The sequence below is a fragment of the Pinus tabuliformis genome, chromosome 5_1 (genome assembly GCF_031772625.1).
Source record: "Pinus tabuliformis cultivar Carrire ecotype Pingquan chromosome 5_1, CPIR1, whole genome shotgun sequence".
NCBI lineage: Eukaryota > Viridiplantae > Streptophyta > Pinopsida > Pinales > Pinaceae > Pinus > Pinus tabuliformis.
In genome coordinates, this window is record NC_142305.1 from 445,514,337 (window position 1) to 445,658,515 (window position 144,179).

At 37.3% G+C, this 144,179-nt stretch overlaps 1 protein-coding gene and 1 long non-coding RNA gene across 2 annotated transcripts; one reads left to right on the forward strand and one right to left on the reverse strand.

Moving 5' to 3' along the window:
• Window positions 1–29,125: 29,125 nt before the first annotated feature.
• LOC149165386 (uncharacterized) lies at window positions 29,126–106,319 on the reverse strand. The gene is made up of 2 exons (XR_016260332.1): window positions 106,225–106,319; window positions 29,126–29,606 (listed from the first exon to the last, which is right to left on the reverse strand). It is a non-coding gene; the product is annotated as an uncharacterized LOC149165386 (long non-coding RNA).
• Window positions 106,320–111,222: 4,903 nt separating this feature from the next.
• On the forward strand, window positions 111,223–112,326 carry LOC149165387 (calmodulin-like protein 3). Its single transcript, XM_089431130.1, has one exon. It carries the CDS (start codon window positions 111,461–111,463, stop codon window positions 112,226–112,228), a length of 768 nt encoding a protein of 255 aa, XP_089287256.1. The 5' UTR covers window positions 111,223–111,460; the 3' UTR covers window positions 112,229–112,326.
• Window positions 112,327–144,179: the final 31,853 nt, after the last annotated feature.

Consider the following 144,179-nt stretch of genomic DNA (forward strand, 5'->3'; position numbering starts at 1 on the left):
TATGTCTCACTGACTATTCATGACAAAATCCTTCATAACTACCTTCTGGACATTGGAGCTAGCCATAATCTAATGCCCAAGGATGTCATGGATGAGTTGGGTCTTGACATTACCAAGCCTTATCATGACCTGTTTTCTTTTGACACTAGAAAAGTGAAATGTCTAGGATTAATCAAGGACCTAGCCATCACTTTGTCTCAGCTTCCCATGAAGAGCATGATGATGGATATTGCGGTAGTAGATGTACCCCCCAAGTTTGGCATGTTTCTTTCCAGAGGTTGGATCAAGAGATTAGGTGGAACATTACAAAATGATCTGTCCTATGCTACTGTCCCAGTTTTTGGAGGTGAGAGTAGGAGACTATACAGAGAATCTCAGTTGGATTATATCATCAATGATGAAAGGAATCCCACTAATCATCCCATCTATGCTGTCGACACTAATTTTGGAGCTTGTATTCTTCATATTGAAGAATCCCAATTGGCCTCTATGTAGCATAAGAAACCGGTTTGCCATATCACAGAGGAAGAAGGTCCACAAATTTGGGACATGTTCTTTGATGGAGCTTGCTCTAAGGAAGCTGCAGGGGCAGGTGTAGTCCTTGTGTCCCCCACACAAGAATGCAACCAGTTCAAGCTAAAGGATGAGATTGGTCAAGATAGCATTGTTCAGCTGCCCAGTAACCATATACCCAAAGGATTGGTGCCCCTAGAGAAGCTGTTTGACCATAATGATGTACCTTATAAGCCTGCCAAAAAAGAAAAAAATGAGTCTATTGTTCATAAACATAATGTAGGGAGTCCAGCCCATCCAAAGTACATAAATCTGTCCACTCACTTGTCTTCTGCCCAAAGTTCTAAGTATTGCACCCTGATGAAACAATTTGCAGATATTTTTGCTTGGGAATACAGTGATCTTAGGACCTATGACACCAACACCATTCGGCATAAGATTCCACTGGAGAAGAACACCATCCCTTGGAAGCAGAAATCAAGACCTATCAGCCCTCTCTTATTGCCTTTGATTGTAAGGATAATCAAAAGGAGTTGGGATTCCAAGTTGAAGTTTGCACTATGGGCTGACAGAGTTACCAACAAGAAGTCCATAGGAAATTCTCCATTTAAGCTGTTTTATGGTGTTGATGATGTTTTTCCTATCCAGCTGATTCTCCCTGTGGCCAAATTCTTGCAAGAAGAACAGGATGAAGCAAATGACATAGCGAGGAGAATGAGTAACTTGGTTGAATTACAGTAGATCAGAGAACAACTGGTTGAGAAGTCAAGATTTCATCAGAAGAAGATCAAAGAAACCTTTGACAAAAAGGAAAAAATGGACAATTTCCAAGTTGCTATCTGGGTTCTCAAATGGGATGCATTGAAGGAAAAGAAGGGCAGCCATGGTAAATTTGATGCCTTATGGACAGGTTCGTTTGTCATCGCTCAAATTCAGTAGAACAATACCTTTATTCTGCATACTCTGGAAGGAGAAGACGTTTATGGTGGCCCAGTCAACGGGCGATTCTTGAAACTTTATTTCATTTAAGACTTCAAAGCCTTGATATTGTAATTATGTTTTTCAGTTTTTATTTTCTATGGAAAATAAACTCCATGCCCAATGGAACACTAGAAGATAGACTTGATTTTTGTTTTACAGGAAAGGAATCGGTCTGTGATTCTTGAAACCTCATAGGGTGGATTTCATCCCCAGAAGGAGCTAGTGTTAGCCCCTAAGGTGCAGTGCCAAACAGATCCAAAATACTCTTTGAGTATTTGAAACTCGTTTAAAAGATCGAAATAATCACAAGATAAAAACCTTTAGATAGGATAAAAACACTGTCGGGAGGAAAAAACCCAAGGAAGTAGTAAAAAATTAGAGTAGCAGAGGCCTGAGAAATGAAGGCATAGTAGCCATCAGATCTGGCCGATCAATGGTCCAGATCTGATCAACAAATCGCAATCGGCCAACACAGAGGAGGACTTAAGGTCAGGCGGAAGACACCCCCGATCAGCGATCTTCGATGATTGGATTAGTAGGTTGGATCAGAGGTGGGTGTAGTATAACCAAGGCAAAGATGGTGCGATCACCGAAAGTGGTGGATCGTAATCGGCGATGTCACGAAGCAGAGGCAGGACCCCAGGCCAAGGGATACCACGATCGTCGATATCTTCATCGGCAGATCGTGTCAGCATAGGCTACGCCATATGACTTACCCCGAGTCCACGCGATATATGCAATCTGATGAACCAGACCCGATGGCTATATAAACCTCATTGCATAGATTTTGAGATCCGTAGAAAACGCATTTTCCTTTGTATTTGCGTATTCTGTTTATTAAACGAAATACAAAGGGATGAAGTGTCAATGTGATAAGCCAGACCCGAAAGGGTCCTTAAGGATAATACATATTATTTCAAGTAAGCATAAAGCCATCTTTGTGATATTTTCAACTTTTTAAACGTATTTTCTAAATCCAAAAGTAAGCCCCGGAAGGGGCATTGCGACTTGCGATAAGCGATCACTGACGGACATAATGGCTATATAAACCATATTCAAGTACTTTTGAAGTCCGGATGAGCAAGGTTTGGGCAGAATTTCACAGTATGGCAACGTTTCTCTGTGTATAACATAGAAGGGGCTGTTGCAGGGATTTCAAAGGCCTGATAGTGATTCCATTGCAAGTACAGGTGACCAACATATCCCTAGAAGCATCTAGCAATGATTGTTGACACCAGAAGAAGGATTCGGCTAGTGGACAGAGGTCGGAAGGGGAAAAAGCCCAGCACGATGCAGGTGAATCAACCCAAAGAGATCATGGAGCATTGTTGGCATGAGCAAGCTCCCTGACAACACAACAAATTACCAGAAATTGGTTACTGCTGTTAGAAACGGAGGCCTCCAAGCTCCTGCATGTCTGGTCATGGAATCAAGTTGTTAAAAAAAGGATAGAGAGGATAGATTAAGACCTCTCGAGCCTCATAAGGCTCGAGAGCAATGTAAAAGGCCTATGAATATTGCAAACTTCAAAGTAACAAGGGTTCAACTTTTGGAGATTGTGAGCTCTGTTTCTTCCAAGCGTTCTGAGGCTCGAGAGCAATGTAAAAGGCGTATTAATATTAGAAACTTTAGAGTAACAAGGGTTCAACTTTTGGAGACTGTGAGCTCTGTTCCTTCCAAGCGTCTCATCTTCATTCTAGCAATACAAGCTTCTTTTGTTGTTACATGTTCAATTACCATTTTCTCTTCTGTTCTATGCTTGCACTTGAATATGTTATTCATGTTTTATTTTGTGTCTAATGCCAAATAACTATCATCTTATCTCTATATTGATAAATTATATTTGCAAGCTTCATTTACTTTCTGTAGCTAGCCATTCATATGTGTTTATGTATGCATTTGTTGGTACAGTTAGTATTCTCCATCTATCCATTGAATCGATAAACTATTGAGCATTAGTGGTCTAAAGACTTGTATTGTTGATGTTTTTCATGCATGTCTTGAGTGAGAATAGAGCTGAAATAGTTATCTGACTTGATCCAAACCATCATTCGTTCGAATATTTTCGAGAACAATATTGAAGATTATATGTTGCCAGGCATCTCCGAGCTACAACCTAGGAGAGTTTCCTAGAGTGATAACAAATACAATATGTCATCCATCAATATCATGAAGGTTGCCAGGGAATTCGTTAATCTGAACGATATGACCAACCATTCGAAAAGGCCCTCCTTGGATTTGAATGTAGTCTTCCACACATCAGAGGGTTCCATAGGCACCTGGTGATAACCTAACTTCAAGTTAATATTGTTGAAATATTTGCACCCCTTGAGCTGGTCTCGAAGGTCATCAATCCGCGAGATTAGGTACCTATTCCAGACAATGATCTTGTTCAGCACCCGATAATCAATACATAGCCTTTAGGTCCCATCTTTCTTCTCTACCAATACAATCAAGATCCCACAAGGTGATGAGCTTGGCCTGATATGCCATTTCTGCAATAGTTCCTAAATCTGCCTCTTGATCTCATCATTCTCCTGAACAGAGCGTCAATAGATCAGTCCATTGGGCAGCGACGTGCCCGACGTCAGATCAATGGAGTGATTAACCTGACAGTGCAGAGGTACCCTTGTGGGTGAGGCGAAAATATCCTTGTACTCCTCCATGACCTTCTCCATTTGTTACTGCTGTGCAGAGGAGCCTTCCCTGGAAGCCATGGCCACAACCTTCTTCTTGCCCTGGGGGTGAATCATAAGGAAAACAAATTTCCTGGTCTGGGAAATGATCTTACTGCATTGCTCTACAGTGATCAAAGAGATGGTAGTAGGGTGGTTTACCTCCAGTATCCTGGACAACTTATTAGCCAAATTAATAATCACATAGCAAGGTCTAGACTCATATACAACATGTGTATGGTTATCCCAACAATACATCACAAACTTCCAGAGGAGAAATGTCACACAGTACCTCATCCATGAAGGGCTTGATGTTGTAGGGAAGGTGGCACTGTTGGCTGACGCGGAGATCTCGTCCTTGGTGAAGCCACACAATGGTGTATGGTAGTGGATGTGTTGTAGTCTTTCAGCCTATCTACTTCAAGACCTCTACTGAAATGAGGTTATTTTGGCTCCTGTTATTGACAATGAACTAGAGTGGAGAATCCTTCACCCACGTCTTTTAGTGGAAGAGGCGTTCCCCCTCCTCTAGATCTTCAAGCTCAATATTTTGGATCTTGGTGGTGGCCACGGTGGCACTGGGCTCCACATAAATGATCTAGTTCCCTTTGTTAGTTCCCTTATCAAGTTCTGATTCAGAGTCAGAATCTACATCTGATTCGGAAGCCTTCAGCTGGGCCACCAATCACTGCTTGGCCCAAAACTCACTTGTATTGTGAGTGGAGATCTTATGGAACTCACACTATTTTACTTTGTCCTTCTTCATCTTCATGGTGTTGTTCTTTGCTTGCATCTTTGGTGGGTTGTCTAGTGTAGCCCCGCCTTGGCTTGGTCCTTCGTTCTATGGTTTGTGAGTGCATTTTCCTTGCTTTGGATTTGTAGATCCAAAGTCACACTTCTTATGTTTAAACTTTTTCTCAAGCTTGATAGCATACTAATACACCTTGCAGAGTGGGGAAATATCCAAAAACTCCATCTCGTCGTGGATGTACTTGTGTAGATAGCCAGGGTACTTTTGCACCAAATTTCATTCAGTATCCTTGAAACCTAGCTTCGTGGGAAGGGTATGGAAAATATTTGTGAACTCTGGCACATCTTGATCCCTTCCCTTCCATAGCATGGTCCTCTTTATGCATTTGTCTTCATAGCTTTTGAAAGTGTAATATTGTCCCTTGATGATGTCTCAGAAATAATTCCAGGTGGTTGCGGCTAAAAACAACTATGGTTCTCTGTCGTCCTTTTGTTCACAGTAGGTTTCCCCCCTAGTCCTTGAAGTGTGGGGCGACTTTGAGAAGTGGAAAAGTAATATTTTCCCGATTGGAAAAGTCATGAAATGAAAAATATCGTTCCAACATATTTAACCATTTCTCTACGGCATCTACATCTATATGTAGAAAATCTTGTAGATTCACAAGGTAATCCAATTTGTTAAAGAAAGAGACGAGAATCTACTTCTACGGTTTACAGTAGAATCCCATAAACATCAAGCAAACAATAATCAATAGAGGAAGAGAATCAAAGCCACATAACTCAATAAATATTTGGGAAAAGCCATAGCTCTAAACCCCACTATCTGTATTGTATTAATCCAGAAAATCAAGACGAAATTACAATGTTGTTCTCTCTAGAACAATCCCAAGGCTCAGCAAATTGAATCTTCAACTCATAAGAAAGCTCAAGGCCAAAACTTAGCCTCTTCACAATCACTCCAATTATTTATTCCAATGCGCCCTTAGTCAAAGAATTCAATATGCTCTACTCAACCTTGAGCTTAACCTGCACAATTATTTCCTATCATCTGCCTAATGACTTCCTTTGGCCAATACTTAGCCAAACTTGCAAGCCTAGAAGCTTCTAATCTTTGCACAATTACTGATATGATTAGCCTATATTTAAAGGGAAATTCCTCATCCATAACTGCACAATCCCTTCTAGGTTCAGTTCCTGATTGCATGCACCATCTGTATAACTCAGAAAATTATACAACAAATATTACACTGCCTTTGCACTCTTGTCTCAACTGGGTCTTTCTCAGAATTGACACGCATGAGTTTCTGATGAGGGAATCTTCAGTTAACTAGAGTAGCACTAGTTAAGTGCACTAATGCATCAACTAACTGTTAACTCTCTATTAGTTCCTCAAACAGTTTGGAACTAATTTAACCTGACTTAACTCAGTAAACTGAGTTAACTAATTACCACTCATACTTATCTCGTCTTGGACCCCTATAATATAGGGATAACATATACATGACTTCAGAAAGACTTCCAACTCGAAATTCCCAAGTTAACTAAGTCAACTCACTCTAGTCAACTATTACAAGTTGCTATGAGAATATAATTCGATTTTAATTCTCAGTTTAATTTCTGGATTCTATTTTTATCATTTCTTGTTATTATTTTCAACACTATGAGGCCTTCGAATATGGGAATATCTAAGTTAACTTGTACCTTAAAAGGAGTGGCACCTCCAGAGTGGTTGTTGGATGAAGATGCATCGCCTGTGGGTAACTATCGAAGGATCTATGCAAAGTTATCCATCATCGCGTCTCTTTGTCACTCGAGGGCTTCCTTGAGCAACATTTTGAAAGGATCTAGTGCCCCCCCCCCCCCCCATCTTTATTTTCTTCCTCCATGGGAGGTCATTAGGTTTTATGAGGCTGATCTTACAACAGTTCAACCAAATCAAACCCTAATTCCTTATACCTTGACCTTATTGGGGACATGCAAAGAAAAACAAAGAAAGAGCAGACCACTCTAATACCACTGATCTGAACTTAAACAAGAATGCAACAACTTATAGATATAATCATAAACACGGAGATGCAGCAGAAAAATACTTCATTTCATTAATAGAAAATACTGAACTATTCTTACAAACATAATGGAAATAAGATAGCTCGGGCGATGGTAGCTTATCTCTAAGAAGAGATGTGGTGGCTACATGCCTTTGAACTATGTTATAATGAGTCTAAAGGGCCTATTTATTATTGGAAAACATGAGAAAACCCTAAACAACCAAAACCCTAACCCCATGAGATGTAACACCAAGAGCTTGTGGGCCCCATTAGGTTTAGTTGGGTAGCCAACTTCTCGGGGTTGTAAATTGGCCATATTATCTCTTTTTGGCACGTAAAATACCTTGTTGGAAAGGTCTCTTCGAATACTATTAGTTTCACCACATGCCCTTTCACATGGCTATGGGATTGTAGCAGAAGCCAAAAAACATCATCTAGGGGGTCAAATTTCTCCAGAAGTTCAGGACTCGAAAAATTGCTAAAATAAGTAAATGCTAAAATGAACAAGGAAATAGATGAAACTGACTGGGGGTATAGGTGGAATAGGCGGGTGGCCACCAATATCCACCTAGATTGAGGACTCGATGCCCAACAGAATCAAGGTAGATAGTCCACTAGTTCTTTGCATCCTAGAGGGGGAAGCAATCTCTAGTTGGAGCTTAATGTTGTAACTTTTTCTAACACCCTTAAAAGTTACAATTTTTTTTTTCAAAAATTACGAGTTTATTCCATCACCAAACCATCCGACATATATAAAATCGATGAGGAAAATAGTTCCTATGTATTTTTTATGCATTTTTAGTTTTAAAATTAAATAAATTTAATTTTATAAAATTATATATATTTTATAAAATTATTTATTTAATTTATTACTACTTTAAAAAAAAAAAAAATATCGGGCCAAACCCAATTTCCAAATCCATGTTATATACGTTATCTAATAACAACTACTCACAAGTCAAATAAAAAATTTGAATAAAACCTATGTCCCCACACCGCATTTCACACTTTAGAATACCATTATATAAATTACCTCGAGACCTATGAAGTAACAAATCTATGGTTTGCAAGGGGGCTGCCTATTCGACCTTTAACCAACCCCCCATAAAGTTGTTTTACTCTTACCTGTTTTTACAATTGTCACCATCTCATGCATTGTGGGACCCCCCTACCTAAATCATTTACCATCTACTACCCCCCGTAAGGTCATTTTAAAACTACTTTTTACATTAATTTGAATTTATAAATGTCAAGAAGGAAGGTCTACGAGGTATGTAAGAAAATTTATATATTATAAACTCTATACAAAAGGGGATAATGGAGGGAAGGCTTTCATAGTCATATTTTTCTTAAATACTTACAGGTGAAAGATTGAAGGAAGAGGAGGCTAGGTCAACAATCGAAATATATCCTCATACAAGTAAAAATGAAGATACATGTTTCAAAAGTACATTTAAAAAACAAATCATTCCAATGTTATAAAGAGATTTCCTCCCTGTGAAATAATTTTACAGAGGTGAAAATGAAATTTTACAGAGCAGACAAATGAATGTTTTATTTTTGCTATGGTATAAGGAGGAAAATAATTATAAAGAGGAAAAATGTATGTGAAGAGAAAATTTGGATAATTTCTTATCCAAAATTTTTATAGAAGAAAAAAGGGGGAGATGAGAAGATATTTTCATAATTTACCAAACATGGTTGGAGACATGGTTTTCAAAACCATGGGAAGCAAAATAGTAGATGGTTTCCAGAGAAAAATGAGAATTATTTATGAATTTTTATGCATTCATAAGTGTACCAAAAGTGGAATAAACTAAATATGAAAACATTGAATGCTTTTGGGTAAATGTTTGTAAATTTCATTTATGAAATTCTGAAACAAATAAATGCTACAATGGAGAAGTATTACTAGACATGGTTTTCAAAACCATGGATGGGTTTATAGAGCAATATTTTGGCATTTGATTTATGAAATTCATGAGGAAAGGAATAGTTTTACAAGTCAAAACAAGACATGTATTTCAAACAATGAATGGTTTTACGAGATAAAATCATTTGAGGAAATATTTTGAGTTTTCGTTTATGGATTTCATGGAAGTATGATTTTATAAATTTTTGGGAAATAATTTTATCAAAATATCTTATTCCCAAAAATTTAAGATTTATGTTTCTGAAAATTAACGAGTGACAAAAAATCAATGATTTCCAAATCATTTTCAAATTTCTTGAGAATGATTAAGCACCTGAAGAATAATTAAGATAACTGAATTATCAAAGAATTTTATCAAAGGACATGGGATTAATCAATTCTATAAAAAGGGATCAGTCAACCAGATTATGGGCATATTAACTGAGTTTTAGGGAGAAACTTCAAGAACCTCCAGATTCTGAGGTAAAATATCAACAAGGAGAAGATTGAGGCAGATTTGTGACATAAAATGAGCAACCAATTTCAAGAATAAAGGCAATCATTTCCAAACTTACAGGGAACAATCTTAAACAACTTCAGATTTCTTAGTAGAAGAATCAGAAACTAGAGGATCACTCCCAAATTTAAAGGCAGAAAACTTTCTTCCATTTCCAAATTTTCTGCAATATGTTATATTTTTAATTTATTTGATAGGATTTGTTTCCTATAGACTAGTGATAGTTGGAGGAAGATGTTTTCCTATATATTGCTTCATTTTCATTGTTAAAGGGTTGGATTTTGTTGCCAAAACCTTGCCATTTTTGTAAAAACTTTTATTACAAGAATTTTAATTGAAGTATTTTGGCTTTAATTTCATGAAAAAAATTGTTTCTCATGTATGTCTTTCCTTGTTATTCTATAATATGTTTATGTATGTGTTCAAGGTATCATAAAAAATAGGGCAAGGCTAGGTTCGAGTATCAGCCTCCTTGACAAGCCATTGTAAACTTATCATCTACACTGGATTAGCTAATCGAACAAACTATTTAAATTCGCCCATTTAATTGTTGCCTTCTATAATCTCTTCAATGTATATCTATTTGGTTGTAGAATTCTTTTACACACATCTACTATATTTGATTTATTGAGTATTCAATATGAATACTTAATTATCTAGTTTCTCTTCTATTTCTCCACTTAAATCTTTGGCACTTTGATTAAGTTTCAGAAAGAGAGGCCTTTATTTCTGAGAAGACATTGGATATTCATCAACAACCACCTACAAAAAATAATAGATATGGTCATTGTGCTTCAAAGGTTGTTGTCTAGTGATAGTGAACATCGTTAAAAAAGGCCTCGTACACTTGAGGGAGCCCCCTTATGTTTGAGGGCCAACTTAAACCTAAAGATTGGTCAAGTTGGTTTCTCGACACAGTTTCACAACCAAGAATTGTCTTCGAGAAACAAATACAACACCCTCGACATCAAAATAGAGCTTACCTTTCTAACCTTTTTAAGAATCCCTTTCCGATTGAACCATTTAAGTGGTTTATTTATATGTCACTCCAAATAGCCAATAAACGATAGATATGAGCTAATGAAATCTTAAAAAAATTAAAGAATTTAAATAATTTATGGGTAGCTAACTTGATTACGTTGATAGGAACTTATTATTAAGGGGGGAATTTTAAGGTTATTTGATAGGAAATTTATGAAATAGTCTCGAATGGGCTTGCATTTATTGAAATTTGATAAACAAATGTGTTGGGTGTATTAACTAAGAAAAAAATTCCTCAACACTTATTTTATCAATCTAAGGGCAGTAGAACTGATAGATGCACTACATAGTATGTGTACATACAAGAGCCTAGGTACATGCTAACAATAATCTATCTATCAAGGGAAACCTCACATGATCAACATAAAATATAACACACTTTGGTTTCTATCAAAGCACAATCTCATGGGCTTCAAATAAATAGGATACTTCTACTGGTAGTATCTTAATCAAAACATAAAAGAATATGAGCTGAAAGGGCCACTATGTTCTTTATTTTTGGCTCCTCCTAGGATGACTCACTTAAGGTCTCACTTATCTCTCTACTGGACAAAGGGACTCAGCACGTCGCTATGGTATCCATGAGCACAAGACAAAAAGGTAAGAGTTTGTAGTTATATCTCCTTCTTGGCTAGTTGACCTAGTGTTTCACTTATTTCTCCACTCGGTAAAGGGACTCAATATATTTCTATAGTTTATATAAACATAGGGTAGAAACAAAAGAGTCATGTTTGAATCAAGAAAAAAAACTAAGTAGCATTGTAGTTAGTCTATATTGAAGGATAAAAATGACTACTCCTAAACCTTTCCCCAAGGTTATCATACTGTCAATCACTCAATCACTCTTTATTCATCTTAATACACACTAGATGAGGTAACCTGTTATTATCTGCTACAAATCCATACTTCAACAAGCAACAGACATCGAATACAAAAAAATTGTAATAATTTCCTCCATAATAAATTAGAATAGAGCATAAAAAATAATTATAGGAACAAAGTAATAAATAGGCTTAGATTCAAATCTTATCTTATTACAAAATATTACATAAATGGTTGCCTTGAAATGTCAACCAACACTTGTAGCTATAATGAACTTATGTGTAAAATGTGTATACGATATAAACATATTTCTAGAGGTCCAAAAACTCATATATCATTAAATAATAGAAGCCACTGAGAATCCATTATAGCCTTGCTGATAAATAACTTTTCATCTCATGAAATGAAGTGTGGATTAAAATATCCCTTTTATGGTCATATTAGATGTCTATAAATCAAGATTATTCTAGACTAAAAACATCAAATTGATGTCTACAACCCCATAAGAATAATATATTTTAAAAATTGTATAATGCACAACATATAGTAAATTCGCACAAACCTGTGTATATAAATTATATACCATTCACATAAAAGCAAATCTTACGAAATAAGACTCACACCCAACCCTTGAACCAATTCAAAACCTAAAGTGACATAAATACCCATATCCCCATACATTTGTTCTTGAATTCAACAAACCATTAAGTAAGTTAAGCTAACAAGTCCACACATTACAATGATTGATCAAACTTAGAAACAATTACAGGTTCAACTAAAATCCATAAATACTTCCAAATCTAGATCATTAGCACTCATATCTATATATCTTGGGAAGAGATATACAAGAGAGAAATGAGCTAGGTTGGTGATCCCAAGCCAACCAACTCATTGCCTCTACTAAAATAGATCACAGAAATAATGAACTCAAGACCAATAAATATTGAAACGTAGTCATCAACCTTTTGATTAAGAGAGCCATAGTATTTTACATAAAAAATGATAGAGAACTGTGTGATCCCACTAGTCACTACATAGGGTCATCCCACAAGAGAAAACTACTAAAAAAACATCTCCTTTAGAACTCTTTTCTCCCCCAATCAGGACCTTTTCCCAAATATTTATTTATGGATGAAGGGATAATTGAGGAAATTCCCCCAAAAATGGCTCATCATATCATAATTAAATTTACAAAATATTGATTTCTCTTTTTCTTGCACTAAATATTAGATGACATAAAATTTATTTATGAGGATAGTATCTGAAAATATCTTAATATAGTATGATTTTCTAATTGATTATGTAGTTTCGGCACAACTGGACAATGGTTGCAACCTAAAATTTTCCTTTGAATGAACCATGAATATCTCCCAATATATGCATTATTTGAAGGAAATTCTTCTTAGTAGTCTAACTTGGCATGTCTTGGACAAAACCCATGTTTATATTTCCTAGATTCCACTCCGTTTTCTAAAAATTAGACTCAAATTTTATGACTCAATTCTTCCTAGCACAAGTTGTCTAAACTATTGATCGTTTCCTCAAAGCTTCTTGAATTGGCCTAGGTACAAAGTAAACAACATGAAACCATGTCATTGATGCTATGGGAAAAACTCATGTCTAAAAATTCTCCTTAGAGTCATGTGGATATGCCAACCTCGAAACCTGCTTATAGAACCTCCATAGGAATTGCAAGAACTGACAAGACAAAAATATCATTAGTAAGGAATCAAGCATTATCCCCCGTAATATATTAAAAATAAAAGGAAATGACAATAATTATACTTAGAATTCTTAGGCTTATTATGACATTTTCATGAGAAAACCAAGAGGGGCAATGAATAAGTGAGAGCATGTAGGAAAATGGATAAGAAGAGATGTTTTAAGTGGCAAAAAGGAATGGAAAATTGATAACCCAACATCTCCCACATCCATACACCTTTGTATGTCCCCATGCAACCAAGGTAATTCTAATCCTTAGCTAGATTGTAGAATTCCTAACGTTGTATGTTATACCCATAAGATTTGTCAAGCTCCATCAAATCCTTGACATGTACTATTCAAGTTTCTTCCACAAATCAACTAATAAAATATGCATGCTTGTCAAGGATTTCGAAGAAATAAACAATAATATATGAAACTTCTCTTGTAGACTCCCTAGTTCTTCAAAGTCCCACATATTATTTATCAACATAAGAAATCATTTTATCTTCTTATTTTCCAAGCACACATTCCTTTTGACATAACATTGCATCAACGTCTAAAATAATAATGGCCATAGAGATAGATATCATTTATATATTGTTAATTTGAGCTTCTAAAAAACTTTGATAGGGACTTTTCATTAGGTTCATTATCTATATTATGCATATCTTTAATTCCAAACCAATATACTGTCTTCAATTTCTCCACGCTCTCTATTAGTCCTTCTGTAATCCCGCTTTTAGTAGAAATAACAGATTGTAATTTTTCTTCCATACTTCTTAGTTGTTTTTTTTGTTGTGAGATTGAATCCCAAATCAATCTATGTAAGACATCCTTATGTTGTCATGGCTGAGAATAAGGTGTTTGAATCAAATTTGGTTTTCACTCTATATCTTATTATTCCTTTTAATTTTTGCTAATAAACCATCTACATCATGTGCTACATTTTCTATCTTCCTCCTCAAAAATGGATCTTAGTGTTGTGGGAATAGCCTTCTCAACTCCCCTACGAGGGAGATATGGGGGTAGCAACTTTTAAAGAAATAAAACTTTAAAACTATAGAATACCAAAAGAAGGTACCACTCCATTTTGTATTTTTTTATCACTTTCATATTTTGTATCCCAAAATGTTTGCAAAAAATCTTCAATGTTCCTACCATGTCAAATATATTTTGCAATTGTTTCTCAATGGAAAATAAAATCATTACACAAGTAGACAAAACTAAATATAGACATATTAGGAAAAAATAACACAAGTTTTGAAAGAAAACATACTCTTGATAGGAGGTGATAAAAACTCCATGTACATAGCCTGATATGAGAAGATACAATAGATACATAACACCTATGTGCTTGATTTCGCTGTTGTATTTAGACTAAAATTTCAGAGTTTCATTACAAATCAGTATGCTTCTAGGTTTTGAATAACATGTGTTCATTCCAACAACATAACTAGTTTTACTACTAGGATCTCTTTCTTAACCATAAAGTGGTAATGAAAATGAATGTCTTGACTATTTTGACCATAAAGTATTGAAATAATTCCATGAGTGTGTTGGTGCAAATCAAAACCATATTTCAGGCTCAATTTTTCTTCATACATAGATAAATCCAACCCTTCATTAATTTTTGCGACATCTTCTAAGAATTTTGTTACACTACTTCCAATATTCAAAATGTGAACAATAAGGATGATGGTAGTACATAGAAGGTAACCCTAATTAGGTGAAAGAGAAGCATCAATGAAATTCCAATGTAAGTTTCTAGCAAGCACATCCTTCTTATTTGTCTATCCATTCAAAGAACATCCTTGACTTTATGCTAAGATTTCCCTCAGTCATTTTGCAAATATCCCACATATTTTTTATATTGTATTTTTCATTAAAAATGAAGAAAATTCATCTCCATGGCTATCAATGAAAGCAATGCATTTTGAATTTCCAACTAGAGTTCCAGTAGCAGGTTCCTTGGATCAAAGGCAACACCTATCCCATACCTTGGAATAGATGTCATCACAATTGAAGTAGTGCAAGTGGCTAGTTTCATCTACAAATGATACTCTATTGACATCATCCTCATGGGATGCTATCTTCAAAGAAAAATTGTTCATTTGTAGATCATATATATAGATTTCACATTCATTGCTTTCAATAACAAATTCTCATCCATCTCCTTAGAAGCCCTCATCAAAAATGTTATAAAGGAAGAATCATGAGAGTTAAGAATATCAATACAAGTTTGACATTTTGTTGAGTAACACTCTTTACTCTGGTATGTACCATCCTTTTCCATATTAACTATTTTCTCATTACATTCAATAAAAGCACTCTGAACATCTTCATCTAAATAAGTCCCTTTAGAACCAAGTGAAACTTTGTGCTTTTATAGTGTCAAGCACCATCCCTTTTCCAAATGGTTTACTTCAACATGGACCCATCACACATAGAATGGTTTTTAGACATTCCCATCACTTATACCACACCACTTGAATCTTGTCCACACATTCAACTAAATGTATACCAGAATTAGATACACGAAACATAGTTGTAGCTTCATTATAGTCAATCTCCAACCTCAACATGTGGGATTGTTTTAGAGCTCAGACCTACCATGTTGGGATTATGGCTAATTTATTGACCTTGATGACAACTTTCTTATCAAATATGACCTTTATGTCAATCTAGTTATAATATGAAGTGTTGTGCTTGATGATAGAGAATTGTTGAATATGACATGAATATTGGTACAGGTATTGAAGAAATGAGGACATGTATTGGCAGCCTTGTCATAGGTTTAATTTGAGAAAAGATGAAAATGTAATGTTTGAAAAGTATAGGCAACCTATGTGAATCAAAGTTGTGTACATACACATATTCTATGAGAAAGAGTCACGTAAAGAATCCTAACCATGGAAAATAGAAAACCAAGACTTGTTCTCATGGAAATCTCCCATAATATTGTGTTAGAACTTCTATTTGATCCTGTCAAAAATTACCAACAACATTACCAAAGGATTTTCCAGTGGTATTGAAACGAAAATTGGCTATATAATGAGAAACAAATCAAGGATTTATGTGGGAATTTGACAGATTATTCATGTGTGATAAGATCTGAAATAGGTATGCACTAGGGAACAAGGAGAAGGATCAAATTTGAAAGATCTAAAAGTGTATTGAAATTTAATGGATATTCTTGATTGATTTTCTTATGTTTAAGTAGCTAACAATGTAATATTTATGGTTATAATGGAGCTATGAACTGAATGTATGTGCAAAGATATGTGATTTTAATAGAGTTTGTATGTGAGATAGTGCTTCCAGAGATTGTTGGATATGTTTAATAGTTATTATGTTGAGATATATATGTAGCTTTTACTCCTAAGTATCACATAAATAAGTGGATTTGTCTTATAAAAATTGTGTATACATTTTGAAATATTTTATTTCAACTTGATTTGGGTTGTTGATAGTTGTTCTTGCCACTGAGTAATGTTTATGATCATGATATATTTGATTTTAACAAATACAATGGTTTAGATTTGGTATTTAGTGGTATGAGATTTGTACATAGGTATTATGCATAAAACGTGGATATATAAACAAATATTATTAATGAAAATCATGCATATATTCTTATTTGATCAGGGTTTGTAGTGATACTTGGTTATGGGAGTAGATTGGCTTTGTATTATTTGTTATTGATTATTAAGGATGTCTTGATGAGAATATTTGGTATCTTAGAGTGTTGATCTGAGATTGATTATTGGTTTTTAGTTTTATTTGTGATATGTTTGCATAGGGTTGATTGGTATCTTGGTGTTCAGTTATTCAGTATTTAGTGTTTGGTTTTAGAACAATTTTTAGTATTTAGTGATTGAGCTTATTGTTAGGTGTGGGTCCAATTTTAAAACATGATGAAAGGTGGCCTATAGGATTTGGTTTGTGATTGAGATGGGTGGTTCCAATATGAAATATTTTGAAACATGGTCCATAGAGGTACTACTATTGGATCCTTCAGTAAGGGAGTTGGAGCTTCCTTCTAGTGGTAGTTGGTAAACCTATTTAGGGAGTAGGAGATTCCTTCTATTAGGAGCCACTAAAATTGATCAGGGGTTAATAGCTCCCTTACATTGGGTGTTTGATAACGAGTGGAGGTTATAGCCTCCTGTGGGTAGGAGCCTACATGCTAGTAAGAGTCTTTGCTAGTACAATGTATAATGAATATTTCTTTATAATAAGAAAGAAGACAAATATGGTCGCGGTGTTTTTTTCTCCCAAATTGGGTTTCCACCTAAAATCTTGGTGTCCCTATGTGTTGATGTGTTTGTTATGTGTTAATATTTATTTGTTATTTACTACTCATATTTAATGTATAATTAATGACTAATGAATTAACGATGCACTAGTTAAGTTAGTCACTAATGGAAATTTTAAAAAATAAGTAATATACATATATGTTGTTTATGTTTAATAACAACATGTACATATGCGAGTTGCTTGAAGTATAGGTGTGTACAAAATTCAGAAAGTACAATTACAAATTAATGGGAATGAAATATTGATTCACCCCCCCTCAGTATTTCTAACAATTTATATCAGAGAAGGTCCCTAAGAAGAAGCTTGATCAATTAAAGTGAGATCTATTATGATGAGTAGTCAAGATGGAGTATTTTCTACCAAGCCAAATTTGTTTAATGGTACTAACTCTATGTTTTGGAAATTCAAAATGAGATCATATTTGTAGTCACTAGGAGTTGATCTATTGGAAACTGTTGAAGGCAAATATTAATATCCAATATCCATTCCCATAGATAATCTTGGAAGTAAGCAGTATGAGAATGATGCAAAGGTAGTAAATGATATCTTTGGAGGATTGGATTAGTAGATTCTGAGTTTGTGAAAGCCATGTAGCTGAACACCAGAAAAAAATATGGGATAATCTTGTCCATAGGTATGAAGGTGATACTAAGCTAAAAACCAGCAACCATCAATCATATAGAATTCAAAATGAGACTCTTAGAATGCATGATGATGAGAGAATTGAAAACTTTCCCTTAGAGTAGAAAAGGTTGTTAACACAATGAGAGAACTTGGTGATAAGATTAAGTATGTTACAATTATTGAAAATATATTGAAATCACTAAACCCTGAGTTCAATGAAAAAATTTTAGCCATTGAAGAATTTCAACATTGGAAACAACTATCTTTAGAAAAAATTCATCGGATCTTTACATCATATGGAATAAAAAGAAAATGGAATACATAAGAAATGAGAAAATTTTCCTTAAAAGCCACATACAAAGGAAAATAAAAGGAAGAACCTAGAGATACAAGCTACACTTCATACGAGGAAGGAAATTTTGTGAGAAAGTTGCATGTAGGAACTAGTAAGTTCAAAGGTAAACCTTTAAATTTTTTTCTTGTGGAAGAGTATGACACTATGCATCCAAATGTTGATATAAAGATATTATGGTAGGAAAGTGAAAGGAAAGGAAGTATCCAAGAAATATGTCAAAAATAAATTTTCTGCAAAGAAAATATTTTATTCTATTGAAGACTATGAAGACACATTAAATGATCACGTAGATTCAAATTCAAATTCTAACACTAGTTACAAAATACTTATAGGTCATGAAGATCAATTGACTAGTAATTATGAAAAAAATGATCTAATGAATGAATTAAGATAAATTGATAGAATTAGGAATTCAAACACATTTGGAAGCTAAATAAAGTAGTATGGTTAATGAAATAAACTTGCTAAAGACTAATTTAGAAGAAGCTAATAGAAGAGAGGAGCTATTATGAAAAGGAGAGGTATTATGAAAAGATAGAATAAAATATTGTGACTCTAAGGGAAGATTAGGAGAGAAAAAATCACAATCAGAATAGAATATTGAATACATACAAGCATCTGAATCATTAGACAAGATTATTAATGAATAATGGTCTCCTTTAATTAAGATAGGTCTTGGATACAACCACATGGATTCAGATCCACAAAGCAATGACAAAGACTAGCATAAGGCGTTTCAAAATAAAATTGAATGTTATGAAACCACCTCACAAAAAGATAAAAAAGATATATGAACACCTTAGAAATAAGCCTCTTCGAGGGGGGAACCTCCTTTACATTACACAAATGAACAATTCCTGGATGATGCAAATGACAAGACCTCCTTTCTGCATATAGGAGTCTAAGGGGTCATAATATAATCAAAGCCGACATAACAATAATAATGTAAGGGCACAATAATAACAATAGTGGGCTTCTATGGGGCACAATAATAACAATATGGGGACTACATGGGCACAAAAATATAATAATGGGGTTGTACTAATAACAATAAGGGGTTACACTAGTAGTATAGGGACCTAAAATGCGCCTCGCCTTAAAAAAGTCTTGTCCTCAACGCTTGGGTAGTTCTTGATGCTTCTATATAAAATTCTCATCCGTCCACGTCGAAACTTCAGCGGGTAAGTTCTTCCACTTGATGAGATGCTTTGAAATTGATCAATTTTGTAGTTGTCGACTTCTCGTTTTTGTGAATGCTTTAGGTTCCAATATGACTTTTCCTTCCTTGTCAAGTTCTGGAAATATTGTTGGAACTGGGATCTTCGACAACTTTTGAATGAGTTCCCACCCTGCTTCGCCATTATTCCATGCATCCCTTGCTTTATTTATCAAATTTGGTTGGATAATTATACCAACCTCTACCATTTCTACAACCATATGTTCAATTTCACTCCTTTGGGCATATGGATATCTATAAGGCCTGACGTTTGGAGGAACACTTCCTGGAATAAAATGAATAGCATGATCATGATCATGAATACGTGGGGGACCTTCGGGAGTCTCAAATACCTTGGATTGATTGTCCAATACTTTTTGCAGATCTGGAGAAATACATGATTTCAATGTGGGAACCATTAGCGAACATAATAGTGTAATTATTCATCGTTGTTCTTTCTTTAGAAGCTTTGTCATTCCATCAGAGTTGATTATCTTTCCTGGTTTCCCTATGATACCCCTTAATTCAGCCTCCTTTCCTTCCGAAGAAAATTTCATGAAAAGTTCTTGACAATTAAAAGCTATTGTACCCAAGGATTGTAGCCATTGGACTGCTAGTACAACATCAGTACCACCCATTGGAACAGAAAGCATCGGGCTATTCAGTACATATTCTCCCATGGATAGCTTAATATTATGGTACTTTCCAGAGAAATTTATGTTTCCTCCACTTACAACTGTCACTTGACACTTTGGTGCTGGATATAGGAAGCAATTCACTTCCTTGGCTATCTTACAATTAATAAAACTATGGGTACTACCCGAATCAATCAACACTATTACCTTTTTCTTCTTGATATGTCCTTCTATCTTTATAGTTTGAGGAGTGGTAATTCTGACGAATGCATTACAAGATATGGTCATATTAATTTCTTCTTTCTCAGGGGTTCGTTCCTGGTGAGTATCCTTTTATTTTGATGTTTCTTGATAGTTTTCTTCCTAATATTTCACTTCTTGAACCTTCTTCTTCTTGAAATGTCCTTCTATCTTGAGAGCTTGAGGAGTGGTAATTCCTGCCATTGCAATACAAGATATGGTCGGATTCATTTGTTCTTTCTCTAGGGTTGGTTACCATTGTATATCTTCTTATTTTGACATTTCTTGATCCTTTTCTTCATTAGGAGGCCTTTCTTGTAGTGGCTTTGTCCCACCTTCCTTCAAACCTTCCATGTCTTTCTTCAAATCTTCCATGCCTTTCTTCTAATATGCTTTCATACCATTTATATCAGCTTCCATGGCATAGATAAAACTATTTATCTTTTGCTTCTCTAGAATATCATTTACCCTTATATTCAATTTTTGAAAGTCCTCAATGTGCTTTGCCATTGAAACCTTTTGTTTGAGATCTATCAATTGGCTAAACAAGGTGTTGCTCTTGGTATCCTCATAATGTGCTATCATTTCCTCCATGAAAATTGACCGCGTGACAAGTGGTTTACGAGAAAAAATCCCTTTATACCATAAAAATTGATCTGGTTCTAAATAATTAGATGCAATACGTACCTTTTGTAACAGTGGTACACCATGTAGATCAAAATATTTTTCCATCTGTAGTATCCAATTTATCAGATCCTTGCCATCAAACTTCCTTATCTCAATTTTTCTTGATTTTAGGAGCTCGATCTTGAAACAACTGTAACTCTGTAATTTCGGATCTTTAAGTTCTAAAATTGTGGCCTGTAATAGCCCTCAGAGTCCTCTTTCTAACTCCATGATTCTGATCACAATTGGATTCCCGAAGAAATATTTATTCCCAATATCCCGCGATGACCTAATTATAGACTAGTTTAGTAGAGAAAACTTGTACGAAGTGCCACGTGTCACTGTTTCAACCTTAGTACCTAAAACAGATATACAGAAAACTATAGGTCGTCCTCTTTCTGGAACTTCTTATGAAAATTCAATATAATGTCAAGACAAAAGTTATGACAATTTTCCCCAGGTCACCTATTTAGGATGTAATTCAGGAGTCTGCAAAAACCCTAACTTCCTCAGCTCATATATCCAAAAATATAGCGAGCCAAGATCTGAAATTTGGACCCATGGTTCAGACCGATTTCTTCTAAAATGGGTTTTCGTTTTATCTTCTGAAACTTTGTATAGAAAATGATATAGCGAAAATTCCATGATGACCTGTTTTAGATGAAATTATGGAGTTTGCCAAAACCCTAACTTCCTCAGATCATATCTCTGAAAATGTAGTGAGACTAGATTTGAAATTTGGACCCGAGGTTCAGCACGATTTTCTCTTAAATGGGTTTTTTTTTTCACTTTTGAAACATCGCATAAATAAAGTTATAGCAAAAATTCCACGAGGACCTGTTTGAAGTAGCAAAACCCTAGAATCCAAAGCTCTGATACCAAATGTTATGAAACCACCTCACAAAAAGATAAAAAAGACAAATGAATGCCTTAGAAATAAGCCTCTTTGAGGGGGAACCTCTTTTACATTACACAAATGAACAATTCATGGATGATACAAATGACAAGACCTCATTTCTATATATAAGAGTCTAAGGGGTCATAATATAATCATAGCCGACATAACAATAATAATGTAATGACACAATAATAACAATAGTGGGCTTCTATAGGGCACAATAATAACAATATGGGGACTACATGGGAACAACAATATAATAATGGGGTTGTACTAATAACAATAAGGGGTTACACTAGTAGTATAGGGACCTAACACTGAATCAAGTCACACACCGGAAAGGAAATAATCAAGACCAGAGACAAGATGAGTCCCCCGGTATAAACATGGTTTTATGGATATTTTTTTACTTGTAACTCAATTGGACATAAGGCCACTAATTGCAGGTCAAGTGGATGTAATAGAACTAAACAAGCCTCTAGTTACGTTTGATGGTATAAGTATCACAAATTTTAACACATGATCAAACATTGCAAGTAGATTTGAGGAAAGAAGGAGCAACAACCAAAGACGTAGGGAAGATATCCCCTACTGCAGTCTATTGTAGTTAATGCAAAATTCTAATAGGGACTATAGAAGGGAATGTGAGGTGTATAGCCTCATTGAAAATAGAGATAACCGGAAAGGAACTTGATAACTATCAAGTCCACAAAATCAATTGTGCATGATGTCAAGGGGATCCACGCTAATAGATTATTATTTATTATGAAAATTAATGTCACTGATGTTACATCTGATGAAGTGATTGTGGTAAGGAAAAAATATGACATGTTATGGGGGAGTTGTGGCCATGCAAAATCAACATTTTATATTTTTTACGTGATTCTTATGAAGTACAGTTAGTAACGTATTGCTATGCAGAATTGATGAATTCAGATAGAAGTAGATTCCTTAGACCTAGTGGAATGGTCTAAAACGACAGAAAGCAAGGACTATAATTTTTTACTTAGAGAAACTGAAGAATGGAAAGAGACTTAATTGGGATCTATTGAAAGCTTCACTCTCCTCTCATCTAGTGTGCTCCAATCCTAGATCTGATCACTATAACTAGAACCTGAACCTTCAATCAACACAAGCCAAAGATATATGAAACCTATGTAGCATAATCTAATTAATGTATTCAATGGATCAATAAGGCATCAAAATATATGAATGTAAACATAACATACCACATATAGGAAAATATTATACTCCTGGTATTAATAGGAATGGAGAGAGACTACAACCAAATATCGGGGTTGATCTTGTAGTGATCTCCCCAAGTTGAATTTTCCTTCCCCGTCAAAAAGCACACCTTTATGTCTCCCTAATGGATGAATATGGTGACTCTGTTATGATCAAAGAAGCAAAATGAGGGCATGATAGGTATCCAAAATCGAATCACTAGCTTCGGGATGGAAGTAAATATATAGGTGAAGGAGTTAGTTTAGAAATTCTTATCCATTTAACAATCTAGGCTTTAGATACACTTAAGCGGGGAGGATGAGCTCAAGGAATAAGAGGTGAAATATCCATGGTAGGATCTAATAGGATTCAAACTTATTATCCATGGTAAATGGTTAAAACAACCTTTGGAAGCTTCTGGAAGAGGAAGCTTTGGGTTCTTTTTATTTTTCCTAAATTTATGGAATCAGCACATGCCCATAAGGGACAATCGAGTGTTGATCAGTGTGGGTGTAGAAGGACCGAATTTATATTTAACGCGGACCCCTAAAGGGCCATGGTGCACTGGGCCTAAAGGAAACTTAAACGATGTATTCAAGTTCAAACACTTGGGGGTTTGGGAGATTCATGCTTAAGTCTTTGTGTAGGTATGATAACAAGGTATTCATGGATGATGATTGATCTAGTTTGTAGGCCTATTAACCAGATGAAACAAAATGGACTATAATAGTTTTCCCCCTAAATCACAAAGTTAGAAATAAAAATTGATGACTGAAGTGCTTTACCCTGTGATGAGTTCTGATCAAGAAAAACCGCTCAAGATCATCATCTATTATAATGCATGTACATCATGATAAGGTAATCATGATAAGGCATACCCATATTTAACACATAAGGTAATCATTACATGTACAATGATAAATAAGTCATGTTTACTGATGAAAAAGTGTAGACCTATGATTTTATGATTGTCTATATGATCATAGCCATCATACTTTGTGATCTTGTATTAAGCCTAAAAAAGGTGTCCGGATGGATGAAACTAGATCCAAGGTTTTCTATCTCCTTCACTTGATTGTCCAATGTATGAGTATAACCATCCAATTAAATGAGATGAAGTTGAACATGGTAGACACCATCTTATTACCATCAACTAATGTAATCCATTAGCATATGAGAGAAACCACCAATGATGTTAATGATTCTCAAGGTACCACATTACAATCCATATGGTGTGAATAAATGAGTTGAAGTCAAACACCAAACAGAATATTTCAGTCGAAGGTCATTGATGAAAACTTGTTGCACAAAGCAAGGAAAATTGACATTGATGTATGAAAGAACCAAGGTAATGAAAGGACGTTTCTAAGTGAACTTCTTGGATAATGATTTGATGTCGATAGGAAGTGACCCATCACAGGAGAGCCTTGATGTATCTCCCATCAAAGACATGAAATGGGTATCATGATTTGAAACAAAATGATCTTGATATGGAACTCATTTAGGAATGGAAGACATGGTATGAATGCTTAAGAGTATTGTATCAGATATTGACTAAATGACTTCTCTTGAACATATCGGCATTGTTGAATGGAGTTGATAGAATTGACCCAAAACCGAAAGTGTAAGCTTTGATATTGTGTCATAAACCAAAATAAAAGCATATTTCCCAACCCAACATCCACAAAGATGAAGTGGAAGAGTGTCATATTCAAGAGTGACTCAATGCCATTAACAAGTGAAGTAACATGTTTTCCCAATTTCCCCAACCATTGCTAGTCAATACCTCTTTATTTTTTAACAAGCTTGAGGAGGAAAAAATATGCTTCATCTGTAAGTTCATCCTTGAGATGAATCCCTCTGAGTAAGTTTAAAAACCCTGAGAAGGAGAGGTTCGGGTCTATCATGTTTGACAAGTCCATTGTTGTTAGATATTTTTATGAGACCAACAAAGGTAAAAATCGACATCTTTTTCATGTTTAAACGGATTGAAAAAGAGGAGAAAAAGAAAAATCTGAATCACCCTTTTCATAGATAGTCCATTGAGTCTTAAAAGACAAAAAACAATATCCAAGAGAACCTCTTAGCCATGGTTGACTGAGGTATTTCGTTTTCATAAATACTCTAGCTTAGTTTGGAGAAGGGTTAAACTTATACTGAGTAGACGTATTTTCATTTACTTTAATGAGTTTGAAAAGACAACTGCTCAACAATCTTTTCACAATTTGGGAATATGAAAAGAGTTGAAAAAAGGCTACATGGGATTCCTTTTTCGTGAGTTTACAGAGCCCGAAAAAGTGATAAAAGTTTGCTCTTCGGTCAAATGATCTGTTCGCATTCAAAACACTACAAAATCTACCAAACTACTATTGACCTACTCATAACACCATCAAAGGATTAAAAATACTTGTTTCTTGATAAAATTGAATCATAACTAGGTCAAAATATTAAATATGACTAAAATAATGATGAAAATGACCATAAATAATGAGAACAACAATTAATTTTTACCATTTCACATTTACCATTTGATGTTAGAGCTCTGAGTAGTTTCTTCCCTCAATATTTTGTAGCTGATTACAATCAATCTAGTGGATCATTTCAAGTTCCATCACTTCTAGGTAGGAAATATCACCTTTCTCTTTGAATTCATGGTTGCATTTTGTGATTTAATGCTCATGTTTTCAGGTTTTGAGGGCCATAGGGCTCTAATACCTAACCCCAAGATTAGCACACCCCAAAATATTGAAAGGGGCATTGAACTAGGCTCATTTACACCGGGGTAGTGTTGAAACACACTATATCCCATTAGGGGGTGCGGTGAGCGCAATTCCCAACTTTGTTTCACCAGTTCCTCTCAAAATTTCTCAAGTTTTTTGCATGAAATGACTATTAATGAGTCTCCTTGTGATTTTTCAGGACTTCATTGGAACAAAATGGCTTTGATATGGAGGGAAAGAGAATGTGAAAAACAAGATGTGAATGCAACAAATGATATTTCCACTATCTAGGCACTAAGGGATTGTGAATTACTGAATTTCTTCTAGCTTCCCTGTAGGAGGCAACAAATGGAATTACTAGAATGTCTTGTGCATGCATGGGATGTTCAGGCTCAAGCATTCATACTTGGAGCACAGATGCTCGAAATACAGGTTGATGACATATATTTTTTGACTGGTTTATCTAGGAGAGGTACCCCTGTCTCTTTCTCAAGTATGAGAAGGGGTGGAGAGACAGTCAAAGATTATGTCATCACTCATTGTAGACCTCAATCCCAGTCAATCAAGGATGGGAATATCAACATAAAATATGTGTTCTAAATGCCTTTAATAATGAGCATATTCATCATTTCTAGATTGGTTGGGAGCTCTACACTAATGTGTCCAATAGGTCATACATGCAGTACGCTCTAGAATATATTGAGCCAAAAAATTTCAACTGGAGTATGGGGGTACTCAAAAACATGAAAGAGTAGCTGACAAAGGAAAAAGATGGGCGATTGAATAAATTTGGCTATGGTTCATTTTTTATCTCTTTTGCTTTAGAGTAGGTTCCATTACTATGACCTCAACATATCTTGCTCGAGGCCACTGGTATGAAAGTCATGCGGATGAGGAGGTGGGTGGATCTCATGTCTAGACATGCAGACCCGTCGTCAACGAGCTTCACAACAATATTCTTCAGATGGTTGTGTATGCAACTCATTATGATAGGGGACTATCCATAAGCAGGAATGGACTTCCGTAGCCACCCGGAGCTCGAGCTTCTTGATGGTGAGCGATTGGGTGACATAGGTAAAATAAGAAACATTTTGAACAGTTTTTTAATTTTAAGTTTTACAATTTTTTGTGTTTTTTATGTATCCATGACTAAACTATTGATTGGTACATGCAGATATTGGACCTGTTTGACCTATGGATTCCTCGTATCTTGAGTGTGCAGGAGACCCACAATGGGAAACAGTACCAGTACAAGCTGTTGTAGAAGGACGAGAAGTACTAAATGATCTCAATGTGGCAGAGACCTTGACAGAGGTTTGAGTATCACATAGAGGGGCTAACACATGGAATAAATAATACCATGGTTGACCAGCTTCCTATGAGACTACAACAACATACCATCGGCATGCCTGGCCATATTAATCGACTAGTATGCAAGATATCTAGTGCAGTGGCATGTTACCATGAGCCCTATGATTAGTCTACTAGGAGGCTTATAACGATATTTTGCATGTATATTTTGGATATGATAGGTCGTGCGACCATATGTGTCTTGGGCAAAAATTTTGTAAAACCAAACTTGATATATATATATATATATATATATACAATTATCTTCAGTGTTTCTTATGGTTCTATTATCATTCTCAATGAATGTGATGTGTATTGAAATTTATTTAAATGTGTTTCAAATTCCTATTTAAAACATGATTATTGAGTGCATCTGCTAATGCATTTATATTTCTAGAAATGTGTTGATATTGGATGAAATAAAAGTGTCCTTCTATAATGTGAACCCTCAAAAACATGTGAAGTATAGATGGACTTCTAACTCAATAGACATTAGTCAGTTGTAGTAGTACAAGTTGGGAGTCGAGTTTGATGACGATACAACGAATACCATGTGATATAACAACAAATAGGAACTCGATGACTATGTTATACTTAATGATGTTATTGGTGAGCGATTGATACAAATCCCTTGTAAACTCAATAAATTTCCATTTGGAGCATATATAGCCCATGCTATGGAAGATAACTTCTGATTACTTTGAATAACGCCATTTGCGTAACCAACATATGGTTCAAGGGATATCGACATTTGCAAACCAAATGTAAATAGGATTAATAGAGATCATCTGAAACTTTAAAGGGACACACTACAAGCATACTAAAAAAACCTATATATAGCATGTACACAGTGCACTACGCAAAAAATCAAGCATAATATCTCTTAAGGTACAACCCATTTTTGGGTTGCGCCAGTGGAACTCCATCAAAATCGACAGGCTTATAGGCTCCTTTGGAAAGAACATGTTTAAAAATATGTAGGCCCACCCACATTCGGTCAAACTTTCGTGATCTTAATTTATCATATTCTTGATCATAAAGCAGAACACAATCTCCTTCCAACAAGACATGAGGCTTGACACTATTGTCACATTGCACCTTGATATGTTTCTTATGGGCTTCATTAGCCATGGTAGTATCACACCGAGTTTCATCCAAGCGCATCAGATGTAAGGGACATTTTGATTCTACAGAAGTTGCAGGAAGGAGTTCACCGACAAGTTTAAGGGATGAAATTTCAGATTCAATGGGAGGGATTTTTTCTAGACCATAAATTAGTTGGAATGGTGTGAACCCAATAGTAGTCCTAACAGAGGCTCAATATTCCCATAAGCAAGCATAAATAATTGAATGCTAGTCTGATTTATGGACCCCTATCATACATTGAAGCATCATTTTGAGACATTTATTAATCACCTCAACTTTCGCGTTTGCCTAAGGGTAATAGGGAGTGGAACTTTGATGGGAGAAACCCAACTTAGCATTTAGTTCAAACATCATGTGATTACGAAAATGTTTTCCTTATTCATTTCTTATGGAACACCAAACCAAGCAATATTATGTTGAAGATATGACAATCATACCATTTAATGGAGCTTTATAACACATCTCATTACAATATTTACATCAATAACCACATATACACTCATAAACATTTGCTTCAACCAACAAATAATCATATTGTCTATGGAGATTTAGAAATCTAGCTCGATACGTTATTTACAATAACATACACATATATACATATGCACATTTTCTCAACCAACAAATAAAAGGATATGATGCCTATATCAGCAACAAGGGAATCTAGAGGTTCACACCTCCACCCTCAAAGTAATACCAGGATTCACTTCCTTCCCATGAAGTCCAGAATCCATTATCAAAGTCAAACTGCATCCAATGTCTAGAGCTATAATACTATGCCACTTGTCCTCTTAGTGAAAATTTACCAGCTCATTGTTCTAGGGCACACTCTGTATATGCATCTGATTCCATCTGGTAATGCTAATGACCAAAAAAAATCATCCCCGACCTTCCTTTATTTGCTTCACATTCCCCTGGTAAATCTAGTCACCCCTTTCCATGCATTCACACACCTTCCAAGTTATGTGGGCATCCCCTTCTCTGCTACACAGTCCCTCAGGTGACCCCTCCCTTGGCAAGGTTTAATTACATTAGAAGGTCCAAAAACCAAGGCATATCCCTGCCTAAAAATAATCATACTAACCATAGTATTCTCATTTAAATAAATGGACATTATTGGGTACCAGTGTCCCATAATGGCCCTACTCCTGAAGTTCTTAACCATCATATTGTTGCATATTTCAATTCCTCTTTGATACTGTTGCTAATTCTTGTAGTTGGTTTCAACCACCCAACCAGACATTTTCATGCTTTCCTGCACCAAGCACGTAATTCCCATTAGATTCCAAAATGAATTGAAATAAATTCACACCATACCTCATTAGTAGCTCATTAATAAGGTACTTTTGAAATTATGTTCACTTCCTGTCACAACAAGTCAAACTAGCTCTTGAACAAATTATCATGTACAAACATATCACATCTGGTTAGCTCAAAACACAACCATCAGAGATCAAAATCATGAATCGCATGTAATAATCACAAATGAAAATCATAGATCACGTGTAACCATCATAAATCAGATTCACATATCACATGTAACCATCATAAATAAGAGTCACAGATCACATGCATAATCAAAACTGAAATAAAACACTGATACTTATCCTTTGATTGGCCATTGTTTCTGCCTTTGTTCTTTCCATACACACATACACACACCAGATTGGTTTCCACACTCGAGAAACACCTAATGCCTTCTCTTCAACCATATACACGTACACATAGTGTACACCACACACATACAACCAAACATGGCATACCACACCATACAATACATGCACCTACACCTAACATACTACAAAACACATACACCTACACCCAGTGTACTATAGAATACATACACCTACACTCAGTTTACAACAAAACACAATTAATACACATGCCATGATACCACGACTACGCAATTCACATAACACAATACCACACATACACGGAATATCATGTATAACATGCACATAATACCGCATATGCACCACACAACATGTACGACATCCACACTATACCACATGTACAACATGTACATAGTATCACCTGTACATGGCACCACATGCACCACATGTACAACACACCACCTAAACAATGTGTGCACAACACCACATGTACACAACAACACCTGAACAATGTGTACACAACACCACATGCAGACAACACCACATGCATGAAATGTGCAGAGCACCACATGTACACAACACCACATGCACGACATGTACACAACACCACCTACACACAACACCACATGTACATAGCACCATATGTATAACATGCACACCACACCATATATACATAGCACCGCATATGCAACATGCACAAAGCACCATATGTACATAAAACCACATATCCAACATGCACACAACACCATATTCACATTGCATCGCATATCCAATATGCGCACAACACCATCTGTACATAGCATTGCATAAACAACCTACACACAACACCATATGTACATAACACTACATATCCAACACGTACACAATACCATATGTACACAGTGCCACATATGCAACATGCACACAACACTATAGGTACAACATGTACAATAGGTACACAACAATAGTACTTCACATCCAGAGACCACATACTGACTCTACCAAGCAACTTTGCTTCTAGTGCTTTTCCATTATTCATGCATGTTGTCGATCATACTGTTTCCATCCCGCTAATGTGTCCCTTAACAATACTTGTCTATAACATAAACATAGGCATAGTAAAAGCATATAATATCAACTCATATCCACATGATGTTGATCTCAGAAATCTGTTAGAGTTACTCATCAAAATTTATTCCTCATAAAAACAAGAACCTCTTCATCCCATTCACTTGCATAAGCAATCATTCCTCCACAAGAATGATCCTTGATAACCATGTCAGATAGTGACATACATATGTGTGTGTGTGTGTGTGTGTGTGTGCGCGCACATGTAAACATTATCATTAAAAAATCATGATCCATGATGACCCTATAAGACATGACATACATACATGTTTATATATATAGATGTTAGCATAATCATGATCACAACATAATTACCAAATATCATAAGGTTTAGGTCAAGAGAACTTCCTTTATCCATGCACAACATGAACAACATTGAGAACAACAATTCCCAACTTAGCCAAGGCATTTTTTATCTTAAGACAATTTAATTTAACTTTCATGCTACCTTTCTCATGATTGTTGTGCCATCATCCATTTATCCCAATGGACCCAACTAGTCCAACTGATTGTCATACTCTTTCCTTCAGCTACCCTTATACATGCACCGAGCTTCATCCGAGTATTACATTCCCTGTTGGATTTATTTCATCTCTCTCAAACTCCATTAACTTCCTCCTTCCCAACCAATTCCCAAGACCCTCAAAACACAAAAGGAAAGAATCGATAAATGAACAAGAATAAAACCATGAAAAACCAACAACAATATGCCACCACAAAAAAAGTGGGATGATCACACACTAGAAACAATCAAACCACAAATCAAGCACAAAAAATCACAAAATACCGAAGGAACACAACTCCCAACAAACACCATGACTCAACCCATGGGTTCCTAATGCCTCCAAGGGGAATTCAACCTGAGCGTTATTCAAGGTTTCATCGCAGACTCTTTTTCCATGCAATCCATACATCATGTTGTCATACACGCATACTTGTTGGCACATAAATAAACATAGCAATATACCAGTTATCTTACCTTGTTGTACCTTGCATGCTAACCTATAACTGAATTCGTACATATATCATCTCTCAAGGGACTCCTCCGTTGACCAATCCAATCATAGTTGAAAACCAACTTAATATATCTATCAAATACATGTTGAGGAATATAACATATATCCACATAATATCAGAAAAAAAAAAAAAAAAAAGGAAGGGTTAACAAGACTTCCTATAATCAAAGCATTCATTCATTTGTAATTGTAGTTTCTGAACATAGCCAAAGGAATTCTCACCCAATTCCCTTATTTTACCTTTCCCTTGCTGCAACTGAGTCTTACTATGTACTGTCACATCACCCAATGGATAGTTATATGAACAAATCAAATATTAACTTGTCATGTTAATACCAAGCATATTTCCCTCCAACTGTTCACGCATGCCAACCACATGTTCCAAGGATCAAAACATCATGCCTATTAATTGAAATCAACCTTTGCCAAGACTAACATCCATGTCATAATTAACCAATAGTCATTACTCATACTACTACAACTACCACCTACTTACACTTAAGTACATATTAGTTGAACAACTACATGTTAGTACAACCATCTTAAAACAAGATCATTTCTTCATGAAATCTTATAGACACATACTCATATCATGCAATTAACCAAACATTAAAACAATATATAGACAACATAATAGACAACAAACACTCAAACACTAATTAGACGGCATAATCAAACATTCAAGCACCAAGTAGATGACATAAGAAAATTCATACCTTAATGTATCTCAGGCGAAGCCATCCTTTTATTTTCATGATCAATCTAGATTAGAACGTTACAACTTCAAAACATATCAACTCAAACATAAACAAGGTGTTAGGCCCCTATACTACTAGTGTAACCCCTTATTGTTATTAGTACAACCCACTTATTATATTGATGTACCCATGTAGTGCCCATATTGTTACTCTTGTGCCCCATAGAAGCCCACTATTGTTATTATTGTGCCCTTACATTATTATTGTTATGTCGGCTCTGATTATGTTATGACCCCTTAGACTCCTATATATAGAAAGGAGGTATTTTCATTTGTATCATCCAAGAATTGTTCATTTATGTAATGTAAATGAGGTTGCCCCCTCGAAGAGGCTGAATTCTAAGGCGTTGATCTATCTTTTCTATCTTTTCTTGAGCTCGTTTCATAACATTTGGTATCAGAGCTTTGGATTCTATGGTTTCGCTACTCCAAACAGGTCATCGTGGCATTTTCGCTATAAATTTTTTCTGTGACGTTTCAGAAGTCGAAAAAAAAAACCATTTGAGAAGAAATTGCGCTGAACCTTGGGTCCGAATTTTAGAACGTTTCGCGCGATATTTGCGGAGATATGATCTGAGGAAGTTGGTCTTTTTGCAGACTCCTGAATTACCTTCAAAACCGGTGACCTGGGGAAAATCGTCATAACTTTCCCTTTGCGGATCAGATTGGAATTTCGTAAGAAGGTATAGAAATATGACGGAATGTAGTTTCTTGTATATCTTTCTCAAAGCCAAAGGTAAAAAAATTGAGACGTGGCATTTCATACAAATTCGCTCTTCTGGAAAGGTCTATAATCAGGTCATCTTGGGAGATTGTGCATAACTTTTCCTTGGAGAATCCAATTTGGATCAGACTGGTGGCATTGGAAAGAGGACACAGAGGGCTACTACAGGTAGCAATTTTAGAACTTAAATATCCAAAAGTATAGAGTTATAGTCGTTTCAATATCGAGGCCCTAAAATCAAGAAAAAGCAAGATGAGGAAGTTTGATGGCAAGGATCCGGTAAATTGGATACTTCAGATGGAGCAATATTTTGATCTACATGGTGTACCACTGTTACAAAAGGTATGTATTGCATCTTCATATTTAGAACCGGATCAATTTTTATGGTATAAAGGGCTTTGTTCTCGTAAACAACTTGTTACGTGGTCAATTCTCACGGAGGAAATGATAGCACATTATGAGGATACAAAGAGAAACACCTTTTTTGGAGCAACACCACAACAATTGGAAAGAGTAAAAGGGCTTTGTGACATATTGGAAAGTAAAATTATGGCAACAGGGAAGTCTACCCCTCATAACTATAAAGATGGAAGTGTTGTTTCTCCTAGCCTTCCACAACCTACAAGGGTTACACCACAACAATTGGAAGAAAAAAGAGAAAAAGGGCTTTGTTACAATTGTGATAGCAAATGCACTAAAGGTCATAAGTGTGTTGAGAAGAAATTATTTTACATAGGGTATGAAGAGGAGGAAGAAAAGGATCAAGAAACATCAAAAGAAGAGGATATATGCCGGGACCCAACCCTAAAGAAAGAAGAAATGAATTAGACCATATCTTGTAAACTATTGGGAAGAATGACCACTCCTCAAACTCTCAAGATAGAAGGACATATCAAGAATAAAAAGGTGCAAGAAGTGAAAGATCACATCAAGAAAGAAGAAATGAATCCAACCATATCTTGTAATTCATTGGTCAGAATTACCACTCCTCAAACTATCAAGATAGAAGGACATATCAAGAAGAAAAATGTTCAAGAAGTGAAAGATCACATCGAGAGTCAAGAAATGAATCCGACCATATCTTGTAAAGGATTGGAAGAAATTACCACTCCTCAAACTCTATAGATAGAAGGACATATCAAGAAGAAAAAGGTTCAAGCAGTGAAAGGTCACATCGAGCATCAACAACAAGTTCTCCAACTTTTAAAGGATAACGCCACTTCGGTGAAAAATCAAATGAAACAACAAGTAGATCAACATCATAATGAAAAATGTTTTGATGTAGGTGATTGGGTATTTTCACTGCTACATCGAAAGCAAGCTATTTATGAGAAGGAAATGTTGGCAATACTACATGCACTTAAAAAATGGCGACCTTACCGAATAAGAAGACTCTTCAAGGATGAGGATGTGGAAGCATTGTTTGGTTCTATTTCTATTATCCAACCAGATTGGATAAACGAAGCAAGGGATGAATGGAAGAATGACAAAGAAGTATGGCCACTTATTCGAAAGTTGCAAAAGATCCCAATTCAAACAATATTACCAGAAATTGAAGAGGAAGGAAAAATCATGTTGGAACCTTGAGTAGTCACAGAAACAATAACCTGATAGCTACGAAATCGATCAATTTCAGAATATCTCATCAATTGGAAGAACTTACCTGCTGAAGATTACACATGGGAGGACAAGAATTTTATACAGAAGCATCAAGAACTACTCAAGCGTTGAGGACAACACTTTTTGAAGGAGAGGGGCATGTTAGACCCCTATACTACTAGTGTAACCCCTTATTGTTATTAGTACAACCCAATTATTATATTGATGTACCCATGTAGTGCCCATATTGTTACTCTTGTGCCCCATAGAAGCCCACTATTGTTATTATTGTGCCCTTACATTATTATTGTTATGTCGGCTCTGATTATGTTATGACCCCTTAGACTCCTATATATAGAAAGGAGGTATTTTCATTTGTATCATCCAAGAATTGTTCATTTATGTAATGTAAAGGAGGTTTCCCCCTCGAAGAGGCTGAATTCTAAGGCGTTGATCTATCTTTTCTATCTTTTCTCGAGCTGGTTTCATAACACAAGGTCATGATATCCATAACATCAACTAGCTAACATGTTCACATCATAAACTCATAAACAATTGCCATTCATGCATAACAATCACATATGCACAGTCAGTCTAATTTAGTACAACAAAATATCACAAATATGTCGGCTCATACCTTAATACCATAACCATGATCATCTGTACAGGTCAATCTAGATCAACACGATACATATAACATCAAGATTTTAAATGAAATAACCCTAATAATCAATTTAACTTACATATAACAACAATATGTTAACATATAAATTACTCATCAACAACATATAACATAATCATCAAGTTAAATAATATAAAATAACAACAACAATGCATATAACAACAAGTTACTACCATGCATGAATATCTGACATGTGTATATGACCGCACCAATTAACTAGCATCTATCATGCATGTAACCATAACAACAATAAATTGATAGGCATGTACATAATCCTAGTTCTTATAACAATCCATTAACTAACATACAGGCATGCCAAATATACAATACATGTATGACAATCTACTCTTACCTCAAGGTCTAGTGTTGCAACCTCACTCTAATCATATGCATATCCTACTCTATCTCAACCAACACATTAGCATCATAACATACAAATAGCATCATGATGACCTAAAATGCTTATAATGACCTCATGCACAACAACTATAACCATGACAATACATGCATAACAACATATAGACACTAACATGCATGACAAAAGCATATACAACCAACACGCATTCATGAAAAACACATCCCAACAACAACATCATCAACTTCTACATGACAAGTACAACTACAAAAATGACCATCACCATGCATACACAACAAAAAAATATACAACCTACACGCATGCATAAAAAATATATTCTTCCCATCTAGTCCAAGTATTGAACTATGCTCTAATACCACTCTGTGGTATCAGGCAACAGCTAAAGAGAACAGAAACTAGACATCCCCCAAAGAGCACAGAACTAACTCTGATACCACTCTATAACCACCCTCGTCCCATATTTACCCAATTTAACTAGTCCGTCAAGGTAATCATGTGACGAGAAACTACTATGATGTAATTCAAATCCCCATGTATAGTTAAGGAAGTGGAACCCACAAAAGAAAAGCATTATGACCTTCCACACATGCTACAGAACCTTCAGGAGCCAACCAACCCTTCCAGGTGACCAATCCCTGATACAACTTGACATTTCACTTCCCTAGAGTCTCAGTCACTCCCATGACAAGGAATGCATGCGACTAGGATCCTCTAGTCAATCCTATAACAAGGCATCCATGCGTTTGTGTCCCTTTTTAGGAAGTTTTGTGTTAACAACTTTAGAATTTGTACCACTTTTCAAGGCCAATACTCAGGTCACTTCCTAGAACTTCATGAAAATTCCAAAAATGATAAATAACATTGAAAAAGGTACTAATGCAAACACTTGATCAATGACTTGACTTAAGCCCTACTAGCCATGACAGGCATTTCGTCAAGCATGTCACAAATATACATTCTACAGGCGATAACAATATATCTAAGCATAGGGGTCTAATACTATCTGAGAATCATATGGAAGCATTGGTGCCTTATCAAAATAGATGCATTATCATCTATTAGGTAATATATTCATTTTTCATTCATTTTATAATCAAAACATGATGAAATCCATACATCAAGTATGTCATAAAACATCCTCATAACCAGCATATATTCAATAGAAATAAAAAATATATAACAGCCATAAAGACCAAATATGAACAAGTATATTTACCCATCAAATACAAGGGGAAAGGAGCTCTTATTAACATATGAAAAATACAACCAGATCTAGGACTTCCACGTACCACCCGGCTATAGATTGGCTGAACCAATTATTTCTTTCACCCAATCATCCCAATGCCATATTCCAAGCGTGAATGTGGGATCTCATAAAACAACTCAAGAAAAACCAAACCAGGGATTCGAGAGGCCAAACCACCTCAACCCTCAACCATTGATTCCCTCAACAATAGTTGTGGGTTGAGGCTTCCAAGACTATTACCTCAACCCACAACTATTGTCGGGATTCCAAATCATTTGTCCAACCAGTGCTTCCAGGACTAGTAAATCAACCCACAAAGGGCTTCCATATAGTTTTTCCAACCAAGGTTTCCAGGATTAGTAACTCAACCCAAGTTGTTACAAGGCTTCCAAAGCATTTGTCCAACTAAGGCTTCCAGGAACTAGTAACTCAAACCACATCCATAAGGAACATGAGAAACAACCAGAAAACAAAAGGAAAGATATGCACAACACCATGGCTATCTAGGAAACAGAAATTCTAATCAAATCCGCCGTCAATCGAGGCATTCTTCCATGCCAATGATAGATCATAACCAAGAAACCCCATGTATATGCCATGCATGCCAAAACTAGCAAGGAGATCATACATGCAACTCGATACCTACAAGAAAAACCTACTGTAGTTGTTGATCCTGATGTCCTCTTGCACTTTTCCCACTATTCCTTTTCCTTCTTGCTTCAAAATCCCAAGTATGCCACACTCCTCGAAGAGTGCTCCAAGAAAAATCTATGTGTACAAGAGTATGAGAGAGAGTTGAATAGAGAGCTCCAAGCTAAAACTAATAAAATTCTACATTGGCAAAAGCTACCAACTGATCCTCAGAAGCCTTTTAATCAATGAGGCCTATAATTTATTCATTTTTCCATTATTTTTCTACATTTGCCTCCTCATATGCAACCTGTGATCTTTCACCTTCCTTTTATCCTAATTTCCATTATTGTCATAAATAAAATGCCAATTAATGCCTCTTGCCTTTCCAAATCCTTTTCCATTGCCTTTTCCAATTTCCTTAGCCATAATAAATGAAATGAACACCCACTAGGATGTTTACCCCACCATTCATCTTGGAATACGTGTCCCATGACCTTGGTCTTATATTTTTTAAATGAATTTTTAACCAGGCTTGTTACATCCAACTCGTCTCGAAGAGTGATTCGCACAAAAATGTTTTCCCTTGGATGATTTTTTAAAACATGTCAAGGCTATAAAATTTACATTCAAACTTACGTATTCCAGCTATAACTATGGATATCCATAAGATTTTATTCCAATCTTGTGCCATGTGCAATGATAGGCAACCCTTTAACCAAAACAATAAACACCAAAACAGTGTCAATGCCTAACAAAATTACAACCCGAGAAATAGTTAGGGCGCATCAATCTAGACTCTGGCAGAAGATTGGCCCAAATCTCATTCACCTTGTAGAAATGAACATCAAATTGGTATGTCAGCTGATGCATTTCACATTCAATATCGCGACCTTTTAATTGCAAATCACTAACCTACAACCCTTTGATGTTGCGACTAGTGACAAATTTGTGGCCTTTAGTCCATGATCCTTGAAATGGTGCTTGAACCAACTAGATTATGAAATATCCCATACATATTCATCCGTGCAGCAGTTGATACGGTGGAATCAGTGGATTTCTGGGTATCATTAGATTTGACTGACCATTTTCCAAAATCATATGTATATTGCTGAATGAGAGCACCACTATATGTGTATCGTTGTGGAAGAAGTTTCACAGGGGTAGGAATAGGGTCAAAGACCACCTTCTCATTTGGATTTAGGAGATCCCACTTGAAATTTTGGTCATACTCAATGCCAGTGCACATTCACCGCCACCCTCAAATAGAACGAACGTGTAGGGATGATGACCAACTCCTTCGAATCTGGATGGGTCAGGCCACCATTACAGACGCTGCTATTGAAAAGTTTTATAAGCTACAAGGAACACAACAACATGTATTCTTTTTCTAGCCTGAGATCCAATCTCGCTCAAACACACATTGAACAGATTTACAAACAAAAATAAAATTTACTCACACAAAACAATATATCAAACACTCTCTTACACTATCTATTTACATAGAAATAATCTCAAGGTTTTCTCACATTTTCCTAGCCCTCCTATGAAGGAGTTAATCGAGTGGCTTCTCTGATATCTGTTAGAAAATAGAGAGAGATCATATAGTGATAACACACAACACCAAACACCCTTTGATATCTTTATTGATCACAATAGTTACAAATATATAAGACATAAATCACTGATGATACAATTAGATAATGACTACAAATCATATATAGGGAACACCAACTTCTAGCTTGACACTTGGGAACTCATAATGACAACATACAACAACACATGGAAACATTATTTCCAATATCTATCTAGTTGAATTTTTCTAATCATCATAATAAAACACTAACATGTGTGCTCTAACAGAGATGTAATATTATTATGCCAAGAGGCATTCTACAACCCAATACAGGAGAGTTTTGTAGGCGTGTAAGGTATTAGATGTAAAAAAAAGAAAAAAAAAAGTCAATTTTTTATATGGTAAGTTTGTTTTTATTAAAAAAATTAGGAACAAACTTTTAGATAAAACAAAATCATAATATACATATCACATTAAAATATATAAATATAAATAGTAGTTATACATTAAGAACCATTTTACCATATAAATTAAAATAATGATTCTCTAACTATATTAAAATTTAATTAATAAGCACATAAGAATTTCATACTTGCAATAAAGTTACAATATAACAAGATTCTTAACCCCCACTTTATTGTATACATTATTAGCTTCTAAATAGGATTTGTTACAATACCATGGCTTATCATTATTAAATGCCCAAAAACCATAATTCATTTCAAAATGCAAATATTTATAAATATTTCATTGTAATTTAATTTTATAACATTTTTAAAATTAAATCTAAAATCAAAAAGGTAGGGGGAGATGTTGTATGTAAATATTTGTAAACTTTTGCATGTGGAAACAATAAAAAAAAAAATAAAGGTTAAAAGTAATTGCATGGAGCTCTCTAGCTTAGTATGGTAGGGATGTTATAATGTCTTGTAACCATGTTGTCAAAATAAAATAATTACCAATGAAACATAAAGCCTTGAGGGTTAGCTCAATTGGTCAAGTTCTCGTTGCTAAAGCACCTCACTAATGGAAGGTCACGGGGTCGATTCTCTTTGAAACCCTTGGGGTTAGGCTTTTCTAATAAGTCAATGGGATGTGATCCTCGGGTGGATTTTCCCAGATATTTCCTTGGGAAAAATAAATTATCAATGAAACATTTGGGCTTAGTCAAATTACGTAAAAATAAAAAAATAAAATAAAATAAAATAATAGATTATAACATTTTGACTGCGTTAAATAAAATAAAATATAATATAATATATATAATATAATATAATATAATAAATAATTATAATTAATAATTAATAATTAAACACATAAAGACGAAATTAAAACTAAAACATAGCACACATACGTGGGCACGAAGGGGATCATGGAGAAAGCCATCTTTGAAAATAGCTGGAAGCCAAAGATGGATCCATTAGCGTGGGGAATGAAGGTAGGAGGAGCAGGCAGCTCCATGGGAAAGCCCAACTCGTGCAGCAGGGCAGGGTTGGACATGCAAAAATGTTTAGAATCGGATGTCGGCACCCCTATTGCAGCGGCCAATAGAGTCCAAAGGGAGAGAAATTGGAGAGTGGGGGAATTTAGGAGCGTGGAATTCCAGAACCAGCAACGTAAGCTATTACATTTCAGATCCAAGAAGGTTGCGGGGCAATTGTTTGACGAAAAGCTTCACCGAGATTTGGTCCCAAAAAGGGGCCTGTTCTCAATCTCAGCTCAGAATGAATGTGCTGGAAAGGTTTTAGGAATCCAGCTTGATTCACAAGGTGCAGTTGAAGGTTGGCCTGTGCATGGTCTTGCAGATTTAAAAGCCGTGAGTTTCAGGGGTGCCTCATCCCCAGGAAAGATGAACGCAGAGAGGAATTTTGCATGCTCTACTGCACAGAAATTAACAGAACCAGCACAGTTTGCGCCCTCAGATGGCTATGCATGCACTAGTTTTTTCTGGAATCAGGATCACAGCGGCAAGCAGAAAACGTTCTGCTCTGAATCGGGAGTACTGATTGTGCATGGTAGTCAGATGATCAGATCTACAGTTAAACCATCAAATCAGGAGCCCAGAAAATCTTGGAGCCTTAAAAAAACCCAGATCGATGGACAAGCGGCTTGCAGAAGGCAAGTTCAGACGAGATCAACTCTGAAGCAGCCTTCGATCGTGAACCAGCTGGATCTGCCTGAAGAACCTCATGCATTCCATATCCAAGTTAATCTTTCCGGCAAAACGACAATGTTATGGGTTTGCGCAACAGATCTTGTGCAGGATCTTCTGCAAAAACTTGAATGCCGGCTGGGGATTCCCTCCTCCTGCCTCAGATTGCTGTATAAGGGTAAGCAGCTTAAGCATTCCCTTCCTCTTTATTTTTACAGCATTCAAAAGGACGCGTCTATTGGGGTTTCTTTCCGTCTAAGAGGTGGTTCTTTTGGGAAAACCTCCTCTGCCCCATCTTTCTCTTACAAAGATGCAGCACGCAAAAACGCTGCCCAACCTCAGTCCTCTTCAAAGGCATCCCAACCAAATGAAGCTCCAAAGCCGTTTTTGGTAGACAAATCAGAGGAAATTCCCTCCATCGACTTCTCTAATCCTAGGGTTGAAAGCCGCTACCAGAGCTTTGCAGAATCCACACTCATTTGCAGATTTAATGGCCTATGGCCTCACACATCAGATCTTTATCAATGGGTCCATTCCTCTTGGACTAAAATGTGTAAAATCTTCTTATGTTCAAAAGGTTTTTTCATGGTGCTTTTTGAATCAAGCGAAGACTACCAGAAAGCCTTAACGGGAGGCCCTTGGTTCTGGGGTTCAGCTGGGCTTTTTCTAACCCCCTGGTTTCCTGACTTCGACCCCTCTACAGCAGTCATCTCCAAGCTTCCCATTTGGGTCAGGCTCCCGAATCTTCCGGCACATTTTTGGGATTTCTCTGTCTTCCTAACTATTGGAAACACTTTGGGACGATACTTGGCTACAGATACCTCAAGAAGGGAAAATGGTCTCTACACTTATGGCAGACTGTGTGCAGAAATAGACATCAGCAAAGGACTGCCGGATCAGATTAATCTCAAGTTTGGAGATTTCCATTGGACTCAACCACTGGATTACGAGAACACAGCCTTCCGCTGTCGCCATTGTCATCAAACAGGGCACCTTCAGAGTACATGTTCACAGCTCAAAGATAAAAAGAAGAATCTGAATCGTAAGCCCAAATCCAAGAGATGGAATCCTTTTGAACCACCCCATCCGCTGGACGATTTAGACTTCTCGAGTTCGGAGGAGGAGGAATCTGAGGCAGATGTGCAGGTTGATGAGGAAATTGAAGCTGATCTACAGAATGAGGAAATTCCGAAGGACGCCCCTTCGGCTCACCAGGAGGCTCCCTCTATCCAGCAGATTTCTCAGAAACGTACCCATTGCTCTTCGTCCTGAGACTCTGACAAGGATGATCAGCTATCAGGACAAAATAATCTACAACTTGTCATGACACAGCCAAACTCCACTGGGTGGATAAAAGTGAGCAAGAAAAAAGGCAAAAAATGTCGATTTGCAGGAAACAACCCTTCGGGGTAGCCTTTTGATCAGTACTCTCCTTTGTATTCCTTTGCTTCTATGACCTGTCCCTTGTCTGTCTATTTGGAGCAAGGTTGATTCCCTATCACCTTCGGCTCCATTGCTTCTCTGCTAAGCCTGTTTCCAGGCTTGATTGTACTATATTTTCCTTCACTTAATAGAATTAGTCTTTACTCAGAAAAAAAAAAAAAAAAAATATAAAAAAAAAAAAAAATAAAATAAAATAATAATTAATAATTAAACCAACCTAGATCCATCTTAACTCTAGATCTACCAAGCGCCAAGAGGGATCCAATCTCTTTTTACTCTAAAAAAAGTTTGCACCTCAAGATATTTGAACCTTCTCTACGGTTGGTAGATCTAGAGTTAAGATTGATCTAGGCTAGCCATAAAAAAATGAATAATATGCATGCTTATATAAATTTTGGGCCTCAATTAGACACCATCTTCAACAAGAACCACGTGGTGGCAATATCACTAATTTCCTTTTTGTATAGATGTATTTTTTGCATTATAATAAAACTAAGGCATCTAACATTAAGGCTAAACCAATTTGGATTCAACTTCTTGTACTATTCATTACCACATCTCTCATTTGAGGGTTTTCCTTGGAATACCATTTTACCCATCACAGAAGAGTTCCAGTTATTTTACCTCAAGTGAAGGGTAAATGATTTATTTTTCCTACCAAAAGAAAAGTAAAATACATGAAAAATTATCTCAAGGGATCATCCACCTGGATCTTCCTTGATTTACTAAGGAGTAGTTTAAATTTGAATCACCTAATAATAACCCAGTACTCTAGAAGAGGATGTTTTGGTGAGCATTTGTATGACTTAATGAAATGCACTGAGACTCTTTTTAAGCACCTGAATCTTTGCATGTTGACCCTGAGTTCTGAAAAGAACAAATCTCATTGTATTTGAAAATATTTCTGTTCTAAGGTAATAACACTATGTTTCTTTAATATGCACAAATAAATTATCTTTCGCTTCTTCAATTTACACATAGAAATATGTTTTTACAAGTGGATCATTTTCAGTGAAGTGGCCATAATGCACATAGGTGAAATTCAGGGGGGATTTTTGGATAAGTTTGATCCTAAATTTCCCTAGCTCGATTGTACATGTCTCATGTTACTTTAGAGGTTCTGTGAAAAGATCAACAAATCATAATTGAAGTAGATTGTAACTTAATTGTCCTAACTGTAAAACAATTGAACAAAAAATAATTAGTAAGTATATATATGTTTTCTTTCTCTTTTCTTAAATGTATTCTATAAAACAACATGTAAGGAGCACCCTAGACTACCCCAAGTATCAAGGAGGTATATTGAGGTATATTTTCAAGAGAATGCCCACAACAATCCCTAAGTGCCAAGGGCATTCCCAATGAATTCCCCAATTCTAGTATGCATAAAGGATTATTCTAGTGAAACCTCCACGTTTAGGATGCAGAGGCGACACATCCTAAAGTACCTCCAAGCATGAACGGCATCCCATTTTTATACATTTATTTGTAATATCCTTTTTTATACATTTATTTGTAATATCCTTTATTAATTATTGTTTCATTAATAAAACTTTAAAAGGATGTTTGAAAAATAAATAAGTAAATAAATGGTTAAAAATAAAGCTCTTCTTAGGAAATATATATCCAAAATATATAACTAACTGCAATACACCAGATTTGACAATCAATCAACTTATAGAACCTGAAAGAATTACATTTCAATCACATAATAAAGGTTTTGAGGATAGATTAACCGCTTTTAATTCCCCTTTCTTTAGCTCAATAAACTGAAACCGACGAACTAAGTGCACACATAAACACTAATATGAACATAGGCATGTAAATAACGTTCACAATACCCGCTTCTATGGATTTATATTATTATTAGTCATTTGTTTTGTTTCCTTTCAAAAGCGGAAAGTTGTTGGGTTTTTCTCGGAAATAGACCAAACCCACCCTCATAGAAGCACTTGATAAAACACGAAAAATCCAAGGTCGTTAAAAAAAACGCATAAAAAATGGGGAAAAAGATGCATCTGAGCCCAAATATTATGCATGTGGATATGAATACAGATAGAAAGATTTGAAAGTAAACCCACAAATAAATAATTTGTTGTGGCAAGCAAAAACTTACCAATGCTCGATGATGATCTCTTTGGTCTTCTTGACTACGACTGTGGAGATATTATTCTCCAAACCCACTTCACTTCTTTTGAGACTTTCTTCTCCATAGGATACATGGGACTAGATTCCCATACAAATGTATGGGTGACACCAATGATCTGAGCAAAGAAAAGGTGAAGATGTTGATCAATTTTGTAGACAACATATTGAAGAAAAAGAGCTTGGAGTCTCTCCCCTTCAAAGTAAAATGAAAGCTATCCCTCAACAACATCGAGAGGCTTTACTGACTTTTCAAACAAGTTGTTGTGAGCCATCTATTGAGACTTTCAAAATTGATTCCCACCATTCTACTGAAGCATCCAAACCCTGCAAACTCACTATCAAAATCCACATGCATATCACCATAACAATTCCCATCACTCTTCAAAATTACTTATTTTGACAAGAAGGGTGAAATAAATCGAAATTCAGGCAACTTATGCAATTTTTTATTGTTTTATGTTGATGGCCAAGTAGGTAATTAATGGTTTTTACTAGATAGTTTTTTGCAAACAATAATTTCCACTAAATGTAGAAAATTAATTGGGTTGTTAGATGGGTTTCGTGAGTTGCAATAGTGACTGGAAGTATATGATTAATGACATCCATGGGCCTAGGTGTTATCTCCATCACCTAGCCATTATTTATTAACCAGTATGCTAATGTCTAGGTGTTATCTCTATCGCCGAGCCATTGTTTATTAACTAGTAATATTATGCCTTGCCTTGGGTTCTATATGTGCCACCGATTTGGGATTTGTATCCCTAATGCAATGGTGTTGTTGATGCCATCACTTATGAAAACACCAAACCTAAAGTTTGCATTGCAAATGGCAATTTTTTTTTTTGTAAATTTTGTTGTACGATGCAAATATTACCTCTGTAGCAACAATCCTATATGTCATTGCATGCAATGACATAATAAATGGCTTATACACATATTAGGATGCAATCTATTTTCTAACATTTCACCCGTGAGTGAAGCCACATGTGAAATCATTAAAGTAGACTGCATATACTTCAAAGATTGGATACCACAAACAAAATTAGGTTTTAGTTTGAATTCTGATTACAATATTGCTTAACAAGACTCCAAGTCAAACAATTGAGTAACTAGAATATTCTTTTATCTAATTGGCAATGGTAAATAAATTGAATGAAAAAAATTACTATGTAGCCTCTATATGTTTTAATGAGATCATTCTCTTGTTGTATGATCCAAGATATTCTCCTCAAAAAGAGTGCAAAGAATGTAAATGCATTCAAATGTTGCCATGAAGGTTTAATAATGGCTTATACATCAATATAGCATAGCATATTTGATCACATATCCTTGAAAACCAACTTAATACAATATATTTAAGGTGGTCTCTTATTCGGAGCTCTAAATGAAATCAAATTTAAGTATTGGAATAGAGGGGTAATCTGATCTAAAATTAAAAACTTCAAGGTTTCTTGAAATTTTTTGCAAGTTAGTTTATCTCTTGCGGGCACTGGATAAATTTGGAAAAGAACATAAACTTAGTGTTTTTAGTTAAGTTTTTCAAAAGTAACCAGAGAAAAATAGATAATATGTAACATCAGATAAAAAACAATATGATGATAGAGTTCATCCCTACTGGGCTATGTCTCCGGGTCCAACGTCTAATGTTGGTCCTTTATATTATATGTTCAAATATGAAATGGCATCAGTTGACATTACTCAAATCACAAAAATAATGCTACCATTATGTCCAAAACACCCAAAAACCCCTGTGTAGGCTCTTCTTGGGCTAAAAAGATTGAAAAATCACCAGGTTAAGCCCCTTTCTCTATTTCCCTGCTATTTGTCCTACAAAATTACAAAACTGGCTAACTAGGCAATGAACTCATCCTTTCGCAAGTTCACCAATCGACATTTTCATATGTTTTCAACGTAATTTCCGCTGAAACAGGTGAAAATTTTTATATGGTTAAAATGTGCCATTAGGCCTTAACATCTATTATTTAGCTCTTGGAGTCAGTTATATGAGTCCATGTGGCTAGGGGCACAGGCCAGAGGCCATGTGCATGCCAACACTCTACATTTGGTTGCATTGGAGGCCATGTGGCTGCAGGCTGGGGCCACACGCCAGCCCTACTTGGTAACCCCCATCGTTGTTATATGGTGTAGAATGGGATCGGGTGTCGAGCTAACCGCCTACCCCAACCACCTCGGTACTAGGTTGTATGTTATGCCATGTAACAAGGGGTTGGGACAATGTGCCCCATCCCCTCTATCAACACTCCAACAACTTGACATTAAATATAGCCACCAACCATAATGTATTAAGAACCAAACACATTTATTCATGGTAAAAATGTTGGTTAATTAATGAGACGTTGTGGGTTCGATTCCTTGTCAAGTCGATTAGCCAACCAAACAAAAGTTTACATAGAAACTGAGGGCCTCATGGCGCCTCATGATTAGGCCACCTAAAAACCAAACAACCAGTAAAAATGCACCAACACCATTTTACATCTGCCATGTGTAAGCACATGATTGGTCCACCTGTATGTCGTACATGCACAGTCACATGTTGATGTCAATGCCACCTAACCTGTACGGCCTACCTAGTCAACATCCGATCAACCATGGAAGTTGACTTTGTATATGTTTGCAAAAGAAATCAGAATGTGATAAATTTCATAGATAGTGTTGAATTGAGGTGATTTAAGCATCGTTGGAATCAAAACAATGATATCTATGATTTGGCATTGGTTTCGAGTGATTTCTAGTACTTTTATTTTTTAGCATATTTTTTATCCCCTAGATCATTCCTCCCCACTAAAATCTTTTGGACCACCAAAAGTCTGTTTTTACTCAACAAGTAAATGAGGGTACAACTCCCTCACTTTCCTGATCTCAATTTACCTTGCCTTACTTGGATTGGTACCTTTGAGCCCCACTCGAAGATACTCCACATTGCGTGAAGTCTTGATTCTCCTATCAAAAATTGTATCTTCCTGTAACTCATCTAAATATTCAGGTTAAAAATATTCAATATATGGAATTTGAACATTCTCTTCATGAACATCAATCATCGCAGGCTCATACAATCTCAAGTTTTCCACATTCATAATAGAATAAATTTGCATATAAGGTGGCAAATCTCATCGGAATGCATTGTTACAAATATTCTCCAAAATTTTGGAAGGACCAAATCTGATTGGATTGAGATTTTTACCTTCACCTTGAAGTATTTCCTTGCGGCTATATAACCAATATTGATCTCCCACTTGGAAATCATGATCAACTCGATGCTTTTCATGCCTTTCTTTGTACTTTGTTTTGCTTTTCTCAAGCTACTCTTGTACTTTTTGAAGCACTAGCTAAATTTGTTCAATGAAATTATTGGCTTTGTCCACATCACTATGTCCATCTATTGTAATATCTTTACCAAAGATGAAATCTAAAGGAGACTTTGGAAAATAACCCAAATAAGCTTCATATGGAGATACTTGCGTAGATGAGTTATTGGCACAATTGTAGGCATGCTCGAAGTAATGCAAATGCTCATCCCAAAGTTTAGGATGCTTATCACAATATTCATGAACGAGATGCACTATTATTTTGTTTACCACTTCTATCTAGTCATCAATTTGTGGATGAAATGTTGTGCTCTTCTTCAACTTGGTGTCCATGAGTTCCCATAAACTTGACCAAAATTTTGTAGAAATTATGACTGTAGATTAACCTGATAATGCAATAACTAGAGCAAAATACTTTAATCTACTTCTACAATCAATTTGTAGAAGCTTAATAGATTTGAGAAAGATCAAGTTGAACACATATAACCAAAAGAAGAATCAATGCACATGAAACACAGAATAATACTCAAGGGAAAGCCTCAGCTAAAAACCCCACTATCTGTATTATCATACAAGGTGGAAATATCTCATAATTACACAAATCTTTAGCTCTCACAGCTAGCCAGCTCTCAATACAATCCTCCTAGATGCTCACAGGAAAACAAGGCTTCTCACAAACCTTCTCCTTAGCCCTCCAAGCTCCTATTTCCTTGCGCATGGATGATCTCCTTCACCCAGTGGAACACTGCTCTCACACACTACTCTAACACACTGTCAGAACTGCGCAATACCCAAGGAACTTTACCTTGACTACATGGATGAGTTTCCTTTATAGGAAAACACATGCAACTGATAGTAACTTGTCCTTGACATTTAGCTCAACTGGGTCTTTCTCAAAATAGACATGCATGAGTTTCTGATGGGAGAATCTTCAATTATCTGGAGTACACTGGTTGAGTGCATGCATGCATCAATTGACTGATAACTCACAATTATTTCCTCAAATAGTTTGGAAATAATTTAACTGGACTTAACTCAGTAAACTGAGTTAACTAATTACAACTCAAATATAAATCAATCTTATCTCCTTAATTAAGGGGTAATCTCCGTAATTTAAGAGATAATTGTTGCATGACTGCAGAAAGACTTCTAACTTGAATTTCTCCAACTAATTAATCCATAATGAATTAATTAATTAATTCCAAGCAGCTGGTGAGACTAAATTAGAATTTTAATTCACAATTTTAGTTCAAGCACAAATTAAAATTGGAATATTCTAGATTCTATTTTTATCATTTCTTGTTGCTATTTTCAACACTCCCTCTCAACAAGAAAAGAATTAAACTCTATCCCGATTGTGAGCCTTTGGAATGTTATGCATCAACACTTCTCTCTAGTGTTGTTTCTCTAGCAACTCCATAAACAAAAAAACATCCAACCTGAATCAGTATGATGCATTTGTCATCAAAGTTTCTGACTGCTATTGCCTTTGCCAACTGAAAACTTTGCGCTTATGCTAACTCTGCCTTTCTGCATTGTTGTTAGTCCTTCTTTGCACTCTTCAGTATCTAACTGCTCTAGCCTCTGTCACTTTGATCTCTGACTGCTTCAATCCCATTGATTCCTCTCGCTACTATGTACTTTGGGCTCCCGTAGCAAGGTACAATCCATGAGATAAAACTTCTCAATGGACCCTACCCAATTTCAGCCTTCTTGAGACTATCACTTCACATCACCCCACCTCACACCTGGAGGTATGGCTGCATGTGATCCCTGTGCCCACTTGGCTAGAAATTTCCCCCTACTAGAGGTCTCTGCATGAGTGGATGCCTCCACTCGGTCTCCTCTCAGCATCTCCACTTGTGGCTCCTCCACAATTTTCTGAGACTTCTTTTGGGGCTGCATGTTGAGAGGTAATTTACTCTCCCTCTCAACCACCAAATCTCTAACATTTTCCTTTCTCCTCAAGGCTTTGCATGCATCTTGAACCTCAAGAGCATACAGGTTCTTGACTCATGAACCGATCTGTTTCACCTGTCTCGTGGTGATGTGTCTAAGGAAAACCTTTACCCTACTAAAGACAACATCGTAGCCTTTGTCCTCCAACATCGCAACTGATACCAAGTTCTTATTCAGTCCAAGCACATACTTCACATCTGTCAAGGTGATAGGAGGTCCATGTTCCCTCTGAAAAGCAACCATGCCCACTCCTGAAACACTATACCTTCCGTCATCACCCATCTCTATGTGTATCTTGAGGTCTTTCTCCTCCAAGGCACTACATAAACTTTTATTGTCGGCCATATGGAATGAGGCTCTAGTGTCAAGATAATAGACACAACCCATCATTGATGACACCATGCATGTGATGATAGTAAAGTCTATTTCGAACTAAGAGGCCAATGCCTCACCTTTTGATCCTTCCGAGGGTCCCTTCTTGGACTTCTTCGATGGGCAATTAGTCGCATAATGACCCATCTCGTGACAATTAAAGCATCTCACTTTAGACTTGTCAACCTTCTTCGTTCCATGTGAAGAATTCGATTCGGAATGGGACGCCTTCCCCTTCCCTTTCCTTTCATTACTTGCTAAGGCCGGATTTTCTTCATCATCATCCTTGGATGAAGAACCATCTCATGTGCTCCTCCTGCATGAGATCCGACCACAGTCGTTCCCAATCCAACAGTTTCTCCCTTCCATTCACAGAGTCCTGGTAGCTATTTTAGCTCTTTGGAAGGCCAAGGAGAGCGAGGCTCACCATATCATCATCAGCAGTAGTTATTCCCACACTTCCAAGCTCATCTCTACAGGTGGTGAGCTTGTTCAGATATGTGGAAATAGTATCGCCGTTCTCCATCTTAATTCTTCAAAGCTTATCCTTGAGTGACAATTTCCTCTGGTTGCTATTGTTCTAGTAGAGGTCCTTCAATGTCTTCCACATTGAATATGGAGTATCCTTCCCATGGAGACTCGAGACAATATGGTCTAGAACTCCCTCAAGGATGATCCCTCTCGTCCTTACCGCACACTTCTTCCACTTAGCCAACTCTAGTGCATTAGTTGAACCTGGCTTTGGGATTCCTTGATCAATGAAATCCTTCAAGCCGTTGTCTTCTAATACAACCTCCATGCGATCTTTCCATGCTATGTAATTTGAGTTGCCTTCCAAGGCATACTCGAATCTCAAGCCATAGAATGCCATTGACCAACCTTGAAGTATGAGATGAATTCTATTTGCACCTGCAACCCCGAACTTCAAAATTTGAATTCTCTTCTCAGTATACTGTTCACAGCTCTGATAAATTTTTCTCTGATACCATGTAGAAATTCAGACTGTATATTAACCTAATAATGCAATATAACTAAAGCAAAATACTTTAATCTACTTCTATAATCAATTTGCAGAAGCTTAATATATTTGAGCAAGATCAAGTTGAACACATATAACCAGAAGAAGAATCAATGCACATGAAACACAGAAGAATACTCAGGGGAAAGCCTCAGCTAAAAACCCCACTATCTGTATTATCATACAAGGTGGAAATATCTCAGAATTACACAAATCTTTAGCTCTCATAACTAGCCAACACTCAATACAATCTTCCTAGATGCTCACAGGCAAACAAGGCTTCTCACAAACCTTCTCCTCAGCCCTCCAAGCTCCTATTTCCTTGCGTAGTTCCTCTGGGATGATCTCTTTCACCCAGCGGAACATTGCTCTCACACACTGCTCTAACACAATATCAGAACTGCGCAATCCTTAAGGAACCTTACCTTGACTGCATGGATGAGTTTCCTTTATAGGAAAACACATGAAACTGATAGTAACATGTCCTTGACATTTAGCTCAACTGGGCCTTTCTCAGAATATACATGCATGAGTTTCTGATGAGAGAATCTTCAGTTATTTGGAGTACACTTGTTGAGTGCATGCATGCATCAATTGACTGATAACTCACAATTAGTTCCTCAAATAGTTTGGAACTAATTTAACTGGACTTAACTCAGTAAACTGAGCTAACTAATTACAACTCAAATATAACTCAATATTATCTCCTTAATTAAGGGATAATCTCCTTAATTTAAGGGATAATTGTTGCATGACTACAGAAAGACTTCTAACTTGAATATCTCCAACTAATTAATCCATAATGAATTAATTAATTAATTCCAAGCAGTTAGTGAGACTAAATTCAAATTTTAATTCAAGGACAAATTAAAATTGGAATATTCTGGATTCTATTTTTATCATTTCTTGTTGCTATTTTCAAAAAATTTCCTGACAAATTGAGAATCTTGATAAAAAATAATAGAAGTGGGAAACCCAAAGTGAACCCATACATTTTGGAAGAAAATATTTGTTGTTTGTTCAACTATAAATTGTTTCTTACATGGCATCAACACACATTTTTCTGAAACGATACACAACAACATATAGATAATCATTACGTTTTCTTGACAATTGTGGTCCTCCTACAAAATCCATAGAAATACTTTCTCATGGACGAGAAATAATATGAAGTGGAGTGTACAAACCCAATTTCCTATCACTAGGTTTGGTAGTAGAACACATGGAACATCCTCTTACATATCTTGAAGCACTTTCATTCATGTGAGGCCAATAACAATACCTCTGAATTTGTGCAGCTGTTTTTCTTGCAGTAAAGTGACCAGCAAAATGAAAAGTGTGATCTTCCCTTTGTTGGCATTGTAGTGTTGTCATTGATGTCAACAGGTTCATGGTGATGCTTGTCATGTGCATGTGTGATGGATGTTTGACTTGATGGTCTCGTTAGTTAGAATTGATGTCAACATACTTATGACTAGACCTAGTGGAGATGATGTTGTGGATTTTGAGTAGAGATGGATTTCACATGTGATGATTGGATTGAGGTTGGCATGTTGTTGCTGGTTGGATATTATGCAGCTGTAGGTGGTTGGATTGCTACTCTAGGTGTTGCATATGTCTCTATATGTTTTTGAGACATTGGATATGTTGCTACATATGTTGAGTTGTGGCTACCTGTGTTGGAGGTGCCTCGATCAGTGTCATAGGCAGTTGGATGATTTGATGTTGCTATTGTAGGAGTTGGAGATGTTGGTACATGTGCAAGAGGTATTTAGAGATGTTGTGGTTGTTTCTTGAGCAGCTGGAGGTATTGGTCTTGGTGTTGAGAATGGAAAACTAAGCCTTGCATGTCACTAACTTGTTGCAGAGTTTCTTGGCCTATGTCATCAATTGCATATTTGTCACATAGGCTGACACAGGTTCTGGACAGAAGTTCTATTCTTTTTCTTCATCCTTTGCCCCATTTGCATGGAGCCAAGCTTGTGGGAGTAGCTGAAAAGTTCCAGTCACTGGCATATAGGCCTATGGGAGTGACTGTGATTTGCCAATTGAATTTTTCTAGTGCTATGCGTGCAATTGAGAATTTGCACAATTTTTCTTTGGATTTCTCGTGCTAGTCAGTTAATTTTTGTGTTTTGGTGACATTCTTGTTCATAAAATTTCTGTTTCTGGTTGGAAAATTTTGTGGGGCCTCCAGAAGTTAATTAAATTTGAAGATATCAAATGTAAAGTGGAGGTAGTGATTTGATAGAATCAATTAGCTGAATCTAGATCAAATCAAGCATATGAATAAATTTGTGAAGCCCAGTAGTTCCTTGAAATTATTGAGTTGAACACCTCAAGTTCATTTTTATATTGGAGATAGCTCAATGATAGTTTGGTTGGATAAGTTATGTGTGGAGTGAGTATGAGTTTTGAGAATTGTGTGCAAAATGTGTGAGTTGTCTATGCAGATTTCCTAATGCAGTTTGCAATTGTAGCAACAAATAGCTGGAGTATGTTTCAGCCATCACTTTTATGCAATGAGTGAGAAGTTGAAGTGTGGATTGTAGAAGTGTTTGGTGTGATTATGTTGTAGTTTTTGGTGTATTAGGATAGGAGATTTGATTTTTCATTATGTGCTTTGATGATATGTTGTGGCAATGCTCATGTTGAGCAGTTATCAGTTCCAGTCTAAAATATTTTGAAACAAGAACCACATAGAGGATTGGAGTTCGATGACTCTAGCAAAATCAATATAAATGAGCAATTTTCTCAATCCAATGGTGGTTGGATATTTTGTCAGAAACTAGGCAAGGCTTGTTGGTCTTGGTGGCTTCGAGCAAATTAGAGTGTGTAGAGTCGATTGTTAGTTCAAGAGTAACTAGGCAAGGATCATTAATCGTGGTGGCCTTTAGTGGATGATAATCATAGATCTACATGAGAAATAGTCTCCATTTGATAGTATCCATATTTGTATCTCAATGTAAAGAATTGTTTGACATAATAGAATTTTATCAGCGCAGCAGTAGTGGGTGGGTTTTTTCCTTGGAGAGGGTTTACCACCAAACATACTTGTGTCCATGATCCAGGTGGATATTGGTGGCCACCTGCCTATTCCACTTGGACCCCCACCATTGTTTCTTTTTAGTTTCCTTAATTGTAGCACAACTTACTATTTTTGGCAGTTTTTCGGGTCCTAAAATTCCAAAGCTATTTTGAAGCACTAAAAGATGTTTTTTAGGTAAAACAGAGAGACCATAGAAGTCTTGAACCAATTTACTAGTTCCCTTTTGGCCTCCTCTTCAAGATCTTCGAAACAAGGTATTATGATAGCCAAACGGAGATCGTATGCCAAAGTTACGACCCCGGGAAGTTGATGTACCAATTTTCCCAAATAGGTCCTGTTAGCCCTGAGGTGTTGATCCAAACAGATCCAAAATGGATCCAAGAACTCTCTAAGTCTTTAAAAATCATTTAAAAGATCAAAATAATCGCAAGATAAAACCCTTCAAAAGGTGGAAAAACACTATCGGGAAACGAAAACATAGAGAAAACAGTGAAAAATAGAGCAGCAGAGGCTTGAACAATGAATGCATAGCAGCCATCAAATACGATCGATCAACGGTCTAGATATGATTAGCAAATCGCAATCAGCATAGGTAGATGGAGGATATCAGCGCATATCATATATGAGTTGCGATGGCGATCGGCGAAGTCAACAAGGACCATCGATCAAGCGCGCAGATTGACGGCCCACGTTGCATCATAGAATCACAATCAGCCAACACAATAGAGTGCTCACCAAACGGCTCGAGGTTATCGCTATATGTGATTGCGATCAATCACATCCGCCAAATAGCATTTTTTATATATTTTCACATATTTAGTTATTTAACAAAATACAAAGGGAAAACACTGATGCGATAAAACCCAGACCCGAAGAGGTTTGGGAATGAAAATGTATATTGTTTCAAGTCCGAAGGAATCCATTTTTACATTATTTTCAATGTTTTAAACGTATTTCCAAAATACAAAGGGAAGCCTTGGAACAAGGCCAAAGCAACTTGCAACAGTGATTGAGGATGGACCTGATAGAAGAATAGACCAGATTTAAGGACATTTGAAGTCTGGATGAACAGTGCTTTTTGGTGGATTTTCACAATTTGAATGCATTTCTTTGTGTTAACATAAAGCAGCCATTTCAGGGATTTCAAAGGCCCAATGCACTCATCTGTGGTAGAATAGGGGGGCGCCTCCCCTTAAGGCGTTATGCAATGATTATTTAACGTTAGAAGAGGGATTCAAGTGGACAGAGGCCGAGAGACAGAAAGCCAAAAAGGGGGAAAACAACAGAACGGTGCAGCCAAACCAACAGAAATGGTCATGGAATGTCTTTTGCACGAGCGAGCCACTTGACAGCGTGGCAAAATTACCAGAATTTGGTTACGATGTTGTTATAAAAGAGCCCTTTGAGCTCATGTTTTTCTAATTATGGCATCAAGTAGTTAGAAGACAGAGGGGATAGATTAAGACATCTCGATCCTCAGAGAGCCCAAGAGCATTGTAAAAAGCCTATAAATGGCTAAAATCTAGAAGAAACAGAGGTTCAAATTTTGGAGACTATGGAGACTCTTCTCCTCTTAGTGTCTCATCTTCATTCTAGTAATATAAGCTTCTTTTGTTGTTACATGTTCAATTTCCATCTCCTCCTCTGCTCTAAACTTGCACTTGAATAAGTTATTCATGTTTTTCTTCTGTGTCTAAATGCCAGATAACTGTCATCTTATCTCTGCATTGATAAATTAGATTTGCAAGCTTCATTTACATTTTGTAGCTCACCATTCATATGTGTTTATGTATGCATCTGTTGGTATAGTCAGTATTCTCCATCTATCCATTGAATCTATAAACTATTGAGCATTAGTGGTCTAAAGCCTTGTCAAGCTGAGGGTGTTTGTTAGGCCCCTATACTACTAGTGTAACCTCTTATTGTTATTATTACAACCCCCTTATTATATTGATGGACCCATGTAGTTCCCATATTGTTACTATTTTGCCCCATAGAAGCCCACTATTGTTATTATTGTGCCCTTACATTATTATTGTTATGTCGGCTCTGATTATATTATGACCCCTTAGACTCCTATATATAGAAAGGAGGTCTTTTCATTTGTATCATAAAAGAATCGTTCATTTGTGTAATGTAAAGGAGGTCGCCCCCTCGAAGAGGCTGAATTCTAAGGCGTTGATCTATCTTTTCTATCTTTTTGTGAGTTGGTTTCATAACATTTGGTATCAGAGCTTTGGATTCTAGGGTTTCGCTGTTCCAAATAGGTCATCGTGGAATTTTCGCTATAAATTTTTTTCTGCGACATTTCAGAAGTGAAAAAATAAACCCATTTGAGAAGAAATCACACTAAACCTCGGGTCCAAATTTCAGAGCTTTTCGCGCTATATTTGCGGAGATATGATCTGAGGAAGTTGGTCTTTTTATAGACTCCTGAATTACATTCCAAACAGGTGACCTGGGGAAAATCGTCATAATGTTCTTTCTGAGCATCAGATTGAAATTTCGTAAGAAGGTACAAAAATAGGACAGATTTTAGTTTCTTGTATATGTTTTTGAGAGCCAAAGGTCAAAATAAGGACATGTGGCATGTCGTACAAGTTCACTCTATTGAACTAGTCTATAATCAAGTCACTGTGGGAGATGTTTCATAACTCTTTCTTGGAGAATCCAATTTGGATCAGACTTGTGGCATTGGAAAGAGGACACAGAGGGTTACTACAGCTCAGAATTTTAGAACTTAAAGATCTGAAAGTATAGCATTACAGTCATTTCAATATGAGGAAGATGGCAAGGATCTGGTAAATTGGATACTTCAGATGGAAAAATATTTTGATCTACATGGTGTACTACTGTTACAAAATGTATGTATTGCATCTTCATATTTAGAATCAGATCAATTTTTATGGTATAAAGGGCTTTGTTCTCATAAACAACTTGTTACGTGGTCAATTCTCACGGAGGAAATGATAGCACATTATGAGGATACAAAGAGCAACACCTTCTTTAGAGAAACACCACAACAATTGGAAAGAATAAAAGGGCTTTGTGACATAGTGGAAAGTAAAATTATTGCAACAAGGAATTCTACCCCTCACAATTATAAATATGGAAGTGTTGTTTCTCCTAGCCTTCCACCACCTACAAGGGTTACACCACAACAATTGGAAGAAAAAAGAGAAAAAGGGCTTTGTTACAATTATGATAACAAATGCACTAAAGGTCATAATTGTGCTGAAAAAAAATTATTTTACATAGAGTATGAAGAGGAGGAAGAAAAGGATCAAGAAACATCAAAAGAAGAGGATATACGCTCGGACCCAACCCTAGAGAAAGAAGAAATGAATTAGACCATATCTTATAAAGCATTGGCAAGAATTACCACTCCTCAAACTCTCAAGATAGAAGGACATATCAAGAAGAAAAAGGTGCAAGAAGTGAAAGATTATATCGATAAAGAAGAAATGAATCCAATCATATCTTGTAATTCATTGGTCGGAATTACCACTCCTCAAACTATCAAGATAGAAGGACATATCAAGAAGAAAAATGTTCAAGAAGAGAAAGATCACATCGAGAATCAAGAAATGAATCCGACCATATCTTGTAAAGGATTGGAAAAAATTACCACTCCTCAAACTCTAAATATAGAAGGACATATCAAGAAGAAAAAGGTTCAAGCGGTGAAAGATCAGATCGAGCATCAACAACAAGTTCTCCAACTTTTAAAGGATAACACCACTTTGGTGCAAAATCGAATGAAACAAAAGGTAGATCAACATCGTAGTGAAAAAAAAATTGATGTAGGTGATTGGGTATTTTTACTACTACATCTCCCATAGATTGTAAATGAAAAATTTGCCTATAAATAGCGGATCGAACTGGAGCAAGATCAAGGTGTAGCTATCTCAAGGAAAAGACATAGATCAAGAGCACACTATTTATGAGAAGGAGATGTTGGCAATACTACTTGCACTTAAAAAATGGCAACCTTACCAAATGGGAAGACACTTCAAGGTAAAAATGGATCATGATAGTCTTAAGTACTTTTTAGAACAATTATTATCTTCAGAAGAACAGAAAAAATGTGTCACAAATATGTTGGGTTATGACTTTGACATCATCTATAGAAAATGGAAGAAAAATTTTGTTGCAGATGCACTCTCAAGAAAGGATGAGGATGTGGAAGCATTGTTTTGTGCTATTTCTATTATCCAACCAGATTAGGTAAATGAAGCAAGGGATGAATAGAAGAAGGATGAAGAAGTATGGCCACTTATTCAAAAGTTGTAAAAGATCCCAATTCAAACAATATTGCCAGAAATTGAAGAGGAAGGAAAAATCATATTGGAACTTGGAGTAGTCACAGAAACAAGAACCTGACAGCTATGGAATCAATCAATTTTAGAGTATCTCATCAAGTGGAAGAACTTACCGCTGAAGATTCCACATGGGAGGACAAAATTTTTATACAGAAGCATCAAGAACTACTCAAGCGTTGAGGACAACACTTTTTGAAGGAGAGGGGCATGTTAGGCCCTTATACTACTAGTGTAACCCCTTATTGTTATTAGTACAACCCCCTTATTATATTGATGTACACATGTAGTGCCCATATTGTTACTATTGTGCCGCATAGAAGCCCACTGTTGTTATTATTGTGCCCTTACATTATTATTGTTATGTCGGCTCTGATTATATTATGATCCCTTAGACTCCTACATATAGAATGGAGGCCTTTTCATTTGTATCATAAAAGAATCATTCATTTGTGTAATGTAAAGGAGGTCGCCCCCGCGAAGAGGCTGAATTATAAGGCGTTGATCTATCTTTTCTATCTTTTTGTGAGCTGGTTTAACAGTGTTCATGCATGTCTGGATTGAAAATAGAGTTGAAACAATCATCTGACTTGCTCCAACCCCCAATCCATTCCAATAGTTCATAGAACAATATTGAAGATTTATATGTTTCCAGTCATATCTGAGCTACAACCTAGGAGAGCTTCCTAGAGTGCTAACATAATTGGCGTTGTTGTCGAGGAGAGGAGACTGAAGCTCAGCTTCCCTGGGGGACGACACAGATCCAACTTTGATGATAGACAAAGTGAGGACACTTTTTCGGTTGTAATCATCTATCTGGCTACTCTATTGGAGGACGAACCTCTTGGCTACTCCACTCCATAGTGCTGGATCATTTTGTGAGGCATACTAGGAGAAATCCTCAGAAGACACTAACTGACCCAATACTTGACCCTGAAAAAATCATCAAAGAAAGAAAGGCGTTGCAGAAAGGAGCATCAGGCTCAGGTAGCTCCAAACAATATTCTATCTCTTCAAGAAAATCCTGTAATAGAACAAATACATGTTGAGAATATAGCATCTAATACTAGCAGTGAAGAAAAAATCTCAGAGACTCATAGATCTCCTTATTCTTTAGGTTCTCCTTTTGTTGCAAGCCCAAAGGAAACCTCTCCTCCTATCCATCATACACCTTTAGTCCTATTAGTCACTTCTCAACCCCCTGTCATTCAGATTTCCAGTACCCTTATAGCCACCACAGCTATGGCAGGACCACAAGCACCTACCAAAATGGAAAGAATCATCACTGCTAAGTATGGACCTCTAGTATTGCCCACTCCTTTGAATTCCATGCCTACTAGAGAATATCATAAATGTATGCCTAAGTTTACTGGGACTGAAGGTGTTACAACTGAGGAACATTTTGAATCATTCTATAGCTATGCTGATAACCTGGACATTAGTGAAGATGATGTATGGATGAGAGTCTTTGTCCAAAGTCTAGATGGAGAGGCTAGGAAATGGTTCAGAGAACTAACCCCAAGGTCTATAGCAGATATTGAGGCTTTAGTTGATGCATCTCTAAAGCATTGGAGGGATAAGAAGGATCTACTCTACTACCACACCGAGTTTGGGAACATAAAGAGGGAAAATGGTGAGTTGTTGTCTGATTTTAATAAGAGGTTTAACCACATGTACAATAAGATACCAATTGAAGTAAAACCCACCACTACCTCTGCTAAACTCATCTATGCCAGTGCCTTTGATTCTAACTTCTGTCTACTGTTGAGGGAGAGACGATGTGCTACCTTGGCTGATATTCAGGATGCATCCTTGGAAGTAGAATCAAACATCATGGTTGCAAAGAAGCTCAAGGGGAATGTTGATAGAAGGAGACAGGGGGGTGAATCTTCATCATCTTTAGATTCGAAGATAGATAAAATGACCAAGATGATAGAGTCATTAGCCTCTGAAATCTCCAAATTAGAGGTTGAGCAGCACCCTGGGAAAGGAAGAGTCCGAATACCTTTGCTCCAAGAAACCCAAATCCATATAGAAGAGCTAATGAGCAGTTGCAGATTTTGCAAAGAAGCAAAGATGCCAATGAAAACCAAAGGATGAAGACCCCTTTCTAAAATGTATTCATGGAAGAAGAGCAATTTGAAGAAGATGATGAGATCCATTCTCTAGAAGACAAAGGCAGTGCCTCCTTTTTTACCTCAGCTACCTATGAAAAGTCATTTTTCAATGACCAGATCAGCCAAGAGTGGGATGGTGGAGTTGTTATGAAAACTGATGATCAACACAGATATGATCTGAGGTCGAAGATGAATAATGCCAAGGAAACTCCTATTCAGAGATTTGTTGTCCCTGCAATGCAACAAGATAAAAAGAAAAAACAATCGGCAGTTGATCCCAACATCCTCAAAGCTCCAGCTCACGAGGTAAGATGCCTTGACAAGTCTCCTTCTCCTTTCAGTTTTGAATCAGAAATTCAAAAGCTAAGCATACCTATACCTCTGATTGAATTAGTGAAGAATGAGTCCTTCAAGAAATATATCCTCGAGGACCTTGAGCCTAAAGCTCTCCAAGCCTCCACTGACTATGTAAATTTGCAAGATGAAAAACCATCTATTGTTCTCAGCCCAATGATTGAAAATTGTGATGACAACTCCCCATCATTCTATGTCTCTTTGACTATTCATGACAAAATCCCTCACAACTTCCTTCTGGACATAGGACCCAGCCATAATCTAATGCCCAAGGTTGTCATGGATGAGTTGGGTCTTAACATTACCAAGTCTTATCATGACCTGTTTTCTTTTGACTCTAGAAAAGTGAAATGTTTGGGCTTAATCAAAGACCTAGCCATCACCTTGTCTCAGCTACCCATGAAGAGCATGATGATGGATATTGTGGTAGAAGATGTACCCCCCAAATTTGGCATGTTTCTTTCCAGAAGTTGGATCAAGATATTAGGTGGAACATTGCAAAATTATCTGTCCTATGCTATTGTCCCAGTTTTTGGAGGTGAGAGTAGGAGATTATACAGAGAAGCTCAGTTGGCTTATATCATCAGTGATGAAAGGAATCCCACTAATCATCCCATCTATGTTGTCGAAACTGATTTTGGAGCCTGTATTCTTTAGATTGAAGAATCCCAGTTGGCCTCCATGCAGCTTAGGAAACTGGTTTGCCAGATCATAGAGAATGAAGGCCCACAAATTTGGGACATGTTCTTTGATGGATTTTTCTCTAAGCAAGCTACAGGGGCAAGGGTAATCCTTGTGTCCCCCACACAAGAATGCATTCATTTATCTTTCAAGTTAACTTTTCAGGTCACAAATAACATAACAGAGTATGAAGCCTTGATATTGGGCTTAAACGCTGCTAAAGAAATGGGCATCAAAGGTCTGAAGGTGTTTGGAGATGCAAACCTTATCATTCAGCAAGTGAACAAAACTTTCCAAGCAAAGCATCCAAGGCTAAAAGCATATAGAGATGAGGTATGGAAGCTCAAGGGTTCTTTTAATAGTTTCAGCATTTCTTACATCCCTAGAATGAAGAACCAGCTTGTTGATTCCCTTGATGTGTCTACTAACACGTTTATTCCTCCTTTGCCTCCTAAATTGACTTATGAAGTTCAGGTGAAATATAGACCATCTCTACCTGACAATGTCAAATACTGGAAAGTTTTTGAAGATGATGATGAAATTAATAGGTTTTTACAAGTCATTGATGAATTTTTTGAAATGCACATTGACCAAGAAAACGAAACCATTGAAGAATGCAACCAGTCCAAGCTAAAGGATGAGATTGGTCAGGATAGTTCAGCTGCCTAGTAACCATATACCTAAAGGATTGGTGCCCCTAGAGAAGTTGTTTGATCATAATGATGTACCTTATAAGCCTGCCAGAAAAGAAAATAAGTCTGTTGTTCATAGACATAATGTAGGGAGTCCAACCCATCCAAAGTGCATAAATCTATCCACTCACTTGTCTTCTACCCAAAGTTCCAAGTATTGCACCTTGATGAAACAATTTGCTGATATTTTTGCTTGGGAGTACAATGATCTTAAGACCTATCACACCAACATCATTCATCATAAGATTCCACTGGAGAAGAACACCATCCCTTTTAAGCAGAAATTAAGAACTATCAGCCCTCTCTTATTGCCTTTAATTGAAAAGGAAATCAAGAAGCTGTTGGATGCCAAGATTATAATTCCCCTAAAGTATTCAAAGTGGATAGCTAACCTTGTGGTAGTAAGAAAGAAGAATGGGGAAATTGGGCTTTGTGTTGACTTCAGGAATCTGAACAAATGCTCTAAAAAAGACAACTACCCCCTCCCTAAGATGGAACACTTGCTGCAAAAAGTTTCAGGGGTTAGAGTCATGACTTTCTTAGATGGATTTTCAGGTTATAATCAGATTGTTATACATCCAGAAGATCAGGAAAAGACCGCCTTCACTACTCCTTGGGGCACTTTCATGTACTCCAAGATGCCTTTTGGACTGATGAATGTTGGGGCTACTTTTCAGAGGGCCATGGACATAGCCTTTGTTGGAGAGAAGGAAAAGTTTGTCATTATTTACCTTAATGACATAACAGTCTTTTCTAGAAGTCACGAGGACCATTTGTAGCATTTGAAGAAGGTGTTTCTAAAGTGCAGATGGTTTGGAATTTCTGTAAACCCAAAGAGGTCACAGTTTTCTCTAGAAGAAGGCAAACTTATGGGACATATTGTTTCTGCTAAAGGTGTGAAGATCGATCCAACAAGAGTTCAAGCAATTCAGACATTGTCCATCCTAAGGTCAAAAAGGGACATTCAATCTTTCTTGGGTAAGATTAACTTTGTCAGGAGGTTTATTCCAAACTTTGCAAAGCTAGTGAAGCACATCACTTCCATGCTAAAGAAAGGATCAGAAATAAAATGGAAAGATGGTGCAAGAAGCTCTTTTGAAGTCATCAAACAAGCTATCATGGAAGCTCCCACTCTAATCAGTCTAGAATATACCAAGGATTTTTATATCCTCTCTTTTACCTCTTATGATACACTTGCAGTAGTTCTATTGTAGAAAAATGATGAAGGGGTAGAGCACCCTATGGCCTTTTTCAGCAAAACTCTGAGGGATGTTGAACTAAGGTATGACCATATTGATAAACAAGCTTATGCTCTCATAAAATCTTTAAAGTCATTTAGAATTTATATTCTGCATTCCAAAGTGATTGCATATGTACCTTCAGCCTCAGTAAAAGATGTTCTAACTCAGCCAGATATTGACGGAAAGAGAGCTAAATGGATTGCAAAATTCATAGAATTCAACATAGAGGTGAAGCCCACCAAGCTTGTCAAAGGCCAGGGCTTGGCTAAGATTATGGTTGAGGAAAATTGTAGTTTGTTAGACATCAATTGCATGGGTTCAAATTCAGGTGGTGAGCGGACAGAGGAAGTAGAAGAAGAGCAAGAGAAGAATCAGTCTTTGGCTAAAAATCTAGCCACTTGTGAATGGTATTCCAGTGTAGTTCACTTTTTGCAGAAGCTAGAAGTCCCTCCAGGGCACAGCTCAAGTCAAGCCTGGGCCATTAAGCTCAGATCAACCAAATTCTTCATTAATGAAAACTTGCTTTATTGGAAAGACCCATCAGGGATCCTCTTGAGATGTCTAGACAAAGGAAAATCTGTGGAAGGCATGCACCAATTCCATTCTAGCATCTGTGGAGGGCATCATTATTGGAAAACCACAGCCCACAAGATCCTGCGAGCTAGGTATTATTGGCCTACTCGATTCTCTGATGTGTTTTCTTTTGTGAAGTCTTGTGACAAATGTCAGAGGTTTCCAGGAAGACAACAACTAAAATCTCTGCCCTTGAAGCCAGTGCATGCCAATGGTCCCTTTTAGCAGTGGGGCTTGGACTTCATTGGTGAGATCAATCGACATTCCAGTGGCCATCACAAATGGATCTTGGTAGCCACTGATTATTTCACCAAATGGATTGAGGCTATACCCACTAAAAATGCTAATCATCAGGTTATCATAAAGTTCTTGAATGAGAATATTTTCACTATATTTTGTTACCCAACCAAACTAGTCATTGATAATGCAGCAGCTTTCAGGGTAGAAGAATTGGTGGACATGTGTGAAGCCATGGGCATTCAATTGGTGCATTCTACCTCATATTATCCTCAAGGCAATGTCCTGGCATAATCATCTAACAAGAGTCTTGTAAGGATAATCAAAAAAATTGTTGGAGGACAACAAAAAGAGTTGGGATTCCAAGTTGAAGTTTTCACTATGGGCCAACAGAGTTACCAACAAGAAGTCCATAGGAAATTCTCCATTTAAGCTGGTTTATGGTGCTGATGTTGTTTTTCCTATCCAGCTGATTCTCCCTATGGCCAAATTTTTGCAAGAAGAACAGGATGAAGAGAATGACATAGAGAGGAGAATGAGTAACTTGGTTGTATTATAGTAGATTAGAGAACAACTGGTTGAGAAGTCAAGAATTCATCAGAAGAAGATCAAAGAAACCTTTGATAGAAAGGAAAAAATGGAAAGTTTTCAGGTTGGCGACTGGGTTCTCAAATGGGATGAATTGAAGGAAAAGAAGGGCAACCATGGTAAATTTGATGCCTTATGGACAGGACCATTTGTCATTTCTCAAGTTCAGATGAGCAATACTTTCATTCTGTACAATTTGGAGGGAGAAGGTGTTTTTGATGGCCCAGTCAATGGGCGGTTTTTGAAACTTTACTTCATATGAGGCTTTAAGGCCTTAATATTGTCATTGGTTTTTTCAGTTTTTGTTTTCTATGCAAATAAACTCCATGCCCAATGGAACACTACAAGATAAGTTTGTTTTGGTTGTTACTGGAAAGGCAGTAGTTTGTAGTTCTTGAAACCTCACAAGGAGGCTTTCATCCCCAGAAGGAGCCAGTGTTAGCCTTGAGGTGTTGATCCAAACAAATCCAAAATGCATCCAAGAACTCTCTAAGTCTTTAAAAATCATTTAAAAGATAAAAATAATCGCAAGAGAAAACCCTCCAAAAGGCAGAAAAATACTATCAGGAAATGAACACATAGAGAAAATAGTGAAAAACAGAGCAGCAGAGGCTTAAACAATGAATGCACAGTAGTCGTCAGATCTGACCGATCGACGGTCCAGATCTGATCCGAAAATCGCAATCATCACAGGCAGACGGAGGATATTGGCGCATATCATATATGATTTGCAATGGCAATCAACAGAATCAACGAGGACCATCGATCAAGTGCGCAGATCGACGACCCACATTGCATCATAGAATCACAATGGGCCAACATACCACAATGCTCACCAAACAGCCCAGGGTTATCATGATATGTGATTTCGATCAATCGCATCACGATATCACATCGGAGCTTCACAGGGGAGTGGGATATATTTATTATATTTTCATATATTTTGTTATTTAACGAAATACAAAGGGAAAACACCGATGTGATAAAACCCGAACCGGAAGATGTTTGGGAATGAAAATGTATATTGTTTCAAGTGTGGAGGAGGCCATTTTTACATTATTTTCAATGTTTTAAACGTATTTCCCAAATACAAAGGGAAGCCTTGGAACAAGGCCGAAGTGACTTGCGACAGCGATTGAGGATGAACCCGATAGGAGAGTAGACCAGATTTGAGGACTTTTGAAGTTCAGATGAACAATATGTTCTGGTAGATTTTCACGGTTTGTGTAGATTTTCCCACTGTAGGTCACCTGGTAATGCAATGTGCAAAATCAAAACACTTGATCTACTTCTACAAAAATTGAGCGGAAGCTTAATCAAACATGAGCAACATCATGCATGAACAAATATAACTGAGAATGAGAAGTAATCAACCATAACACAGAATATATATCCCTGAGGAAAGAACCAGCTTAAAACCCCAACTCTGTATTATCATACAAGTGGAAATCTTTTTCAAGTTACAAAAAGAATTAGCTCTCAAGCTATCCTGATCTCTCTGCACTCAAATAATACAGTTCACAGACTCAATAGACATAGAATATATCTTCCTCAAGCCATCCAAGCCTCCTATTTCCTTGTGCAATTTTGATTGGGGTCCAATGTCATAACGTGTGAATTGGCCACATTGTCCCTCCATCTGATCTCAACTGGGTCTCTGACTGAACTGACATGCATGAGTTATCCATGAGTGGATCTACAATTATCTGAATTACAGTAGTTACATGCATGCAAGCATTAACTAACTAAACTCTCATTAATTTAACAAACTGTTAAATTAATCTAACTAGACTTGAATAAGTTAAACTAAGTCAACTAATTACAACTCAATATTACAACTCCTCTTATCTCTTTAACTGAAGGTTAAATTCCTCAATCAAAGGAGAAACTGTTGCATGTGCTCACATAGACTTCAAGATTGAATTTCCATAACTAATTAACTCAAGATGAATTAATTAATTAATCTCCAAACTACTGTTGATACCAAATTCGAATTTTACTTCCTATGTTTAGTCCAGGGACTGACTAAAATAGGAAGGGACCCAGAAATGCTATTTTTAGAAAAGTTATTTTTAGCACAATCACTTTTCACCCATTGTAGCTAAGACCTCCAATGGCTGAACTCCTATTTATAGCCCGGCTATTTATAGCAGTGCTATTTTTAGTAATTTCTATTTTTAGCATTTCTTGTTGCAAATCTCAACAATTTGAATGCATCTCTGTGTTAACAGAAAGCAGCCATTTCATGGATTTCAAAGGCCTGATGCACTCATCCGTGGCAGAATAGGGGGCTGCCTCCCCTTAAAGCGTTATGAAATGATTATTTAATGCTAGAAGAGGGATTCAAACGGACAGAGGCCGGGAGACTGAAAGCCGAAAAGGGGAAAAAACAACAACATGGTGCAACCAAACCAATAGAAATGGTCATGGAGCATTGCTGGCACGAGCAAGCCACTTGACAGTGTGGCAAAATTACCAGAATTTGGTTACGATGCTGTTAGAAAAGAGCCCTTCGAGCTCATGTTTGTCTAATTATGGCATCAAGTAGTTAGAAGATAGAGGGGATAGATTAAGGCATCTCGAGCCTCAGAGAGCTGGAGAGCAATGTAAAAGCCTATAAATGGTTTAAACCTAGAAGAAACAGAGGTTCAAATTTTAGAGACTATGCAGACTCTACTCCTCTTAGTGTCTCATCTTCATTCAAGTAATATAAGCTTCTTTTGTTGTTACATGTTCAATTTCCATCTCCTCCTCTGCTCTGAGCTTGCACTTGAATAGGTTATTCATGTTTTTCTTCTGTGTCTAAATGCCATATAACTGTCATCTTATCTCTACATTGATAAATTAGATTTGCAAGGTTCATTTACTTTCTGTAACTCGTCATTCCTATGTGTTTATGTATGTATCTACTGGTACAGTCAGTATTCTCCATCTATCCTTTGAATCTATAAACTATTGAGAATTAGTGGTCTAAATTCTTGTCAAGCTGAGGGTGTTCATGCACGTCTGGAGTGAAAAAAAGTTGAAACAGTCATCTGACTTGATCCAAACCCTAATCCATTCCAATAGTTCATATAATGATATTGAAGATTTATATGTTTCCAGGCATCTCCGAGCTACAACCTAGGAGAGATTCCTGGAGTGCTAACAAGGCCCACAATTTTGGCACTTCATCTCGTAGGGTTAGGTTTTTGGATGTTTAGGGCTTTCCATTGCTTCTCAATAATAAATAGGTCTTTGAGCCTCATTGTAACACAGTTCAGAGGCATGTAGAAGCCACATCTCTTCTCAAAGATAAGCTACCATCGCCCTAGCTAGTTTATTTTTATTTATGTATTTAAACATATTTCAATTCTTTGATATTAATGAAATGAATCCTTTTCTCTATTGCATCTCTTTTGTATATGGGTATTTCTATATATTTTTGTGTTCCCGCATAATTCTGGATCAGTGGTATCAGAGTAGTCTGCTCTTTCTTTGTTTTTCTTTGCATGTCCCCAATGAGGTCAGGGTATAAAGAGTTAGGGATAAATCTGGTTAAACCTTTGTAAGACCACCATCAGAAAAGCAGATGACCTCAATGAGATAAGAAAAGAAAGATGAGGGGGGAGGAGATCCTTTTAAAATATTGCTCGAAGATGCCCTCAAGCGACAAAGGAATGCAATGATGGATAACTTTGCCCAAATCCTTCGACGACTACCCACAGGTGATGCATCTTCATCTAGTAGCCACTATGGAGGCATCACTCCTTTTAAGGTAAAAGTTAACTCTGATATTCTCATATTTGAGGGCCAGATAGATGTAGACGTCGTAGATGAATGGTTAAATCTGTTGGAAGGATATTTTTCAGTTCATGACTTTTCCAATCGGGAAAATATTACTTTTGCACTTCACAAAGCCACCCCACATGTCAAGGAATGGTGGGAAACCTACTATGAACAAAATGACGAGAGGGAATCCTCACTGTTTTTAGCCACACCCACTTGTAATTATTTCCAATAGGCCATCAAGGAACAATATTACCCTGACGGGAGCTATGAAGATAAATACATAAAGTGGACCATGCTGGAGAAGGGGAGGGACCAAGATGTGTCGAAGTTTACAAATGTTTCCCATACCCTTCACACGAAGCTGGGTATCAAGGATTCTAAGCGGTATTTGGTACTCAAGTACCTCGACTGTCTACATAAGTACATCTAGGACGAGGGATTTCTTGGACATCTCCTCGCTCAGCACGACATACTTATATGTTGTCAAGATTGAGTAGAAGTTTAAATAGAAGAAGCGAGACTTTGGATCTGAGAATCTGAAGCAAGGAAAAGGCACCCCCAAACCAATGAACAAAGGACAAAGCCAAGGTTGGGCGACCTAGGAGAACATGTCGAAGCCGCAATCAAAGAAAAGCACCATGAAGAAAAAGGACACAGGAAAATGGGAGTTTCATAAGAGATCCACTCACAACACAAGTGAGTGTCAGGCCAAGCAATCACTTGTGGCTAAGCTGAAGGCTTCTGAATCAGATGCATGTTCTGACTTTGAGTTGGAACCTGATAAAGGGACTGACAAAGGGAAGCATATCATTAATGCAGAGCCCAATGCCACTGTGGCCACCACTAAGATCCAGAAGAATGAGCCTAAAAATATAAAGGAGGGGAAACACCTCTTCCACTCAGAAATGTGGGTGAAGGGTTCTCCTCTGCAGTTCATTATCGACATCGGGAGACAAAACAACCTCATTTCAGTAGAAGTCGTGAAGTGGTTGGGCCTGCCAGCTACAGCACATCTAAAACCATAAACCATCTGGTGGCTTCACCAAGGACAAGATCTTCGCGTTAGCCAGCAATGTCGCCTTCCCTACAGCATCAAGCCCTTCACGAATGAGGCATTGTGTGTTGTTGCTCCTATTGAAGTTTGTGATGTATTATTAGGACAACCATACTTGTGGAAGAGGAATGATGTATATGAGTCTAGACCTCGCTATGTGATTATTACTTTGGGCAATAAGTTGTATAATATACTGAAGATAGCCCTGCATACTGCCATCTCTTTGATCATTGCAAAGAAATACAATACAATCATTTCCCACACCAGGGAAAGAAGAATTTTGTGGCCATGGCTTCCAGTTAGGGCTCCTCTGCACAGTAGAAGCAGATGGACAAGGTCGTGGAGGAGTATAGGGACATTTTCGCCTTACCTATAGGGGTACCTATGTACTGTCAGGTCAAGCACTCCGTCAATCTAACCTCGGGCATGTCGCTACCTAATGGACCGATTTATTGACACTCTGTTCTGGAGAACGATGAAATTAAGAGGAAAATTTGGGAATTGTTGTAGAAAGGGAACATCATGCAAGGCTCATCACCCTGTGGGAGCCCGATTGTATTGGTATAGAAGAAGGATGGTACTTGGAGACCCTGTATTGACTATCAGACGTTGAACAAGATCACTGTTCAAAATAAGTACCCAATCACACATATTGATGACCTTCTGGACTAGCTCAAAGGGGGGGAATATTTGAGCAAGAATGACTTGAAGTCTGGTTATCACCAGGTGCCTATCAAACACTTTGATGTGTGGAAGACTGCCTTCAAATCCAAGGAGGGCCTTTTCGAATGGTTGGTCATGCCTTTCGGGTTGACGAATGCCCCTGAAACCTTCATGAGATTAAAGGACGACATCTTGCAACCCTTCACCAATGCATTCATGATGGTGTATCTATATGACATCTTGATCTTCAGTGAGAGTTGGGAAGAGCACCTCCACCATATTCAACAGGTCTTTCAAACCCTGCGACAACACAAATTGTGTGCCAATTTGGAGAAATGCACTTTTGGCATGACCCAAGTTCAATATTTGGGTTACATCATTGATGAACATGGTGTGCATGTGAACCCATCCAAGATACATGTCATTTGGTATTGGCCAGCCCCAACGACTCTAACATAGCTCCACAGCTTTCTATGTCTTGCCAATTTCTATCACGGGTTCGTGCTGGGGTTCTCTCATATCACTTGGTCTTTAATTCAAGTCACAAGAGGTGAAGTGAAAGCAAAGTTATTTTGGTCTGAATCCCAACAGAATGAATTTGTCGAGTTTAATCATCACCTCTTCTCTTCACTAGTGCTCACATTACCATACATGCAAAAACCATTTGAGATCAAGGCATATGCCTCCGACTATTTTATTGGTGCAGTTCTTACTCAGCAAGGGCATCCACTAGCATATCACAGTGAGACGCTTTCAGACATAGTTTGAAATTAACACATCTATGAAAAACATATGTATTCCATTTTGCAAGCCTGTCGACAATGGAAGCATTATATTTCAGGAAGGAAATGGTCATCCACATAGACCACCGACCCTGGTAGTTCATACTGACACAAGGGAAGTTGCAAAATGATCACCATCAAAAATGGTCCACATACCTTCAACAATTCCATTTGAACATTAAGTACAAGAAGGGAAGCACCAACAATGTTACATACTACCTCGACTAACCACCGGTCATGGTTCTGACCATTATGCTCTACTCTTGTGGGCACAAGACTACGAGGTGGCCGCATCTTTAAAAGAGCAAGCCAGAATTCAGCAACACATACCAGACAATCCTGGAAGGTAAGAAAGTTCCAAATTTTCACCTCCACGATGCACTATGCCACCTAGGACACATCTTTGTTCCTTCAATCGAGCATGCCAAGATGATTTGGGAGGTGCACTACAGTCAAGTCGTTGGAAGTTTCATGGTAGAGAAACTAGTGGCAGTGTTGGAGAAGTATTTTTATTGGCTAAACCTTCGACAAGATGTTGGGAAATACATCAGATCCTGTACTGCCTATGTCATTTCCAAGCCAACAATAAAGAAGCAAGGCATATATACTCCTCTACCTACTCCTAGCTGACCTTGGGAATCCATCTCCAAGGATTACATTTCGAGCCCTCCTTCTACTAAGAATCGCAACGATTGCATTTTCATGGTCGTTAATAAGTTCTCTAAGATGGTCATTCTGGTAGCCTAAAAGAATAGTATCATAGTAGAATCCAATACCAAGCTCTTCTGTGAGTGAATGTGGGTATTGTTGATGGTGTTGGACCCACCAACATGTCAAGGGATATCCCTAGTAATAAGTCCCAACTAGACCTTAGACAGTTTGGTGTAGGAGTCCCAATAGTGGGTAGTAAAGCAATGCCTTTACTGCGATAGTGCGTAGAGGTAATAGTGATATCTTTGTCAGAAGAAAGTGTGTGACCTTGCAATGATTCAAGTGAGATGCATGGGGGTTCTAACACATGGAGGGGAAAAGGAAGGGTGTCCCTTATAAGCCTATAATGGTATGCAACCTGAAAGGAACACACGAGTTGAACGACATTGCAAGCTAGAAAGAAGAATAGTCCATAATCCAAAGTGACAAGTTAAACCAACAATACATTTGCAACAAGATTCATACAATTTCACACAAAATAGCTCATACACAAATGCGTAAGTTAAATAACATACATTGCTAAAGCAACTAGAATAGGCCAACTACAATAACAACATATGCATGAAACATGTTTCCTTTGTTATATATTATTAAGTGAAAGTTCCATCCACACATACACCAATGACAGCCACTATCCCCAATAGGGGAACATTGCCTACTCCTCCAAATAGATGTATTCACTCTGGACTGTGGAGAAGCCAACGCTCATCACAATACTCTCCAAGCCTTCTCTAAGTAATGCCTAGAAAAAAGCTTAGCTCCCAAAATCCCTTTACTATGATTTATGAGGTTCTATATATAACAAAGGGTTGGGTGACCCTTGACATTCCCCTTTGACTCTTGGACTATCCTCATGACTCTTCACATTACATAGTGAATTCTCACATTCCAGTAATGACACTTGGAATTTCACTTACAATATGTTTCCAATAATATAATTTCCACATATACTCGAGTGGGACAAAAGTAGGCTTGAGTCTGCCTGACAAGACAAAAAACATCACTCGGGGTCTTAGGGAAAGACCAACTAGATAACCTCCTCGTGATGGTCTTCGGTGACGGACTGATACTAAGCTTGGTACTGCACTATTGTGTCCCTGTACTGTTTAGTGACGTCTTTGTCAAAGCGGACTCTTTCCTACATGGCTTCCGCATATATGATTCTGAAACCTCTGTCCAGCTCAGCCTAAAGCATGTGCAACATTGTCCTAAGTGTGGTTGGACCACCAATATACTTCTACATGTTCTATGCATTGAGCTACAAGTCATCACTAGTGGATTCACACATCGGATACTCTATGTACCTGTCGACATCCAGCATGAATTGGTTCTTCCTCATGGCCTATGTGAGAGTTTTGATGGAAGGGATCTTGTTCATTCATACAATGACATCCAAACTCCTAAGAAACCATGCATAGGAAGCCACAATGCTAATGATGAGCAGAGGGAGCTGCTCATAGCTCCGGATCAACATCTGAATTTGTGCTTTGTCTAGCTCATCCTCTGGCTTCATCCTCTTGTGCAAGTAAGGCGGGGCTTCTTGTACCTCATTGCCCATTCTTGCATGTGTGAAATAATAGTGTGAATGTCTTTGATATTTTGGGTTATCTGTGTGCACTACTGCTGAAAGATGTATAGATGGAAAACCAATTTGTGCATCATGACAAATTTGTTATAACCTATCCGCATGGTGGCCTCCAAAGTTGATTTTTTCGCCACTATTGCTTTCTCCATCTCTGTCATGGAAGATCTGGCAAACTGCTCTATTCTCTGTTTGGCCTCTTGTAAGTCCTTTGACATTCGATCACTCTCTACTATCAATAACTTGATCGTTGAACTCGTGGCTTCTGCATTGGCCTTAAAAGTGTTGGCCATGGCAACTGGATGTCTTCTAACATTTGGTACAATCACCCTTTCTTCTATGTGTGCAGGTGATGTACGATCATCCGAGATCTTCTTTCTTCATGCATGTACAATCCTCTTATGTCTCTCGTCAAATGCTAGATTGTACACATTTGTCTCCGGATCATCATGAAGGACAACAAGTTATCTTTGCTTGCTTGGGACTAGTTGCAATTGTGGAGGTGGTGGAGAATTTGGTGCGGCCTCAGATGCTTTCAGCATGAAATCAATGTCTTGGTCTTGCAGATCCTGTTCTGTATCCATTTCTATTTCCTTAACCAACTTCTCAACCTACTAAGAAAATTCTCGAACCTACACTTGCTCACCCTCTTCTCATATGTTGGTTGCTCCGCTTCTTCAACTTGTATCTATGTCGTTTTCTCTATCAGTGTGCCTTTTCCTTCTTGTTGTTCCTGTTTCTTCCTTTCTTCCCTTTCTCTCCTCCTAAGCTCTTATTCTACTTTCAACTTACTCTTCGTCACCTGCAATATCCTCTTTGTATCTTCCAACCTTTTCTTCTCTCTCTTCTTCCTCTCTACTATCCTTTTGCACTGTCACCTCTTCGCCTCTATCTCCAAAGCTACTTTCTGAACAAGAGTATCTGCTTTGACCTTATAGATTTTCTTAGCCTTTGTGCTCACGAAAATCTTCCTCTTTCCTTTATCTTGCACAGGTTTGCTACTCACTATTGTTGTTGTTGTTGCTTCTTCTGGTGTTGCTGCCTGCAGTGTTGCTTTCCATTCTATAACCATGTTTACCAATTCATTGAGCCTAGAGGAGTTATAGAAATACCTCCAGGGATCTTCCTCTAGCCAATGACATGGCCCGTGGATCCATGGGTAGTACACCTTCACACAATGGTTCTTGCATATGCAATGGGGATCATATGGGTTGAAGCTCTTAGTGTCGAACCCAAACTTTTTCAAGTCCTAACTTTGTCATCTGCATTTTTCAAGGTATGGATCTCGTACAACCCAATCCACAAAGGAAGAGTGGGCCATGGTGCCTTCTTCCTCCTGTGCAATCCTGCTGATAACCCTATGGAGATGTGGTATGCAACCTCTTGCATGACCAACTTGTCCGTGGAAAACCATGGTAGCTCATGCAGAGGAATCTTCATGCCAAACATCCTGATGAAGGTGCCACTAGGTGAGGCATACCAATATGCAATGTTAACCAATGCATGCATTGCTTCTTGGGACATGCAAGGTGGATCGTGTTCGAATATCATCCTGTACAATGGGGTGATGAGGTGGTCAAATAGCCTCGTCATGACTCCTCAGTAGCTGCACTCAAAGAGAAACTTGCAATAGATGTTAATAACATCCTCTGATGGTGTCCATGTCCAACCCATGCGAGGGAATTGTTGTTGGGCACAGATTGCATTGAGCAGGTACGCAGACATAAAGAATCTTGCTTTTCCATCCTTAGGCGGATTATGGGCATTAGACACATGCACTTTTGGCTAAAGAGCTACCATGTCTGAATAGTTTAAAGCCCTTCCTTCATTTTCCAACTGATCTAACATAACAACCCAACTTTGCCGGAAGGTCTCCGTTGTCTCTTGACCATACAAGCGACATGCGAAGACGACCAGGAGTTGGTAAGCCTTCCTGAGTGACTTTGTCTTGTAGATCTGGTTGGGTGTTGTTCTAACCTTCGATGGCTCTTTTACCCAACGCTTTATGATATCTCTAGTGTTTACATTGTTGTTGGGAGTGATGAACAATGCATCCATGTAGTTCACCGACTAGGACAAGTGATACATATGATGGTAGTTTTCCATCCTGAAGGTGGCAAGTTGTGTCCCACTGGTATTGCTCGATGTCATCGTCTTGGGATCAGTATGTGAGAAAACCTAGGGAAAGATATTTGCGCACGAGAAGGCGGGGTACCTGCATGCAACCCTATACAAGCTTGACTTGTGAATGTTAACATACACTTGTTGATCTTCGAGAGCTTCCTTGAAACTTCCTACAAATATGTCCTTTACTTCTTTCCATGTGACCTTCATGTCCTTCTCTACGAACAATTGCATGTTTGCATAGATGGGAAAGTTCATTGGCACCTGTTCAACCATGTCTCCATTGTTTCTCTCTACAGTGTCCTTTGATCCAACTCTCTTGGGAACCATGATTCCTATACTGTTGAGAGACTACTCAATAACTGATGTACCTGGAAACAGAGTGAACACTCACGACAAGCAAATGTAAGATCAAAAATGCAAAGCACTTCAATGATCGATCATGCAACAAGTTGGGTGATTGTTTGGCAAGATTACGTAGTAGTGACTCTCAGAGCTAAGGGACTGTCAGCTAGAAATGCACATTACACAGTCCCAGCTACCAGTGAGATGTGTTTCTGACTAGAACTACGTAGAGCATAGTCCAGTGAGGCTGGCTGTGGACTCGAACTGTGTAATGCGCAGTTCGGTCCAGCTTAACTACTGGCTGGGACTGCACATTATGCAATACTAGTGGGAAAGATTGGGCACTACCTCTAAGAACTATGCAGAGAGCTTCTAGAGGCTAGTCACAGGAAAATTCTGCATAATTCCTAGAAATAAGGCAAAGCCTTGAGATCTAGAAATGCGCAGTGCATGTCGGGAAAAGCTAGATTCGAGGCACGGCAGCCCAGATATGCCCAAGGGCAACTTGAAAATGAGTAGATCTTAATACATGAGAAAAGGATGGTGTAGATAGGAGTGAATGATCATGCATCCCATCAAAACCAATGCAAGACTTAATCAAATGGACAAACAACAAAGCTAGTGGGGAGAGTCGCCGCAACGATGACCGTTAGTGCAAAAATAGTGTTATACATGTGACGCTTAAGAAATACAATGAAAAACCCGAAACAACACTTCTACAAGTTAAAACAAACTAAAACGCTAACGTTCATTCAATAAAACATGCAAAACAATACTCACGCAATCCAAGGAAACAAAAGTGACAAAAAAACAGCAAAAGACTTGAAAAACAAAACTTATCTGGAAAAGTTTCGTCGACTGTGTCGAAGATTCCTAGATGCCTAAGGAATTCTAGAGCTCCCAGATCGAATGTGTAGAATGAGCTGCAGGGCATCCATTCAATAGATTTGGTAGATTCAGGGTTTATGACACACATGCCAAAAATTATAGGAAAAAGCGATAAGTGGTGGGAAGCTTCTAAAATGACTTGAGCGTAACTCCCAGTGCTAAAAATATATCCCTATTTTTTAGGGATGTTTTTTTCTTTTTTTCTTATTCAAGAAAGGCTTACATGCATGCATGGAGAAATTGTGTAGTTCTAGAGGGAACTGGGAAACTTACTGATACATGTATCAGGCAGCAACTGATGGAATGCTTTTGCGCAATTCTTGGGCTAAGTGGCTCTGGACGCCTCTCATGCTCTGTGCAATTTCCTAGATGAACACAAGCTATCAACTGGGTCTGCGTAATTTCTGAGTCAAATCTCACTTCTAGGATGTGCTACGCAATTCTAGAGAGCAAGGCTAACTATTAGGCTGCTCTGCGCAATTCCTGAGAGCAAGGCAGATTGTTGGGCTAATCTCCGCAATTCTGGAGAGGAAGATAGGTTGCCCTCTAGGATTGCGTAGTTTTCCAAGGTAGTGCAAGAACCGGATAAAAACCAAGTCACAGGGGGTCATCTTGAGGTTAGTCAGCAAAGCAAGTAAGCAAGCACAAGCTATAAAGTGAAATATGAATTCAAATGAAAACACAAGTACCTGAGCAATACTAGACAAGTTGGTAAGACTTAAGGAGGGAGGCTCCAAAATGAAGCGAAGAAAAAATTTTGGAGGGTGGTCGTAGCCACTATAATAGGTACATTTTGGGATCCCACAATCCATTATCTTAGATTGGGACAACAGGTTCCTAAGTACATTTTGGTCAAGTCCCTTGTCAATGTTGGATACCAAGCTCACTAAGTCTACAAATTTCCACCCCCAAACTAATAGCCAAACAGAGGTCATTACCAGGGCGATCGTACACATTCTGCATATGTAAAATTCAAAGGATCCAAGAACATGGGATGAAATCCTCCCCTATGCCCAACATATCTACAACAGAGCTCTCCATAACTCAACTGGCCATAGCCCCTTTCAGGCGGGGTTGGTACTCCAGCCACTATGTCCCATTGATGTGGCCATGTCCACTCAGAAGCTGACAAGGCTAAAATATTCATTAAGAGAATTTAGCACATCTGCCATCAAGTCCATGAAATATTGGACAGAGCCAATTCCAAGTACAAGCAGCATCATGATCAATATCGGGTGCCACACAAGTTCCAGGTGGGTGACAAAGTTTGGTTACATTTGCAAAAGGAGTGCCTTGCTGGGCCCCACCACAAACTTTTCCTGCTCTAATATGGACCTTACACCATCACTAAGGCTATAGAGTACAATTATTTTGAGCTCAACATTCAACCATTCCTTGGCCTACACCTAGTGTTCAATGTGGACCGCCTAGGACCATACTTTCTACCATTACTAGACACATCAAACATTGCAGAACTACTCACACCAACATAGTTAAATCCAAACTACATGGAACAGGCCATAATTGATTGGCTCATAGACATGTAGATTAATAACCCTCACCAGTAGATGATCCAACTGTATCGGGTTGTCAAAGATGACCAACTCCTCGACAAGGATAAATGGCTCACGAGGGACCAAGTTCAGCAGAAGTTTTCCTGTCTCATAAAGATACTCAACGCAATGGGGACCATTGCTTCCTAAGGGGGGAGGATTGATCCAGGTGGATATTGGTGGCCACCCGCCTATTCCACTTGGACCCCCACCATTTTTTCTTTTTCGTTTCCTTGATTGTAGCACAACTTACTATTTTTGGTAGTTTTTCGGGTCCTAAATTTCTAGAGCCATTTTGAGGGTTTCTAGGGAAAGTGGAGAGACCAAAAAACTCCCTAAATAGATTACTATTTTATTTTTGGCCTCCTCTCATAGATCTTCGAAATGAGGTATTATGATAGCCAACGGACAATGTATGTCAAAGTTACAACCTCGAGAATTTGATGTACCAATGTACCCAAACGAGGCCCAGAGTTTTGGCACTTCATCTCGTAGGGTTAGATTTTTGGATGTTTAGGGCTTTCCATTGCTTCTAAATAATAAATAGGCCTTTGAGCCTCATTTTAACATAGTTTAGAGGCATGTAGCGACCACATATCTTCTAAGAGGCATGCTACCATTGCCCGAGCTAGTTTATTTTTATTTCTGTATATAAGCATATTTTAGTTCTTTGATATTAAAGAAATGAAGTTTTATTTTTGTTGCATCTCAATGTATATGGATATTTATGTATTTTGTTGCATTCCTTCATAAGTTTGGATCAATCCATTGTGTTGATTTCTTTTATGGTTGCATGTCTATATTTTATGCTATGGTCTATGATTATGTGTTCAATTTATGCATGGTTAAAGAATAATTAATTGGAGAAAATTTTATAAGTGCCTTCACTACTAATTCTAAGTACAAGCAACGTCATGATCAATATCAGGTGCCACACAAGTTCCAGGTGGGTGACAAAGTTTGGTTACATTTGCAAAAGGAGCGCCTCGTTGGGCCCCAGCACAAGCTTCGTCTGCTCTGATATGGACCTTACACCATCACTGAGACTTTAGAGTACAATTATTTTGAGCTCAGCATTCAACCATTCCTTGGCCTACACCCAGTGTTCAATGTGGACCACCGTTGACCATACTTTCCACCATTACTAGACACATCAGACATTGCAGAACTACTCACACCAACATAGTTAAATCCAGAATACATGGAACAGGCCACAATTGATCGTCTCATAGACATGCATATTAAGAACACTCACCAGTAGACGATCCAACTGTATCGGGTTGTCAAAGCTGACCAACTCCTCGACAAGGAAAAGTGGCTCACCAGGGACCAAGTTCAACAGAATTTTTCCCGTCTCATAGAGACACTCAACGCAATGGGGACCATTGCTTCCTAAGGGGGAGGATTGATCTAAGTGGATATTGGTGGCCACCCGCCTATTCCACTTGGACCCCCACCATTGTTTCTTTTCAGTTTCCTTAATTGTAGCACAACTTACTATTTTTGGTAGTTTTTCAGGTCCTAAATTCCTAGAGCCATTTTGAGGGACTAAAAGACATTTCTAGCGAAAGTGGAGAGACCAGAAAACTCCCCAAATAGATTACTATTTTATTTTTGGCCTCCTCTCCGAGATCTTCGAAACGAGGTATTATGATAGCCAACAGACAACGTATGTCAAAGTTACGACCCCAGGAAGTTGATGTACCAATTTACCCAAACAAGGCCCAGAGTTTTGGCACTTCATCTCGTAGGGTTAGATTTTTGGATGTTTAGGGTTTTCCATTGCTTCTCAATAATAAATAGGCCTTTAAGCCTCATCATAACATAGTTCAGAGGCATGTAGCCACCACATATCTTCTAAGAGGTAAGCTACCATTGCCAAAGCTAGTTTATTTTTATTTTTGTATATAAGCATATTTCAGTTCTTTGATATTAAAGAAATGAAGTTTTATTTTTGTTGCATCTCTATGTATATGGGTATTTATGTATTTTGTTGCATTCCTTCGTAAGTCTGGATCAATCCATTGTGTTGATTTCTTTTATGGTTGCATGTCTATATTTTATGCTCTAGTCTATGATTATGTGTTTCAATTTATGCATGGTTAAAGAATAATTAATTGGAGAAAAGTTTATAAGTGTCTTCACTACTAGTTCACACCCCCCCCCCCCCCACCCCCCCCCGCCCGCCCTCAATAGTGATCTAGTTTCCAACAATTGGTATCAGAGCGGGGGCTCTCAATTGCAGCTTGATCACTAGAGAGTGGATATTAGATATTTTGATAGAAAAATATTTAATTTTTTTTTTTTCAGAATGATTTCTCCAAGGAAATCAGTTCTTACTGCTACAAATTTCAAGGTATGGCAAGAAAATGTGAAAAAAAAAATTATTTCTTTGTATCTCTAACATTTGGATATTGGTTTGTGAAGGACATGATGGAGATTTTCCTACATCTAAAGTATGAAAGAAAAATGCTCAAGCAAGACGAATTATTTTTGAAAATCTCCATAATGCAAATTTAGGGAAAATTGGAGATTTAAAATCTACAAGGAAATTTGGGATAGATTACATATGTGACATGGAGCCAACAACAATAACAGTGATGAAGAGATAAAGAAGAGCAGAAAAAAGAAGAAGGAAGCTCTGCTTGAACCAACTGTGAAAAAGGACAACAAATCTGAAGGTATAAGTCGTAATGATATACTTTTGAGTTATATTTCTGATAGCGGTTATGACAATGATTGATGTTTAGTTAGTGAAAGAGATGATGATCACAATTATATGCTCGTTAAGGTTGAATATGAATTTGCCATGATTGTTATTGAAGAATTTTCTAGTGAAATTGGTAGAGTAACAAATGTATGCAAGGAGCATGAGAAGAAATTGCAGGATTGTGATCAAAAAGAGAAAAATCTCAAGGAAGAAATTACTATCTTGAGAACACAACTGGAAAAATCGAAAAGATTAGAAGAATTCAATTGCAACAAGCAAAAATATAGAAAGGATTATGTTTAAGCGTCTGAAGTGTGATTGACAAATTAAGAAAGGAGCTTGAATAAAAGGATCAGTGGTAGGAGAAATCAAAGAGCACCATACCAGTGAGAAAATTTGGAAACAATTTTCAAAAGGGTGAGACAAGTTTGCATGCAAGAAAGAATGACAAGGCAAAACCAAAGAAGCCTACAACAATGAATATGATCAACAATAGTAGCAAGAAACAATAAAAGAAAATAGATCCACTAGCAGCAGCAAAAAAAAAAACCAAAAGGAGATTTCACATCTAGAAGACCATTTTCTCCTATGGTTGGAGGTAGCAATTTTCAAAGGAGAAATCAAAACTCCTTTTCCCCCTTGATGGACGAGATTGAGTGCTTCAACTGTCATAATTTTGGGCATGTGGAAGCTGCTTGTAGGAGGAGAATGCACACATCTATGCAACATCATGATCAGCCAAAAAGAAGACCTACATTCAGGTATACAATTTCTTTCAATGGTCATTGTTTTTCTTGTAACATGTTTGGGCATAAAGACATTGGTTGCAAATCTAGCATGAAAAGATGGAGGTCAATTATGAGCAGCAAAAGATCATATTATTTGGCTACATATATTGGTCATATAGAGTTTTATGTGTCCCATAAATTTGGACACATGGACAAGGATTGTACGATGTCTACATCTTTGATGCCATTTGTTCAAAAGAAACAGTCAAGGGAAACTGTGCAACCAAGGAACACATGGAAGAAGAAGTAGCAGCTAAGAAGATGTGGCATTGCACTTTGTTCTCGTGATGAGGATGAAATGTGGTATATAGATAGTGGATGTTCATTCCATATGTCAGGAGATAGGATAAAATTTCATTTTCTCAATAAAACCAAGAATGGTCGTGTTGTGTTTGAAGGTAGTGAAACAACTAGAGTGTTGGGAAGCGGTAAAGCCAATATTGGAGAGAAGAGGATAAATGCAGAATATGTTTGACTCATTGAAGGCCTAAAGCATAATATATTGAGTGTGATACAAATGGTTGATGGAGGTAAGGAAGTGATTTTCAACTCCAAAGGTTGCATCATCCGAAAAGAAGGATCAAAGAGAGTGATTGCAAGAGGAGTCAAGACCCTAGATAATGTGTTTTGTTAAAAATAGCAACACGAAATTCCAATTTAATTTGTCCTTGAATTAAATTATAATTCTATTCTCATAGCAACTTGTAATAGTTAATTAAGTAAATCTGACTTAATTGACTTAGAAAATTCGAGTTGGAAGTCTATCTAGAGTCATGTAGAGTGATCCCTAAATTTGAGGGGCCCAAGTTGAGTTCATTGGAGTTATAATTAGATATCTCAGTCTAATTGAGTTATAGTTAGTTGAACTAGTTCTAACTGTTGGAGGAACTAGTAGAGGTCTAGTAGTGGAGTAGTGCACTAGTGCATCACCATTACCACACCAGTTAACTGAAGATTCACTCATAAATAACTCATGCATGCAGTTCATAGGAAGACCCAATTGAGATTAGAGTTCAGGGAGAGTGTACTATCAATTGTATAATTTTCTGAATTTTACAGATGGTGCATGCAATTAGTTCAGGACCTATGTTCGGATTGCACAGACATGGAGAGTGGATTTCTCTTTAAATATGGGTTGATTCCTCTAGGAATTTCGCAAGGAAGTAGGGGCTTGGCAGGCAGCAAAATTAGTTAAGTGTTGGCTTGAGCTGGCTTCTGAAGCAGAGAGATAGATTGTACTAGTGTAGGAATTGTTTAGGTTGAACGAGTATTGTATTTTCTTCTCATATCTTTTGGTTAATGAAATATAGATAATTGGGGTTTTTAGCAGTTTCTTTGCCAAGAGAAATATTGTGTTATGTGTGATTGATATTCTTCCTTTTCTTCTTATTATTTTCATCGATCAATTTTGGTTTCTATTGAAGAGTAGACTAAATTCTTGTCTTGTGCTTTAGCATATCACATAAGCTATTGAATCTAAATTAGAAATCTACATGGTATCGGAGTTGAATATAATATAGAAGATGATAGTTTGAGTTTTTTGTGTAGGTGAAAATCGAATTTGCAAGTTCATACTTCAGAGCAGCAATATGTCTTTCTACGGGTTGTGACTTCAGTATGCCTTGGAGGGAATCTTGAATTAAATAGCATGGAAGGACATGATGGAAGCAGTGTTGAAAGACAATGGCCTCAAGGAATTCATACATCATGACATTCCTAAGCATCTAGCATCAAATGCTAAAGATCTAGCTTAATGGAGAAAGTGTGTGGAAAAAGCGAGAAGGATTATCCTAGAGGGAGTTAGAGACCACATTGTCTCGAGTCTCCATGGCAAGGATACTCCATACTCAATGTGTAAGGCATTGACGGGCCTGTTTTAGAATAGTAGTGACCGTAGGAAATTTTCAATGAATGACAAACTCAGAAAGATCAAGATGGAGAAGGGTGACTCTATTCTGAAGTACTTGATCAAGTTAACCCATTGTCAGGATGAGATTGGAAGTGTTGGGTTCACTGTTGTCGATGACAATATGTTGAGCCTAGCTCTTCTAGGACTTCCCAAGAGTTGGCACAGTTATCAGGACTCTGTCAATAAGAGGGATAAGTTACCATATTGGGAATGGTTGTGGTCGGATTTGGTACTGGAAAATATTTGGAGGAATACCAGAGACCAATCCTCATCAAAGACTGGTGATGAGGAAAATTGTGCCTTATTGGGTAAGGAAAAGAAGGTTAAGGGGAAGGCAACCCATTCCAAATCGGATTCTTTTCATGGAGGCAAGAAGAAGGACATGTCGAAAGTCAAGTGCTTTCATTGTCACGATTTGGGACATTTTACAACAAAGTGTCCGCTCAAGAAGGCGGGTAAGAAGCCCTCAGGAGGAGTAGAAGGAGGTGAGTCTCTTGCGTCACAATTCGAACTAGACTTTACCCTCATCGCATGTATGGTGTCATCAGTGATGGGTAATGTATGGTACCTACACAGTGGAGCTTCTTTCCACATGGCTGGTAACAAGGATCTCTTTAGTAACTTGGGGGAGAAGGATCTCCATATGCATGTTGAGATGGGTGATGACGGGAGGTATAATGCTATTAGGCTTGGTACGGTTACCTTTCAGACGTATTTGGATTCTCTCCTCACTTTGTGAGATGTTATGTATGTTCTTGTTTTGAATAAGAACTTGGTATTCGTTGCCATGTTAGAGGATAGATGCTATGATGTGATCTTTAGTAAGGGAAAGGCATTCCTTCCTCACATAGCCATGGGACAGGTAAAGAGGATAGGGGTTCGGTGAAGAATCTCTACAAGCTGAAGGTAGAATATTGTGTTTCTTTGAGAACAAAGGCATAGAGGATATATATTCGAGACATTGGTGAGTTGTGGCACAGTCAATTGGGTCACTTGCATCATGGTGCTTTGAAAATCATGCAAAAAAAATCTACTAGTATTCCCAAAGGTACACTAGAGCAATTTAACACATGAAAAGTGTGTACTTTGGGAAAATACACCAAGGATTCCTTTCATGACAAAGACAATTGAGAATAGGTGATCCTCGATCGAGTCCATTCAGATGTGTGTGGACCGTTATCGACAACATCCACAACCAAGAATAGGTATTATGTTATATTTGTTGATGATTTTTCTCATAAATGATGGATCTTCTTCATGTAGAATAAATATCAGACTTTTGCAAAGTTTTGTGAATTTAAAGCAATGGTCGAGAAATATACTGACAGGAAGGTTAGAGATCTCAAGAGTAATAATGGAGAGAATGTGTCGAATGAGTTTAAAAACTTCCGTATGGAAGAAGGCATTCGACGAGAGTTGACAACACCTCATAACCCATAACAAAATGAGGTTCCTAAAAGGAAGAATAGAAGCATAGTAGGGGCATCACGGGTGATGTTGCATGATCAGGGCCTACCACTACACTTGTGGGCTGAGGCATGCAACACAACTATTTATTTGTAGAACATAAGCCCTCATTGAATTCTTGGGATGAGTACACCAAAGGAGGCTTTGTCAGGGAAGATACCAGATTTGGGTCACTTCAGGATTTTTGGTTCATCGGTCTACTGCCATGTAACAAACATGGAAGAAGCTTGAGCTAACAACAGAGTTGGAGATATTTGTGGGGTACACTAATACAACTCACAAATATTGGGTGTACTTTCCGACCAACAAGATGCCAGTGGTTTGCAAGGATGTAAAAATTAATGAAGAAAAGGCCATGAGATGTTCCCTTGAGAGGGAGATTTATCTAAATGTGGTTGAGGAGATTTTAGCTCCTAAGGAGGAACCTCAGATTGATGTGGAGTAGCCACATTCAAATAATCAGGGAGTGGAGACACCCACTCAAGAAGAGTCTTCCAGAGATGGGAGAAAGCACACCAGAGAGGTTGACAGGTTATTGCATGATGTGAGAGAGAATGTGGGAGCACCCACATCACAGTGCAGGTAGAGGAGGTCACCAGAGAGGTACACTAGATACATGGCTCTTATGAGTGGATGTGTTGAGAAAAAGCCATCTTCTTTTGAGGAGGTAGTGTAGAAACCGGTTTGGGTTGATGCCATGGTTGAGGAGTATGACACCATTTTCAGGAACAACATTTGGGTTGTGGTCCCAAGACTAGTGGATAATTTAGTGGTGAGTTCCCAATGGCTTTACAAGGTAAAGAAAGCAGACGATAGTAGTGTGGAGAAACACAAGGCCAAGTTTATGGCTCGAGGATTTTCTCAGTGGAGGGGATTGTTTACGATGACACCTTTTCTCTTGTTGCAAGGCACTCATCAATCAAATCCATTTTGGCATTGTCAGTGCAAATGGGATGGAAGATACATCAGATGGATGTAAAGACAACCTTCCTAAATGGCATGATTTATGAAGAGGTGTATATTGAGCAACCTGAAGGTTTTGAGACCCTCGACAGAGAGTCACATGTGCGCCAACTCAAGCGAGCGTTGTATGGGCTGAAACAAGCACCTCATGCTCGGTACACCAAGATCGATAGCTACTTCACTAGGTTGTGCTTCACCAAAAGTGAAGCAGTTGAAAACCTTTACAATATTGTAGTTGAAGGTAAATTTTTGATTATTATTTTATATGTCGAAGATTTGATTATGACAAGTGATGTTAAGCTTATCAAGTCTTGAAAAGAGGATCTTGCAAGAGAATTTGAAATGAAGGACTTGGGGCTCATGCACTACTTTCTAGGCATGTAAGTATGGCAAGTTCATGAGGAAATTTTTGTCTCTCAGGGAAGGTATGCCAATGAGATACTGAAAAGGTTCCACATGGAGAGTAGTAAACCCATGGAAACTCCTTTAGCATGTAATTGGAGGAAGGAGTATGCTACTTCTGGTGAAGTAGTGGAAGCTACTATTTATAGGAATCTTGTGGGTTCACTCATGTATTTTGTGAACACATGACCGTACATGTGCTATACATTTAACCAACTTAATCAAGTGATGGTTAAACTGACCAAGCTGTATTGGAAGGAAACCAAGCATGTGTTGAGATACCTCAGAGGCACTACTCAGTATGGTTTATGGTAGATACAGACAGAGGGAATGAAGCTTCAAGGCTTCACTAATGTAAATTAGGCAGGGATTCTATCTGATAGGAAGAGAACATTAGGAGGGATCTTCAGCATTGGGTCAACAATTATTTCTTGGTACAAAAAGAAACAAAGAGCACTTGCACTCAGTTCAACAGAGGCATAGTACATGGTTGCTAGTCAAGGAGCCTGTGAGGCCATCTAGATGAGGAATATTCTGGTTGGTTTGTTTGGTCAGCAAATGGAACCAACTATGATTTACTGTGGCAACCATAGTTGTATCAAACTCTTTGAAAATCTAGTTTTTCGTGAAGCATATGGATATCCAATATCATCATCTTCGAGATTATGTGCAGAGGAGGATTATGTTGTTGGATTACATTCCCACAGAGGAGCATGATGTAGGTATTTTGACAAAGGCATTATCAAGATGCAAATTCAAGTTTCACAAAGACAGGATCGGGGTAGCTGATAATACCTTTCTTATTGAGAGGGAGTGTTAAAAATAAAAACAAGAAATTCCAATTTAATTTGTCCTTGAATTAAATTGTGAATTAAAATTGTAATTCTATTCTCATAGCAACTTGTAATAGTTAATTAAGTTAAATTGACTTAATTACTTAGGAAATTTGAGTTGGAAGTATATCTAGAGTCATGTAGAGTGATCCCTAAATTTTAGGGGCCTAGGTTGAGTTCTTTGGAGTTGTAATTAGATAACTCAATCTAACTAAGTTATAGTCAGTTAAACTAGTTCTAATTGTTGGAGGAACCAGTAGAGGTCAAGCAGTGGAGTAGTGCACAAGTGCATCACCAGTACCACACCAGATAACTAAAGATTCACTCATAAATAACTCATGCATGTCAATTCAGAGGAAGACCTAGTTGATATTAGAGTTCAGGGACATTGTACTATCAGTTGTATAATTTTCTGAATTTTACAGATGGTGCATGCAATCAGTTGAGGACCTATATTTGGATTGTACAGTTATGGAGAGTGGATTTCCCTTTAAATATGGGTTAATTCCTCTATGAATTGCACAAGGAAGTTGGGGCTTGTTAGGAAAAAAAATTGGCTTAGTGTTGGCTTCAGCTAGCTTGTGAAGCAGAGAGATAGATTGTACTAGTGCAAGAATTATTCGGGTTGAACAAGCATTATATTTTCTTCTCAGATCTTCTAGTTAATGAAATATAGATAGTCGAGGTATTTAGCAGTTTCTTTCCCCAAATAAATATTGTGTTATGTGCAATTGATATTCTTCCTTTTCTACTTATTGTTTTCATCGATCAATTTTGGTTTCACTGAAGAGTAAAGTATATTCTTGTCTTGTGTTTTAGCATATCACATAAGTTGTTGATTCTAAAGTAAAAATATACATGTATGTGTTGAAGGGAAGAGTGAAAAGTAAGAAGAGACCAAGAGAGTACTCTTCCTCATCAAATTCAAAGTAGATAAGATCATTCCCTACTACAGTCGATTCTTACATGTTAGATCTATTTGACTACTGTAGTATGCATGAGACTGGCATGGTCTCAGGGGGAGAGTTGGCAGCTTGAGGAGTACCATCAATAATGTATTTTTGATCTAGTTTAGCCATGAATATTTAGGTTCACAGGATCAATAAGCTCATGAGGTTTGAAGTGTATTTTAGTTTTTGATCTATTTTCTTCTAGTTTATTTATCAATTAGATTAGCTATATTGGTACTAATGGGTTTTGGAGCAACTACATGTTGATTTCTTGCTGATATTTTTGGAGATATGATAGCCACATGGTTTTCCTATGTGCATGGTCAAGGTGTGATGGAGGATCACACATCCAGGGGGAGCATTTGTGCTTCCAAATGGTTTTGGAAAGTGTTGGCATTGTGTTCATTATGGAGGAGTTTTTTATGTATTTGACATTGAGTTGATGCAGGTTGATTTTTATTGCTATTGCCACACATTTCTAGTTGGATGAGATAGTATGGTTGCATGACAAACTTGGCATGCTACTAGTGTTCTCATTGCTAGATCATAGTCATGACATGCCTTATTATACTTGTTGTTGCCATGTATTTTTTGATGATGTGATAGATTAACTTGGCATGCTACTAGTGTTCTCATTGCTAGATCATAGTCATGACATGCCTTATTATACTTGTTGTTTCCATGGATTTTTTGATGATGTGATAGAGTTGGCTCATCTAGAGTAGATGTGCCTCATTGCTTATGTTTTCACTTTTAGATGAATCATGTATGTTGCTGATATGTTTTAGATGACTAAATTATATGTTGATATTGCATGGAGAGAAAGAGCATGATGTTGTTTATGATGTTTTGGGCATTCATTTGGTTGAGTCATGTTGATTCATATGGCTACTTATGTATGGAGAGACTATTGGAGATCATGATGAGGATGCATTTGTTATTGCCTCTATGATATATTTCCATGTTGCTGCTACTAGATGATTTTTTGTTGTACCTATGTAGAGCATGGTGATCTTGATGCATGATATTCTTTGTTTGGATGATGATGGCCAAGGTGTTGAGTGGCCATGTACTAGCATATGCTGTTTTCAATACTTCAATTGCTACTGCGAAATATGGGGAGCACATATCATTGCTCATTGTTTCCATGTACTCATGTTATTTCATGTTTTGGACATGTATAGAAGAAAGCATACTTATGTGCATTTGTAAAAGCCATGTATTATCATTGTTTCATATTTTGGGCACATTTCTCATGCAGAGTACCATGGTTTCTAATATTTCTTTTCATTAGCTTTGTATGGGTCAATGGAAGTCCAAGTCATGTTTTATTTTGAATATCATTGATGTAGCCCCACTTCATTGGGTGCATGATGTAAACTTAGGTCCATAGAGTCATGGTTGGTGATAGGAGAGTTTAAAGAGGATTCATATATCAATCCTATGTATTTGTCACAGCCATGTATTTTCTCCATGAAGCATTATATGTGTTGTACTTACTATATATATTTTCTGAATTCAGTTGGAGTCATGGTCATGAGGAGTAGTCCCTTGCACTTGGAAGGGAAGCTTATTGCAGCAAGTTGAGTGTATGATTGTAGCTCCATTACATGCTTAGAGGGAGCATGTTCAGTTTCAGAGATGGCATGGCAATGGAAGAGATATGATTGGCAGGTGAGCTTCTTGATAGGGGGAGAATTTCTCTCATCTGACATAGTATTTGGCATTGTACTTCAGTGTTTGTATGGCTCTTTTCCATTGATGTAAAAAGGGGAGAGAATTTGGATGGATAAATCAGCTTCAAAGTTGCAACTCCAGTGTAGACAGTATATGGAGATCATTCTCACTTGTTGGATGGAGGTTGACATCAATGAAAAAGGGGAAGTGCGTTGACATTGATTTCAACAAGTTCATGGTGTTGCTTGTCATGTGCATGTGTGATTGATGTTTTTCTAGATCGTCTTGTTAGTTGGAATTAATGTCAACATACTTATGACTAGACCTAGTGGAGATGATGTTGTGGTTGCTGAGTAGAGATGGATTTCACATGTCATGATTGGATTGAAGATGGCATGTTATTTTTGGTTGGAGATGTTTTTGTTGAAGGTGGTTGGAGTGTTGCTCTAGGTGTTTCATATGTCTCTTTATGTTTTGGAGACATTGGATATGTTTCTACAAGTGTTGAGTTGTGGTTGCCTATGGTGGAGGTGCCTCTATCAGTGTCATAGGCAGTTGGATGACTTGATGTTGCTACTGTAGGAGTTGGATATGTTGGTACAGGTGCAGGAGGTGTTTATAAATGTTGTGGTTGCTGCTTTTTTAGAGATGTTGAGTTTATTGTCACTGACTTGTTACAGAATTTCTGGGCCTATGTCATCAATTGCATATTTGTCACAGAGGCTTAGAGGAGCATTGAAATGATAACGATGGTGTTCCATTAGCTGACGAAGGTTCTAGACTGAAGTTCCATGGTTTTTCTTCATCCTTTGCCCCAGTTGCATGGAGCCAAGCCTGTGGGAGTGGCTGAAAAGCTCCAATCACTGGAAGACAGGCGTATGGGAGTCACTGTGATGTTCCAATCAAATTTGTCGAGTGTTATGCATGCAACCGAACATTTGCATGAATTTTTTCTCTAAATTTCTCACATTGGTCAACTAATTTTTGCGTTTTGGCTACGTTATTGCTCGAAACTTTTTGGTTTATGGTCAGAAAAGTTCGTGGGGCCTCCATAAGTTAATTAAAGTTGAAGATATCAAATGACAAGTGGATTTAGTGGTTTGATAGAGTCAATGAGCTAAATCTGGATCAAATCAAGAATATGAATAGAGTTGTGAAGCCCAATAGTTCTTTGTAATTATTGCGTTGAGAACCTTGTTTCATCTTTATATTGGAGATAGCTCAATGATAGTTTGGTTGGATAATTTATTTGTGGAGTATGAGTTTTGAGAATTGTGTGAAAACAGTGTAAGTTGTCTATTCATATTTTCTGAAGTAGTTTCATTTGTAGCAGTGGATAGCTAAAGTATGTTTCAGCCATCACTTTTATATATTGAACGAGAAGTTGAATTGTGGATTGGAGAAGTGTTTGGTGTGATTGTGTTGCATTTTGTGGTGTATTGGGATAGGGGGCTTTCTTTTTCATTATGTTCTTTGATGATATGTCGTTGTAGTGCTCATGTTGAGCAGTTCTTGGTTCCAGTCTGAAATATTTTGAAATGAGAACCACATAGAGGAGTGGAGTTTTGTGACTTGGGTGAAATCAATATAAGAAATCATTTTTCTGAATCCAATAGTGGTTGGATAGTTCAGCAGAAACTGGGTGAAGCTTGTTGGTCGTGGTGTCTTCCAACAAATAAAAGTCTGTAGAGTCGCTTTTTAGTTCAAGAGTATCCGAGTGAGGATCGTTGATCGTGGTGGCATTCCATATATGGTAGTCTGTAGATACACATGAGAAACATTCTTCATTTCATAGTATCCATATGTGTATCTCTATGTAAAGAATTTTTTGACATAATAGAAATTGAACAACGCATTTGAAACTAGTGGTTTTTTACCTTGGAGAGGGTTTTCCACTAGACATAATTGTGTCCATTTTGTTAATTGATTTTATGGTTTCATGTCTATATTTGATGCTTTTTAATATTATTACGTGTTCCATTTTTTACATGGTTAAAGGATAATTTATTAGAGAAAAATTTATAAGTGCCTTCACTACAGATTCACCCCCCTGTCACAGTAGTGATCTAGTTTCCAACACCCTTATGACATTAACTCTTTCACCCTATGGAACACACAAATTTCCAAGATGATAGAACAAATTGTTATGAAAATGATATCTAACTCTTCATCATGATTGCCTTGAATCAAAGTTACATAAACATCTTAAAAATCATCATATTGAGCATACTGTTCAATATAACTCTCATGTATGATTGAGTTATTCTTAATAATGACAAATGCATTAACTTTGTTGTATATACCTTTCTTGTAATTGATTACCAAATGAAAATTCTATAGGAATCCCATCAACCTGAAATGTCTAGCTTTTGGTAGCTTGGTTTGCGATTGTAAATATTGCAAAGGTTGATGGTCATTATGAATAATAATTTCTTTACCCATCAAATAGTGCTTCCATTTCTTCACGCATTGGTAAAGGTTTCAAAATGATAACAAATAGCCTTACCATGCTGGATCAAAATTTCTCCCATGGCTTAATGACTTGCATAAGTTTGAATCTCAAATGGTTGTTTAATATCTAGAAGTGCTAGAAATGGCGTTATGCTAATTTTATCTTTCAATGTATCGAAGGGTTTATGCTTATTTCCACCCAAATAAAGGACCTATTTCACACTAGAATTAACAAGCCTTTTCATCTGACCAACACTTACAAGAGATGAGTTCATCTTCTTGCGATGTGCTCTAACAATATACTCAACTCCATCTTTAAAAATATGATATTATATGGATTTTTGTTCATACATGTATGGACTCCCAAAAACAATTCCACATATTTCAAGTGGTACAACATCAAGCTCTACCTCATCAATAAAGTTTGCAATGATGGTGAATTTAATTTTACACTTTCTTGTCACTTGCAATTTGGCATCTTCACAAACCCAACCTAAAGGGTAAGATTTAGTATGAGGTGTAGTTTCTAAGTTTAGTTTCTTGACAATAGATTCAGAGATAAGGTTGACTTGGGATCCACTATCAAACAAGGTATCAACTTTTGTATGTTTTGTAATGACCCTGATATGAAAAAGCTCACTTCTTTCTTTATCATTTTGAGACTCAATAAGCTTACTAGAAGAACTAGTTCTTGCATTAGAATTTTTAACTTTAATTCCCATTTCTATGATTTTGGTCTCATCACCTGAATAAAATCCTAGATATTGTTGATTTACTGCAACATTATTTTATTTCCCCTTGTTATTGAACTTCTTTGGTCTCATTTCTGGATGTAGTTTCCAACAATGGTCTACGTCATGGCCTTCTTTTGAGAAAATTTTACAAGAAAGTTTTTCTCCCTCTTTCTTGATAGCAGAATTCTTTTTGCATTTGCCTTTAAACTTCCCCTTTCCTTTGTATCGAGACTTGGATGGCTTCTTTCGAGTCTCTTGAGGAACATTCTTTCCTCTTGCTTCTAAATGATTTTCCTAAACACATACTTTATATAGATTGGTTGGATTAAACATAAGTACAATATATCTCAAATAACTATGTAATCCACCTATGTATTTAAGGAGAGTGTCTTGTGAAGACAAATAAACACCCAATATTAAAGATCTTGTTATAAATTCTTGTGTGTAACATTGAACACTCTGACATTTAGCCTATCTGAAATTTTACCAATCCATAATTATCTTTTGCATATAAGCTAATGGATAAAATTTCCTTCTTAATGAAACTACAAAATCATTCCAAGAAGAGATAATTTTACCACTTTTCTTCAAATATTCCTGAGTTCTAGCCTCCCACCAGATGAGGGTCGCACTTTCCAAATCAAGAGAAACATGTTGGATACTTGTAACATCATCCTTAATTCCTTGGATCTTGCAAAAGACTTCAATTTTCTGAACCCAATTATCCAACTTTTTAGCATTCACCTCCCCATTTTACATAGGTAATTCAAAATTGACATCAAGCTGAAGCAAAGGAGACTTAGCACGTCCTTTTGGAGATCTAGGAGAAGTATGTGTAGGTGTTTAAGGAGGTGAAGAAGGAGGTGGGAATGGAGGTGGAGGAGGAGGTGGAGGTGGAGGCTTGCTCCCATCACCACCATTACCTTTTTGTTGGTTTGGACTTTCTCCTTGAAACCTTTTTGCTCTCACTTCATACAACACTTTCACCATCTCAGACATTGTTATGAAACCAGCTCACAAAAAGATAGAAAAGAGAGATCCACGCCTTAGAATTCAGCCTCTTCGAGGGGGAAACCTCCTTTACATTACATAAATGAACAATTCTTGGATGATACAAATGACAAAACCTATTTTCTATATATAGGAGTCTAAAGAGTCACAATATAATCCAGCCGACCTAACAATAATAATATAAAGCCACAAAAATAACAATAGAGGGATTCTATGGGGCACAGAAATAACAACAAGGGGGTAATAGGGGCACAACAATATAAATAAGGGGTATAACTACAATAGTAATGGGGTAATCACTAGTATTATAGGGACCCAACATGCCTCTCTCCTTCAAAAAAGTGTCGTCCTCAATGCTTGAGTAGTTCTGGATACTTCTGCATAAAATTCTCATCCTCCCATGTGGAATCTTCAGCGGATAAGTTCTTCCACTTGATAAGATACTCTGAAATTGATCGATTTCATAGCTATCAAGTTCTTGCTTCTGTGACTGCTTCTGGTTCCAATATAATTTTTCCTTCATCCTCAAGTTCTGGCAATATTGTTTGAACTGGGAGCTTGTCGCCTATAACTTTCTTTAAACATGAAACATGGAAAACTGGGTGTAGTCGAGAAGCTGCAGGAAGCTCCAATTTGTATGCCATAGTACCAATCTTTTGCAACACCTTGTACGGACCATAATACTTTGGTGATAATTTATTATCCTTCTTAGCTTGCTTTAGGGACATTTGCTTATATGGTTGTAGCCGTAGGAATACCCAATCACCTACATCAAAACTTCTTTCACTGTGATGTTGATCTGCCTGTTGTTTCATTCTATTTTGTGCCAACACGAGGTTATCCTTTAAGAGTTGGAGGACTTGTTGTTGATGTTCGATGTGATGTTCCACTGCCTGAACCTTAGAATTTTCTCTTAAATATGATGTGATGGATGGTGGTTGATACCCATAAAGTGCCATAAATGGGGTCATTTTTGTTGTTGTATGGAAGGAAGTGTTATACCACCATTCAGCTAGAGGCAACCATTTGACCCATTGTGTCTATTTATCAGATACAAAGCAACGAAGATATCCTTCCAAAAATTTGTTTACTATCTCAGTTTGCCCATCAAATTGAGGATGATAAGATGAGCTATGAGCTAACTGAGTACCAAGACAAGAAAATAATTCTGTCCAAAAATTTCCAGTGAAAATGGGATCTCTGTCACTTACAATAATCTTTGGGTTTCCATGTAGCTTTTGAATTGTTTCCATAAATGCAGTAGAAACTGTACTGGCTTTAAATGGATGTGATAATGCACAAAAGTGTGCATACTTGGTAAGTCTGTCAACTACCACCATGATGACACTCTTTCCCTCAGACTTGGGTAAACCTGTGATAAAATCCATTGAAACCTCCTCCCAACATTGGCTTGGAATAGATAAAGGTTGTAATAGACCCGGTGTCTTAATTGTTTCAACTTTATTTTGTTGGCAAACCAAACATTCCTCCACAAACTTTTGAATATCTGATTTAAGGCCATCCCAAAAAAATTCCTTCTTAACCCTATGGTAAGTTTTTAAAAATCCTGAGTGCCCTCCTAAGGGAGAAGTGTGCAATTCCATAAGAATCTTTTGTTTTAGCTGGGAATTCTTACAGAGGTATAAGCGATCTTTGTACCATAATGAATCATTTTGCCAGCTAAATGTATCAGACGTACTGGAATCTTGTTGTAGCTTTCGAATAAGTGCCCACACTTCTTCATCATTCTTCCATTCCTCCCTTGCTTCGTTTATCCAATCTGGTTGGATAATAGAAATGGCGCACAACAATGCTTCCACATCCTCATCCTTTCTTGAGAGTGCATCTGCCACCACATTTTGCTTTCCTTTTTTGTAGATGATTTCAAAGTCATAACCCAACATCTTTGTGACCCACTTTTGTTGCTCTTCAGAGGATAATGTTTGTTCTAAAAAGTATTTAAGGCTATCATGATCTGTTTTTACCTTGAAGTGTCTTCCCATTAGGTAGGGTCGCCATTTCTTAAGTGCATGGAGTATTGCCAACATTTCCTTCTCATAAATAGCTTTGCTTAAAAACTTTCCCTTGATTGGACGACTTTCAAAAGCAATGGGTCTTTCATCTTGCATTAGAACAACACCACTTCCATTTCCTGAGCATCACATTCCACAATAAAGGTTTTTGTGAAGTCCGGTGTAGCTAAGACCGGTGCTTGGCACATTGCCTATTTAAGATGTTCAAAGGCCTTTGTTGCTTCCGGAGTCCATGAAAATGCATCTTTCTTCAATAATGTTGTTAGAGGTGCTGCTATTCTCCCATAATTCTTAACAAACTTGTGATAATACCCTGTCAACCCAAGAAATCCTCGCAGATGCTTTATGGATGTGGGAATTTTCCATTCCTTAATGGCTTTAATTTTGCTAGGGTCTACCTTAACTCCTTCATGAGATACAATATGACCCAAATATTCCACCTCCTGGACTCCAAAGAAACATTTGGATCTTTTTGCATATAATTGTTTCTCCTCCAATAGTTTTAGCACCCTGTCAACATGTTCAACATGATCCTTCCAAGACTTGTTGTAGATTAGTATATCATCAAAAAATACTAACACAAATTTTCTAAGGAATGGTTTTAAAATTGAATTCATCAAACCTTGAAATGTTGAAGGTGCATTAGTAAGGCCAAAAGGCATCACCAAAAATTCATAATGACCCTCATGAGTTCTAAATGCCGTTTTCTGAATGTCTTCAATCTTCATTCTGATTTGATGATATCCGGAATGAAGATCCAACTTCATGAAGTAAATTGATCCATGCAATTCATCCAGTAATTCATCAATGACAGGAATGGGGAACTTATCTTTAATAGTGAGCTTGTTGAGCTCCCTATAATCCGGACACATGCGCCATGATCCATCCTTCTTGTGCACCAATACTACTGGAGCAGAGAAAGAACTTTGACTTGGTTGAATTATACCAGCCTCTAGCATTTCTGCAACCATACGTCCAATTTCACTTTTTTGGACATAGGGATATCTGTATGGCCTGATGTTTGGAGGAACATTTCCTGGAATTAGATGAATAGCATGATCATGATCATGCATAGGTGGGAGACCTTTGGGAGTCTCAAATACCTTGGAATGATTGTCCAAGACTTTTTGGAGATCTGGAGAAATAGATGATTCCGATGTGGAAACATCTAGCGAACATAATTGTGCAATTACACCTCTTTGCTCCTTTTTTAGAAGCTTTGTCATACCATTAGAGCTGATTATCTTTCTTGGTTTCCCTGCAATACCCCTTAATTCAACTTCCTTTCCTTCCATAGAAAATTTGATGAAAAGTTCTTGAAAATTAAAAGCTATTGTACCCAAGGATTGTAGCCATTGGACTCCTAGTACAACATCAGCACCTCCCATTGGAATGGAAAGCATTGGGCTAGTCAATACATATTCTCCCATGGATAGCTTGATATTATGTCACCTTCCAGAGCAATTTATTGTTCCTCCATTTGCAATCATCACTTGACACTCTGGTGCTGGATATAGGAAGCAATTCAATTCTTTTGCAACCCTACAATGAATAAAATTGTGGGTGCTTTCTGGATCAATCAACACTATTACCTTTTTCTTCTTGATTTGTCCTTCTATCTTGATGGTTTGAGGAGTGGTAATTCCAGCCAATGCATTACAAGATATGGTCGGATTTATTTTTTCTTCATCTAGGCGTTGTTCCTGGAGTATATCTTCTTCTTTTGACCTTTCTTGCTCATTTTCTTCTTCCTCTTCACAATCTATGTAGAATAATTTATTCTCAGCACACTTATGACCTTTAGTGTATTTGCTATCACAATTGTAACAAAGCCCTTTTGCTCTTTTTTCTTCCAATTATTGTGGTGTCAACCTTATAGGTTGTGGAAGACTAGGGGCAACAACACTTCCGTCTTTATAGTTGTGAGTGGTATGCTTCCTGGTTGCCATAATTTTGCTTTCCATTTTTCTTGCTAACCTGAATGCCTTCTCTAATGAATCAGGTTCCCAAAGGCGAACATCATGTTGGATATTATCTTTTAAAGACCCTATGAACACATCAATCCTATGCTCCTCTGGAATATTTTTTACCCTTATGTTCAATTTTTGGAACTCCTCAATGTGCTCCATTACTGAACCCTTTTGTTTGAGACTTATCAATTGGCTAAAAAAAATGTTGCTTTTTGTATCTTCATAATGTGCTATCAATTCTTCCGTAAAAATTGCCCAAGTGATAAATTTTTTACGAGAGAAAAGCCATTGATACCATACAAACTGATTTGGTTCCAAATATATAGTTGCCATACGTACCTTTTGTGTGTTTTGCACATTATTGAGATCGAAGAACTGCTCCATCTGTAATATCCATGTGGCGGGATCCTTGCCATCAAACTTCCTCATATCGATTTTTGGAATATGGTGGGTCTTCGATCCAACATTAGAATCTATGGAATCATGATTAACATTACTTTTGTTCACATCATGAGTTTCCTTTACAACCTTTTCACCATTAGTAAGTATCTCTTGTAGAAAATTTGTCAAATCTGTCTTCAAATCTGCCATGTCTGTCTTCAAATCTGTCTTCAAATTTGCCATGTCTTTCTTCAAATATGTCTTCAAATCTATCTTCAAATCGTCCATCTTAGCTTCCAGGCCATTTATGTTAGATTCCATGCCATTTATCTTAAATTCCACGCCACTTATCTTAGCTTCTGTTAGCTTTTGTGAGCGTGACATTTGTTGCACTTGTTCTTGTAATTTTGATATATCATGTAGCATTTCTTCCTCTTCTTCATGAGTCATGCTAGAGCTTTCAGGTTCCTTACTAGGTGTTTTCATTTTCTTTCCTCGGGACATCAGTTACCGATAATAATGCTTTACTATGCCCTTTGAATTCCGTTAAACCAAGCTTACACAAAAATTTAAAAAATACTACACACCTTTTTTTTCACTTTATAGAAGCCTGATATTGCATCTGATGTATCTCTGTAATTTCGAATCATCTAGTTATGAAATTGTGACCTGTAGTAGCCTTCTGTGTCCTCTTTCCAATGCCACAAGTCTGACCCAAATTGGATTCTCCAAGGAAGAGTTATGTGAAATCTCCCACAGTGACTTTCTTTTAGACTAGTTCAGTAGAGCGAACTTGTACGACGTGCCACGAGTCACTATTTCAACTTTTGAATCTAAAAAACTCATACAAGAAACTACTGTCCGTCCTCTTTCTGTACCTTCTTACAAAATTTCAATCCGATCCCCACAGATAAAATTATGACGATTTTCCCCAGGTCACATTTTTTGAATGTAATCCAGGAGTCTGCAAAAAGACCAACTTCCTCAGATCATATCTCCGCAAATGTCACGCGAAAAGCTCTGAAATTTGGACCCAAGGTTTAGCGCGATTTCTTCTAAAATGGGTTTTTTTTGTGACTTCTGAAACATCGCAGAAAAAAAGTTATAGCGACAATTCCACAATGACCTGTTTGGAGCAGCGAAACCCTAGAATCCAAAGCTCTGATACCAAATGTTATGAAACCAGCTCACAAAAAGATAGAAAAGAGAGATCCACGCCTTAGAATTCAGCCTCTTCGAGGGGGCAACCTCCTTTACATTACATAAATGAACAATTCTTGGATGATACAAATGACAAAACCTCCTTTCTATATATAGGAGTCTAAGGAGTCACAATATAATCCAGCCGACCTAACAATAATAATATAAAGCCACAAAAATAACAATAGAGGGATTCTATGGGGCACAGAAATAACAACATGGCGGTAATATGGGTACAAAAATATAAATAAGGGGTATAACTACAATAGTAATGGGGTAATCACTAGTATTATAGGGACCCAACAGACATATCATAGAAATCATTTATGAGAGCTCTCTCATCGTCAGACATCAGCTCCTTTCCTTCTTCATGTGCCATGATTGTTAGAGATTTTGGGGTTTGTGACCTCCTTGAACCAATTTGAGGATTTGGTTCTTCAAGAACTCCTCCTCTCTTCAACTTAGACCTTGTTAACATTCAAAAACACTTGTAAACATAGTCAAACCTTGAAAACAACCATGCTCTAATACAAAATTGATCTTAAAATAAAAACTTGAAGGTTTCTTGAAAATGTTTGCAAGCCAGTTTATGTCTTGTGGGAAATAGATCAATTTTCAAATGCACATAAACTTAGTGTTTTTAGTTAAGTATTGCAAAAATAACTAGAGAAAAACAGACAATATGCAACGTCACGCAAACAACAATTTGATGATGGAGTTCACCCTTCTTAGGCTATGTCTCTAGGTCCAGTTTCCAATGTTGTCCCTTTATATTATATGCTCAAATCTAAAATTACATCAGTTTACATTACTTAAATCGCAAAAATAATGCTACCATTGTGTTCAGAACACGCAAAAACCCTTGTGTAGGCTCTTATTGGGCTAAAAAGACTCAAAAATGACCAAATTAGGTCTCTTTCTCCATTTCTTTGTTATTTTCCCTACAAAATGACAAACTGGCTAAATCAACAACAAACTCGTCCTTTGACAAGTCTGTCGAGGGAAAATTTTGCGTGTTTTCAGTGCAATTTCCACTGCAAAAGGTGTAAATTGTCAAATGGTTAAAACATGCCATTAGGCCTTAATGATGATTGTTTAGATCCTCGTGCCGATCATATGGGTCCATGTGGCCAAGGGAGTAGGTCAGAGGCCACACGTCCAGCGTCACTCCACCCTTGGTCACATCGGAGGCCATCTGGCTGCAGGCTAAGGCCACATGCCATCCCCTACTATGTAACCCCCATTGTGATTATATGGTGTTGAATGGGACTGTGGAATGGGTTAACTGTCTGCCCCCAATGCCTCAGCATTGGGTCATATGTTATACCATGTAACTAGGGGCTAGGGCCATGTGCCTCACCCCCTCCACCAATGCTCCAATGACTTGACATTAAATATATCCACCAACCATAATATATTAAGAACCAAATGTGTGGCTTGGTGATAAGATTGTTGGTTAGTTAACAAGAGGTCACGAGTTTGATTCCCCACCGGGTCGATTGGTCGACCTAACAAACTTTTTCACAAAAACCGAGGGCCAAATGGTGCCCTCCCATTGGGCCATGTGGTGCGTCATAATTGGGCCACCTAAAAACCAAGAAAATAAAAAAAATGCACCAACACCACCTGTACGACCTACCATGTGTCAGCACATGATTGGTCCATCTATCTACCATGCATGTATGACCACCTGCTCACATCAGCACCATCTCACTTGTATGCCCTGGCTAGTCAGCAGCACAATCAACCCTGCAAGTTAACTTTTTAGTTGTTTGCCAAAAACTTCATAACGTGATAACTTTCACATATGGTTTCGGATTGAGGCGATTCAAGCATCGTTGGAATCATAATGACGAGATCTACAATTTCGCACTTGTTTCGAGAAATTTTGAGAACTTTTATTTTTGAGCATATTTTTGATCCCCCAAATCATGATCACATATATAGATTGTGGTAAATGTCAACATTCTTTATAATGTTGTTATTTGTTCAAGCCAAGTAGTACTTAATTTTGAATGGACAAGTGTAATGCAAGAGACTAAAGTTGTTGTCGAACAACAAGGAAGTTTACGAATTGAAACTGAATACAAGGCTTATAGTTTTCCAGTATTAATACAAACCAATTTTTTTTGGAGCTTACAGAGTATTTTTTAATGTAATTCCTTCTAATATCAAAAGTATAGTGGGTAAAAAGCACAACAATGTTGAGAGAAAAATTTGAACCCACGTAATGCAAGGGTCACTCCCACCATGAGATAAATATATCATGGATTGAGAAGTAACTTTCATAAAGTATATGGTATGCCTTGTGCTGAAGTTTTATGTGTTCAGAGAAATAGAGGTGTGAAGGAAAGTGTTGTGTGGAAGAATGGGATGTATGGAAATTTGGATGTGTGGGGGTGTTTCACATGCTTATGAAATGCCTAGGTGTAGGATTAGTGCATGATAATCTATTTGCAAAGTGGAAGATGTGCAAAGTGTAGGACTGCTACTCGAGGTGAAAAGTTTCACACACGACTTTTTGAGATATGACTAAGTATGATATTTAACAAGATAAAACAAAAGTGTAAGGGATACCTAACGATGATAGTAATACACACAAATGAGTCAACACAGTTTTTAAGAAAAGGGAATTTCCACGGATATTTCTCCCAAACATATGGCATCCTCATGGGTACTATTTCCCCTAGGAAATGGCGTCCTCCTAATGATTGACTACCCCATGGCTTATTTAATACTCCAAAAACATTACTATTCCCACCACTACTAGGAATATGCACATACCCCCCTTGGAGGCTCCAACCAGAAAGAGGTCTAGTACTCAATATTGATGCATTCATTGTCAAGATAAAAACTAGGTGGAAACCACCTAGATCTAGGTTGCGTGATTTCACTTTTCCCCACATCAAATACAAATACAATAGAGGGTAAAGACATCTAGATACTTGAGAAACTAAAATAGGTAAGTGGAACTAGCAAGAAAATTCCCCAAAGTGAGGAATGTGGATGTACTAGGTGTATGTTTTGATGTCCATATTACACTAAAGTGCCACAAGTAATGCTTGGAAACAAAGTGGCTTGATCTTTCATTGTGGAAGTGGCACTCATGTTAGACATGAGCCAAGGACTATCAAGTTATGAAGAGGATTCACCAAGAAATTATCTCACTATAATGAATATAATGCTAGAACAACATGTTAAATGAGGGTTAAAAATGAGTGGTGGAATTTTATGTATAGCATCAAGTAGGACTTGTTTCTCTCCTTCAAAACCAAAAGGTATCATCAGATGCTCAATTGTTTCTAAGTTGTTAACAACATGATTAATCCTTCACCTATGGAATGGAAGACCTTCTTCCTCAAGAGTAACATTTTTTAGTCTACGAGGTTGATCAAGAATTGGCTCATCCATAATTAATTATAACCATTGAGACACAACACCTTATGGCTAACTAGATTCAAATCAAAGAGCACACCCCTAGTTAAATGTGGCAAGATAGAACAATAAAACTAGTGGATCAAGGGGCCTTTTGGAAGTTTACTTGGTATGATTAGGGTCCAAGTAAAACCACTGTAGGTAACAAAAATATTTACAATAACCCCCAATACTGGCCTTTATCGGCACAAGTGTCCCCTAAAGTAGCATGGAGAATCACCTCTTAGGAGCTTTAATATGGTGATGTAAAAAATATTGATATACTAACATAGATTCCCTTTTTATAGTCATCTAGGTAAGGATGACCTAAAGAAAGGAAATTACGATACCACCTCACAATTTAATGACTAGCAGGAATAACCATGGCTTGGGACTCCTCATATGGGAAATGAAACTAACCTTGAAACCTCACTAAGGGATTGTTCACAAAGAACCACACTCCTCGAGATATCCTTGTACACATAGTAGTGCATTAGACACCAAATACAAATGGAGTTGGGATATCACTCCATGTACCACCAATAAAACCTCATGCTTAACTCATGTGTTATAGGAGCTTCCTTGTAAGTGATCTATGTGATAAATGGATTTAAACACTCTTTAATGACTTCTAGTTTCAATTTTGTGACCTTGGAGAGTTTTCTCTTTAATCATATTCAAAGGATATAAATCATATCTATTGTTCATTTGCTTAAGAAGAAAACGTCTTATTTATTTTAAATTTATTCATTTTTATTTTTAATAGTTTTGGTTACTTAAAATGTTACAAAGTGAGACCCAATGATGTTTTAATAACTCTTCACAACTCAAAGATATGCAACAAGTATGATAGTTGCAATTTCTTTACCTAATTAACTCTAATTAGAGGAGGTAGGAGAATTTTCTTTTCAATTTTAATAAAATAAAAAATACTCATACACTCTCTACATCAATTATATAACCATATAAAAGAAAATAACATGATCCAAACAAAGATCAAAGAAACCTCTTTTCAAACAAGACATTCAAAATATTTTCAAATAATTAATTGCATAGAAAGATCAATTTTCACCTATTTGATGAGAGAATAAAACACACACACACACAACCAATAAGTAAAAGTTTAGGGTTATGAGACAATGTCAACAACTAACACAGTAAGCCTCCAATATTTCCTCAAAGAAGCAACACAAGTCAACAAGATATTATTAAAAGCAATTGAAATTTTCAAATTATGATTAGATGATAGTAAAAACAAAGATAATTACTCATCTAAATCAAGTAGAAAATGGTCAAGACCCTTCCTAACTCACTTCTTTCTAGAAAACACCCTAATTCACAAAATATAATGATATTTGAGAAAAAGAGATTGATTTGAGACTGAACATAGAAATATTAAACCCTAAACACTACTAAGCCCAAATTAGAAGTTAGGCGAAGGGATAATTTCAAAGAAAACTCAAAATTTTGATCCTATAGGCATCATCACTCTAGTGTCTTGACCAACAAGTGATCATTTCCATTTACACATTGTAGAGGAGTGAAACATCACTCTGATAACCACTAGGATAAGAAATAAAGGGACAAAGAAAGAAATTATCTTAGATCTAACATATCTGGAGGTTTTAAGGACTAGGACACTTGCAAAAGATAAAATACAACAAGAAACATACTCAGAGGTAAATAAAACCAAGGATATAAATTAAATGAGAAAGAATTAATAGATTCTTCCATAGTAGAGTTTCCATTGTTAGTTTGAGAAAATCCCCCCATGGAAAACTATATTTCTCCATATATTTTCCCAAGATCCATGAAATAAAAGAGATAGACCAATCCTACTTTTCCCTAGGACCTAGATCTCTCCTAATGTCCTAAAAATTAAGGAAGAACATTTGGAGGGAAATTAGCATACCTTAATACTGAATTTTGATGATGACCATGACTAATGCTAGTGGATAATATCCTTCTCTCACCTCTTAGAGATCCAACTTCAACTCAAAGCACCCATATCCTACACATAAAAAAACAAGAAGCCTCAATTTAGTTTTTCCAAGCAAGGATATGGTTAGAGATCTACCAAATCTAGCCCGAACTACTCAAGATAATTCAAATCCATTAACAATATATAATAAACAGCATGAAATGAGGAACAAATCAAAGAATGTATATTAATATGAAGAATATTGCTACAAAATTTGACATTGACTTGAAGAAGATTCTTCCCAACTCCTAGGCTCTATCTCCTCTCTTAGGAATATCTTCATTATATATACCTAGTGAGGAGAAAAGAGGATGAATCTATACCCCTAGATCCTAATGAATTTGGAGTCCAATACAAATTCTAAGGCCTTTAGATGATCCCATTCAAACCATCTCAAATTAAAATCTAAATACTTTTATTCAATTATTACAAAAACCTATTTATAACAAATATTTGTATTATATTTATTCAAAATGTCACTATAATACAAAGTTTAAACTACATATAAATCTTATTTACAAAAGTATTTAAATAAAAAACTTAATAATATTCACTTTGCAGTTCTAGATATGCATAAATTTTAATGCATGTACGTTTGTGTTTATTTAGTATATCAGGGAAGATTATTTAGTTTTTTTTGTCATTCGAAGTAGAACATTGATTTTCCATAAGGTCTTGGATAGACGGTGATCAGGTGCTCTGTTAAGGCACTCCTTGATGTGTATTCATTGGTTCAATTCATTGCGTCGATCAGGGTGATATGTTGGACATGATGAAGATGTAGTTCTCCTAAGCTTACCATAAAAAAGGTAGAACATTGATTCAATTTTACAAAGTTCTAAGTTTATATATGTAAAGTTTAGTTTTATAAAGACATTAATATTTTATATATGTATTTTGTTTCCTATTTTATAAATAAGTATTTATGGATATTAAAGATTTAGTATTTTAATACATGTTGAAATTGATGTTTATTAATATTGAAATATAAGTATATTTCATTTTAGTAAGCTAGGAAGATAGATTATATTAGATCATATGAAAAGGAAAATAGCATAGGGTTTGTTTTCCATGTACATTGGTCTGCCACTAGTGAAACTGAACCAGTCACATCACAAAATTTTTTTAGTCCATTGAAAAGTCTAAATTTAAAAATAAAAATTTATGTAATATTATCTACTTGACCTACTTAATCTGAAATTGCTTGCTATAGGTTCATCCCTATCTTCTTTTGATTAAAAAATTAGAAAGCGTAGCAACAAAATTGATCAAATATGAAACTATTCAGTAGGGGTATCCACTTGAATTGTAGCAAGTGGGTCGATGCCTTCTTTTGGGCTTGATAAATCTAAGTCTATGAGTTTATTTTCCATCTTGTCACTTTGACGTCCAATTTCCTAACTTGCTTCTAGGTTCATTTAGGCAGAAAATAATTTCTTAGTGCTCCTTAGATTGTTCAACCAAAACATTCCCCATAAGTATTTTTAGTTTCTAGCAGATATCCATCGTTTGTATATACTTGGTGTTCCTATTCCTCGTGGTTCATGTATATTGAACTAATTTCCCACCTGCTCCAATACATATTCATTTGAGATGAATATGCATTCTATTCTAGTTTCTCTTTCTACATTTTTAATTTCATTTTGCATTGTTAAAGGATTATTCCTGTGATAAATTCTTACATAATTCTTTGCAACACTCTGGGCCCTAGAGTTGGAAGGTCTTGAATTGTTTTGATGGCCTCTTCTATGATGGGTTCTTCTGGGTTTAGGCATTATGATGAACAAATAACAGGAAAGAAAGAAGAGAGAAGAAAAGTGAAGGAGGCCAGTAGAGTAAAGGGAGGAAAAGAACCCACCAAGAAAACAAATAGACTTCACACTTGTAGGCCCATTGCTACTAGAAATACATATTTGAATACAAGAAATCCTTTGAATGGCTTTAACAAAACCCAATTCGGCACTTAAGGGATGAAGGGGAGAGGACAAAGAGTGGTCGAAAAGACAAGGGGGTCAACCTAAAACAACATAGGAGTCACGAAACAACTTAAAAAATCATAAAAGAGAGTCATTGTTTGGAGCAAAAGACACTACACCAGAAGGGGGGAAGAAGAAATGATTTGGAATTGAAGAGGGGAACCTAAATGAGCATGAGTCAACGTAGATACCAAGTCGAAAATAGAGGTGTGAGGAGAGGGATAAGTCAAAGGGGGGTGGAAACAAGGGAGTTCGAGGCCCTGAGCAGAATGTGAAACCTAAAGGAAAAGAAAAGACTAACAATGAAAAAAACAGAGGCATAAAGCTTGACAAGGTAACACAAACTAGAGGACACATAAGATTTAAGGAGCCACCATTTTGCTAGACACTAATTTAAGAAAAAAAATGGCATGTCCAACATGGTAGAATCATACTTAACCACAAATGGAAAGGAAACATCAAAATGAGAAAGAGATATGAGAGAAAATAACACAAATCTTCCTTCTTAGATTCCTCGAGAAGAGGAAGGACAACTACATCATTTTCTTGGGAGGTACATCTATAATGCTCAATGTCACCCTCAAGACCATCCTTCTATGTTAAGAGACCAACTACTACCATAATACAATTGTACTTTGAGTACATATCTATGTTATATTTGCTCTCAAAACTAAGCAATGATGGCAGAATAATGCTCAGTGTGGTTTTGATGGAGGTGTGTTTTGAGATAAATCCATCACCTTGCATTTGTTTCAGGTGGAGGAAGCGTCCAACCACAAACATCTTCCTTTTTGACAAACCATAACCAAACTTAATGACTTTGATTTGCACCCATAGTGCGGTATAATTTAACATATTAATATAATAAACTCAAATATACTATAATATAAATATTATATAGTGATTATTGGAGCAAAGTTCCAATTCGTTAGAAATAATATTTAAATATATAATTATCTAAATACATTTTAATATAAAATATATTTTACAATTTTTTAATATATATTATTGAAGTTTCCCATTCTTATAAATTTAATCAAACTTTTGGATGTTTCAAACACTAATACCCATGTTCTCAATATTATGTCATTCTAATTGTGCAACATAGGTTTCACATTTGAGACGGGGCATCTAGCCAAAAATTGCCCAAAAGCCTCTGAGAAAAATTTTGCTAGAAAAAACCACCACAGATCTACATGGTGGGAAGGAGCACAAAAAGAACACTACACTGTCATCAAAGAAGAATATTCTAGAGAAAACTCTGAGTCACAAGAAATCAAGGAAGAAGGAAACAACTCTCAAAGCAAGCAAGGAGAAAGCCCGCCCCAACAAATCAACAGTTATGAGGATTTGAATACCGCAGAAAATAAATCTTCATTTAACAGCAAAGCAGATCTCCTAAACCAAACTTCTCCGACTATAGATCGCGAAGCTAAGACACCAATGTCCCAAGAACCAGAAGAGATGAAGGAGATGCAAGACAAAGGAAGTTGGAAGACCGTAGAGAAAAGAAAGAAAGCTACAACACCAATCTCGCCAAGAAAGACGAGGAGCCAGACAAGTAAAAATTAAGAAAATTGTAGGTCCGATAGACCAATTTGGTCTCAGTGGACGTTAACCATCATCATCATCATCATCATCATCAAAAATTAAAAAATATTATTATACTATATAAAAAAATTATTAATAAATTAATGTAAATTACTTTCCACTTTAGATCGTGGAATTTGCGTTTTAATTTAATCTCATAATTTTGATTAAGAAAAGATGTGTATTTACAAAGAACTTTCATATATATTAATATAATATATTATATATATTAAAATTTACAATTTATATCATAAATATGATATTTGCATGAAAATATGCTTGAGTAAGTTTAATAATTAAAATATATATATAAGTTTAATAATTAAAATATATATATATATATATATATATATATATATATATATATATTAATAGAAATTTACAAGTTTAAATCTAAAAATAAAAGATGTACATATTATATCTCACATAATAATTTATAAAACAACTCACTAATTATACCATCAATTGTGAATAGAAATTAATATTTGTTATGCATTATTAATTAATTAATGAAAAACAAACATTTTATTAATTTTATTATAAAAACTTATAATTAAATTTTCATTATTATTTTTATTATAAACTAATTAAATATAGTTTATTTTATATATATATATATATATATATATATATATATATATATATATATTAATTATTATTATACCATCAATTGTGAATAGAAATTAATATTTGTTATGCATTATTAATTAATTAATGAAAAACAAACATTTTATTAATTTTATTATAAAAACTTATAATTAAATTTTCATTATTATTTTTATTATAAACTAATTAAATATAGTTTAGTTTATATATATATATATATATATATATATATATTAATTATTATCGTAGAGTAAACTTATTTTTTTAAATTCAAAAATTAAATTTAAATTAGTTAAAAACAATTTTATATTTTTTTAACTTATAAATATTTATTATTATTATTATATATATATTTTTAACTCATAAATATTTATTATTATTATTATTATTAAAATGATAAGCTATTTCTGTCCTTATCTCCGGGACGCAATCGATAGCGTCATAGACAAATACTTCAAACCTAACGTCCATCATAAAATGTGTAACGAACGTCAACGAACACTTTGTAAATTAATAATATAAAATGATAAAAAGAAACACCACTCCGCCACTAACTCTCCTCCTCACGCATTCATTGGCGCTCAACAATTTTAAAGCCCACCCACTCCAAGTGCGACGTAACTGGAAAGAGTTTTCTTGTAGCAATTCCAGGTCACATAACCCCGCTCGCCGCCCACCATCTTAAAACACAAATCTCTAAACGTGGATACACATTCATTGGTTGTTTCTGCTGAGTTTCATACTAACTTACCGCAGGCTTCCCAATAGGAAATGCACTCGTTCTTTCTTCTCACTTTCGTAGCAACTCACTGCATGTAATCAGAGGCTTTTAAATAGGAATTGCAGGCTTTCATAGCTACCATTCTGTAATGCCCAACATACACCGCCCCTTTTTTCTTCTCTGATTTTTCCATTGCAGGAATTATTGAATTGGCCCTTTTTCCTTCTCTGCTTTTTCCATTGCAGGAATTATTGAATTGAGGCATCTCATTCATATGCCAAACATGGTGTCTGATGTTATCATCAGAAACCCTGCAGTTTCAAATGTTTGTGCCATGCCCATGTACCGGAGCATTATTGTATCCATGGCCCTGAGTTGGGTACGGAAGTTTTATAGCTTCTACAACTACTGTGTTTATGTTTGGGTTTCTGAGATGATGAAAACTATGTTTCCTGAACTTTGCAATCCAAAAAACCCTGGTGTTATAAGGGCTATTGGAAAATATCAGTCGTCCGGAGGTATGATTGAGGAAACGAGCAGTGATGATGTAAATAAAAGATACACAGCCTTCGTTCATACATGGGACCTCTCTCGAATTTTCAATGCCTTGGACAGCGATGGCGATGGCATGGTTACTGCAGAGGACGTACAGGGGTTACTGGAAAAGATTGGAATTCAAAATATATCTGATGATAATATGAAAATAATGATGGGTTCTCTGGAGCATATGAGCTTTCAAGATTTCTGTGGATTTCTTCTCATTTTGTGTGGGGAAGCTGATGAGCATGCAGAGACTGAGGAGAAAGTGTTGTCGGAGGAGTTGGTGGAAGCGTTCAGTGTTTTTGATAAGAATGGGGATGGGTTCATCAGCCCATGGGAACTTCAGCAGGTCCTGCTCAGCTTAGGACTCATGGAGGGACAAGATTTGGGGAATTGTGAAATCATGATCTCAAGATTTGACAGAAATTCAGATGGTAGAATTGATTTTGAGGAATTTGAGAACATGATGACCATGGCGGACAAATCTTTGCAAATGTGTTAATAAAAACTGTCTCTTGGATTTCTTTTTGTAAAATTTTGTTCACCAAATTTCTTTGATCATATGAGAATAATGGACGATGGACGGTTGCAATGACATATTACCATCTTATTCTGCCTAGTTTGTATTATATTTTAATGCATTAAACCCAAGATTGAATTCTGGAACATGCCAAATGTGGTATATACATACTTCCTGTCTATATAGGACGAGAGAGGTTTAGCCCTCTTACAGAGCAGAGCAACAGAGTCCTTTCCACAAGGGCTAAAACGAACCATTTAAGAACGATAATGATTAATTGCTATAATAGTACCAAGACTTGCATACTAAATCAAATTTCTATGGCCAAGTTCGGAGTTAAGCATGAACTAATTGTAAATTTTTCACAACATATTAGACATATACTTGGACATATGCCTAGATTTAACTTCTTGCTTGTGAATGAAAATTGTTGTTGCAAGAGTGACCTGAATCTATATATGACTTGCTTCCAATTTCTTTTTGTGTTTTCAGATTATACCCCATATGAGCAAAGGGCAGAGTTCTGCATACGGTTCAACATTTATAAATCGTTTCCATCACTATAAAATAGTCTGACAGAATTCTCCATACTCTGGGGAAATTGGTTTCTATAATTATAAATTCCTTTACCTTTTACATTCGTTATCTTCTTATGCTAACAAGGGTATCGACATAATGAGTGAACCTGGTTAACATAATGGTTGATTAGTTGGAAATTTGATAAGCAGTAGATTTATGGCGTATCCATCTCATCAACATAAATCTTATACAGAATTTAAGATTAAAAATGTAAATATCACTGCTAATCACCAGAAGGCATGATTGGCTATTTCTCACTGCTTGGTTGCTTGTCATGGCCGGATCATTGCCCATCAATGGGAAGCAAGTCCAACTCTGTTATCTCCAGTTCTATTATGGAAAATTAATGCACCTCTGATTAATGTTCAAACCAGCACACTAATTTTGTTAAGCCAGTTTCAATACATATACTCTGTTTTATAACAAAAGTCATATCCAACTTATAAGCCAGTGACAAAATTGCCCATTCAAAGATCCTTGTAGGCGACAGTCACGTCACAGAGCCTAGGAATGTATGGTTGCTCTGTGTATTGGCGTGTTAGGATCTGATAAACCAAGAGATGGCTGTAGCATGTGGTTTGCACAGCGTTGTACGATTCTGTTACCCACTGATTCTCAAACAGTGGGAAAAAATTCATGTTATGTCTTGTTAAAAAAAGATTTGCAATTTGTGGTTTCGAATGTGCAATCACAGCAATTGTATATTTGTACATTAATAAATTTGTTCATTCCATTAGCTGGCAACTTGATAAGATGATTGAAACTTTGTTCTGATGTAGTGTAATTTTTAGTTTTAGAGTTTTTTTTATAAACTTTTTCATTAATTTTAATTAAAATTTGAGAGAGATTTTTTATAATCATAAATTTGATTTGATAAATTTATATAATTAAAATGTTTCTTGATTATTTTAAAATATTAAATTTATTTATACATTTAAAAACACATTTTAAATTTAAAAAAACAAATTATAATTTCATGATAAATTATACTAAAAAACCTCACCTTAAAATGGTTAAACCACTCTTTTTATTTTGACGCTGTTTTACCCACTATGGAATATTAAACAAATGGGCATACATATGTGACAGGCAGAATTTCAGATATCATTTGTATTTAAATAAATCCAATCCAAGAGTGAATTCACATCTCCTCAGGAGACGAGAGATTATGGTTCAGGTCTTGAATTTGATGATTTTTTTTTTTTCAGATCGAAAAAGCATAATTGTATTATATTGAGGCAATATAAAACAGATAGTACATCAAAAACTTTGAAAGTAAGCTTGAAACAGGACCATATTGGATGCCCTATGCATCCAGGACTCTATGGGACTGGAAACACAAAAAGCCAAATACAGGACTTCTCGAGACAGCAGCATGTAAATCCTGGAATATAAAACTGATTGCCATGGAAAGGTCACCGATTATACACCATGCCTATACGAGAATATATACAGGGATATGTATCAAAATGATCACAAAAACAGAACATACCAGTAAAATTTCAGAGCATTAGAACCCAGGGAGGGAGAACTCCTGTATGGGGAAGGAATCCCCGCAGATATTACCTTCATAGACCAATTACCTGTTTGAGATAGCAATCCTTCCTTAGATAAGCAGTCAGCTTGCTGATTCTTTGACCTGTAGATGTGTTGAATGGAGCATCCTTGCACCTTACCCCACAAATACATAATTCTGTCCATCCAGCCCGCTAGGTGAGGGCAACTGATACAGCATTTTCCCATAACATGATCAACCATAATTTTAGAATCTCCATAGATTGACACAAAGTGAATATCAAAAAAGATGCAAAAAGTAAGAAGACCCGCCAAAGCCATCGCCTCAGCCATACAGTTAGAGCCCTTTCCTCCATTCCATGAGATAAGATAATGAAGGTCCTCGTCCATGATAATATGAACCCCACACCCACAGGAATCGTGCTGAGTAGCACCATCAAAGAAAGCCCTTGGGGCCCCAGAGATAACATCTCCTTGCCTGTTCCCATTGACAGTTTTTCTTTTTTGATTCTTAGCCGGAAGCGATTCATAAAAGGATACAACATTTTGTAAAATAGCCATGAAGGGCTCTTTCCTGGCTCTAAAGATAATATTGTTCCTCCACTTCCAGGCAAACCACAGGACTATGATGATAATTGGTCTCCAAGATTCACGCTGCCCACTCCACCAGATGAAAGCTTCCTGTATAGAAGCATGAGACACAACAGGGAATCCAAGTATGACAGCCAATTCATACCACAGTAATCGCGATTTCTGGCACTGGAAGAACATATGGAAGTTGCTTTCCTCTGCTGCTTCACACATTAAACAAAAGCCCGGCCCATGCCAATTTCTTTTTTTCAGATTATCCCAAGACAAATTTTTATTGTGGAACACCAACCACGCAAAGAAAGTTAATTTGAGAGGACATCCGGCTTTCCAGAAAATGGAAGGAAAAGAAGGGTCGGCATGTGCTATTTTTAACCCAATCAAGTTAATGTAGATGTCTTTTACGCAAACCTGGGACCTTGCATTTGGCACTTTCCATACCAAAACATCTTCAGGTAAAGAACGATATATGCCACTGCTTCTCAGGCCGTCTCTGATTATATTCCACTGTCTTGCTAAAGAGTCACACATCCCCAAACTGTCAGCCTCTCTCCACAGTGGGATTGGGCCCTGCCATGATGCAATGAGTTTATCCCAGGTGAAGAAACCCTTCCTATGGAAGAAGCTTAGAAGATTTACAGGAACAGAAATTTTCTCACGCCCGCTTATAAAAGGGTCAATTCCAATGATAAGCCTGCTGCCGGATTGGAAGCTCCATATCAAGTTCTTCAGAAAATAGTATTCAATCTTTCGAAAGCTGAGCCAGATAGCAGACCCATACTTGGAACCAATCCTCCCTAATCTGTACCAATGTGCGATGTCTTTGCCGCCCATGTATTTCTTTTTAATTATGCTGCTCCAGGGGCCCTCTCCATAGATCCCCCTCCATAATGATTTGCACAGTAGTGCCTTCCCAAACGATCTCAGGTCCAACAGTCCCCAACCACCTGAATTCTTCGGCTTAGAGATCTTATCCATTTTAACAAGATGGTATTTCCTCTGCTCTGATTTGCCACCCCAAATAAAATTTGCAGTAATCTTATTCATATTCTGGATGATACTCGCAGGGAGAAAGAATAAATGTGCCCAGTATACAGCCAGTTGAGTTAAAACTGCTTGCGATAGGATAATCCTTCCTGCCAGTGATAGGCTCCTATATTCCCAAGCAGATATCTTTTTGTGGTACCTGTCAATTATCCATAGCCAATCTGCTTTTGAATATCCCTTTGCTTTGAGATGGAAACCTAAATATTTAAATCCATTTTTTATGGATTTCATATCTATCCCAAACAACGTTGAGACCCATTCAGCTGTTTCCATGTTGACATCATTGTGGAACAAAATGGATTTTGACTTATTAATATGAAGACCAGTAGCATCTTGGAATCTTTTCAAAATGACATATAGATGTGACCAAGTGACTCTGCACAGCATTGCGAAGATGAGCACATCATCAACAAAAAGGTTATGCGAAATGAAGTTGTTCCTACAAATCTTCAATGGTCTGCATCTGTTTTCACTGACTGCAATGTTAATATGAAGGCTTAAAGAGTTCATTGTCAAAATAAACAGCAGAGGAGATAGGGGGTAGCCTTGACGAAGACCTCTTTCTGCATGAAAAAAAGGGGAGGGGATCCCATTTATAATGACAACATAGCTTACATTCTCCACACAAGCCATGATCCAATTTATAATATTGGATCTCAGACCAATCTTAGCTAATAAACATCTGATAAACCCCCAATCTAAGCAATCATATGCTCTTTGAAGATCAATTTTCAGAATGGCAGCATCAGATTTGCTTGAAAACATGGAATATAAACTTTCTTGTATGTTAGCAACAACATCCAATATGTTCCTACCTTTTAAAAAAGTGTGTTGATCCTTCGTTAAAAAACAAGCTAAGGTAGATTTGATCCTTTCAGCAATAATTTTTGTAATAATTTTGAAAGTGATATTGCAAAGGGAAATCGGCCTAAAGTCTTGAAAGGATTCAGCCTCCGATTTCTTTGGGATGAGTGCTATTTGAGTGGAGGACATAATGTGGCAAATGCTGCCTGAAATTCTTGCTGCCTCAACCATCCTTAGTAGGTCATGTTTGATGAGATCAAAAAAGTGGATAAAGAAATCTATTGTCCAGCCGTCCGGGCCTGGGCATTTGTCTTTCTTGAAGGACGACATTACACCAAGAAGTTCGTCCTCAGTTATGGGCTGGAAGAGGTCTTCATTTTTTTCCTCATCAAACATTTGGGGGAAAGGATCTATGCCCCATAAAATATCCTGAAATCTGCAGGCTTCCATTCTTTTATATTGTCTTTCAAAGTATTTCACAGCTTCCTTTTGGATGTCTTGTTGGGAAAAAAGGAATCCCCCCTAACCATTGCTATTTTCCATATGGAATTTTTCTCCCGCCTAGAATTTGCGTACCTATGAAAAAATTTAGTGTTTTGTCACCTTCCCTGAGCCAAATCGCCCTGCTCTTGAGTCTCCATGAGGCTTCCTCCTGTTTCAGAATTTTTTGCTTTCTCCTTTCGAGCTCGTTGAGGCGGCATCTGAAAACAAATGGGAGAGAATTAGCATCCAGGGATCTGGAGATACTGTATAATTCTTGTTGTATCTCCCTCAGATCCTTTTTGACCGTATATATTTTCTTAATTTGCTAATCTTTTACCACCTTTCTCATCGTGGACATCTTGTCTTTGAAGGTCAAGAAAGGGGGGATTTTGTCTCTAGCTGATAAGTCTTTCCAGGTTCTTGTTACAATATCATTAAAATTAGGTTCTTCTAACCAGCATCTGTTTTGTCACCTTCCCTGAGCCAAATCGGCCTGCTCTTGAGTCTCCATGAGGCTTCCTCCTGTTTCAGAATTTTCTGCTTTCTCCTTTCGAGCTCGTTGAGGCGGCATCTGAAAACAAATGGGAGAGAATTAGCATCCAGGGATCTGGAGATACTGTCTAATTCTTGTTGTATCTCCCTCAGATCCTTTTTGACCATATATCTTTTCTTAATTTGCCAATCTTTTACCACCTTTCTCATCGTGGACATCTTGTCTCTGAAGGTCAAGAAGGGGGGGATCTTGTCTCTAGCTGATAAGTCCTTCCAGGTTCTTGTTACAATATCATTAAAATTAGGTTCTTCTAACCAGCATCTGTTAAATTTAAAGGGGTACCCTTTCTTAAACCCCTTCTCCCTCTAGATGAGATATATCGGCCTATGATCGAAAATGAAAACATTTCCAATGGATGAGAAAGGCATCCCCATTCTGTCAATAATGCTAATGTGAACAATAAAACGTTCAATTCTTTTTGCAACATACGCCTCCTCTAACCTTCCATTGTCCCATGTTGGCAGCATTCTGGAAGGATTTGTATCTATAAGATTCTTGTGTAGCAGTTCACATTTAATACGATCTGCGAGCAGGTCTCTTTTCCTGCTTTTAGCCCACCGTTCCTCCGGATTTAGAGTTACATTGAGATCTTCTGCAATTATTAAGGATTCAATATCAAAAATCTCTGATGCAAATAACCTTTCCCAGAAAGGGAGCCTGTTCTTATATGGGGCATAGATATTCAATATGTTAATTGGACAATCTTGTCCTCTAATAGAGGCCGATATGAGAATTCCTGCAAAACATTTATATGCTTTTGCTTTGATCCAGGCCGGATCCCACAAAACTGTTAGGCCCCCCGACAGACCTTTATCCTCCGTGGTAGCCAGGTGCCAGGAGGGAAACATTTTCCTAAAATAGGATATAGTTATAGAATTACTATGCATAGTTTCTTGAATTAATATAATTTTTGGCTGAACCGAGAGGAACAAATTCTTTAGCGCCAAAAATTTAAGGTTTGCTCCCAGACCTTTGATGTTCATAGATAAGATGAAAGTCATTGAGGAGATTTATCAGCCGCTCTTGCTCTAAGAGGCTGATTCTCTGTCATATCAATGATGGGTATATCAACAAGGGACAGGTTCCTTACTCCTTTGTCTGCGCCCCCCGACCTTCCCCTAAAATATCTACTGCCTCTGTTATTTTTCCTCCTCACCGTTATATTCCTAGCAGAGTCAGGGCTTATGAAAAGAGGCGATGGATTTCTCGGCTTATGAATGGTTAAGGGTTCCAGTTCAAGCGATTTCTTACTTAGCAGGAAGTCAATGTCACTGTCAAACAGGTTCGATGGAGATGAAACGGGAGAGTTAAGAGGGGTAGCTGAGATCATTGCCTCTTTCCCTTTTATAGATGGATCAGCTCCCTTTTTGTGAGAAGGGGATGATGATGAAATAGATATGGTTTGGGATCCCACCGAGAATTCTTTGATAGGCTGGGCACTCTATGGAGGGGGAGGGACTTCTTTGTCATCCTTTGGTTCCGGGAGGCGGGGGAAGGGGGGGGGGGAGCACTAAATAGCGTGGGGCAATTTCTTGGAGGTGGATACAAGCCTACTCGAACTTTCCGGAATGGAATTATCCTGAGAAAAATACAGTGGAGAATGGCTAATATATTTTCCAATATTTGACAGATCATGCATCTCCTCATGTTCTGATGGAGAGAGGCTAATAGAGGAGGACGGCTTCGCCTTTTCAGGAGGTCGGGGATTCATTTTGTATCTGTTGATATATGTCTGAGATTTTCCTGGAAACGGCCTATGCCGAGGGTAGTTTTTAATCAAGTGTCATGTCTTGTGGCATCCAGCGCATCTGAAGGGGACTCCCCAGATGTCCAATCTTTGAATTATTTTTGAGTCTCTCCATGCAATTTCTATGTGGTCCGAAAACCCTCCCCTGAACGCCTTTTCTATCCTCTTGTCCTTTTCCCCAAGGCATCTTGGGTCTACATACACACATTTACCTATGGCATTTCCAATCTCCATTAATGTCTCCTTCGACCATAACTCTAAGGGCAAGCCTAGAAGCTTTACCCAAATTAAGTTGTTAGAGGGAGTGTTCTTCAGTGGGGTGTACCCTATATACCACTTATAGAGGGCGAGGAAACTCCTTTTATGGACCCAAGGTCGTTTCTAGATTGTGTCTAGATCACCAACACTTAAAAATGCAAACAGTACTAGTCTTTCATGAGGTTAGAAATAATTGGGATATATTCGATCAGAGGCTTCCACTGAATCTCCAACCATTTCCACATAGTGGCGTCATCCATCTCTAGAAAATGCCACTTACCAACCAGAGCCAGTTCCTGTAGACTTGAAATGCGATCTGTCAAGAAAGTGCTGTCCAGATTTATGGCATCTGGCGGACGGGTGATTTTAACCGGCTTCCGGTTCTTGTTGTATCGATTTTCATGTTCATATATACCCTTATCCATATGTTTATAGACCTTTTTCTGGTTGCCCTCCCAGAAAGCTTGCTCTTTAGATGACTCACCACTCTCTCTGATAGCAATAGGCAACGTAGATTGAACAACCATATCATCAAGGGTTGACTGCGAACCACTTGGACACGTGGCGGCCTCCCGACCAGCTTCAGCTTGAATCGCAGCTCAGATCATGGCCTCCGTGGTCGATGCATCCGATGCACTATCCTTACGACTTCACGCACCTCCCAAGATTTTCCAAATCGGGTCTTTACTCTCTGTATTTAATGGAAACTGTCCTTTTTCTGCAACAAAAAACCTGGATAAGAAAGGCTAATGGAGGAAAGGTAAGGTCGTTCTAACAGAAGTACCGGCAAAAGGACGAGACGAGATTTACTATCTCATTTTCCGAGGGAGGGCCAGGATCCCAAGTAGCCAGCTGTCCAAGAAACTCGATGTCACACACCTCCCTTCCAAGGTACCATCTGTCCTAGACGGATTCCCAAATCGGGTTCTTACTCTGCAAATTTAATGGAGACAGTCCTTTTTTGCCCCATAAGACCTGGATAGGATAAAGCTAAAGGAGGAAAGTTAAGGTTGATCTGACATAAGAACCGGCATAAGGAAGAGTCGAGAGAACTATCTTGCTTTACGAGGGATGGCCTGGATCCCCAGAAGCCAGCTGTCCAAAAAACAATAAATCTTGGTGACGTGGTGTGGTAAAGGACAAGGTGGGAGAATGGCATAAGAATCGGCATAAGGAAGAGTCGAGAGAACTATCTCGCTTTACGAGGGATGGCCTGGATCCCCAGAAGCCAGCTGTCCAAAAAACAATAAATCTCGGTGACGTGGTGTGATAAAGGACAAGGTGGGAGAATGGCTGGCCTAACTTCTAAATTCCCTCAAGTACGAGACACATAAGCTCCAGGGCATGATACGTTACCTCCAATACAATCCTATCGCAGAAACCCAGCTTTTGCTTGGGGATTTTGAATTTTCCGAGATCTTGAGGATTTTCCGGCCCGGAAATACTAGGGGCAGCCTTTGTGGGCAAAACTACCAGCTCAAGGAAGCTCCCTCATCACCCAAAATAGACCAGCTCTAACAGGATAAATCAGACCAGCTCTAACATGAAACCATCCTAAGATATACTCATTAGATATTAAATCTGCAAACTGACTTTCAGGATGATGAACACGGGCATGAAACACAGCAACAATACATTTCAAAAATGCACCACCATGAGCCTATTTTAAGACGGAAATCTGAACAAGGCTTATAAAGAACTGCAAAATTCTTCACTGTTTGAGATAAAATCTGGATAAAACTGAAAATAACAGACCTCAACATATGAGCTTGTGAATGGGCATATAGATGATCAGTAGGGAAGGGCGAATGGATGCATAGACAGAAAACCTTAACTTTTTTCTCTTTTTAATAACAGAAAAACAGCTTCGTAGATCCTACTGAGATACTAGATAATTCAGTGCGCTATAAAATTTCAGAGATAATTCTTTTTTAGCCATAAAAAACATCCATTTTGTTCAGACTGAGAGCAAGACTGTGAACAAAAGAACCTGACCTTATTTCGAAAGCATGCCGAAGGAGGAGCGCACACCGTCCTCCCGCAAACCCGCAAATCAGGGTAACTCCTATTTTATATATCATAGAAAAGTAAATACTGCCTGACATGCCAGGCATTTAACTTTCGCCCTCTGAGTAACAGCGGGCTAATGGAGCCTGAAGATGACATGCCAGGCATTTAACTTTCGCCCTCTGAGTAACAGCGGGCTAATGGAGCCTGAAGAGAGAGAGTGAGAGCTAAATGAGTGGCATGTCAAACAGCATTTACTTTTCTATGGTCTATGAAATAGGTGTTTCCGCAAACCAGAACCAGTATATTGAAAACAGAACGTAAAAACACCCGAGAACCCAGCAAAATTGTCCAATTGAAGGACAAGGCGGAAAGAGCGCTAGGAAGGTAGATGTGTATGAATGAGTTAGCTGACCCTGCGCCTGATGCGCAGGGGGAGAAAAGGGTAAACAAAACCTTCTCCTTATCGATAGAAACTGGATTTATGGAGAACTACCGAGACAGAAAGCGAACAGCAGAGAGTGGACGTGTCAAAAGGATTATTTGCATGTAACAGGCCCAGCCGAGAGGGGAGCACGTCAAGGGTAGGGAGTCGTAGGCATGATAGCATACAGCTGTTGAGGAGAAGGAAATAGAACGTGGAGGTTGTGAACACGGTAAAATACTTACCTTCCAGTTGCACTCACCTGCCTGAGATCCATTGGATGAGCGCCATGGAAAACAGCGACCTGGGTGGTTGCGATTCGGCAGCTATTCGGCAGCATTCCTGCTATTCGGCAGCCAATGTCATTCGGAGGTTATAATGTCGGGAAAGCATTGTTTTGTAGTGGAAAGCCTGGAATTTGATGATTTATACAACTTTTTTTCGCTTTTTTTTTTTTTTTTAACATATCTGATGGTTAAGGAATATTCGAAACATTAAAAGTGATTTGGAGAAAAATTGAAACTGAATATTTAATGAGTAGCTTAAAGTTTAACAAAGGGTAAGTGAGAGAATTTACTTAGTTGTAATATTTATTTCTGGTTATCATTCTTTAGTTGTGGTTGGAAATGAAATTTTTACAGATATAAAAAAGAATACATAGAAAAATAAAAAAGAATATGGAGAAAAATTGGAATAATGGTATTTTTAGTTAGCCCTAATTAACATACATTTTATAAACAATTATTTTGGCTTTATAAAATTATAATCCATTATTGTGCTTTCTTTTTCTAAGTAGTTACCTTCAAGCCTATTTCCCAATTCCCAGTGGTTATTAAAAATTTGAATGGTTTGTACATAAGAATACAAAAAAAATTGAGACTCATTAACTGTAATCAAATTTCTTACAGGGCAATAAATTTGAAATTTCAAGCGTAGTGTAGCTGCACGATGTGTGAGCATACCATAGAATTTGCTCATTTTTTATGGTTAGGTCACAGGGACGTAGTGTTGGAAATAATGTTTCTATGTCATATATAGTTGTTATTAAGAGTTAGGAAATGTCATTCTTATTTCTAATATGTGAATTGTAATGTTAATATGTTTATGTCGAAATTTGTATCTTAATATCGGAGCAGGTACTAGCTTGACTCCTGAAGAAAGGGCGAGGAAGATGAGAAAGAGAGGGCCAGGAAGATGAGAAAGCCTTGAATAGGGTAGGATATCGTGTTGTGTTTAGTGTTTGTGCTAGAGTAAATTTTGTTTTTATAGATCTGTATGTTTGCTTGTAGATCCGTAGATCCATATACAACAAGTCGCTGCCTCGGCTCATGCCTACGACTGTACTACTTACAAGATCAGACTCGAGCACTGCATTTCTTGCTATCAAATTATGGAAGCAGTTTACGTCCCACATATTTCTACTGCCCTTGTCATGAGCCTGAAAATAGTGGAGCTTGCTGGTGCCACAGAATTCTGAAGGAAAGATCAGAGGGACACTCACTGAAGCGTAGTCAAGCTGCAGTCGTTCTATTTCCAGTTAAATTGAGGTTGGATTTTAGAGCTTTGTCCCTGTCAACACGTGTTGGGCATGGCATCTCAGATCTGGACTTGAGATTTGATTGACCACCGTTGTTGATTATATTCACACTGATACGCAAGATTTGAAAAAGAATCAACTGCATCAGTAATAAAGACTGGTTCGAGTCGAGGATTTGTTGAAAAGACAACGCGGCTGTGGTGTGCCGATTTTGAGTCTCTATTTATGGCCCGATCCATCAGAGAAGAAACGATTGAGTGTGAGATGGCAATGTTGTGGAACACCAAACGTGAGAAATCCGATGCTGGTGCTTAATCATTGTTGTTGCCAACGAGGTGGGAACGCATCGTAGTGATGGGGATTGGCCTGCTACAGGTTGTTGTCGATTATGAAACACAGAAGCTCGTTAGTTGTGGAGGCGGAGAATGTCGAAGCCATCATTGCCAGAATCGAACGCCAGGTGGATGCGTTGTTTGTTTCCTTGGATCAAACTTTTTATTTTTGGTCTGGTTCCTGCTGTACAAAATTCCCTTGCTGCAGTAACAAGTTTGAGGAGTCCCGAATTTTAGATCTGGAAAATAGGGCGGATCAGATCCTTTTTCAGCATATGTATAACGCCTGGAATAATGGTTGCAAACGCAAACGAAATGTTTACCGGATGGGAGAAGTTCAAGAAATCAATTTTGCAGCATTACATGAGTGTATATGAGAGATCTTTGATTCATTTTCACATAGACCAAAATAGAATGGAATGTGGGGGAAATATTATTTCTGAGTCTTGTGAAGCAAGTATTTCTGATGGGAAATCTTCAATATGTGGGCCAGTTATAGTCCAAGATTTGTTTTTAAGATGTTGTGTGTAGTTATATATATTATTAAAAAAAAAGGGTGTGTTAGATGGTGTTGGTGTTTCTGCGTTTATTAAAAGAGTTGGTGGTTCTTAAATTGGAAGCTTTAGTATATGAAACATCAATTCTTGTGTGTTAGTAATTTTGGTTATAAAAAAGGTTAGTGGTTTTTAAACTCAAAGTCTTGGTGTCCGAAACATCAATTCTTGTGTAAGGTCAAGTTGTTTGATCAAATCTTAAGCACATTCAGTATCCAGATCTCCATCCTATCAACTGGCGGATAGCCGAGAGCAAAATATCCGACAAATGGTGGTTGGTCCATAGGATGGTTCATTACTTATGGATTTTATCGCGGAAGCACCGACGAGCCGAGTTATCAATATTGTTGATCAGATGTGGTGGTGAAAGAACGGAGTTTGCGAGATTCGAGAGTGGATGTAAGTACTATTGAAGACTAGTCAAACAAAGATTATCTTTGTTGTTATAATATGTGTTTTCCATGTAAGCATGAAGAGAGGGTGTTGGAAGTAATGCTTCCATGTCATGTGTAGTTGTAATTAGGAGTTACGACGAGTCATTCTTGTTTCCAATATGTGAGTTGTAATGGTGATCTATTTGTGTTGAACTCAGTGATTTATGTCTTATATATTTGTACTTGTGATTATCAATAAAAATATCAAGTGATTTGTGTGTGTCATAATGTGCTCTCTATTTTTCTATTTGACAGCCCTGTAATTTGAAATTGCAAGCCTGTTGCAGCTGCAGGATGTGTGAACATACCATAGGACTTGCTAATTCTTGATTGTCCAGGTCACAGGGATGTAGTAGATTATATTCCTCACACTTTGTACGGACAATGTAGGGTTATTGGTAGCCTGTTGCGGCTGCAGGATGTGTGAACATACCATAGGACTGGCTAATTCTTGATTGTCCAGGTCACAGGGATGTAGTAGATTATATTCCTCACGTTTTGTACGGACAACGTAGGGTTACAGTACCCAGCAATCTAACCAGTCAGTCATGGTGCTTTAGCTAATGAATTAATTAGACACACGATCATAGTGTTTGATAGATTGGGTTATAGCATGTGTATTTATTACAAAATCTCAACAACTTCAACAAACTATTCAAGCACTGGTGGGATTAAAATTATCGATATAAATCACAATCACAAAGCATTGATCAACTGACTCACTAACTATAATCAAATTTCTATTTGACAAGCCAGATAAATTTGAAATTGCAAGGCTGATGTGGCTGCAAGATGTGTGAACATACCATAGGACTTGTCGATTCTTGATTGTCCAGGGTACAGGGACGCCGTAGATGATTTTCCTCATGCTTCATAGGGACAACATAGGGTTATTACCTACGGTACCCAACAATCTAACCAATCAGTCATGGTGTTGTAGCTAACGAATTAATTAGACACGTGATCATAGCGTTTGACATATTGGGTTATAGCATGTGTATTTATTACAAAATCTCAACAACTTCAACAAACTATTCAATCACTGAAGGGATTAAAATTGTGGATATAAATCACAATCACAAAGCATTGTTCAACTTGTTATCCATGAGGTGATTAACATCCCTCCAAGTTGTGTAAAACATTTTTGACAATTTTGAAAGAAATATTGAAATAATTCATCTTGAATCCATATATAAAGTTAAAAGGAATAGAGTGTAAAAGGTACAATATGAAATTCTACGTGATATAATTTTATGTTAAAATAAATAAGAAAGAAGAATTCAAAATAAAGAGGAAAGAATAATTCAATATTTTAAATATGTTAGAAAGCTGCAATGTAAAATAAGAGGGGTTGCAAAGTAACAAGTTCTTGCTTTAATGACTAAAGACAGAGTAACAACAAGACCGATTAAGTCAGGTGCACTTAACACCTGGGTGAGAGATAAGTTGGGGACCCTCTGTAGCCCAAGTGAATGAAGATAACAAATTCCTATATTTTAAGCACTGATAATTTGGGCCTTCATTTATTTTTCATTATTTTTTGGTGCTTAATAGATCTGGGTTTAAAATATGTCTCTTGGTGTTTAATATATATATAAGTTTAAGAAAGAACCATGTTAAATTTGACAATTAACAAAAATAAAAATCCATAATGGTAATTCTATACAAAAGACAGGAGCAGTAGTAAGAGTGATTTACACGATCCACTCACCCAGAAATAAGTTAGAAAACCTTTGATACAGGTTCCAATATTGTAATAGATGACTTCAATATTGCAAATCAGCATGAAGGTCCACAGCAAATCCCTACCAGAAATGGGGTGCACTCAAGGCCCAAGTGAGAGAAAGCATGTTGCCCTATGCAACTCAAGTGGGAGATAAGTGAGGCACCCTCTACAACTCAGATGAATGAGGTGTATCATTTCTTCCACCCATCCATCCATGTGTAAAGATTATAAACCAAGATAATAATAAAAAGTTGAAGTCTTATCAACCTATGTGTAATGATTATAGCCCAAAATTTAAAAAAATGTTGAGTTCATATTGTAATAGAAAAAATCAACCAATTCTTCCCTAGGTTGAAGGAGTAATTTCTTTTTTAGGGTTGATTCATCCATTTGTTAGCCAATTGAATTACTTATTTTAACAAGGAAAAATGAAGTTGGGTTATGCCCTATTTATTATTATTTAAGGGGAGGATCACATTGACAACTTTCTATTGCAACCAGCTTAATGAATGAGTGAATTGGCATATCCAACAACAACCTTAAATAAGAAAAATAGGGGAAGTGAATCAACCACAATTCCCACTTTTCTCTCAGATCCATTGGGAGAGGACATGAGTAGCTAGGAAAAAATAACCAAGATAATCAGATGGGACAGAACACAAGACACTAGTTTCTAGAACACGGGTTACTAGGAGACAAAAATACCTAAGGTAACCAATAGATGAAAGGGACAAAGCAGAAGTAGCTCAGTATACCATAAAATGGTAACACCCACAACATAGATAGATCAATAGATATCATGTAGGATCTAGCATGTTATGAAAAAATTAGGTATAAAACCCTTCCTCCTTACAAGAGAATGTTATCAATCATGGTCGAGGGAAACCTTTGATAAATATGCTTTTCTAGTTATAATTCTTGGTAATGAAGCAACATTCTAGCTAAACCCTAATTTTGTCTACCAAATAGAGCATCTCTCATGGTTCAAGTTTATTGGGAGAGTGGTTGCAAAGGCTTAGTTTGGTGGCAATATCAAAGTTACTGAGGAAAGTAAACACGGATATGTTGATCTTGTTATAAATCATTGACTCACAACAACAATACCTCATAAAATCAATGCTTTCTTCAAGGGCTTCAACGAATTGATTCCAAAAACTTGATTTCTACATTTAATGACAATGAACTTGTGCTTCACATTAGCGGGCTTCCAGAAATTGATTTGGATGACCTTAGAGTGAACACAAAGTATGTTGGTTACAATGCAAAGCATCTCCTTCTATCCAAAGTTTTGGGAGGCAACACAAATTTTCAATAAAGAAGACTCGGGAACTATTATGCAATGAGACAACTTACTTATAAGGCCTTAAGCTAATTGAATGAAAAATAGTAATAATCTAAGATTCATGGGAGAAAGAACATAAAGATACATATTCATTTATTCAATTCTAGTGTTTAATCCTAAAGGTCACCACAAGGAAGGAAGCAAGAACCCATTGCACCAAAAAACAATTCTCGAAATTATACTTGTCAATTAAGCCATGAGGACCCAATTAAATTAAAAGATGTTGAGAGTAAAATTGTGAGTAAAAACCAAAGTAAGAGAGACCGTGATGAATTAGTTGAAGTGGTTTCTTGTGGGGCCTCCTTTGTAACTTTACAGGCATATATAAGGAAGTAAGTTGAAATACTTATGATGGACTTCATAACACTTTAAAACTTCAATAAACTAATATGAAAAATTCAATTTGTTCTGATACAATGTTTTGGCTAGAACCTTAATTTCAGTAGACAGGGTCTTGTAAAGACTGATTTATTCCACGAGATGATGAGAATCATGCTAAGAACAATTATAACTAGAAAGAATGTAAATGGCATTCTTCCTCTCAAGAATCAAACCCTTTCATGCTTAACTAAGGAATTGAGAAACCACCAGATTTTCTACTTCCTTCAAAAGAAGTTAACAACAATGCCAGTCATTTTAGAAAAAAAAAGAAATAATTTTACCCTTCGTTCTATGCAAAGTCGCCATAGAAAATCATCATAGCTACGAAAGCATTATAGTCTTTTATCTGGAAGGAATGAAGAGTAAATTGAAAGAAACCCTTTCAAATTACAATATTGGAGTTAACAAAAATCCTAACTAGGACAAACAAGAGAATCACTACCTGAGAATAGTATAAGTGATTTGAGCTTTTCTCCAAAATCACCCTAGAAAATTGAAGGAGAAATCAATACCCAAAATATAGCCTTATGTGAAAGTCAAGCATAATACATGCGCAGATGTCACTACATAAAAAGATTAGTAATCATCTAATATAAAGAACCTAGATGTCACATACAAAGATTAGTAATCATATAATATAAAGAACCACTTGTCTGACCTTGTGGGCCCACAATTTTACGAATTGTCTGATCCTATGGGCCCACAGTCTTACCACTTGTTTATCTTGCAAACATCGAACATGCACGATGGACAACACAAAGCAGAGGCACTCCTTTATTAAAAATGAAGGCAATTCATAATCCATGTTCTAGTTTCCTATGCGGGTTTTTAGAGAGCATATCCCAGATAAGACATAATAGACAACTCCAGCCAGAGAGTCCAAATGAGTAAGATTCAAGAGAATTGTCACAGAATCAGGAAAAATATGCAATAAACAATTAAATCAGCCTCAATTTCAGGTGAGAGATTCCAACCAACAACTAATAAATAATATTTTTGAAACAATGTACCTGTAATTTATTATTAGATAGGGAATCTTTACCTTTTCTGCTTCTTTCATGGTCTAATCTTCCATCTCTACCTGCATTCACATCGATAATCGCTAAGACAGACATTTGAAACATTATAGATAGTAATATATTGACACAGTAAGCAGGACTTGCCTTTGCAGACTCCTAGTGAACCTTACCCATGCCCCACAGACATGAAAGAGAGGCGATGATCTTTAATTTCTGGCATAAATCTAACTCGATGCAGGCTAGAGCTTGGTGACACTGCTCCAATAGAGAAGGATCATCCCATCCATTTATGTTATCGCTTAGTCCTATTTTCTTTTTAGCTTGGAGGTGCTTAATTGTATGTTGGTCTCCATTCAAGAAAAAAATGGCTTCACATTAAGCTGAAAGAGTTACCACTGGCGAATAACAACAACAACATTGTGAATTGCTACTACCTTAGGTGATTTTTCCCTTGTGTCTATGGACCCTACAGAGAAATGCTCGCGATGTCACCTAGATGTCTGTTATGAAACCAGCTCACAAAATAGAAGAAAAGATAGATCAACGACTTCAAAATAAGCCTCTTCGAGGGGGGAACCTCCTTTACATTACACAAATGAATAATTCTTAGATGATAAAAATGAAAAGACCTCCTTTCTATATATAGGAGTATAAGGGGTCACAATATAACCAGAGCCGACATAACAATAATATTGTAAGGGCACAACAATAACAATAGTGGGCTTCTATGGGCCACAATAATAACAATATAGGGACTGCATGGGCACAACAATACAATAAGGGGGTTGCACTAATAACAATAAGGGTCTACACTAGTAGTACAGGGACCTAAAATGCCCCTCTCCTTCAAAAAGTGTTGTCCTCAACGCTTGAGTAGTTCTGGATGCTTCTATATAAAATTCTCATCCTCCCATGTGAAATCTTCAGTGGGTAAGTTCTTCCACTTGATTAGATACTCTGAAATTGATTGATTCCATAGTTGTCGGGTTCTTATTTCCGTGTCTGCTTTAGGTTCCACTATGATTTTTCCTTCCTCGTCAAGTTTTGGCAATATTGTTTGCACTGGGAGCTTGTCACCTATAACCTTCTTTAAGAATGAAACATGGAAAACTGGGTGCACTCGAGAAGATGCAAGAAGCTCCAAATTGTATGCCATATTACCAATATTTTGCAACACCTTGTAAGGACCATATTACTTTGGTGATAATTTGTTATCCTTCTTAGCTTGCTTGAGGGACATTTGTTTGTGTGGTTGTAGCCGTAAAAATACCCAGTTGCCTAGATAAAAAATTATTTCGATGCCATGTTGATCTCACTGTTGTTTCATTCGATTCTACGCAAAAGTGAGGGTATCATTTAAGAGTTGGAGAACTTGTTGTTGATTCTCAATGTGATGTTCAACTGCTTGAACCTTAGAACGATTTTCCAAGACTTGTAAGACTTTAAGCTCCTGTGGTCATTATTTTGTATAGTATTTACTGGATTATCCACAGTATCATATTCATCATGTCGAAGGGGATCCATCATCAGGACCAAAAAATGGTAGATACTGTCCAAGACTTTTTGGAGATTTGTAGAAATACATGATTTTGTTGTTTTAACCTCTAATGAACATAATTGTGCAATTACATCTCAATGTTCTTTCTTTAGAAGATTTGTCATGCCATTAGAGTTGATTATATTTCCCAGTTTCTCTGTGATACCCATTAATTCAACTTCCTTTCCTTCCCAATTTTTTTTTTAAGAAAAGTTCTTGAAAATTGAAATCTATCGTCCCCAAAGATTGTAACCATTGGACTACTAGTACAACATGAGCACCACCCATTGGAATGGAAAGCATTGGACTATTCAAGACATATTCTCTCATGGATAGTTTGATATTATGGCATTTCCAGAGCAATTTATGGTTCCTCCATTTGCATCCATTACTTGACATTGTGGTGATGGATATAGGAATCAATTCCATTCCTTGGCTATCTTACAATGAATAAAATTATGGGTACTACTTGAAACAATCAAAATTGTTACCTTTTTATTCTTGACATGTCATTTTATCTTGAGAGTTTGAAGAGTGGTAATTCTTGTCAATGCATTACAAGATATGGTCAGATTCATTTCTTCTTTCTCTGGGGTTGGTTCCTAGTGGATATCCTTTTCTTTTGATGTTTCTTGTTCCTTTTCTTCCTCCTCTTCCCCATCTATGTAAATTAATTTTTTCTCAGCACACTTATGACCTTTAGTGTATTTTCTATCACAACTGTAACAAAACCCTTTTGTTCTTTTTTCTTCCAATTTTTGTGGTGTCAACCTTGTAGGTTGTGGAAGGCTAGGAGAAACAACACTTCCATATTTATAGTTATGAGTGGTAGGCATCCTTGTTGCCCTAATTTTTATTTCAATTTTTATTTCCAACCTGTATTCCTTCTCAAATGAATCAGGTTCCCAAAGGTGAACCTCATGTTAGATGTTATCCTTTAAGGTCCCTATGAAGACATCAATCCTCTATTTTTCTGGAATATCATTTACCCTTATATTCAATTTTTGGAATTCCTCAATGTGCTCATCCATTGAACCCTTTTGTTTGAGATTTATCAATTGGCTAAAGAAGTTGTTTCTCTTTGTATCTTCATAATGTTTTATCATTTCCTCTGTGAAAATTGACTAGGTGATGATGAGCCTCGGTATTGCAGCAAGAATGTTGCAACTCCCAAGGCTACCAACTTTTAATTATCAACCCGGGGTTCATACAAACTTACAAGATATCAGCACTATATGTGTAGCATGCAATGTGTCCTTCCTTTTTTGTCATTATGTAATGGAGTGCAAGTACTGAAATCACACCCTAAACTAATTGCAAAAAATGAACTAAAATGGAAACCTTGACCTATTGCAAGAAATAAAGTACGAGGAAAGAAACATATTCTAATTACATAAACATAATGAACTAAATGTAAAATAAACCTAACTTAACCCTATTTATCACATGTGATTATTTAAACTAACTGAACATTGAATCTAAGCTAGAGAGTGCTAACTGTTGTGTGCCTGAGTAAATATAAAAATAACTTTTTCCTTTTTATCATTTTGCTTGAAAAATGTAAATGTTAATCTTGCTTGGTTCTTTGGCAGGAGAGACAAGTGTGGAGGAAAAGGAGTACAATGGTTCATATGGCTTGGAGGGAAAGTAGAGGCCTAATCTTAGCTTCTAGTGATGATTTTTCTCAATTCGAGCTAAAAATAGGCCACTACAGGTTTTCCTATAGGATGTTTACAGGAAGTACCAGTTCTTACAGGATGTCTATAGGAAGTACCAGTTCCTATAGGATGTCTATAGGATCTCCTGTTTTATTACAAAAATAAGGCCGAAAGCTTAGGAAGTGGTCTAGAAGGTGTAATTTAGCTTGGGAAAGGTGGATAATGGAAGAATAAGGCATGGAGGTGGTGGACACTACCTAGAACTCAAGCAAGGGCTTCAAGATGGGTATATTCTCAATGGAAATGACAATTTTTTCTTTGGCAACATGGGTGGATGATAGTTGGATGAGGCGAAAGAGATGAGGTGTCCCTGCAATGTAGAAACTCCTCAACAACACACATTATTGTCTGCATCTATCCACAAATTCATCTATACATGGGAAAGATTTATTAAATAATGGAAATATATCAAATGACTAACCTAATCAAGTGCAAATCCAATGGGGTAATTTTGTTTTATTAAATAGAATGTTTTTGTGATCTAATGCAAGTGGAACCAACTTGATTGAAGCTCGTTAGCATGCTTTAAAAAATAGCAGAATTTACTTGTTATTTGCTAAAAAGGAGTTCCAAAAATCTAGATTTGGGAATAATAAGACTCATCCAAGCAGCTCAATGATTACTATGACCTTCCAAATATTTTCCAAGGGTGGAGTGATGCATGTGATCCTGCAAAAGAACTTCCATGTGGAAAGAAATAAGAACAAGAGATGCATGTGAATAAGAAGTGAAAAGAAGGAAATAAAAGGATAAAAAAGGGCTCTGAGGCTCCTGGGATGGGCAAGCCCAAGGAAACTCAGAGTCCTATGGAGGAGAACAAGATTTAGAAGCTGATCATGACACCAATCTTCATTGTTTTCATCAATATAATTAGATCCCTGCAAGAAAATACAATGGAGATACAAAAATATGAGTTCTCTCCACAAGAAGACTAATCAAAATCTCCCCCTAGAGGAAAATTCAACTTGGTACTTATAAAAAATTATTAGGAATCATTCTCCATGAAAGGAGGAAGCTTTACCCACCAAAATCCCTTGATTAGTGGATCTGGTTCCCAATACTAGGAATCTGCATTAAATGGTAGGGAACACATTCCTAGATTTTCTCAATCATTGGAGTTCCACAATCTGTGCCATAATTCCATAATATCTTGTTGATTTATTATTTAATATTGATCCTCCTGTAGTAGGGAGAAAGTCCCTAAATTATCTCCTCCTCCAAATCTTCATAATCTGTCCAATATTCTCATAATATTCCTCAAAAATAAATAATATTAGGCACAAATATGAAATTATTCATAAACTTTCTTAATGAACATATTAAACTTAAAAATACATTATCTAATGCAAAATGAGAGGTTTAATGTGCTGAAGGATGGTTAAATAGGCCTTAATTTATGTTTAATTTGGAGGCATGGGCCTTAATTTATGTCTAATTTAGAGGCCAATCAAGTGACAAGTGGTTTACGAGAAAAAAAGTCCTCTATACCATACAAGTTGATTCGATTCTAAATATGAAGATACAATTGTACCTTTTGTAACTATTGCAGATCATGTAGATCAAAATATTGCTCCATATGTAGTATCCAAGTTACCAGATCCTTGCCATCAAACTTCCTCATATCTCTTTTTCTTACTTTTAGGATCTCGATATTGAAATTATTGTAACTCTTTAATTTCGGATCTCCAAGTTCTAAAATTGTGTACTATGGTATCCCTATGAGTTCTCTTTCTAACGCCAGAAGTTTTATCGAGATTGGATTCTCCAAGTAAGCGTTATTCCCAATCTCCCATGATGACATGATTATAGATTGGTTCAGTAGAGTAAACTTGTACGACGTGAAATGTGTCAATTTTTCAACCTTTGGCCCTAAAAACGATACCAAACAAACTACAGTTCGCCCTATTTTTGTTACATTTTACAAAATTTGAATCTCATTCTCAGAGAGAAAGCTATGATGATTTTCCCAAGGTCACATGTTTACGATCGAATTCGGGAGCCTGCAAAAACCCTAACTTACTTGGCTCCTATCTCCAAAACTATAGCACACCAAAATATGAAATTCGTACAAAAGGTTCTAAATGATTTCATCTCAAATGGGTTTTCATTTCAGCTTTTGAATCTTCGTAGTAAAAAGCATTGTAGCGAAAATTCCAAGATGGTCTGTTTGAGATGGAATTCTGGATCCTATAAAAACCCTAACTTACTCAGCTCCTATCTCCGAAAATATAGCGAGACAAACTCTAAGATTCAAACATGAGGTTCATCACACTTTCATCTCAAATGGGTTTTAATTTTAGCTTCTGAAGTTTCATGGAAAAATGGTAGAGTGAAAATTCCACGATGACCTGTTTGAAGCAGCGAAACACTAGAATCCAAAGCTCTGATACCAAATGTTATGAAAATAGCTCACAAAATTGAAGAAGAGATAGATCAATGACTTCAAAATAAGCCTCTTCAAGGGGGAATCCTCCTTCACATTACACAAATGAAAAAAATTTGGATGATACCAATGACAAAACCTCCTTTTTATATATAGGAGTGTTACACAACATTTTGTCATTGTCTCTATACACCCCATTCCTTGATCCTGAAGGACCTCTATAGTGAAACCTACATGATTTCCTTCATGAAGAAACTCCCATTGTGTCCCTATTCATAAGAAAAACAATTCCCTTTTGTACCATTTCCCCAAAATCTTCTATTTTTCGCAGTTTACAAGACTGGCGCTAATGACCTTTGTCCTCCTTGTGCCGATATGTAGGGATTAACACTATACCTAGCACCGACCGAGGTGACCAAGCTTTGTTTCAGTCGTGCCAATCCTATTTTGGAAATTTTTTTAAATAAGGAGCCAAAGCTTCCAGCTCTAGAAGCTTCGTAACAGAAGTCTGGTAAATGGTTGAGCCAGATGGAGTCGAGGATGTCAGTTTGGGCTCCTTTCCCCTATAAGGATGGAACTACCTCAAGAGATAAGACCTTCTCCCATGAGAAGAGGAACCATCTCCCATCCATTCATGCTATATAAACCTCCATTTTTCCCAAGCACAAGCTAGTGTTAATGTTGGTGTGCTAGTGCTAATTAAGTTTGGAGTAATCAACAAGTTATTCATAGTTGTAGCTCTCTAGTTGTGTGTGAGGGAGAAGTGTGAATTTGGTTTAGTGTGAAGACTAAAGGGAAGAGCCTTGAAACTATCATTGTTGAGGCCACCATGGAATGCTAAAGAAAGTGTGTGGGAACCTGGTTTTGTCAGAGGAGAACAACGACGACAAGACAACGATTGTAATCTCTTCTTTATTAATATATATGCAACTATCGATTGATTTCCTACATAATGTGTCATCTCACATGTTTATGGCTTAATGTTTCTTGACTTGTTAAGTAGGTTGAATTACAATTTGTCTATTATCATGGTTGTTGTTTGTTGTTGTTTACTTGTTCAGGAGTTCGAAGAAGGAAATGAGAGATAGTTGGAGCAGCAAGCAAGGTCATCATAAAACATGATAAGCGTACTAAGAGGTAGGCCCTCTTAATTGGTTCTAACCTAAGGAAATCTTCCATAGAATGCCTTGTTTATGGCTAGACCTGCTATCAGAATAGAGGAATTGTTTGTGTCCACACTTATAGTTTTACTTCACCACAAATTGGCGACTCTACTGGGGAACCAATCCTTCTATTTGTTTTTTTGGAATTACATGGTTTTGTGTGAACTTTTCTAGTTTCACCATTTCCCTTTAGTTCTGTTTTTTTTCCTTTGCTTACTACTCTAGGTTTGAAATTCATAGTAGCAAGTCTGGTCCCAACTTTTGAAAATTTTTATTTTTTTCTTAGCATCCTCGCTCAATGCGCTTAATTCATTGACAATCATGCCGATCAGCACGATATGATGAGAAACAGTCACGCCGATCAGCGCGATATGCTGAGAAACAGTTGCGCCAGCCCCCTTCTGGCGCTTGTTGTCATTTAGGCAGTCGCACCGATGCTTGTAAGTGAAAATTAGAATTTTCCCCAAATCTTGGCCAGTGTGTTTTGCTCTCATGATTTCGACCCTGTAAGCTTTTTAGACCATCTTCTCCCTGACTAGAAAGTTGCTTTTCATTTGGTTTGTTTTCTTGTTGATTTGTCATCTTTTCACTTGATTTCTTGGGTCATTGGATGGTTAGTCGCACTAGGCCATCTAGATTTTCATCCATTCAACTGATTGTGAACTCAGTGAGTCAAGTTGTTGGTGCCTTTACTCCCCGCATTTTTTTATGGTCCTTCTATGGCTTTGACCTCCATTACACAAGTTTGAAAATTTTTCGTTTTCATATCTAAACGTTTCATTTTCGGCATAGATCACATTGCTTCTCTTGTTTTTGGTAAAGTCGTTGTGTCATTAGTTTGAAAGAGATTCTCTTTTTGTGTTTTTCATTTGCTTGAGAATTGATTGTATCGAAAACTTTTTCATTGAAGTGTTTTATGAGAAATTCATTTTGTCATTTCATGAAAATTACAAAATTCTAGTTTGTTACATCAATATGTTATGGTAGTTAGCATCATTAAAGGCTAGGATTGCATTGTCATTTGAAAAGAAAAAGAATTCTCTTTGATTTTGAAAGCACTGTTAGGGTGTACTTGTTAGCAATTTAGGAACTGGAGTGTATTTTTCATTAGTTTATTTTCTCGAAAAATGAAGTAGTGAAAAATAATTTTTCTTTCGGTTGCTTGGTTGTTTGCATTTGATTATGTGTTTTCTACCCTCTCTAGTGTATACAATTCATCGAATTGAAAGGGTCTTGTCTCATTTAACTGCATTTAGGGTTTTTCGAGTCACATCGCTAAGGCCTGAAAATTGAGACATAACTCAAGATAAACTTTAAAATGAACTCAATTAACCTAAGGCACATTTGAAACCTAACAATCACATCTAGAAGGTCTAGGCTAGAGACGTGTTCCGGTGTCTTTAAACCTAGCAACTGTTGTTAGCTTTGGCACAAGACAATGCTAGTATGGATTTGTGCTCCTCGTACCGTCGAGTATATAATGGGAGACCCCTCTCGGCTGCAATAATTTATCCATAGGAAGCTGAGTTGGTCACCTTGCAAACATGATACACCAAACACATCATTCGGGGAGATTGCTTTCCCATACTTCTCGGTTCATCGGAAGGTATTCTGCAATTCACGGTTGCCTGGTAATCCTTTTTACCTAGATCATTCAGAGTAGTAATTTGATCTTTTTGACGCACTAAACCTAAAAGATCATCTGAGCACTTGTCCCTTCGAGCTCGTTTCCAATCGAAAGTGATATAGTCGTCTTTGCTTCTTTATCGACTCTTAAAACATGAAAGAGCACCAGTTTATTTATGTGTCTTAAAAAATTGATTTCCCACGATCTTATAACATCTTATTAGTCTTTTCTATACCAAATCATGAGTTTTCCCTAAAGAAAATTTTAAAGCCTTGAAGTTTATCTCTCTTTTCCTGTTAACTAAGACAAGGTCATCGTGGCTGAACCATCTGGTTCACCTAGTTCCTCTTCCTCTCCTCTGTCTGAAAGATTGTCTGAGGAGCCTTTTCTTGAATTACCAGAGTCACTTGAGGACCAAGGTGTTGAACTCAGAATCGTTCTGAGCATTCAACCTTTGTCATCTCATCCTCCTCCTACTTTAGATACTAGGTCACCTACTAGTGTTGGCCCGAAATCTCCAGACAATCCCATCCAAAATCCTAAGAGTTCACCGACTCCTAACGGTCAGCTTGGACTGGTTATATGTCCTCTAAATCATTTGTTCAACCCTGTTTTAATATCACCGCAACGTCCATACAGTCCGTACGATCAGCTAGGTGTTCCTTTGGAATTATCCCCTCATACACTTTCGGTCGTTCGTCATCATTTGTTCCCAGCTATGGAACCCGAAGGCGATGCTCTAGTTACCTCTCCAGATGAATCAGAAGTTTCTACTCCACACATTGTCGAGGAGGAGGAACATCAATTTCCACCTGAACATTTCCCCTATACAAGGAGCATTCCCATCAGTGTGTATTGGGAATTGCTGCCTAATTATGTGACTTTGGCACAATTGGTCTCAGGTACACCTAGTGCCTCATCACTTTACCATAACCCTGTTTGGGAATCTAGCGCTATGCCTACTACAGGTCCGTTCATTGCAAACATGACCTCCCAATAGGTCGTTACCTCATTCCTGCTGAAACCCACCATCCGAACTCTCTTGTATCGTCTGTCCCAGTCACCCATTCGGTTCAACCGACGGTCTCGAAGAATGTTATTGTCAATTCTTTGATCCATCTAGTAAGTGGCCAAGTTGTGCCACTGCCTGGGGGGAAAAATCTAAGTGTTTCTATGGTGTCAGGCACCACCCATGTGAGTAGCTCACAGGCTCACATGGTTGGCATGAACCAACCTTCTTCTGGCGTTATCCAAAACCTTGTTGGTCTTGTTGGATCAAGCAATGTCCAGTACCAACAAGTTCAAAATCCCGTTGGTCCGTCTGGGTCAAGAAATTTCTAGTATCAATAGCCTTATGAGGCTTAGGTTCAGTACCAAACTCCTTATGTTCCATATAGTTCTCATGAATGGTCAATCCACCTTACTCCCTTCAGTCTGGGCAGTACATTCAGCCTGGCTCATCCTCTTTTCAAGGTGGCTATGGCCAGATACAGTTCAGAAATTTTCTGGGAACTATTCACGCACCCTTGCAACAGCAAGGCCAGCCTTAGCAGCAACAAGGGAAACCTTTGTTGCAGCAAGGGTTGTCCACGCAATAGCAAGGATAGATGATACCACAGCAAGGACAATTGCAACAACCACAAGGGAAAACCTCACAACTGTTGTAGCAAACCATGTAGTTGCATATGTAGTATGCTCCGCAAACCTCCCAACCTATGTCTTCGCATGGCCAACCTCTGCAGCCACAGGGGCAGCCTTTGCAACTACAAGGTCAACCCTTGCAGTAGCAGATCCAACCCAGGTAGCAACAACCCTTATATACATATCAACAGGGTCAACCCTTGCAAGGACAAGGCCAGGGTCAAGTCCTGCAGCAGCAAGCCGAAAATCTAGTGTCCTAGGTCAACAGGTACATAATCCTCTTGTCCAAGGGAAACAGGTCCAGAATCCCTATGTCCAAGGGAAACAAGTGTATAATCCTTATGTCCAAGGATAACAGGTCCAAAATCCTCTTGTTCAAGGGCAACAGGTTCAAAACCCATATGTTCAGGGACAATAGGTGCAATATCCATATGTCCAAGGTCAACAGGCTCAATAGCCTCTTAACCCATATGTTGCTTATCAGCAACCTATGACCGAACAGTTTCAAGGTGTTCAAGGTCAAAATCCTCCCTATGGCCAAGGTAACCTACAATGGGGGCAGAATCAAATGCCATATGGCCAAAATCCCCCACTATGGGGCCAAAATCCTTACCAGCAGGGATGGGCTCCTCCGGTTGGACCCGCTTATCGACCTCCAATTCCTTTCAATACTCAATTTCCATTCTTGGCCACACTAGAGTTGTCAGATGTGTCTCGCCTTACGAATGATCCAATGATTCATTCGCCATACTGGCCTCCGGTTCTGTCCAAGATCCTAAGTGATTGTCCTAAGTTTGATAGGAAAGCAAAATAAGATCCTCAAGCCCATGTGATGACATATCACGTCTGGTGCTCTTTGAATTCTTACGTTGATGATTCTATTCGTCTCCGTCATTTCCAACGAACCCTTATAGGCACTGTAGCCAAGTGGTACATCGAGATTCCTCAAAGTACTTACCACGACTTCAACTCTTTAGCCATGGTTTTCCTCACACATTTCTAATTGCCAGTTCACTATGAAACTGGCACCTATTTGTTCACATTGCTTAAGCAAGATATTGTGACACACATCTCTGATCACATCCATGAATGGAGACATAGACGTTGCCTGATCAAATTTGAGATTGTTGATCAGTAGCTTACAGAATGGTTTACTAAGTCATTTGTCGCTCCAATCTTTCGGGATATAGCTATGGGTGGATGCGTTATCGAAGAGTAAGCCATTGCTCATGCCTAGTACTTAGATCTTGTTTATTCTCAGTCTGGCACTTTGTATGAGTTATTACTCGATGCTCTGTGGCCATCATCTGATCCCACGACATCGAAGTCACAGGCTACACCTCCTGTTGATGGAATAATTGGTTCAGTGTCCCAGACCTCTGCTAAATCTTCTTCCAAACAAAAGTCAGTCTCAAACACTGCTTCCAATAGTTCCTCCTAGAATCCATCTGGCCCTGGTAAAACCTCATAGGTTCACATTGTCTAGTCTACCACAAAGGAAAAATCTCAAAAGGTAAGAAGAAAGGCAAAGGCAAGGGTAAAGTTGATGCCCCAAAACAAGGTCCTCCTAAGTCGTTTGTTGGTGATTCTTCACAACAGAAGCCCAAGTATCCATGCTTGATTTGTGAGGAGGATCACTATACCAAGGATTTTCCCCGACGATATGAAGCTAGTTGTTTTCTCAAAGGGACCCCAGCTGTCCTCAAAGAGCCGTTTCTGTCTCAACAGACTCAAATGGTAGACCAACCTCAATCATTCGCTTCCTCAGGATCTCAATTTTTCATGATGAGTACGCCTATTAATGTAGATACTAGATCAAAATATTACCAAACTCCTGCTATGACAACCGGGAAAGAGAAAGAGGCCATCCCTTCTTCTTCTATCCCAAGTTCTGGCGCTCTTCATATCGAGCGCCCTAACCCTGATTCCACTATTTGGCCACCCTCTTGAGGTGTGCTAAGGAAATCCTCATACAATCCCAATGCTCAAGCCGCTGAACACCATAATATTGTTGAGGATTTGGCTCAGGCGCCGTCAGCTATGTCAACTCTGAAGGTGCTCCAAAGTTGTCTGTCTCAGCGGAAATCTTTGATGTCAGCTATTGGGGATATTGATCCTACCAATTCCAATTTGATATGTTTTGATATAAAGAACCATGTTCTGCACCTACCTCATCAGATTGCCTTTCTCATTCAGGCAATCATCAATGAGAAAACCATTCATAGGAATATCATCGATGAAGGTGCTTCCACCTGCATCATGTCCATTGCCTGCTGGAAGGCAATTGGTTCTCTTACTTTCAACTAATCCCTGAACACTTTGGAAGCTTTCAACAGGGGCGATTTGCGACCCTTCGGTGTCTTACCTAAACTTGTCATTACTTTGGAGGGAAAGACAGTACAAGTTAAGGTAGAGATTGTTGACGCTAATCTCAATTATAATCTTCTACTCGGACAAAGCTGGACCCATGCCATGCATGCTGTAGCCTCCGCCCTATTCCGCGTGATTCATTTTCCCCACTAAGGGAAGATCATCACTCTCGACTAGTTGTCCTTCTTTTCCTCTTCCTCAGATGGCAATGTTCCATATGTCAATCACACTGCTGCTCCTTATGAGAGTGTGGGGGTAGGTCTTTTTAAAGATTCTGCATTTATGAGAAATTTTCCCCTCCCACCTCCTCATGTTGCCTCTGTCAACATGATCTCAGTCAAATATGATCCTTGGGTCATACCTTCACTAGATCTTGTTCATACCTAGGGTGAGGTTATGCCACTTGGTCTTACCGAAATCAATTACATGGAGATTGTTTCAACCTCAAGTTCCATATCCTCTGATTCTCCTGTTTCGAGGACTTCTCTTGATCTATATTCTCAATCCCCATGGATTGATGTTTTGACATCTCTTGATCCTTTAGATGAGATTTTTCTTGTTGACGAGAGTATCATGGAAGTAATGTCTCTCGAGAAACCACCTTGGAACGATACTCATCATCGTTCCTCATTCCTGCCTCGCCCGGCGGTCAGGTCTATGTGTCTTGAGCAGTTCTCTTCTCAATCGCCTATTGACATGTCAGTTTATCCTGACGTGGTCAAGATCTTTCAATTGAGGGCACCTTTATCTTTTCATGGGTTTAGGTTTTTTCTCCCTCTCCAAGTATTTATCGATTGCCCATTCTTGCAATGGGGTTGTCATCTGACTCATAACCCTCCCTCGCCCAGGGGGCATGGGGGGAAATCCTTATATGAGTTCTACTCTATTATTTGGTTGAGTCGATGCTTACTGATCATGTCAACGATAAAACTCTAGTGGTCACCTGTGTTGATTGATTATCTGAGTCCCAGCATGGACTCCCTTAAAAAGTATTATGCTTACGTCATCTTGCATGGTTACTTGTGTACATTAGTGCATCATTAATTTTTGTGCAGTATGGTTTGGTGTCTTAGTTTTCAAACAACTTTCCTATTTACTATGTTTTCCCTACTATGCAGATGTCTGTAACTCCTCACATCGGTTCTTTTTCCTTGCTTTGTAGATGTCTGCGACTCCTCACATTAGTCTCGCTGATGGTGCTTGATGTAGTACCCAAAATCTATCCTCCACGGCATGGGCTATTTATGACCCTCACGGTGAGTTTATTGATCTTCAAGGTATTTATTTAGTTCGCACAACTAATAACATTGTTGAATACAGTGCAGTCATCGAATTGTTGTCAGAAGCCATTGCTCTTGATATTCGCCAGTTGGTTTTCAACCTAGATTCATAGCTTGTTGTCCTTCAACTCAACGAGAAATATTCTGTCAGAAACCCTCAAGTACTGAGAATGTATCTACGTATTCGTCTACTGGAAAGGAATTTTAATTACATTACATATCATCATATTCCTAGACGCATGAATACGTTGACATATGCATTAGCTAATTATGTGCTGGATAAATATTTACAAAACATGTGAAAAGCCAAAACAAATCATTTGTACCATAGTAAGAAAGAAAATATAGCATATATATATATATATATATATATATATATATGGTGATAATGTTTGATACATCAAAACCTCGAAAAATAATATGTGTGTTCAAATAACATCGGTGGCTCGCAGGCCTCATATATCCGTGGCACGCAAGCCTCAAAAATGTAAAATGTTGGACCTAGGAACTAATCAGCATGGTGATCATGGTAGCATGAAACGGCTCGTGCAACACGAGTTAGCAATTGGCGAATCCAGTCCGATACTCCCACCGTGTGTCTCTAGTACTGGCGAGGAATGTCTCCCACCCGAGCATACTCTAGGATACCACGAGTCAACCCCTCAAGGTTCCTCACGATCTCCTCCTTGTTGTCACTCCCCTCTTGATAAATAGCAACATCAAACTGGCGGGCTACGTGCCTAGCTATCGAGGATATCCCGGTAGGATGCTCTGGTCCAACATCTACATTAATAAAAGAAATGTTATAAACACATATATATATCAAAAACAATTAAAAAAATCACAAAATAAAAAATTTATTTTTTACCTTTATCATTGAAATC

What these genes read in the sequence shown, in the direction of transcription:
- LOC149165387 (XM_089431130.1), top strand. Translation starts at nt 111,461, where the DNA reads ATGCCAAACATGGTGTCTGATGTTATCATCAGAAACCCTGCAGTTTCA.